Genomic DNA, 144,179 nt, shown 5'->3' with positions numbered 1-144,179 from the left:
TGCCCAGGGCGCCACCGAAGTGGTTTTCACCATTGGACGAAATGATTTCTCTTTACTTTTTTTGATTTTTCAATTTTTTGTTGTCACAAGGCGCCTGTTTGCCAGGTTTTCACCAAGTAACGATTTTTTTGTTTTATAATTTTTTTGTATTTTTGCATTTTTTTGATTTTTTTGTATTTTTGAATTAAGATATTCCGAAGAGCTATGTGTAGAACCTGCGAAGGTGCATGTTGTTGATAGGATCCTCCAAAGATTCCCCTTCTGTAGTTGAGAGCTGATATGCCCCAGATCCATATACTGCTGTGATGACGTAAGGACCAAGCCAGTTTGGTTCGAATTTGCCCTTCTTATCTCTGTCTTGTTGATTCTTGGGGTTCTCTCTGAGGACTAAGTCGCCTACCTCAAACATGTGAGGCTTAACTTTGTGATTGTAGCTGCGACTCATTCTTTGTTGGTAAGCCTTGAGATGATTAAAAGCAATGTGTCTTCGTTCCTCCAGCAGTTCTAGTTCTTGTAAGCGAGAGACCCTGTAGTCTTCATCGTTGATTATGTTTCTTAAAGAGACCCGTAAAGAAGGTAACTCGACCTCAATAGGCAAGATGGCTTCAGCGTCGTAGACAAGCGAGTAGGGTGTAGCTCCTGTAGGTGTGCGGACACTTGTACGATAGGCCCAAAGTGCAGGATTGAGTTGGATATGCCAGTTACGGCCAGCGTCGTCGACTGTCTTTTTAAGGATTTTGAGAATTGTTTTATTAGACGCCTCAGCTTGGCCATTACCTTGAGGGTAATATGGTGTGGAGAAACGGTCAGAGACATGGAAGCGGTCACAGAGTTCACGAACATCCTGATTTTTGAAGGGACGCCCGTTATCAATGATAATGGAAGTAGGAATCCCGTATCGGCAAATGATGTAGTTCAAGATGAAGGTAGCGATTTGTTTCCCAATAACTTGTATGAGAGGCACGGCTTCAATCCACTTTGTGAAATACTCTGTGGCTGTGATAATGAATTTATGACCATTGGAAGAAGGAGGGTGAATCTTGCCTATGAGATCGAGTCCCCACTGACAAAAGGGCCAAGGAGATGCAAGTGGTTGTAGTTCTTGTGTTGGTGCATGTATGAGGTCTCCATGAATTTGACACTGCTTACACTTCTTGACAAACTGATATGCATCTTTTTCCATAGTAGGCCAGTAGTATCCAGTCCTGATAAGTTTCTTGGCCAAGGTAGGACCACTAGTATGCGGGCCACATATCCCTTCATGCACTTCTCGTAACACAATCTAAGCTTCGTCACTGTCTAAACATCTAAGAAGGGTGCCATCTAGACCTCGTTGGTATAGGATATCAGCTAGAATGACGTATCGAGAGGATTGGCGAATGAAAGTGCGGCGTTGATTGTTTGATAGATCGGGAGGTAAGATATTGTCGTGAAGGTATGTGAATATGGAACCATATAACTGGGATTCAAGACCAACAACACATATCATTTCCGTAGGAGTGATCTCATATGATGGAATCAGCAAGTTGTCTACCAGGAACTCATAGCAGGTCTCATTTTGCGGCAGTTTAATGAGCGAAGCAATTGTAGCCATGGCATCTGCAGCACGATTCTGTTCTCTTGGTATCTGCTCAAACTCTATCTTTGCGAAGTGTTGTTTCAGATCATCTACCAGTTGTTTGTAGGGCATTAGTTTTTCATCTTTTGTTTGGTAATCATCAGTTGCTTGCCGTATGACCAGTTGAGAATCCCCAAAAACACGAAGCTCTTGGATCTTCCACTGAACTGCAATTCTTAATCCAGTTGTTAATGCCTCATATTCCGCTATATTGTTGGTGCAAGGAAATGATAAGCGGTATGATTTTGGTATAGAATCGCCTTGAGGAGTTATAAAGAGTATACCCGCTCCTGCCCCATGCTGTGTATATGAGCCGTCAAAATATAATTGCCATGACTTTGCAGGTGATATTGTTAGAATGGACTCATCTAGAAATTCTGACTGTAGAGGAACATCATCTATCATGGGAGCATCTGCTAATTGATCTGCAATGGCTTGTCCTTTGATTGCTTTCCTGTCCACGTACTCAATGTCAAATTCACTCAGAATCATTACCCACTTGGCCAGCCGCCCAGTAAGTGTAGCTTTGTTGAGAAGATATTTTAGTGGATCGATTCTGGCAATCAACTTAGTCTTGTGAGTGAGCATATAATGTCGTAATTTTTGTGAAGCAAAGACCACAGCGAGACATGCACGTTCAATTGTTGTGTAGTTTAGCTCATATCCCACCAATGTGCGACTGATATAGTAGACTGCTTTTTCCTTGCCGTCAGGTATTTGTTGTGCTAGGAGTGCCCCCAGTGCCGTTGGAGTAGCTGATATGTAAAGTAGCAACGGTTGATCTGGAATGGGTGGCATTAAGACTGGTAGGTTCAAAAGATAGTCTTTGAGCGCCTGAAAAGCCTGTTGACAGTTCTCATCCCATTTGAACTTGATATTTTTATGTAGCAGGTGCTGGAAAGGATTACACTTATCTGCAAGTTGTGCTATGAATCTTCGTATGGACTGGAGTCTCCCTTGTAAAGATCGAAGTTGACTGATATTCTTGGGTGGCGGCATGTCCAAGATAGCCTTTACTTTTGTTGGATCAGCTTCGATTCCTCTTTTAGACACAATGAATCCTAGGAGCTTCTCGGAGGTTACTCCAAAGACGCATTTCTTTGGATTTAGTCTTACTTTGTACTTTTCTAGCCGATCAAAGACAACTGCAAGTATGTCCAAGTGTGTATCTCTGTCTATTGACTTTCCCAAAAGATCGTCAACATAATCTTCCACGGTTATGTGCATGAGATCATGAAAGATAGTAGTCATCGCTCGTTGATAAGTGGCGCCTACATTTTTCAGCCCAAAGGGCATGACGTTCCAACAGAAGGTTCCCCATGGACAAGTGAATGATGTTTTATGTTGATCTTCAGGTGCAATCCTGATTTGATTATATCCAGAAAATCCGTCCATTAAGGATAACATTTCATGACCTGCTGTGAGATCAACGATCAAGTCTATGTTCGGTAATGGGAAATCATCCTTTGGACAAGCCTTGTTGATATCTCTGAAGTCTGTACATATTCGGATACTGCGATCTGGTTTGCTGACAGGTACCAAATTGGAGATCCATTCGGGATAATCAATTGGTCGTATGAATCCGACATCCAATAATTTCTCCAGCTCTGCCTTGACGAGTAATGCCACTTGTGGGTGCATTTTCCTCAGTTTCTGTTTTACTGGCTTTGCCCCCGGTTTGACTGTCAAATGATGCATAACCAAATCCGGATCCAGTCCAGGCATATCAGCGTATGACCATGCAAAGTTGACTTGTCGTTCCTTGAAGAAGCTTATAAATTTTGCCCTTTCGGCCTCTATCAATGATTGCGCCAAGAATATGTTGTGTGGAACCTCTTCTGTACCAATATTTGTCTTTATAGTCTCCTCTACCAACATGGATGACTTTTCCTCATATGATGCTGGGAGAATGTCGAGCCTTCCATCTTCGGGTGCCTCAGAGAGGTTTTCGCCCTCAGATACGTCCTTTCTTTTTACTTTTTTGGGGTCATTTAGTGCCACAGTGTGGTTTTCGCCATAAGACCCTTGCCTTGTTTTTATTTTCACATTTTTGCGACTAGAAGGCCCGACACCCTCACCAAAGTATGCCATGTTGTTGAGTTCTATGGCGTATCCTGCTTTATGGTCTCCAGGGGGAAGATCATCTCGAATGCCAAGATAATCGACAATAGCTTCGTCATTATGAAATGTATCAAATTGTGCTGGTCCTTCATGATCCCAGTCAATGAGTTGGGGATGAACAAGGGGAAGGTCATTAGTGTTTTCAGAATTTGCTGGACTAATAGTGAAGATGTGGTTATATTCAGGTATGTCAAGGCAATCGTCGAGGTCATCGATGGCGCTCTCCTCATCAGTTTCGATCGTGAGCAAATCCAAATTGTCATCACTAGTAGAGCCTTCTGGGACAGGTGTCCTCATCCTATGTGATTTCAACCTAGGACCTTGAAATGAAGACTGTGCGGGATCCTTATGGGTTGGTTCTTGACCCACTCTGAACTTTTTGTAAAATTCCTCTTCCTCTATGGGTTCATCTGGCTCTCTGAATGTTTCGGTGAGCTCATAGTCACTGGAGGACTTGTCTGAACCCCATTCCCACTCATTAGAATCAGTGGAAGGATAATCCTCTTGTTGAACTTCGGCAACTTTGATTCGCCATACCTCTTTTGTTCTTTTATTGTGAATCTTGGAATTCAGAAAACCAAGTCCCTTGGAGCGTTCTCTTCTTGTAGTTAGCTCAGGTTGTAAGGGCTCCATGACACCTTCTTTGCGTAACCTGAGAGGGCTTTTTCCATCATACCCGAATTTTTGTAGAATTTTAAAGCCTTTGCCATAGTTCTCACAGGGTATAATAGTCTGATCATGTGTGTCCTCTTCAATATCTTTATAGAGCATTTTATATAAATTTTCCTCTTCTAGTTCGCCCCATCTTTGAAAGATGGTAGGATCCCATTTGAGTATCATGATGGAGATTTGCTTGTTAGGATGTGGCCTCCCATATTCTTTTGGAGAGCTCATGACTTGTCGTAAAAACATTGTTTGATTCAAAGTGTATTCTCCCATGCCTTTGTCTTGAAACTTGCCTCTAAGTTCACCTTGTTTGGATGTCGAGGGTTTTAATGACTCAGGATCAATGTATGTTGAAGAAGGAATAGCCTCACGATTACTGGGAATGATAGTTTCAGTATGTGACCTCAAGTTATTGCAATATATGAATGGATTTGGATCACCATTTACCGTTACCTCGACTCCATTATGAGGAAACTTAATGCATTGATGATATGTTGATGGGACTGCCCTCATTTCATGAATCCAAGGACGTCCTAGCAATATGTTATACGTGAGATCTAGATCTAGGACTTGACAAACCACATCCTTTGTGACTGGCCCTATTCTTAGCAGTAAGGTGACTGTGCCCTTGGACGAGCGCTCTTCATCATCATAAGCCTTGATGGTGATTTGGTTTGTAGCATTCACAGCCTTGTCAGAATATCCCAATTGTCTTATGGTACTCAAGGTACAAATATTTAGACCTGCTCCTCCATCTATCAGGACTCGCTTTATTCGGTGTTTATGTATGAAGGCTTCAACGTGTAAAGGTGCATTATGAGGCTGACTTATGGAGGCGTCATCGGCTTCTGTAAATGTGAGGGAGTGTGGAACGGATAGGTATCCCACCATGGCTTGAAACTGGTCCACCTTCAGATCAGTAGGGACGGCAGTGTCTCTCAAGATTTTGTCAAGGATGGCTTTATGTGCAGGGGATATGCGTAAGAGCTCAAGAATAGAGATGAGTGTGGGTGTCTTCCCTAGTTGTTCTACAAGGTCGTACTCAGGCTTGGTTGATGAAGGATTGGTATTCTTAGTGGAGGTACTTGGCAATGTAATCTTACCTCGACGGGTTGTAACATGACATTCAGAGGTAGATTCGGAGGAAGATCCCACACCTTTTAGGACAATCTTGGGTCTCTGAGAAGGATTCTCAGGATTTTTGTTTTTGATAGTGATAGTAGAGATATGATTGTCCATTGAGATGTGATTGATGGTAGAATCATAATTGTAAGGTGCTCTAGTGTAATTGGCTTGATCATCTGTGACTTTGCCTTTTCCTTTGTCATGTTTTGGGAATGGTTCCTTAAACACCTCATGCTCTTGGTTAGATGAATGTCCCTTAATCTCAATGTCACCTCTATCAATGAGATCTTGCACAATTTTTTTCAATCGATGGCAATTACTTGTCTTGTGACCCTTACTCTTATGAAATTCGCAATACTCATCATCATTCCACCAATTTGGTTTGACCTTTGGTTCATATGGAGGAAAATCTGGAACTGTGATCACCTTGTTTGCTACAAGCTTTTTGAATACTGATTCAAGTGGTTCTCCCAATGGAGTGTACTTCCTTCGCGGTTTAGAAGTTGTTTGATTGTTCACCTGATTGTTGGTAGAACTTGATCCAGAAAAGATGAACTTTGGTCTCACTGTGTTGGCATCAACAACACCATCATTAACTGTGTTCTTGTTCTTGTTCCAAAATTTTGGTTTGTCCTTTCCCTTAAAGTCCTCTTTGTTTTCTTTGAATAGCTTGATAACTCCTTGTTCAATTAAGACCTTTTCTGTTGCTAGGCCCTTTTCAATAACATCCTTGAATGTAGACAAACAAGATTTTCTGAGATCATAGCCAATAGCCTTGTTAACATTTTGTGTGAACATTTCTACCATTTGTTTTTGTGGGATTTTGCAAGAGCATCTGCTAGCTAAGTTTCTCCATCTCTGTAAAAATGTTGTGAAAGATTCTCCTTCCTTTTGTTTCATATTGCACAAGGTAGTAACTGAGACATCTGTTTCTATGTTGTAAGAGAAATGCTGAATGAATGCCTCTGCTAAGTCGCCCCATGACTTAATACCAGGAGGTAATTGAGAAAACCATTCCATAGCTTGATCGCCTAAGCTCTGTGGAAACAACCTCATCAAGTATGTTTCTTCTGCCGCTACCTCAATGCAAGCTGTGAAGAATTGTCGTATGTGTGCCTTGGGGTCTCCTCTCCCTCTATATTTGTCAAATTTTGGTGTCACAAAGTGTGGAGGAAACGGAGGCATTTGAATGCTCTTATCAAAGGGATAAGGACATATATCTCTCATAGTGTATGTAGGTTTTGATGTACTCATGTCCTCCATCTTCTTTTGTAAATCTCTTATTTGTTGCTCCAAATTATTCTTGGGAGGAGATTGATTTCTTGTAGCATACCCCATGTTTGAAACACCCATTTGAGGAGGAGCTTGTTGCATGTATGGATGATACTGATCGTAGACATGTCCATATGGAGGTCTATATTGTTGCGACATATATGGAGCACTTGGCATAACTTCATGTTGAGGGACCCCATATCTGTTTTGTGTATATATACCATATTCAAGAGGCCTTTCATTTTCCATTGTGTTGCCCCCAATTTTGACATGAGGTCTCCTTGTGTCAAAATTTTGAGGATGTCCTTGAGTATCCACTTGTTTTGATTGATCCATACCTTGAGCATGTGTTTGAGCATAAGGCCTCCATGATGGTCTTTGAGTGTAAGTATCATATATTTGAGTTTGTGTATGTGGGATTGCTGGTTTTTGAAGCAAAGTTGATGGTGACTCCGGCATCATATTCGGTCCTCTATTTCCTCCACTATTTGGTCTCCTTTGATCCATGTTGGGTTGAGTTTGTTGGGAGGGTCGACTTTCCATAAGTTGAGATAAGTCAAAGTCATGCGGTATTTTAGCTCCACTTTGTGCCATCATGTTTAAAAAGTATTGTCGATCTCTCCTCATTATCTCTTCAACCAATCTATTGAAATGAGGATTCATTATGGATTCTTCTATGTCTGCTGATAGTATTGAAGAGTTGTCCACATTGTCATTGTGTGTAGCATTATTGTTTATAGTGTTTGCGCTTTCCACATTTGGATTGTGTCTATAAACATTCATGTCTGGTAATGTAGTGTGCTCAGGATTGTAGAATAGATCATTGTCATACTCATAAGAACTCATGTTTACGGATTCTTGAGCTTCTTTAGCTATTCTCCTAGATTTTTTAAGGCGGGTTTCAACCATGAACTAGGTGTTAGACCAAGATGTGAAAGACTAGATGAAAAGTGAAAAGAGTATGGAAGACCCAGAGTTGTATGGAGTGTAAGTGAATCTTGAGGTGTACTTGCAATGTCCAAAGTGTACGACCAAGTATGTAAGTAGTAGAGTAGGTGTGACTTCCAAAGAGAGGATAGTTTCTCTTGATGAGGTAAGCTGACCTTGACTCTAAGTAAGACCAAATGAGACCCATAGGTAAGAAACCTTGATGAGGGACCACTTAGCAAAGTGTAGTTGTATGTAGTGTGTTGACGAAGTATGATGAGGACAAGCAAGTGACCTTTTTGACTCAAGTTTAGACAAGTATGAATGTAAAATGAGGTATGAAGCAATGATGGACTATGTGAGACCTTAGAACAGGCTGAATGCTAGATGAAACCTGAAGAGACAACCTAGGAAGCTCAAGTATGCCGAAACTGATTTTCTTTGTTCGCTGGACTGTTAAAGTTTTCAATTCCTGACACAGACGCCTCTGTATACTTCACAAACGCGATTACCAGACACAGACACTTCTTTGTTTGACACAGACGCTGTTAAAAACATAGATGCTATTCTGTCCTTCACAGACGCGCTTATATGACGCAGACGCGGTTAAAACAGACACAGACGCGTTTCTGTAACCTTAGTGCAATTTTTCCAATATGTGAAGTTGTTTTGTTGTGACCAAATCTGACTGTTTGACTTTTTTTTGTGACAAGAGGACACAATGTTGATGACTCAATGTTTGCAAACTGTTTAGACTCCAAAAGTGTGTTGTTTGATGTAAAAAGTTTTGCATACACTTGAAGACACAAAAGACACAATGTTTTGTTGTTTTGGTTTTGATGTTTGAGTGTTTAGCATAAGACAAGCACAAATCTTAGGGCTGGCCAAGACAATAGTTGTTGATCCCACATAGGGTTTTACCCCCGAGGCTACACTATTCAAAGAGGATACTTAGATGCTTGACCTCACTGGCTCCACCCTCGACACTCACTTCTCGGGTCAGCCAAGCATCAGTCCCCATGAAAACTCCCCATGGTGAACTTTGTATCTCTACTAAGAACCGTATGTGTGTGGGCCGCTACCAGAGGTCCGACCTCCTGCCTCAACAACTAGAAGGATTTGGGCTTCTAAAACAAAAAGGTGCTAGTAAGGGCATCCGCTCGTGTGGCCATACATGCGGCACTTTCAGCTCTGTAAATACAGAAGGCTCCCAGCCGATAGGGGTTACGCCCTACAAATGATCAAATAAATTTGATCAAACGGGTTTATGGGGAGACATAGTGTCGGTATGAACTAATCAGCACACGTTATTCATAGTTTTCACCATGAATACATTTGATTATAGTGGTTTGGATGAGGTGGGTTTTCCTCGCTACCACTTGGGTCGTTCTCTTCTCACTAGTAGTCCTAATGACCACACGGGAAGACAAGCCCTCTAAAGATTAAACAAAAAGAGCCTACTGCTCAAGACACAAAAGACAATGATTCAATTTTAGTGCACCAATGGAAGTGTTTGCTAAGCTATGAAAACAAGGCACACAACAAAATTACAAAACCTTAGCTAAGGCCCTGCAACAAAATTGTTAGTAGTTTGGGTTGTTTCAAATGATAACCCCTTCCTGCAAGCACACAAGTTAGGTAAATTTTAGAAAACCCAAAAGACTTTGTGAAAAGGGGCCTTCAACAAAACGTTTTTTTGCCTCCAAAGCAAGCTGTACAAACCAAGTTAGCTAGATCTGCAAGGGTTAGCCGAAAATAAACCAGATCTGAAACCCTAAGTATGAAATCCGAAAAGCCAAATCAAAGAAAGATTAAAAATTGCAAAACAGAAAGCACAAACGCTTCTATACCAGACACAGACGCGTCTGTATGACACAGACGCTGTTCTGTGATTCACAGACGCGATAAGAGGTCACAGACACTGTTAAATGATGCAGACACGATCTGATGTAGTGCAGACGCGGTTTGGAATCACAGACGCACCTTTCGGAAACCTGCAAAACAAAAATTGACAAAAACACAGACGCGATTCCAGAGTATACAGACGCTTCTGAAACACAAAAACGCGATCCGAACACTCGCAGACGCGGAAAACCTAAATGTCGTCGAAAATTGTCCGATCTGCAACTTCAAAAATGCCAAATCTGCAATAAAAATGTTAAATGCAAAGGGACAAGAGTGCCACCGGGCGTGCCAAAATGTTTATGGTGAAAATGGATAACAATAATAACAAAATTGAAAGGCTATAATGAATTGAACCACCAAACCCTAGCCTAACAATGAACAAAGATCCACCATAACATATGAAGATTACCTAAGACAATGCAAATAACTCAAAATCACAAAGATAATACCATCACATGTCCAATAGGGTTTTGATCTCCATTCTTCCTATCTCCATTGATCTTGTTTGATATATTTGCTCTCAGATTTTTATATGCAGAAGAGCTCAACAAAGAACGAAATGTGGTTGCAAGTGGGATCGTAGTGTAGCCAAGTACTCCAAAATCAATCATTAGGGTTTGACAATGAAGGAAGCATCTTCTTAAATAGAAGACACAATAAGAAATGGAGGGTTAAGATTGAGAGGTGTAAAAAGAGAGGTCGGCTAGGATTAGAGGGTAGGTAAAAGAAATACCAAAATAATGAAAGAGGTAGGTAGTGTAGGAATTAAGAGATGAATGACATGTGTCATGTGTAAAAAAAGATAATGAATTAATTAAATAAATAAAGATTTATTTAATTAATAGAGGAAATGGGATAATTAAATAAATAAAATATTTATTTAATTAGACATGACAATTTTGAGTGTCTACAATAGGTTTCCTACATCAACTCTTGTTGATAAAAATCCTATGGAAGCATGGTCGGGTCACAAGCTTTCATTGAGACATCTTAGAGTTTTTTTTTGCAAGACATATGCACATGTGCCAAAGGAGAAGCAAGCAAAGTTGGAGAACAAGGCAATGGAATGTATCTTCATCAGATACAATTATGGTGTAAAAGGATACAAGCTTTGTGACCCTGTTGCACCAAAGGTAATACATAGTGGAGATGAGAAAATGGTTAGGGTGCTCACATGCATATATTAATCACAAAAACACAAATACATCATGAAAATGCAAATGATACTTTAATACCTTTTTCTCCCCCCTCGGATTGAGTCTTAGGTGAAGTGAAGAATGCGCCCCTTCTCCACTTGATTGGATTGGCTCTTTGATAGGATTGTGGAATGCTCTCCACTACACAAGGTGGGATTGGATTCAAATGATGAGCATAGGTGTGATGGATTTGATTATGAGGAAATATTTTGGCATTATGATGGCATGATGGATGATTTTGGATCTCAAATGGACAACATAAGATTAGATGAAAAGTGGATGATTTGTGAGGAGAAGAGACTCCAATTTATAGATAAGAGGAGGCCAAAATGGAGGGCCAAGATTGATTTTGAAATGGAGGGCTAGGATTGAAAGAAAGAGTAGGAGAGGATTGAGAGGACAAAGTGGGAGAACCAAGAGGTTTGCCATAAAGGCATTTGTTGTCTCCACACTTCTCAAGATACATGGTGAAGAGTTCCCCAAGTACATTGGGAAGAGAAAAAGGAATTAAAAATTCCTTTCCAAAAGGGGAGAGGAATTAAAAAATTCCAAAATAAGAGGATGTGTGGGAAGAATAAATGAAAAAATGAATTAAAAATTCCTTGGGAAGAGAATGCATGGGGAGTTTCAAAGAATTTGAATTTCCTTGAAAGGATCAAAGTTGACCCATCCCTAATCAAGGTGATTAGGGATGTGCAAATGATTAAGTGGAGTGATTAAGTGGGTTAATGAGTGATTAAAGTGCAAGTGGTAAATTTAGGAGGATGTGACATGAGGAGAGAGAGAATGAGTGGAGGAATTTAAAATTGAGGAATAATGATAATCATGTTTAAAGGTAATTAATTAGGCTAGATGAGGATTAAGAAAAGTGATTTGTAGGAATCGCATGATTAGTTTAGTTAATTGAAATTAATTAACTAAGTAGGGTTTAGAAGAAATAAATGATATTTGAAATGATTTTTTAGAAGAATGGGAAATAATTAATTTATTAATAAATTAATTATAAGGTTATAATGATAAAATTGATTAAATAAGATTTAATCAATTTTAAGAGGAAGAAGACTCACATAATTAAGTAAATTAATTACATGGAAAGGCATAAATTAATTAAATATTAATTTAATTAATTTTAGGCATCTATATTTTGCCCCTCTTATATCAAAGAAGAATAAACCATAGTGGATGGAAAGGATAAGGACTAGTAGCATGATGCCCCAATCATAGGTGAGATGAGGAAGTATGATGAGGAGGTAGTGGTATGACCCCTCGAAAGGACATGTGGGTTATAAGGACACGGGTGTGCTCTCGAAATGGATTAGAGGACTAGAGGATTGAGGATGAAAGCATGTAAAAATGATAAGGATGATGAAGGGGGGATGAATGAATGAAATGAAGTAAGTGGATGGGATTAATTGTTGTGTATATGTGGAGAGAAAACTTAGTTTTGATTTTGCAACGAACTATCTACACCACTAACTATAGAGGTTAGGATGTTGTGAATATCTTATGTGTGGACTAGACTCTCAAACAATAGGTATCTCTATGAACACAGGTTCACAAACTCCAATGATGGTGTAGATGTGAGATTATAGGATCGTACAAGAAAAACCATCAAACACACCATACCATAAAAACTATGGCCCATTACGCACCAACCAAGACATACCAAGATATAGGATGATCAAGGAAGCCCTGAACAGGTATGGTCCTAGGACACAAGATAAAAATCAAAGTGAAAAGATTAATCATGCAAACAACATGCACATGACCAACTGATATCTCTTGCCAAGACTAGGACATGGATCTAGATAGACTGCGGGACATGGGAAGGATACATTCCGATGGGCAGGTGATAGATTTGGATAAACTTCTAGACATGGGAAGGATGCATCCTGATGGGCAGGGTGTGGATAGATTGATGGGAGGCAACATATAAGTGGGTTGTGTAGGGTCTGTCGATGGGAGGATCTCTACTGAGATTTTATTATCATAGTATGGATGGGTGTTTGGATTATGCGCAAGTCAATATAAGCTCAAATAAATGGGAAAAGCTCAGTATGATGGGGAAAGTTTATTTTGATGGGGATAATAAATGGATTGGATAAGATGTGAGGGGGATTAATGATTGAATAGGATTGGATGAGATGGGGAATATGATTGAATAGGATAGGGTTTGATTGTGGATATAAGATAAATGGATTGGAACCAATGATGAGGGAGAACCAAGTCTTGGTAAGAGGATGGATGGAGGAAGTGATTTCTTTGATATGAGGTGGATAGATTAAGTAGATGGATAGTGATAGGATATGAAAGACTAAAGGATGAAAGATAGGCAAAATGGGGATCCAAGAATTATGTTGCAAAGGAGTGCAATACCCCACATTAGGTAGTGCAATTAAGGATAGAAGGATAGTGGATAAAGATGTATGAGATGGAAGGATAAAGTGAAAGGGATATGGATGGAGGAGGGATAAAGGCTTACATTTTCCCAAGCATGCATGCATATTATTTTGCCTTTTCCTTGATCAAGATCAAAGGTATGAATGGAGAATGGATTTGGATGAGGGATATGAGATGGAGGATATGGATTAGATAGTCAAGATCAAAGATAGGACAGAGGATGGAATTAGATAGGATACAGATAGAAGATAAGAGATATGGTAGATGTGGATGGTAGGATGGCATGGATGAATCTTTCCCCTAAGTGTAGAGTGCAAGAGGATAAGGGGATTACACATGACACTTGTATACCAAGTTTTCATTATGGTACTTACCCAAGGTGCCACAGGAAGTGGTTTTCACCATTGGATGGATTTTTTTCTCTTTACTTTACTTTTCTTTTTCTTCTCTCTCTCTCTTTTTTTTTGGATTTTTCAGAATAGTTTGGATGGATAAGGATGACGATAAGTGGATGTGGAAGATAGTGGATGTGTGAAGGGGGGATGGAGGGAGGACTCAAGCATCTAGTTCCATGGATATTATCCCTTAAGGATGTGCTTCATTGAACCAAGATAACTAGAGGTATGCTCATAGATGTTGGTAGAAATAGATTGAGAGATGGAATGGATGGAAGATGGAGGGGGATAAGTATTTATGCAAAATCTTGAATTAAAGGGATGGGATTATGGAAAATGGATGTTGGATGATGGATGGGATTGTCGAAGACGTGTGGATAAATGGATGGGGATGTTGGGAAGATCAACATTGGCATACACCTTGAAGGGTGTTGAAGTTGTGGATGAGAGGATCTTGAATTAGGTAGAGGATCAAATATGGATTTTGAGACATGAGGACCCAAAATAGATGAAGGTGATGATGGACTTGTGATAGTGAATTTTGAGACATAAAGGCCCAATATGGATTTTAAGATGGGGGGTTTTTAAATGGAGGAATGGAGGACTTATGAGTGGAGGAAGCTTTCGGATTAACAAGTTTGGATGCCAATTTGGATTTTTCTTTGAGATGCATTTCTTCTATGAGTAGCTTGGGAATCTACATAGTTTTTTATTTTTTCTTTTTGGGCCTTTCGGATTTTTCTTTCTTTTGGATCATATTTTTTTTTTCTTGAGCATTTATTTTTTATGGGACATGTTGATCCTTGGATTTTTGTGGATTTATAGATTTATGCATTTTATATTTGGCATCCAAATTTCTTCCAATAGGAATGGTATGGGTGCATGAGAATGGATGACTTTGAGGTTTTATGGATGGGGTGATGGAGGGAGAATGTTGGAAGGAATTCAAGCATGTGTGCCTTTGTTGATCTTTCTTATGGACCATTTGAGGTGATGGGGTGGTGGTTGGAGGAATGTAAGGACCCAAGATGGATGGAAGGGATGAAGGCTTTGTCTTTGGAACATAAGGAGGCAAAATAGATGTGGGGGATGGGGGATGGTGTGATTTTCATTTATACGAAGGGGTTTCAGATTTAGGAGGGATGGAAGATATACCAACATCTTGAGCATGAAATTTGTGTCCAAGGCCATATGAACTTTCATTTTCTTTGACTTGAAGGGGTTCCTATACGCCTTGTTCATGGAGGCCTAACACTTTGCCTTGATAATTCATTTTTTCACAAATTATTTTTCCAATAGGATACTTATTATTTCAGAAACAAGATGCAAGTCCATTTTGAGTGGGGTAGGAAGTGGAAGGGATTGTAAGCTCTTGGAGGAAACCAAAATGGATGAAGGTGGAAGAGACAAGTTGATAGGTAAGGGATTCATGGATATCTTGGATAGGCATGATAGGATCTTATGGAGGATTAGGATCATGTTTGGGATTAGGATGAATATTAGGATCGTGAGATAGATTGGGATCATGACATGGAGATGGAGGAATACTTTGACCTTGACTTGGGATGGGATCATGTGGTGGAGTGGAAGGGATGATTGGATCTTGAGATGGAGTGGAGGGGATGGGATCATGAGATGGAGTGGAGTGGATGGGATCATGAAATGGAGTGGGGGCTAGACATGGATTTTGAGATGGCAAGGGATCATGAGATGGAGGGATGCTTTGATCTTGAGGTGGAGAGGAATCTATGCTAGCATGATTTGGAACAATCTCTTAACATGTTTCAAGTTGCGAGGGTGGTGTGATGTCAGAGGATATGGATTCCTCAACTTGGGTAGATGGAGGGATGGTGGTATCATGGAGCTTAGGGAATTGGCGTTTCTCTTGATTTGGAGGGTATGGAAGTGGATGGGGGACTGGGGGAGATTGGGTAACTTTGTTTTGAGGTGGGGATTTAGTCTCCTTTGCTAGTATTTCTTGGATAAAATTACGAAGAAAGGAATTGGAGGATGGGGATGATGTGGATTTCAAAGGATAAGGATTATGTGGAGGTTTAGGATTAGATGGAAGATTGGATTGGGACGTGGATGGGGGAGAAGATGGATGTATAGATGATGGATAAGAGAGGTATGTGGATGAGGGATAATATGAAGACATGGATGGCGAATAAGATTGATTTCCCTTGTCAAAGGTAGGGGAAGTCTTAGAGATGTGAGATAAATTGGAATCGACTTGGTAAGTGGGCTGGGCTGGGAGACATTAATAGGTAGAAGTTGGATAACTTTGAGGCATGTATGAGCTTGATGGGCATGGTTGATAGGGTGATCCTTGAACTTCCATAACCATTTCCCCAAACCAATCCATGATGTTTGAATGTGGGTTTTGAATAGACAACTTTTTCTTTTGACAATGGATGGATAACCTTAAGATGATGAGAATGGGAAGACAATTTGAAATTGGATGCATAGACTTGGTTGAGAAAAGTGATGAGATGATTCTAGATGAAGATGAGGATTACGACTTAGCAAATTTGGATTGGATTGAGGATTATTTGGATTCGATTTAATTTTCTTGGATTGGACTAGGTTTGATTTTATTTGATTAGATTGGATTGGTCCTTGAATTAGGACAAGATTGATTTGATTACGATAATACCTTAGCCCTTGGATTTGGACTCGGGTAGGGATTGATAATGTGGACCACAAGCAAGGTAACAACCAAGCTAGGTAAAACTTAGACATTGCTTGTGGTCCATGTCATGATTAGGCAACAGAGGGTAAAAGGATTAGGGTTTTGATCAACCCAAAATAATTAAGCAAAGGTACTTGGGGGAGATTCTTTTCCAAGGAAAAAAGATAATTGATTGATTGATTAAAGATAAAGGTCTAAATCAAGCTTTCACAAAAGTATTGACCTTGGATTAGGATGAGGTTGATTGATTGATAGATGATTGGATTGGAAGGTTTATTAAGTTGATGTGCTAAGTTCTTGAGGATGGAATGAAAATGACTATGGAAGAATGGATTGATAATAGGCAGAAGAAGGGAAAGATTACTCGGGACTAGATCGATGATTGGCCAGAGATATCAGTTGTGGATTAATGATCATTTGGATGGATGAAAATTTATTGGGGATTTAACTCGAATGAAGATGATGAAATAAGGGTTTAATAATGACAAAGTAAAAATTGAAGAGTTTGGTCGAATGTTTGGTCAAATTTGGGAATGTTTTGGATGTTATCTACTCTTTGTTGGCATTATAACAGACAAGGGGAGATTGTTGGCATTTCAATAAGGATATTGAGAAGGTTGTTGATGACTATGGATATAATTGATTAAGGATGTTTACTATCTTAAACAATATTATTTTGTCATTGATGTCAAGAAATTGATTTTCTGATTCAATATGATGTTGCCATATCTTAAAAGTATTTTTTGAAGAGAATTAAGATGTCGGTAAAAGACATAGAAAGAATGTGATGAATAAGGGGAGGCATGAGTTATTCAATGGGCAACTATTACCGAGTTAGACAATGATGAGATCATGATGTTTAGATTGTTTTTGATATCCTACTTATGCTATTGTTTGTAAGGATAATACTATACTATGTTACCGAGCAAAGAACCTAGTCGGTAAACCCTAAGGAACCTAGTCGGTAAACTCTAAGGTTATCGCTATCAGTTAATGAAGGCGGAATGTCTACCGAGTGAAGTTTAGTATTTACCGAGTTGCAACCGAGTAGTATCAAAATGCATTGGATGAATAAAAGTGTTATTTGATGAAGGAAGCTGATGAGCTAGTTATGACTAAATGACTATTACAACGTGTATGAAGTTTGTTAAGGATCTATGGCAATGGAAGATCGACAGGAAGATCTACAGCTTAGATTGAACCACAATACCCTAGCACAAGTTCCAAGGCAAGGTAAAATGTTTTCAGATCGAACGATACATTGAACCTGGTCAAGATTGAAGATCTGATGGCTATGATTGATCATGGGAAATGTGATCAAGGAGATTAAGTGGTTAGCAAATTGTTCATAAATAAGGAACTATTGATAAACAATGAATGCGGGCAAGTGTAAGCACGGGGATGCTACATAGTGATTACCAAGCACAGAAGCTTGAAGCCCTGTTTGAAAAACAGAGTAAGGAGCCCAGCAGAGGGACGAGATAAGTCCTATGACTAGATTGTATTGAGCAAATAAGAATCTGCTTCAGCATTTTAGATGCAAAGTTGCAGACATATTTACTATTGTTGTTTATTTGTAAATGACAGAAAATCTCTTGACCGAGTGGACTTAACAGACTTATTTGTAAATCCTCTAGCAAGATGACATTCTGATTGAGTGTTTGAAACCCTTTAACAAGGTCACCTCTAACAAGGTGAAGATCCTAACAAATATGAGGGAAATCCCTTAACCGGGTCACATCTAGCAATGTGTTTGTAATCTTTAACATGATTTGCTTTTAACCAAGCATACTCTAGAAGAGTATATTTCTTAGTGGGTCCGAAATCCCACAGTGGTTTTTCCCTATTTGGGTTTCCATGTTAAATCTGGTGTTATATGTTTTGTGGTATAATCTGTTTATGAGTTTGCATGTTTTATAGTTTTTCTGATAAGGTCACCGAGGTTGAATCTATTGGATATATTGAAGATTAAGTTTGTATGATTCACTCCCCCCTCTCATCTTATTAACACTCTTGGCAAGAGAAATCAAACAATGACAAGCACATTGGCCAAGGCAACGCTTTATGACAAGCATGAGAGCGAAGGGGGCCTAGATTAGCCCACACAAAATTTCACTGGTTTTGCATTAATGAAGACATGTGTCAAACATACAACTTAGGCTAGAAGATGGAAACCATTCAATAGACCTCTCACACAAACGATACCTCAAACAAGCGAACATATAGACATTCTAATAGCACTGGCTCCCCTTTACAGTGCACTCAGTTCTCGAGCATACCAAATTCTCTTACCCCAGAGATTTGAAGATCTTTTAACCAAGGGATTCTTGTTTCACTTTGAATGGGTATATGAGAGGTAACTTCGAGGTACGATCTACATACTAGTGTAGGAGCACCCATGGTGTAAGACAAATATATGGTCAAAGTCATCATTTGAAATATAATTGATATTTGAAGGTCATTTATAATGTATTTGAATCCATTTGGAATGATTTGTAAGGCTTGGAAGCCTAAAAATGTAAGCAAGTCCTGATTATGTCCTAGTTGTCCATATAGGCCCTTATAGGTCAAGATGGTCAAAATTGTATAAAAGGCCATGAGAAGGCTATCAAGTATGTAAAAGGTATTAAATAGATTATTTGGACATGTTTAGGGGGTTTTTAAAATTTGGAGAGTCATTAGGAAAAAGTGTCAAAGTTGCAAGAAAATTGCAAAAGTGCAACATTTGCAAAAATGTAAAAGTGCAAAAATTGCACATAAAGTTGTAAAAGGGAAGATGAAGGGTCATAAAGATAGTTGGATGGTTTATAACTACCAAAGAGTCTATAAATATGTTTTATTTGCTGAACCAAATCATTATTGGAAGAATAGAGAAGAAAGGAGAACATTTTGGATACATTTTGGTGCATTCTACTATTGTTATTTTGGTTGGCTTTCCAGTTTTTGTGTTGGTTTCAGGCCTTATACGACCATGTATGGCCTAGAAACCTTTGTATATGTATAATTGATAGATATATATGTTAATTACCTTTCTTTTCCTTTTTTTTTGGAGTGATTATGTTTAGAAATGAAGAAGATATGGAAGTTTTGGTGAAAGTTGTTAATTGCAGATTTGATACTTTCTGAGAACAGTCACATTGCAGCGTATTGTATGAACTCATGTGAGATTATTAAGACTTATAAATAGACTCATTGGAAATATATGTGAATAATATTTCTTTTCCCTTTGGTTTGAGACATTTTTGTTTTTATTTGGGGAAGTTATGAAGATTTTGGTGAAAACTGGTTTTAAACTGTCTTAAATGGAGTCGCTGGAAAGGGTTTGTACTTATCTTGTGATTTCACCATTGGAAAAATTAATGACTTGAATATTATGAAATTAGACTTAGAGGGATTTAATTTGAGTATGGTATTTTTTTAGTTTGGTTAAGTATTTGTTGTGAAATATGATGCCCTAGCAAGCAACAAGCATACATTTTCCAGATTTATGACAGTCAAAATTAGTCTTGGTAAAGAGATGATAACTTTTTATTGCACCATTGGATCTTTATGAATTTTGGATATGTTGTTTATAATACAATTATTCAGGGTTTGACTGAAGGGATTTATATTTTTAATTCTTGTTAAAAATTTATAGACCTCTGTGTATAGGTCTATCCAAAGGGGCAGCAAGTTGGCAAGTTTGATACCTAGATTAAGTTTTCTTGATTGATTGATTGTTGAAGAATGATGAAATATGCCTCTAATGAATTGTTATCATGATTAAAATATGGATGGATCAAAATGATCCTAGAGTTGTGATTGGTTTTTCATGATGCTCTGCATCACATACCCTGCACTATGAATGTGGGATTTTGGCAACCAGCACAAGGTTCTTAATGTAATTCCAAGGGATCACCAATCCAATGACGGATTCTTGAAGCAAGCCACTTAAGGCTTTAACCTCAGTGCAGAGGGAGCCTCCACATACATCAAATTCACTCAACACTCCAACCGCTTGACCAACATTTTTATATTGAAGCTCAAAAACCCACTCGAGATTGCGCCAGGAGAGTCGATATCCCCGACGTGTCCCAATTCAAACTACCCTTGTGAGGTGATGAAATCCCCAATCAAGAATAGCCCTCAACTATAAAAGAAAATACGAGTGTTTTCAATCATCTTTCTCATCACCCAAGGTCCATGAAGGCGAGGGGAGAGGATAATAGTTGTGATGATGGGTCCACCCTACACAATGTGCAAGTGCACCAAACACAAAATACACATGTTCTTTTTAGGACCAAATGAAAGATTTTTTTCTAATCTAGAATGCAAGAAAAAGAAACTAAATCTAGTGGAGAAGATGATGGTCTTCAACAAAACATCCTGCAAAAGAGTGTTAGTAGTTTGATTTTATGTCTTGGATATGTGAAAAAGCTGCAAGGTCAAAGGAAAGTTAGCAAAAATTTGAAAATAAGCACTTTTAGCGAAGACATTGAAGTGCAGGCGGAGATGTTGAAACGTCTACGCGGACGTTGATTGAGGCCCTGCATAGAAAAAGTAAGTGTGCAAATTCAAAATTTAAAAATTGAGAATACGCGGGAATTAGCGGAGACGCTAAAGTGCAGGCGCAAATGTTGAAATGTTTGTGCAGACGTTGATTGAGGTCCTGCACAGAAAAAAGATTAGCTTGCAAAAATTTAAAAAATTAAATTTAAAAAATAAGCGGGAAAAGTACCCAAGCGGAGGCATTGAAAGTATGTGCAGACGTTGATCTGTGGATTGAACTATGCTTAGACGTTGAAATTATGCAAATACGTTGATCTGTAGATTGAACAATGCTCAAACATTGAAATTATGTGCATACATTGATCTGTCGATTGAACTATGTTCATACGTTGAATTATGCGCATACTTTGATCTCTGGATTGAACTATGCTCAGACGTTGAAATTATGCACATACGTTGTTCTGTGGATTGAAATATGCTCAGATGTTGAAATTATGCACATCCATTGATCTACCGGTCAACGTATGCGCAGACATTGATCTGCAATTTTTAATGAAAAAAATTCAAAAAAGAAGGTTAGCGGAAAATTTTTAATTTAAATAGAGACGTTGAAAGACTAAAGCGGAGACGTCGAAACAACAGAGAGGAGATGCTGAAATGTAGATGCAGACGTCATTCTACTAACCTGCGAGGAAAATGCTTTAAAAACAACACTAATAATTAGCTAAAAGAGACATGGGTTCCACCAGACATGACAAAATGGAGATGAGAAAATGGTTAGGGTACTCACATGCATATATTAATCATAAAAACATAAATAAAACATGAAAATGCAAATGATACTCTTATACCTTCTTCTCCTCTCTCAGATTGAGCCTTAGGTGAAGTGAAGAATGTGCCCCTTCTCCACTTGATTGGATTTTCTCTTTGATAGGATTGTGGAATTCTCTCCACTACACAACAAGGCGGGATTGGATTCAAATGATGAGCATAGGTGTGATGAATTGGATTATGAGGCAATATTTTGGCATTATGATGGCATGATGGATGATTTTGGATCTCAAATGGACAACATAAGATTAGATGAAAAGTGGATGATTTGTGAGGAGAAGAGACTCTGACTTATAGATTGGAGAAGGCCAAAATGGAGGGATAAGAATGATTTTGAAATGAAGGGATAGGATTGAAAGAAAGAGTGGGAAAGGATTGAGAGGACAAAGTGGAAGAACCAAGAGATTTACCATAAAGGCATTTCTTGTCTCCACACTTCTCAACATACATGGGGAAGAGTTCCCCAAGTACATTGGGAAGAGAAAAAGGAATTAAAAATTCCTTGGAGAAAGGGGAGAGGAATTAAAAATTCCAAAATAAGATGATGTGTGGGAAGAATAAATGAGAAAAGGAATTAAAAATTCTTTGGGAAGAGGATGCATGGGGAGATTCAAAGAATTTAAATTTCCTTGAAAAGATCAAGTTGACCCATCTCTAATCAAGGTGATTAGGGATGTGCAAATGATTAAGTGGAGTGATTAGGTGGGTTAATGAGTGATTAGAGTGTAAGTGGGAAAGTTAGGAGGATGTGACATGAGGAGAGAGAATGAGTGGAGGAATCTAAAATTAAGGAATAATGATAATCATGCTTAAAGGTAATTAATTAGGCTAGATGAGGGTTAAGAAAAATGATTTCTAGGAATCACATGATTAGTTTAGTTAATTGAAATTCATTAAATAAGTAGGGTTTAGAAGAAAAAAAAAATATTTGAAATGATTTTTTAGAAGAATGAGAAATAATTAATTTATCATAAATTAATTATAAGGTTATAATGATAAAATTGATTAAATAAGATTTAATCAATTTTAAGAGGAAGAGGACTAACACAATTAATTAAATTAATTATGTGGAAAAGCATAAATTAACTAAATATTAATTTAATTAATTTTAGGCGTCTACACATAGTAGAAGTGTTATTTTTAGAAAAATTAAGTCTCCTTCTGTTACATTGAACCTGGAATAGACTAAACAGGAAGATGTGATTCAATTTCCTTCTACATCTAAAAGAGTTGAATCAAGACCCCTAGATAGGCAAGAGGTTGAGGAGAGATCGCCTAGCTCTTAATCTTCAAAAGAGCAGGAAGAACCTCCAACTCAGCTTGTTCGGAGGTCTACAAGACATAGACAACCACCTGAAAGGTATTCACCTAATGATTGGAGATGAATTTTTGCTTTGAATACTCATATGGGTGAACCTAGATCTGTAGAAGAGGCATTAGGTATGAATGATACAAAATCCTGGAAGATTGCTATGGAAGAAGAAATGGTAGCTTTGAAAAACAATGATACATAGGATCTTGTACCATTGCCCGAAGGATGAAAACCTGTTGGTTGTAAATGGGTGTTCAAAAAAAAGATCGGTTCAGATGAAGGCATTGAGAAATATAAAGCAAGGTTGGTTGCAAAAGGCTACTCTCGAGTTGAGGGTGTTGGTTACGGTGAGATATTTTCTCCTGTTGCAAAAATGACACCCATTAGATTTTGCTTTCTATTGTTGCGGCTTATGATTTAGAGGTTGAACAAATGGATGTGAAAACTGCTTTCCTTCATGGTGATTTTGGTGCAAGAGCCCCTGAGGTTTCTTAGTAAACTTGCAATTTTTGGTGTGACTGATCCTCATTGGGTCAATGGTTGAATAAAGGACTATTGAAGAGTCCAAAAGTGTGCTTTGATTTTGTTTTGTAGTTTTGCTTTGTCATTAACCTTAGCTTATTTACTCTGTTTTGGGCCTATGTGCCTTTGTAAGCCTTAAATGGCATCACATAGAAAATTTTGTAAAAGTCCTTGTAAGGCCTTATAAGGCTTTTGAAGATGTTTATTTGATGTTAGGAAATCATCCTAGGTGGTCAATATGGTGAATATTTGACATATGTGTCAAAATGCATTGTAGAGTAAAAGTTGTCATGGTGGCTTGACAACATTTTGTCAACAATGTGAGCAACTTTGGAAAAATGCTCAAAGCGGTAGTTAGTGGTCTGATTGGTGGTTGGATTTGATTGTGTGGGCATATATAAGGCCACTCAAAAGATTATAGAAGAGTTAGAACCTCTAAGATTGAATTTTCAATAGCAACTTGAAGCAATTTCCTGGTTTTCATTTAAATTTGTCAAATTGCTTATTGCAGTCCATACCAAATGGATTAGTTTTAGTATTGTACATTCATGGAGGCTTAGAACTTGTTGTTGTGGTGATTAAAAAGTATTTGTGTCCTTTCATCTTGCAGGTTTAATAGGTGTATTAAAATTCTTTCTTGTTTTCACTGTTTGCGGTCTGTGTAAAGGGGTTAAGGCCCTAAAAATGGCTCCATCTTGAATTCCCATTGTGGTTTCCAAATGACCTTTGGGATTCAAGTTATGAAGTTTGTGTGCAGTATAAATAGAAAATTTTGTGACCTGGAAGTTGCATTTGATCATTTTAAAATCATGCCCTAGGCGAGCTCTGCCATAGCTCGGCTAGGGAACATGATTGCTCTTTATCTTGTTTCTTGCAGGGGTGGCCAAATTTGATAGTACCAAGTGATTGGTATTGAGAATGGTTGTTAGGCAGAGCCTCAGTGTAAGTGTGGAGGCTTGATAGGGTGTGGAAACCTACAAACCCCATTGATGAAAGTACACAAGTCTAACACCCTTGAAAAGAGCCATTTTTGGGACAGTACATGTACGCACGTAACAGACCACCTAAACTTAGAAATATTGAAGGGTGTCCAAATGGGTATTCATATCAGCAAAGATTCTGAGGGGTCCTTTGGCAGTTTTTAGAGCCAAAGAGCAAAAACCGTAAAAGGAGGGCTAAAAGGGGCTCATAGGGCTACAAGGCCTTAATAATAGGAAACTATGAAAACGATAGGGAAATGAAAGGGAGAAAACACCAAAACCACATGAAGGGAGTTGATGAACCATCTTAGAACCTTCCTAATCCCTTGCAAGTGAAGAGCATTGAATTAGGCATGTTGGGGGTTGAAATTACTCATGTGAGTTCTAACAATGCATTTGAGTAATTGGAGCAATTTAATTGGTAGAGAGTTCTCCAAAGGAGTTTGGGTGTTGGGATTGACTTGCACAAGGAGAGTAGGGCATAAAATGAACAAGGAAGCCCACAATAACACCTTTTCCTACTGTATAAACCAAATTGCAACTCTTATGAGAGAGTCTCCCTATCAAATTTGGAGGGAGATATTTATATGACATAGCTTGAGTATTATGTGGTGAAAGGTAAAAGTAATTTGGTCTATAAATTAAATAAATCTTTGTATGTCCTCAAACAGAGTCCTAGGATGTAGTACCAGAAATTTGATACATATGTGTTAAGTTTGGGATTTGAACGTTCTAAATTAAATCACTATGTTTATTGTTGACCTTTTCCTGTCAACTTATCCTGAAGATAACCAATATGAGAAATCTATTGTTTTTGCATAACATACGTGTTATGCACACCTGCATAACGTGCACATTATGCACATTTTTGTTGGCAAAGTGTAGAGAGGGCCCTTTTGCCTTTCTATCCCTTCGGCTGGAGGGTTCCCTATCATTGGCAGGGTGGTCTCTGTGTTCATTCTTACCGACTGGCGATAAGGTTGTTCTATTATCCCACGAGGAAAAAGTTGTCAAAGAAATGGTTGTGCGGGATGAGGCTCAAGGAGCCAAAATGAGGTTTTCTTCTTATCCAGCACTGAGAAAAATAACAAACAAAAGGACTTTCAAGGTAAACAAAAGTAATGAAGGCTTGGTTCTTTGTTACCTCACACCAGTGCAAATGCACATCAGGGGGCCATGCGAGATAAGAGAAAGCAAAGTGCGAGTGATGCACCCACTATCCTACAAGGCAAAAAGGTTAACAAGAGGACTCGTGCGGGATAAAGAAAATATAGGGCGAATGGTTTCCCCACCACCCCATGAAGCAAAGCGAAGAGTCAAAAGGCTTCGTGGGGTAAATAGAAAAGTAAGCATATGGCCTCCCCGTTATCCTGCATGGATCAAAGGCATTAAAGGATGACTGTGCGAGGTAAGATACAACAAAGACATTTACAAGTGAGCCTGACCCGCCACATGGCATGCGTGCAATTGTGGATTTTCACTTAAGAGGTCGATCAAGGGCCATGTTGTTAGAATATTTAATCTTTACTTGGCTTAGGTTTATTTGTATTTAGTTTAGGATATTCCTTTGGAATCCTTACATGTAATTTGTCCTCTAGTATATGTGTGAGGACAAGTCATTTCTTTTATTTTCCTTTATTAAGGAATTTTAGATTTCCTCCATAAGAGGATGTGGACACATGGCACACACATTTTATGAATGGTGGCATTCATAGATTTGGGAGTTACTTTGTAACTCCTCTCCTCATATCTATTTAAGAGATGTCCCCTCTCTCATTTCTTCTTAATGATGTTATTGTAAAGAGCTTCTTGCCCTCTCTTTTTCTTGCTCTCTCTTTTTAGGCATTGTCTCATTCATAATAACACAAAGGTTTTTTCTTTGATTTTCCCCTTTCAAAAGTTCTTGTGCCTCCTCCTTCACATTTGGGTGATTGCTCCAAGGTTTCTGCATTTCTCTTGGTAACATTTACTTTATCAATAAACTTACTTGGATATTGTTTTTCTTTCCTTGCTCTTGTATTTCCTTTCATGGTATCAGAGTAGGTTCAAATCCTTGTTTCAAGTTGAGATTAATGAAGGTTATCATTCTGTGGAGTTCACCTTCTTGGAGGCATTCTTGAGAGGAGAATAAGTTCTTTCTCTAATATTTTCTATTTTACAGGTTATGATTTAAGTTTTTTTTTTTGTTTGAGTTTTGGTTTTGGAAGGCTTGCCGCCAAACCATTTTTTGTATATGTTGTTTTGGAAGGCTTGTTGCCAAGACATTCTCTCTAATTTACTTGCAAGTTTGCAGGATTTTGTTAAAAAGAAATTTCATATTGTTAGTACTCACCAGTCTTTTGTATTGCAGATTTTTGTTACCAGATGTTTAATATTGGAACATATTCTAACATATTCTGATTAATGCATTCCATTTGTTGTTTTCTTTTACTATAGAAATTGTTTCCCAAGAGCACCATGCATTTGAGATTCCTTTGTCTTACCTCCGCATGTTGTTGAGACATTATCTCTTAGCTCTTCCTTCTGCACAACAAGTATCATTATCTGCCATGTGTTCATTCAAAAGAGAAAAATAAATTTTTCAAGAGGCATAACATCTCTATCTTTCTCCTTCTCTGCTCACTTCAACCTGCATTCTCACGCATTACCGACCCTTTATTTTATTGCCAGTAACATCTTTCTACCATAACGTTTCCGCTTATTCTCCCTTGTATGCCTATACTCACTATCATTCTAGTTTAAAGAATCCTTTTCTCCTACATGGTCTTCTTTCCGTAGTCTTCTTTCCCTACTTCTACAATTTACTTTGTGGATACTCTACGTAATGCATTAATTGATTATCGCTTTCTAACTTTTACGTTCCTTTGACTTTCATTTATTCATTGCTTGGAACACCTAATTTTATGTTTTCTTTCATTATAAAGGTTAATCTAAGCCTTTAGTCTTATACGTTTAAAAGTTTCATTTCTTAAGGTTCACTTCATTTAATATAAATTTTTTTTTAATAAAGTAAAAATAACATAAAGTAAAATTTACTATTATTTAATGTAAAAGTTTAAATCTTTAAAAAATTTAGTTTAGTTTTATAAAAGTTTATTTAAAACTAAAGTTTCGTTGAGTTCATTTTTTATTTTTTATAATAAAATTTAAAGCTTTAAATAAAGTTATTAATATAGAGAGTTTTATTTTATTATTATAAAGATTTAAATTATTTTTTTTAAATTTAAGTTTGTTTAATTTAAATTTAAGTTTTTTTAAAATTTAAATTTGTTATTAAAAAAATTGAAAATGATATTTCCTAATAATTTTTTTTAATTATTAAAATTTGATTCAATTTTTAATCAAGGAGGCTATTTATTTTTCGTTTTTTAATAAAAAAAGGGGTAATTTTTTAAATACTAACCATTATTTGTTCAAGATTACTTTGTAAATATGTCTACTTTAATTCCAGAAATTAAATTAAATAGCACTAATTATCATTCATGGAAAATACATATTTCCTTTATTTTTCGTTTCAAGCACCTTTTGGATGTTGCGACTGATAAAAGTTCAAAGCCCACTACCACTGCTCCTCAAGCCAACCGAGATAGGTGGAAGGCTCAAAATGAGGAAGCACTTGGTTTAATTGGTATTTCGATGGTTCCTGATTTGTATGTTCTAATTGGAAATTGTACAAAGGCGTATGAAGCTTGGGAAATTTTAAAAACAACTTATGATAGCTCAAATGAATCCCAAAAAATTCAGCTTCAAAATCAACTCAAAGATCTCAGGTATACGAATTTTAAAACCATGGATGAATTATTATTAAAGTTTGATTCTATTAATAGTCAATTAACTGGTTTAGGAGTTACTCTAGTTGATTTATGTTTAATTCATCTTATTCTTAAAAAATGTCTTCCTCATCAATTTCAACAATTTATTACGAATATTCATGCTCAACTTGCTATTCCTAGTTTAGCTACTCAATTAACTTATGATATTTTTCATAATTTATTAGATCAAGAGGAAGCTAAATTAATTCAATTTGGTACTCTTAAAAGTAGTGAACATGCTTTTATGTCTAAAAATCAAAATCATAATAATAATTTTAGATCCAATAATAATAATCACAAATCTTCTAATTATCAATCTCATTCTAAATCCTATCATAACAATTCTCATAATAATAATCATAATAATACATACAATAATCAAAGGAATAATTCTCATACAAGACCCCACTGCACATATTGTGGGAAAGATGGACATATTACTAATAATTGTTTTAAAAAGCAAAATGGTAAAAAGCCCATGAACCAAAATAATCAAAATAATCAACAACATAAACCTCATTATAAGAATCATGAATGCCTTTTTCTACAATACAAACATCTCTTATGAATGGTGCCTTTTTCTATGAATGCCACCATTCATAAAATGTGTGCCATGTGTCCACATCCTCTTATAGAGGAAATCTAAAATTCCTTAATAAAGGAAAATAAAAGAAATGACTTGTCCTCACACATGTACTAGAGGACAAATTACATGTAGGGATTCCAAAGGAATATCCTAAACTAAAGACAAATAAACCTAAGCCAAGTAAAGATTAAATATTCTAACACCCCCCTTTAAGCTTTACTTGGGGAGTTTACATCAAACCCTTCAATGGGTTGCAAACCAAGATTTTTACAATGAAATTGGAACTTCTCTTTACAAAGTGGCTTGGTCAAAATATCTACAACTTGGTCTTCCCCCTTGCAATAGAGGAGTGAAACTTGCTTGTCTTCAATTTGTTCTCTAATAAAGTGGTGTTGGAGAGCAATGTGTTTTGTCCTTACATGGAAAACTGGATTTTTAGCCAAGGCAATGGCACTGTGGTTGTCACAATACAATGGAGTTGATTCCTATTGAGGTAGATCCAAATCTTCAAGTAGTCTTCTAAGCCACAAGGCTTCTTTGGAAGCATTAGTGCATCCTTTGTACTTAGCTTCAGTGGATCCAAGAGAGGTAGATTGTTGCTTTTTACTATTCCAAGAAATTGCTCCTAAACCAACAAAAAAACAGTAACCACAAGTAGATTTCCCATCATTGGGATCTCCACCTAGATCGGATTTGGTAAAACCTTTTAAAGTAAAATCAGAATTTGCATCATAAAACAAACCTACATTAATAGTTCCTTTAATATATCTTAAATTTCTCTTAGCAACTTTAAAGTGTGTTTGTTGAGGTTTAGACATGAATCTTGAAACCAAACCAACACTATAAGCAATATCTGGCCTAGTAAGAGTTAAATAATTCAAACTTCCAACTAATTGTGTATACAAAGTAGGTTCAACAAGTGGAGTTTGCATAATGAGGTTTGCATACCAAGGTATTCAACAAGTGGAGTTTGCATACCAAGGCATTCATTTATTTTCCTTTATTAAGGAATTTTCGATTTCCTCCATAAGAGGATGTGGACATATGGCACACACATTTTATGAATAGTAGCATTCATAGATTTGGGAGTTACTTTGTAACTCCTCTCCTCATCTCTATTTAAGAGATGTCTCCTCTCTCATTTCTTCTTAATGATGTTATTGTAAAGACCTTCTTGCTCTCTCTCTTTCTCTCTCTCATTTTAGGCATTGCCTCATTCATAATAACACAAGGGGTTTTTCTTTGCTTTTCCCCTTTCAACAGGTTTTGTGCCTCTTCCTTCACATTTGGGTGATTGCTCCAAGGTTTCTGCATTTCTCTTGGTAACATTTACTTCATCAATAAACTTACTTGGATTTTGTTTTTCTTTCCTTGCTCTTGTATTTCCTTTCACATGTTTTAAAGTTCTTTTGAGCCCTTTGGATGGTTATGTGGAGAGATCTTGGGTGTCCATCTTTGCATGAAGCTCTCAGATTGATGGTCATTTTGTAGACTTGCAGTAAATGTTAGCATTCAAATCTCTCTGCACGTGGTAGTTGTCGACCCGGTTGTCAAGACCTCTTTTCTTGCCTGATCGTCACTCTGAATCCAATCTGATCTCACTCAGCTACTAGATTATTTCACCATAACTCTAGACATGACTCTGCAGGTAGATTTCAAATGCCACCCATTCCTCTTCAATGCAGATTGAAGACTTTTATGCCTGCAGACACCATCCAGTGCATCTGCGCAGAGATTTCCCCCCCTTCCGTGTAGGGATTTTGTTTCTTCAGAGGAAGAGGACGGTTCCAGAGGTTGTTTCAACACATTATTAGATCAGTCAATCTGATATTCTCGTCCTCTCGGATATTTTGTAACCTAACTCTAGCTAGGGTTAGGGTTTTTAATTCCATCTTGATCTGAGTTATACCTGAACTATAAAGGCAATTTTGTACCATGTTTCAGGGATCTTCTCTCTTTTGTTTGGCAGAAAATTGTGTTTCTCTATGACTGCAAATTTTGCCTTGCCTCTATATTAATATAACTAGCTTGTTTTGCCTCCTTTTAGTTCTCATAATTTATGTAATGCTTTTACCTTATTATTTGAATGCATTCTTGTATGTTTTGTGAGTATGTGTGGTTGTGCTAACTCTTCTTAGAGCTTCATATGTGAGCTAAGTGTAGCTCTTTTTTATTTTCATAAGAATCCCAACCTTCACTTATGCTTGTGGAAGCTAACTAGGATAGAGATGTGTGCATGTTTTGGGTAGTTTCTATTAATGTTTTGTGCAGTCATAGGCAGGAAGATCATATTTCAATTTGGGTGCAAATACCTTTTCCCCTCTTTAAGAAACCCTTCTCCTTCTCCCTTTTCCATGTCAGAATCAATAGATTAGGATTTTCTACTGTTGGGTTGGTCTAATACTCTACATTTGGATTGAAAGGAATCTGAACTTCTCTAGAGACTCAGCCTCACTTTCACAAGTCCCACACTTGAGAGGTTATTTCCATGTTTCACAAGCTTTATCATCACAGGGTGCAAACTTTTGTGACAACATTTATTATAAATCTGATGGCGATCATTTCCTGTACATTGCATTATATGTTGATGATATGATATTCATTGGTAAAGGGAAATGTATGATTTCAAAACTAAAGTCTCATCTTGCTGCTAAATTTGAAATGAAAGATATTGGTGCAACGAAACACATTCTTGGGATGAAAATTAGAAGAGATAGGGTGAACAAAAATCTATGGCTAGGCCCGAGTAAGTATGTGAATTCAATTCTATGGAGGTTCAACATGTATGATTGTAGACCATCTTGTGTTCCTTTTACAGTCGGAATGAAATTATCTATTTTAGATTATCCTACATCTCCATTAGAGATGGAAGAAATGAGCAGAATGCCTTACTAGAGTGCAGCTGGAAGTTTGATGTATGTTATGGTTTGTACTAGACTAGACATTTCCCGAACAATGAGAGTTCTTTCTATATATATGTCTAACCTTGGTAGAGTTCATTGGGATGCAGTCAAAAGGATCTTCAGATATTTAAAGGGTACCTTAGAGTATTATTTGTGTTATCATGTTAATTTGGTTGGAGATGTGATTTCCCTTGATATTCATGGTTATGTGGATTCAAAATGGGTAGGTGATATTGATAGCAGAAGATCTACCAGTGCTTATGCATTTACTTTATTTGGTGGTGCAATTAGTTGAATGAGTAAGTGATAGGCTATGGTTTCTTTGTACACTACAAAAGCAGAGTATATGGTAGCTACTCATGCTTGTAAGGAAGCCATTTGGCTTAAGAGATTATGTTTAGATATCATAATAAAACCGATGAAATAGCTTGATAACCGACAAACAACTGAGAGGGAGGTTGAATCAGTTGTCTCAAAAATTACACAAATTCAACTTAATATTTGATCTGATTATTAACCATGAAAACACGAATCACCAACACATCATGAACACACAACACCAAGATTTTGACGTGGAAAACTTGGTCAAGGGAAAAATCATAGTGGGAACCTACCCATAATATGATGATACTCTATTATAAGTATATGAAATATTACAATGGGGAATGCACATACATTCGAGCACACTACCTAGAGCCCACTTCTAAAAAACAACAAGGGCTACAACCCTAGGGAAGACTCACTATCTTACAAACAAATTCGGATTACATCCGGAAGATCATGAACTGAAGAAATATCATCTCCTAATACCTGGTTATAGTTTCAGTTAAGCACATGACAACTTCTTCCTTCTCACACTTCTTCTCTACCTTTGAAAAATGTATTCATTCAACACACATATATTCATCCACCACATACATCATTACAAAGACATTACTTTTATTTATACTTGACATCAACCTTGGTAAGATCAATAAGGTCGAATCAACATGCTTCGCCTAATTACAAAAAAATAACCGTACACACTACAAAATAAAATGCAAACCAAACAATGTTGGCCAAGACATAGCACGAACCCATATCATACACCTCGAATATGAAACACCTCCAAGAATTATGCATCGAGCATCCTCAACACGCTACAAGCATCTGGTCGGCCAAAACAATGAAGAACACCAATGCATTAGATAAAATCATCAATCACACATACACCAATCAATACATACCACTAACACAAAAGGCACACTATCCAAAAACATCAATAAGCATCATGAATCACCACCACAACATCCATAGCAACTCAAATTACTAGAATCACATCACTATTATACCATTTGACTTCAATAACACTAACTGGAATGACTGTCAACCTAGAAAAATAACTTGCAGAGCTCCAAACCATGAACCAATTGAGTTGAAGATACACATTAATGTCTTAAACATTCCTCCAGATCCACCGATTAAGATATTACAATGTAGAGCAATGCAAATCAAAATACTAAACACTCTAGCAACACTAAACAATAGAAAAACCAGCCACAACAAAAATATCCTTAACTCACTCAAATATTCATGTGGAGCTCTAAAAGTTATACTGAATCATCTATACACAATCCTCTACAAACCCTTTAATCCTCAAACTCTAATCATCATTATGTAGAACAAACCAACTCTCTGAAATTCACTGCAACATTGTTACAGACAGAGAAATATGTTGACATCAATGACAACACATCTTTCAAACATCCTAAGCACATATTTGTAGCATACTATCAACAATCTCCAACAATCCCCCACTTTGGCATTGATTGCAACATATGATGTGAAAAACAATCCATGTCAAATAAATCAACAACTCTCTCATATTATTTTCTCCCCCTTACATGACTCACTCCCAACACAGTTTTTCACATGATTCTCTCTCCTTTTAACATCAATGGAAAAATCACATATTTGCACCACAAAATACAACACAAAATTGACTCACTGACTACTCCCCTTGGGTAGCAACCTCCACTCATCAATCCAGATCACAAGATATGACTGTGAAATGCACGAGACTGATGCATACCAATGTACCTTAGTTCTGATCAGGGGGGGAAATCACCCCTAGATTCTCTCTAAGATACTCAAAGGTATTTTAGACAAAGGCTTTGTGAAAATATCGGTAATTTGTTCCTTTGTAGGTACATACTCCAATCTAGATTCCTTCTCATTTACCTTATCTCTCAAAAAGTGAAACTTGATTGATAAATGCTTAGTCTTTGAATGCAACACCAAATTATTAGAGAGATTGATTGCACTTGAATTGTCACAATAGATAGCAATAGGCTCATCATACACAACTCTTATATCTTTCCACATTTGCTTCATCCATACTACCTGAGTACAATTGTTAGCAACAAAAATATACCCTGCCTCAGTTGTAGATAAAGAAATAGAATTTTACTTTTTACTCAACCAAGAAACCAACCTTTTTCTATAAAAAAATGCACCACCACTGGTACACTTTCTGTCATCCACATCACCCACCCAATCAACATCAGTAAAATCACTCAACGTAAAATCATCATCTTTAAGGTACCATAAACCAAAATAAACAGTTCCTTTCAAATATCTAAAAATTCTTTTAACAACCACAACATGAGATTCCTTAGGATCATCTTGAAATCTAACAACAAGACAAACACCATTCATGATATCTGGTTTAGTCTAAGTTAAATATAGCAATCCACCAATCATAGATTTATATCTTCTCTAATTTTCTTTAGGGGAATCATCATACTTATTCAATTTACATCTAGTCACCATAGGGGTTCCAACTAGCTTTGTATCATCCAAACCAAACTTCTTCAACAACTTTTTCACTTACTCGGACTATGATATAAAAATTCCTTTTTCTAACTGAGTAATTTGCAATCCCCAAAAAAATTCCATCTCCCCAATCATAGGAATCTCAAATTCATTCTGCATTTCATTAGCAAACTCTTTGCACAAACCATCATTCCCTCCAAAAATGATATCATCAACAAAAACTTCAACAATCAAAATGTTATCATGATCAATCTTTAAATACAAATTACTATCAATAGTACCTTTATTGAATCCTAGCTTCAACAAATACTTATCCAATTTGGCATACCATGCTCTTGGAGCTTGCTTCAATCCATACAATGCTTTCTTCAACCGACACACCATATCACTCTGATCACTTAACTAGAATCCATTTGATTTCTCTATATATACCTATTCTTCCAATTCACCATTTAGGAATGTTGACTTGACATCCATATGATAAACTTTGAAATCTTTGTAAGCAACATAAGCAAGAAATGGTCTAACAACCTCAATTCTTGCCACGAAAGAAAAAGTATCCTCAAAATCAATTCCTTCCATTTGAGAATATCCTTTACAAACAAGTCTTGCTTTGTTTCTAACAACTTCACTTGGCTAATTCAATTTGTTCCGGAAGACCCATTTGGTTCCTATGACATTTTTATCCTTAGGTCTGGGAACAAGGATCCATGTATTGTTCTTTTCAATATGATTCAATTCTTCTTCCATTGCTTTTACCCGATGCTCATCTTTACATGCTTCACTCACATCCTTAGGTTTAATAGATTGGAAATCAAACAATACTCAACCTAATCTTTTGCAATTCTTCTCTTAGTCTAAACACCTTTATTTCTATCTCCCATGATCTGATTTTTAAAATGATTCAATCTTACATACCTGGGAGTCTTAGGATTTTCTTGATTTTCAGGCTCTTGATTTCTTTCTTCTGCACTTGCACTAGTTCCTTCTTCTTGGTTCACTGGATTCACTAGAACAATCTGAGCTTGACTCTGGGTTTGCGATTGATTTCCTTTATTTGCACTGTCACTCTGATCATCTGAATCATATATGCAAGATCTGTACTGACTCTTATTGCTTTCGCCAATCCTAACATTAGCGCTCTCAACTATCTTTTTCAATCTCTTGTTATAACACCTGTAGACCTTGCTTTTATTAGAGTAACCAAGAAAGATTCCTTCATCACATCTAGTATCAAACTTTCCTAAATCTTCATCTCTTCTGATATAACATTTACTTCCAAAAATTCTAAAATATTTAATAGTAGGAGCATGATCAAACCATAATTCATAAGGGGTCTTGCGGTATCACCTTTGATATGCACTTGGTTAAGACTATAAACAACAATACTCATAGCTTCTCTCCAATAAACATGTCGAACATTTCCTTGAATCATCATTGTCCTAGCAACTTCCTAAATGGTTATGTTCTTCCTTTCCATAACTCCATTTTACTGAGGGGTTCTTGGAGTAGACAACTGTCTTCTTATCCCATGATCTTCACAAAATGCATTAAACTCACCAAAAAAGAATTCTCCACCTCTGTCAAATCTCAGACACTTCAACTTCAAACCTGTCTCGATTTCAACCATAGCTTTGAAGATCTTGAACTTCTCTAAATCTTCAAACTTCTCCTTGAATAGTCATCAATCAACAACATGAAATATCTATCTCCTTGCAAGCTTCTAACTCTAGAAGGTCCACACAAATCAATATGCACAAGATCTAATAATCCATTTGAAAAAATGTTTCTTACTCTTGAAAGATATCTTGGTTTGTTTCCCTAACTGCCATTCCTTGCACATAGAGTTAGTAGGTTTCATCAACTTAGGAAGAGATCTATTACTGCCCGAGTACAACTTATTTTAATAATGTTATCAAAATTCACATGACACATCCTTCTATTTCACAACCAATTTTCATCAACTTGATCAATCAAAATTGTTTTACCAGAGTTATTCAAGTGAAAGATATTACCTTTAGTCTTTGTATCTAATGCAATCTCTATTCCGAAGCTACCCAATATTCCACACTTTCTATTTTGAATTGAAGATCACATCCCTCGTCAACCATCTGTACATCACTCAAAATATTATGCTTTAGGCCTTCCACATACAAGACATCATCAGTATTGTGCTTACCATAAAGAGAAATAGAACCTCTCCCACAGATTATACCAACTTTATCATCTCCAAACTTCACCAATCCACCTTCATACTTTTCCAAGCTCACAAACTTAATCTTATCACCTATCATATGATGAGAGCATCTATTGTCAATCACCCATTCATCTTTCTATTCAACTTGTGCAACTAAAGCTCTTTCCATATTCATGCAACTAGCAGAATCAATAGGTATTGGATCATCTTCCTTGATAGCAATAAACACCCATTCATTATCACTTGTATTTCCTTTATCTGATTCATCATATGAAACACCTTCATTAGTAGCATAATAACATCTCTTCTATAATTTAGGCTGTTAAGTCTTTCTAGGAACTCTTTCAGGACACCTAGAGGTAAAATGTCCTATCTTATTGCATGAAAAACATTTAAGAGGCAACTTTCCTTCATACTTTAGCAGCTCCTTTAGGTAATATTCTAGAAATCAATGCTTCAAGCTCCCCAAGCTCTTCCTTTTCTTCTCCCATTTCCTTCATCTCTTTCTCATATCTTGATATCCTCCTTGAATAACTTTCTCTTAGATCATATCTATGCTTATCCTTTCTAGAAACAGTGACTTTCAATGGAGATTCTGCCTTAGGAAGGGAGACACCAAACTCACTTGATTCAAATGTTGATATCTTAGCAATCAACATGTCTCTAGTCATATCAATCATGGTTCAAATCTCCTCAATAACAACAAATTTATGTTTGTAGGATGCAGGAAAAGACCTGAGCACTTTAGCAACGATATCTAATTCTTCCAACTTTCCACTAACACATCTGATATTGCATACCAATGCATTCACCTTCTACATAAAAGAAGTAATGTTCTCATCTTCGCCCATCCTCAAAATCTCATACTTTCCTTTCAGGCTCTACAACTTAACAATATTCACATAGTTGTCTCCTTCATATGGGGTTTCCAACTTCTTCTAGATCTCATGAGCAGTCTACAATTCCATAACATTTGTTATCTTAGAATCAGTCAAGGCACTCAATAATGTTTCCTTAGCTCTAATATTACATTCAACTTCCTTTATCTCATCTGGAGTTGTAGGTCCATTAGCATGAATAATATACTTGTTCTAAGTAATAGTACAATAAGATTCGCCAATGCATCTCAGATGGCATTCCATGTGGATCTTCCAAAGAGAGTTGTTAGTTCCATCAAATCTCAAACTGTCCTTGTAAGTCACCATCTTGGATCACCTCAAGCAGTTAAGCTTATTCGGAGGAATCCGCTCTGACACCAATTGATGAAATAGCTTTGATAATTGACAAACAACTGAGAGGGGAGGGGGGGGGGGGGTAAATTAGTTGTCTCAAAATACACAAATTAAACTTAATATCTGATCTGATTATTAAGCATGAAAGCATGAATCAACAACACATCATGAACACATATAACACCAAGATTTTGATGTGGAAAACTCGGTCAAGGGAAAAACCATGATGGGAACCTACCCACAATATGATGATACTCTGCTAGAAGTATATAAAATATTATAATGGCGAATGCACTTGCATTCAAACACATTGCCTAGAGCTCACTGCTCAAAAACAACAAGGGCTACAAACCTACGGAAGACTCACTTTCTTTCAAACAGATTCAGATTACATTTGGAAGATCATGAACTGAAGAATAACATCTCCTAATTCTTGGTTATAGTTCTAGTTAAGCATATAACAACTTCTTCCTTCTTACACTTCTTCTTTGCCTCCAAAAGATGTATTCATTCAGGACACATATATTCATCCACTGCATACATCATTACAAAGATATTACATTTATTTATATATGACATCAAACTTGGCAAGATCAACAAGGTCGACTCAACACACTTCACCTAATTACAAAAATATAATCATACACGCTATAAAATCAAATACGGACCAAGCAATGTCGGTCAAGACATAGCACAAACCCATATCACATGCCTCGAATATGAAACACCTCAAAGAATTATGCATCGAACATCAACAACATGCTACAAGCATTTGGTCGGCCAAAACAATGAAGAACACCAACGCATTGGAAGAAAATCATAAATCACGCGCACAATGATCATTGCAGACCACCAACACAAAAGGAACATGATCCAAAAACATCCACAAGAATCATGAATCACCACTGCAACATTTGTAACAACTCAAATTACTAGAACCACATCAACATTATACCGAACTTCAAGAACACTAACTGGAATGACTGTCAACCTAGAAAAATAACTTGCGAAGCTCCAAACCAGGAACCAAATGAATTCAAGATACACATCAATGTCCCAAAAATTCCTCCAGATCTGCAGATCAAGATATTACAATGCGGAGCAATGCATATCAAAATACTGAACACTCTGGCAACACTTCAAACAACAAAAAAATAGCCACAAAAAGAATATCCATAAATCACTCAAATCTTCATGCAGACCTCTGAAAATTATACTGAATCATCTATACACAATCCTCTACAAACCCTTTAATCCGCAAACTCTGATCATCATCATGAAGAACAAACCAACTCTTTCAATTTCACTGCAACATTATCACAAACAGAGAAACATGTTAACATCAATGACAACACATCTCTCAAACATCCCAAGCACATATTTCCAGTATACTATCATCAATCTTGAACAAAAATAAGGTGCATTGACAGTTTATTGTGATAGTCAGAGTGCAATCTGCCTAGCTAAAAACCCGATATTTCATGCCCAGACCAAACACATTGATATTCAGTATAATTTTGTCAAAGATATGGTTAAAGATGGCAGGGTGAAGTTGGTTAAGGTAGAAACTTTGATGAATGTTACAGATTATTTAACTAAGGTTGTGAGCACAAAAAAGTTTAGATGGTGTTCAAAGTCTATGGGCCTTATGGCCCCTAGTAATTAATTTATTGTGTTGATACTCTCTTTGCTCTTGCAAGGTGTTCAACAAGTGGAAGAATGTTGGGAAAATGTTGTCTCAACCTTGCGTTTAAATGAGGTTACTATTTATGATAAGTTTTTGTTTTATCATGAAATGGTGAAAAATTCTCCCTAAAGCTTCTGGTTGGCTAGATAAGCATGTCAATAAATTCTCATCGCAAGATTGCAGCTAGTTTTGAAGATATTAAAGTTTTGGTTTTGGAGGGTGCAATGAAAAGTTTAAGTTTAATTTTGAGGACTTTAGACCCTCTAAAATACCTTGAAAAGTGGGCATAACTGACATAGCGGGTTACGAGTTGATAGAGCATTTTACGAGCTTTTTGATGCTTCAAACGGTTCGTCAATTGAACACTTGGTTCACAATTTATGGCCTTTGAAAGTTTGGACTTCTTAAATAAGAAGTATAAAATGCATCGAACACATAAATAAGCTATAAAAGGGAGGGACGTGTGTTGATGTATGTTTTGACACATCATAGGGCATCTAGAATGGAGATAAAGTCGACTCTACTTTATTGGGTGGTTTTAGCCCATTGTTTTGTAATACCATTGGACGGTTTATTGTATTGTATCTTTTATATACGAGGTGTGTGAGATAGAGGTTGTGTGTAAGAGTCTTATGGCTATTGATTTAACCTCCGAATCTGTGATTAGTGGTACTCCCGTGAAGAGCTTGCTTTGCAAGTATATTGTAATCTATTGTTGATTGCTGAATAATATATTGAGCTGCTTTTGGAATGTGGGTTTTTTCTCTTGAAAGGGTTTTCCCCACGAAAATCATTGTATTGCGGTATGAATGTTATTTATGTTAAGTTTTTTGTAACTGTTGTAATGATCTGTAAAAGTTTTTGCATTACCCACCTCTCAAGGTTAGTCATAGGAAGTTGTTCTGCTACTTAACTTCCTTACAATAACTCCATTATTTATGCCTCATTATCTTCTTCCATAAATGCCACTTTTACATGCTCTCATATGACATGTGCAACTGAAAGGAACTCAACTCCAAAATTTGTACTTAAAAAGTTAATTTTTGGAATTGTTCAAGAACCAAGTGAAATAAATGCCAATAAATATTAATGATTGCGTCAAACACTGCCCTCACTACATCCAATGAGTGTATAAATCCAATTAACTAGTAGGTGATGGGTATGAGTTCTAAATCTAACATTCTAGGACCCATCAATGTTATCTCTAATATAATTTTAGTTTGGCAATTTGGCCATTTGAAGTATGGGACAGGAAATAAGAATAAAAGTGAGATTTTTGAATAATTTTCATGTATTTTTTTTCCATTTTGCGTGACTTTTTTTACTAAAAATAAACTGTAGACTATGTGAGGCCTTTGCCCACCAACAACATCTATATTTTGGTGGAGTATCTATAATAGTGATTGGTGACCTCACACAATTACCACCTGTGATGGACAAACCTATCTACACATCACATTCAAATGCCAAAACATTGTGGGACCAACTTACAACAACTGTTACTTCACAAACAATGTTTCAACAAAGTGAAACTCCAACACATGTACAATTTCGTCAAATGTTGCAAAACATATCAAATGTAGAACCAACACAAGAAGATTGGTGTCTGTTGTTGACTTGTGCAAACAAACATCTTACATCGAGTGACAAGGAACAATTTGAGAAATCTACACAACTGTTTGCTACTAATGATTTAGTTGGACAACACAACAAAAGAATGATAAAATTGTTGAACCGTCCAATTGTAATAAGTACCGTGAAAAGAACCATGAGTGGAACAAATAATACATCTAATGATGAACATCTCAAAAAACAAGTACTCCTTTGCAAAGGCCAATACATCATGCTCACAACCAACATATGGATGCAAGCAAGACTTGTAAATGGAGCTTTTGGCAAATTTATTGACATTGTTTATAACCCAGGCTGTAAACCACTAGGTCTTCCAACGTACATTGTAGCAGGGATTGACAATTACAGTGGGCCACCATGGAGCCGAGAAGACCCAAAAAGTATACCAATAATACCTGTATCACTAGGTAGCTAAAGATAGATACCACTCACAATTTAATGCAACAATCAATATTGGGAAAGTAGAAAAATAGGAACTAACATTTACCTTCGAATTCAACCAACATTCTCCTTTGAGCAATACTCTAAAATGCATAACAATCCATGTACAATTATAAGGAAAACATATGAAGCTTGATTACAACAACTCCCTCTAAAACAATCAAAGGTATGCAACTCTCAATTCTGTATCCCTTACAATTTCCCCAATTATTCATAAATCACCAATTTAAGTTTTACAAATTTCTCTTTTGTAGAAAACTATTCTAAGACATGCTAACCTCATCTACAAGGAGGCAATATCAAGACAATATGCTACAAAGAATGCATCTAACCAATTGAAAACAAATACATGCAGTACAATCAATTTCTTAAGGTAATTGTGTTTGTTCATTGGTAAAAATATTTTGCAATAATGATGATAATATAAATAAAATACTCATTATATTATTAAACATTAGCTTGCATTAATTATAGATTATTCCATCTTATAATAACATTGACTTAATACTACATTTTGACTTAGCAACCCTTTAGATTTAATTATTTATTTTTGCAATAATTTCCTATGGATTGTGAAAATTTAATACCATTAACTATAGTCTTTCAAAAAATATTAAACTTACTCTAGGAATTTAATTATTTTTCATGTTTATGTTGTACAAACTTATTTTCAATTACAGTGAAGCATTTATTGGACATCTTAGAACAAAAAATAAAAAAAGATTTTGGAGGACAAGACATATGATGAATTAGCCCACATGTTCTCCAAGTTAACAACACAAAAAGTTATGCACATTTTTCCCAATTATGCAAAGTGTAGACACTCATTTTTGTCCACTTAATTAAATAGATATTTGATTATTTAACCATCATTCAACTATTAATTAAATAAACAAAACATATTTGTTTAATTAATTCATCTTATCCTAAAATCCTTCCTCTCACATTTAAATAAATTAATATTTATTTAAAATCCTAAAAATCCCATCTCTCACATTTAAATATATTTATTTAAATTCCTAAAATCCCACACCCACTTACATCTTCTAGAAAATGGAAGTTGCAATTTAACCCTCCTCCTAATCGTTTTTAAACCTCACATCATTAGCTTAATCACCCTTTAATGGTTTGCACATTCCTAAACCAAAGGTTAACCCAAAACCCATCAACTCAAACTTTTAATGGCTTCCTTCAAAGTCTTCAAGCCTTTAATGGTTTTCTTCTAGAGTCTTCTTAAGCCTTTAATTGCTTCCTTCAAAGTCCTCAAGCCTCTAATGGTTTCCTTCTAGAGTTTTCTTAAACCTTTAATGGATTCATTTAAAGTCTTCAAGCCTTTAATGGCTTCCTTCTAGAGTCTTCTTAAGCCTTTAATGACTTCCTTTAAAGTCCTTTAAAGTCCTTTTAAGCCTTTAATGGTTTCCTTCAAGCTTTCAAGCATTTAATGCTTTGTCCCCCTCTCCTCTCAAGCCTTCCCTTGTTGACACTTGTCAACATGTGATTGGCTTGAAGGAGAGCGCATGGATTGAGGATCAACACTTCCTCAAGAAATCCTCTTAAGCCTTTAATGGATTCCTTCGAGCCTTCAAACATTTAATGTTTTGTCTCCCTCTCCTCTCAAGCCTTCCCTTGTTGACAATTGTCAACATGTGATTGGCTTGAAGGAGAGCACATGGATTGAGGATCAACACTTCCTCAAGCAATCCTAACTCTTCCTCAACCAATTCAATCTCAACCCTTCATTTGCCCATTTTCCCTATAAATAGAGCTCATTCCTTCATTGTTAGAGGCCATAAGAGTTATCCATGCATTGTTTCTCTGCTTAGAATTTGAATGTTTTTTGTAAGAATGAGTTATATTATGTTTTAGCTTTTCCACTAGTTGCAATTGCTATTTAACCTCTAATACTTCATTTGCATCGTCATTCAATACTTCACATAATCAACCATCTTCCATCCTCCATTTGACATCCCTTTGTGCTAGTGCTCAAGTTGAGGGCATACTTCACATAGCTGCAGGATCTTGGAGAAGAGGAGAACAAGGAAGAGTCATGGCATAGGGAGCATCATGAGGAAGTAATTTCATTTTATTTATTTCCTATCTAGTTTCTTATGTTAATCTTCTTTGATAATGCTTTGAATAGATTTGTCTTCATGCTATGCTTATGATTGAAAAGCTCTTTAAACATGATTGCATATTGATTTTGCTAATCTCCATTTTCATAATATTTCACAAAGTATATGGAGTATATCTCAATGATCAATAACAAATGTATTATATATAATGTATATCTTAAATTAATTATTTTCGTATGGTGTAAATTTTTTTAATCCTAAAACAACATTCCACACAACTTTTTGGTTCAAATTAAATTTCATTCGATCATATTCAATTATCTTATCATGAAAAATTCAATTTATTAATGTCGATAGACATTCTACAATGGCATCAAGTGGTGGAGTGAAATGGTGTGAGTGCATTAATGTTAACTTTTATCTTTTAGCTTAAAATTTGACAACCATTCACATGTCAAAATATTAATGCGAATTATAAAATTAATATTTAAAAATAAACACCATATAAAACAAAATATACCCTCATCAAAATTATAAAGTTTTAAATAGATATATAAATAAAAAATAAAAAATAAAGATATTTAAAAATAATCCACCGTTTCATAATTACAATATATATATATATATTTTATAATTTTTTTTTAAATAATTTTTAAACAATGATAAGAAATTTAAAATTTAAATATAAAAAACTAGATATCAATTATCAAATACAAAAATTGCATTAGAGAAAAAATAAATAATGTAAATACAATATAATTTAAAATGAAATAAAATAATTTCAATTGATATCTATCAACATTTCTTTAAATAAATGTATTTAAAATATCTATAATAAAAAATTCTTAATTAAAACAATTTTCATTTTCTAATTTTTTTTCAAACCTTCCAAATAAATTATCCAGACTATATCTCACTAACTATCATTCCCTACGTCAAAATGAACACTTTGTGTTTGTTCATACAGTACATCCATGCGCTTAAATTATACCTATAAAACGTCCCCGCGGAGGAGTGAGGCAACAGAAAAATGTAACAGTCAGAAAAAAACTGAGTCGCTATCCGTACACATCATGATCGGCTCTACCTCAACTAGGAATATATTATTCCGTTCTATGCAATCCTCCCTCAAGTCCATTACAAGATTCAAAAACACTGCATCAATACAAATGCAACTCCAGAGAAAAAGAATAAAAAAATTCCCATTGCGATTAATATATTTCCTGGCAATGTAATAAACTGATGAAAATCATAATGGTAATCACAACGGTCAGCAAGCAATACAACTAGAAATGCAGACAAACCATTTCATGCTTCTGTAATTCGGCAATATCTGATGGCAGAACCCTAAACCGTTGTTCTGAAAATTGGGCTTTGGTTAGGGCTTTGCGTTAAAAACGTAAAAATCCAACTATTTTGCACCAGAGGAATCAAGGCTTGTATCAAATCCCGAGAATATTTCAAGCACAGGAAACGCAGTTTATAATAAAAACCCCAGATTTTTCAAGAAGAGATTTTAGCGAACGCATATTTTCTCCAGGGATGGCAGAAGCTTTGGTTTCTTCAGCAACACTGCCTTGGGAAGAATGTTTCCGTTATTCTCAAATTCGTACCGGTTTTTCATCACGTAGATGCCTTTTCAAGCCTATGCACTTAAGTCCGTCAACAAAGAAAGTGCAGTGTAGTGTCAGTTGCAAGGCTATAGATGAGGCAGCTTATTTCTCTCCTACTAATACAGGTCATGGATATAAAACGAGAAGAAAAGGACCTTTCGCCGCGGTTAATACAGGGAGGTTGGAGAAGTTTGATTTTGATGTTGTGATTGTTGGAGCAGGAATAATTGGTTTAACTATTGCTCGACAGTTCCTGCTGAATACCAATCTCTCCGTTGGGATTGTCGATGCAAAAAGGCCGTGTGCTGGTGCTACTGGTGCTGGTGTGTATATCCACCTTATTTTTTTTCTTATATTGATTCTTCACAGAGCACGCACCTAATTATTCTGAACTAGCTGCACTATGACAAAATGACCTCTGGGAAAAATCGTGTAGAAAACTTTGAATCAACGTTTTGCAAGATTTTGAACGGACGTTTCTGAGTGGATCACAAATAATGATTTATTTCTGATTGGTTCACGTCTTTGATGCAAGCTTGATAGAAAAAAGTTTATTCAAACTTTTTTATCCAGTTTTTCCAAAATCTCGTTTCTTTAACTTATGGTAGTTGTACTTTTACATTCCCATCGAATTATTTTTGTTCTTTTTCTTTAAATTGTATGTGGTAAATTTTTGATTGTGATTGTTCTCATCATCCTGCGGTTAATTTGAATTAGGTCAGGGATATATTTGGTTGGGGTATAGGACCCCAGAGAGTGATAAATGGGAGCTGGAAGCCAGAAGTAAACAATTGTGGGACAAATTTGTGGGTGAGGTAGAGGCTTCAGGCCTTGATCCCTTAAAAGCTCTCGGATGGAAGAAAACAGGTTGGTAATTTTGATTGATTACTGTCCAAAGCTCTAAACAAAGCACATGTTTAACACATTCTAGGGTTCAATCTATTGGTTAAGCTCTTACACTTATGTCAATTAGTCGTTACCGATTTTACTCAGGATTCAGGGAAAATCAGAAAATTCGGAGGAGCTATAATTGTATATGTTTATAAATTTTATACATCTTAGTTAATGTTTTTAGATACTAGTAATTTGTTAAGGTTGGCGATAATCGATTTTTTTCTATCTACTGCTTCCTAGGATTTTATATGTTCTACTTTTACACAATATGTTGGCAAAGAATTGAGATGAAATGCCATTTGCGAACGACAATTGTTTTTGGGGGGAACTCACAAAATTAGGTACTAAAAACTTTTAACAGAAATTATGATTGTACTGAGCAGAGTAGCTAAGTATCATTTCTCATATAGAAATAATACTAATTTTTTTGTGAAGTGTGAGTTTATACTTAATACATTACAGGAGTAGCTGATGTCTCCAAGTTGAAATCTTAAACAATATGTAATTTTATAATTTTTTTAATATGAAACTGAAAGTGAAATATGATAACAAATACAGTTTGTAATTTTTATTTGATCTATTGAGAACTGAAATGAAGCATGCAATTTGGAATTTTCCAATTTTATTCAAACTGAAATTAAAATACAGAAAATTAACTATACAATTTTTTTTTGTGTAGCTTCATGTTTTTGAGCTCTCTTCTTATTATTGTCTTTTGGAGCATTTGCATTTCTCTTGTGGGAGTCTAACTCTACAATAACATTTCAATTTTCGATCATTTGTATTTGTAGTTTCATAGTTTCTATTTCCTGCACTAGTCTTTGGTTTTCATTTGTTTTGCAGATTCTAACAAAGATGTCCACAAGGGTGGAATGCTTTTGAGACTGATGAAGGGCTACTGCACCCAACACCCAAACTTAGTACAAAAACAGATAATAACATAGAAAATTCAAGAAGGAAAACAACTAACTTTTGATTTCTTCAATAAAATGGAATTACAAATTCAGAAATTACAATGTTACAAAACACATGAGCTTAACTCACTACAAAGAAAATCAACTCCCTAAGAAAACTCTACAATTCAGATCCTTAATCAGTACTAATGGATCTGTCCTCTGTAATCTCCGTTCCCCTCGCACCAATAATAATCGCCTTAGAATGTTCTGGAAAGTGTAACCGTTCATTTTCTCGCCCAAGAAGAATTTTCATTTGAAAGTTGAATTTTGGTAGCACAACTTCCGGGAGCCATAATTTTTGACTCTGGCGTCCAATTTACTATCATAATATGTTGTTGGAAAGGTCCTGAAGAGACCAAAATTATATTAAGATCAATTTGCCATTTTTTGAGCTTTGTCAAGGCTTCTAAGGTCTTCAAATTGGATTTTGAAACTTAATAAAATAAATTTTCTGGGACAGAAACTTTAATATCTCCCAAATGGTATAGGATATTGAGTTGCTTTCACCATTCACTCAATATTTCAATTTCGCTCCTTGGGGTCAGTTTTCATGTCCATATGTGCTCATACAGGCTGACTTACTAAAAGTAGTAGGTGATTATTTTTGGTCTTTTCAAGCTTTTGATTGTCCTACACCTTGTAAGTGTCATCATGGACTCCAAAGCAATTAAAAAAACCTACAAAATGTGTCATGTCCCCTCCTTGATTGTTATATATCCTAAATGAAGCAATTATTATTATTAATTACCAACGCATGATTATTTGGGATTTATTAAATATTATTCTTTAATTAATATTTATTACTAATAATATTTTTGGGATTTATTAAATATTATTCTTTAATTAATAATTTAATATTTATTACTATAATATTCTTGAAATATTCAAATAAAAATATATATTTTTTTCGATCGGCAATTGTTGCTTTGTATTAATTTTTCAAAAAGATTGCTTATATCAAAGTATTACTGTATTTCGAATAATTCAAAGATCCTCCTAATATCCCCTTCTACAAAAACCACCTGCATATACAAAAACTACCCATAACCCCCGAAATTGAATAATCATAGATTTACAAAACAAAATGAAACTAGATTATGGTCCACTAGCCACGACTAACTCCTAGCCTTTACCGCTTCCATCCTTGGAGCTCGCCTGCTGATCCTCCTCGTCCTCGTGACCGTCATGGGCTTTCGGTGGAAAGCCAATCCATAAAGAATGGCCTCCCCGTTGTTTCTTTGACCCTCTAGGACGTCCATGCTTCCTCCTCGTGGAAGAGCCCGAGCCAGAGTCATTTGTCGACGCCGTTGCATTTGCAGGGTCCCATTTTTCCAACTCCTTGCGAATCTCCTTTCTTTCCCACTCGTGGATATATTCTTGCACACCATGCATTCCTATTTGTGTCGATGCCCTTCGGACTTCCTTGCTACAATCGACACTCCACAGAAGGAATGGACACAATGGTGGTCAGAATGCATTGGAATGAAGCCAAACACCATTCGGGCACACAAACCCTTCGCCATCTCTCGCCATTCTGATGAAACTCTCCAAGCCACCCCTCCAGTCTTCCTGCACACAATTTGTGACTACCCATTGAACTCTATCCACCCCTACCAGCTCAAAACACCACGCGGTGAACATTGAAGCTATCTCCACGTTCGTGCGGTATTTGTACTCCGCACGGATGTACTCTTCCCCCAACACGATCCTCACCTGGTTTAGGAAATCTTGATCATCAAAACGAAAAACATTTGACAGGCGTTCATTAGAGATGGCACCCTGTTGTGACGTTTTCACACATCGCCCCATTGCAAATGGGGACCCTTGTTTTTTGCTTTCTAGGGTTTGTTTTTAGGTCTTTTAGGGTTTTGTCAGTTAGCCTTTGCATTTTGATTGTCGTCAAGGGGATCACCTGGATAGTAGGTCCTGCTGGAGTGAAGTCCTGATCCTGAAATTTGGCTAAGTCTGAAAGTCCTGATCCTGAAATTTGACTAAGTCTGGAAACTAAAAAACCTCCAAAAACTAGATTTTGCAATATAACTCCTGGAGGTCTGAAACCACTCTCAAACATCCTGAAAGTATATATGGAATATAACTTAAAGTATAAGTGACTTTCTTATACTTAAATGTTATATTCCATAAAATTATCCTGACAGAGAGTTCAAAAAGTCAAATTTCGTTCCTGACCCTCAGAGAAGGCCCACAGCGAAAAATCGCTCCTGACCCTCAGAGAGGGCCCACAGCGAGATTTTGATTTCCTTCATTTTGCAATGAGAAGAGACCAAGTTTTGATCATGAAGGGGAAATGAATGACTTTCTCCACCCACCTGAAGAAGTTTTGGCTAGAAATGATGAAGGACCTTGTTGAAAACAGAAAAATCGCTCCTGACCCTCAGAGAGGGCCCACAGCGAGAAATCTTATAAGGGTCATTGCTAGCCTTATTTGGTCGATTTGAGAGGCCAAAAGCATGGTGAAGGATAGAATGAGCATAATGAAGTATCTAGACTTGATCAAAGATGATAAATTGAAGGAGTTTTGCCCAGGAAAGGAAAAATCGCTACGGACCCTCAGAGAGGGCCCACAGCGATTTTCTTTGTGTGCACATTTTTGGACCTTTCTTGGACATGAATTTTTATTCATAACAAAGAACAAGATGATATCTTCCTTGGCAAAGTGATTTTTAGACGAAAAGTGAAGCATTTTGGTTCAGGTAGCAAAAATCGCTACGGACCCTCAGAGAGGGCCCACAACGAGATTTTCAAATATGCATTATTCTTGCAAGATCAAAGTGATTTTATGATTGGAAGGGATGAAGGAAAGCATGTTCTATCCGTTGAATATAATTTGGAGGATCAACACAAGAGGAAATCAACCCAAAATAAAAAATCGCTACGGACCCTCATTGAAGGCCCACAGCGAAAAATCGCTACGGACCCTTAGAGAGGGCCCACAGTGAGAAACCTAAAATGGGAAGTTTTCATCCAAGTTTGAGGAAAGCTAAGGTTAGGCATGGGTTAGAAACGATGTTTGAAAAGCCTTGAAGTGAAAAGAAATCGTTGAGAATCAATATTTTGAAGGCAATTACAAAAATCGCTACAGACCCTCAGAGAGGGCCCATAGCGATTTTCTAGTTTTCTCTCCTTTGTTTGAAGAATTGAGATAAAATCTTGCTTGGACAGGAGGAGAACGTGATGTGTTATGCCTTGGAGGTGATTTGAAGATTAAAAGATGAAGGAACTTGCCTAGAACCAAAAAAATCGCTATGGACCCTGACTGAAGGCCCACAGCGAGATTTTCAAAAAATGTATGTTTCCTTCAAAATGGTGCTAAGGCAAGGTTTGGACAAGGAGAAAAGACCTCTAGGAGCAGGATGAATATTATTTCGCATTTAAAACTTGATGATTTTGGTCAGAAAATGAAAAATCGCTACGGACCCTCAAAGAGGGCCCACAGCGAGAAACTTCAAAATCACACCTTTTCTCCAAAATTGGATTGAGCTAAGTTTGCAATTCAGTGAAAGGACCTAGTTGAAATGTCTTGAAGAAGTTTTGGAGGTTGAAAAGTGCTAAACTTGAGCAAAAAATGAAAAATCGCTCCTGACCCTCAGTGAAGGTCCAAAGCGAAATTTGCATTTTCACCTATTTTTCCTCATAAAAAATGTCAAATTTGAAGTGCAACACGTTAACAGGATATCAATTTGTCCTCCAAGAGATTTTCAAGTTGAAATGTGAAATATTCAAGGCTAAAATTCAAAAGTCGCTCCTGACCCTTAGAGAGGGTCCAGGGCGAAATCCTCCTGAAATCTCATTAAGCCTTGTTTTAAAAAAATTAACATTCTCCAAATTGCATTAGATCGCCAAAATTGCTAATTTTGAGGCATTTGAAAAAATTAAAATTAAATTGGCATTAAATAAAAGACATTTTGGCATTTAATAAATTAATTTTAAGCCTTAAAAAATCGAACTTCTATCTTGGAGGCATTTAAAATTAATTTTTATTAAATTAAAATTAAATGTAAAGCGCTCAAGGCCTTATTTTCATTTATTTTGCCAAGTCGGCCTCCCTTTTTTGGAATTTTATTTATTTTTTAACCTCTTTTTGCCAAGTCGGCCTAGAGGGAGCAAAGGGGTGAGCGCTCTATATATTGGAGGTGTTTTTTCACCATTCAAATCATTCAATCATTGCTTCAAGTGCGAATTTGGAAGGCTAATTGAAGGTGCGAAATCTGGTTTGCTTGGAGCGAATTTATTTCAAGTGTTGGAGACTAGAAGGAAGTGGAGTTGATTCTTTTGAAGGCTAAAGGAGGCGCATTTTATCCAAGGGAGAACTTTGATCTACATTTTGCCTAGCGAAATTCATCTATTTTTTGCATCATTTCTTAGAGTTTAATACTCAAGAGGAGGTATGGCAAAATCATCTTGACACCCTTGTTCAAGGTTTGATTTTTAGACACATTTGTTTTGGAAAATCTAAGTATTGCTGGGTTAATTAGGAAATGATAACTCAAGATTTATCATGAAGTTTCCTAATTAAAATGTTAAATCTTCTTTCTAAGTTTAATTTCTAGACTTCAAGATATATTACTAATTTTGAAATGTTGTGTAGGTATCAAGATGGCGACTCCAAAGCCCGGAGGATCTACAAGTTGGCAGGTTCTCATCAGAGACGATCAAGCAAGGATAAGGGCGACCTCCTCCAGTCTAGCATCGACAAGGACGACCTTCTTCGGTCAAGTATCATCAGGAATGACTTCTTCCAATCTAGCATTCCAAGGCGAGGTACATCATCATCCTGCATATCAAAGACAAAGTAAGTCAGAGCAAGGGTTCGTTGAAGAAGCAGATAGTTCTAGAAGAGTTAATTAAAGCTAGCTTCTCAGCAACATCAAATTGGCATCAACCAAGTGTCGGACGAGGTGGCATCCCAGTCATCACTCCTCCAGTTGGGTTTGCCCACCTCAGCATGTCTAGGTTCAATGTACCTAACTCATGTGATTTGGCACAAACTTCGATGTACCTACCCCAGCTATCCATTGGTTGAATTTTCTAGAGAAGACATGTGTCCAATTAATACAATTTTATCATTGGTCAAGCATTAAATGTTATGTAATGGTTGTAACAAACCCTAATTAGGGTTTTCATTATTGAATCTTGGCCGTTGATCTCAAATTGATCTTAGCCATCGAATTGTATTAAGGGCACTATATAAGCCCCGACCTTTCATTTTGTAAAGATAGTTAAAAAGCAGTTAGAGAGGAGTTAGAAGATAGGGAGTGAATAGTTAGAATAGTGAATTAGTCAGTTGATAGAATAGCAATTAGAGTAGAGTAGAGAGAGAAGGCAAAGATTGTTGCCAAGATGTTGTTGTAAAAGACTTGTAAAACTTCATTGAAGAAATGGTGAAATTTATGGGTGGATTCGACAATTTGCATGGTCTCTATACTTCTCATATTTGATTTCATGTTATTAGATGAGTGGAAGAAATGTGCTTGATTGATGGTGAAATTCGTATATCCATACTACTAGCAGTTTGTTGATTGCAGACTTGCCTTGTGTAGTCAACTGGAATCATTCAGCTTAAGCTCAACTTCAATTGTCGCTTCTTCATTGATATGCATCATCTTGATGGTGTCTATGCCTGTAGTGATGATTTGAACATCATAAAGCTTTCCTTCGAAGATTGCACTAACCTTGTGGAGATGGTCCTGTGATGTCAAAACAAGACTTATTTAGAATTTCATCAAAGATCATTCATTGCTCCTACATTCTTAGTGTTAGGTTTAGATCCCTTCCTCGCCCTCATCTTTTTTCCTTTTTTCAAATTAAAGTTAGTAAGACTTGTGATTCCAACAAATCAGACGTTCAGTCATCAAGTGTAAGTCCCCTTGTGATTCCAGCAAATCACATCATACCACAGAGAGCTTATCCACACGTAGAGATCCTACAACGAAGAACCTTGAAGTCACCCTGATTGATCCTTTTCGCGATATCTTTAGCATTCAGAGGCTTTACTCAAGAGAGGATAAGGTACCCTTGGGTATTTTATTTTGTGTTTGATAGTGTACAAAATACACGTCAACACACCCCAAAATGCCACCATGGGACGCGACGCCCTCAACGAAAAGTTTGGTTCCATGTCTCCACCGAAATCTTCGCCACTGACTCCTCTCGATACCACCTTTCAGATGAGCAAATTAAACTTTGCCCAATACCATTCCAAGCGTAAAACTTATCAAGGAAAGAGACGGCCAACGCATTAATGTGAGGATGCAATCTAGGTTGTAATTGTGCGTAGGAAGCCGTGGCATCATAAATGCTGGTATCAGAGCCAAGAAAAATCCCACCACCTTGCCCAAGAAAAATCTCGCCACCCTCCCACTCGACAACCATCAGGAAGAGCCAAGAAAAATCCCGCCACCCTACCCAAGAAAACTTGAAGTGATCACTGAGGATACGGGAAGATATCCTCCTTGCCACCCCGTACAACCGCCAAAGCCAGCCAACCACCATCATAAAAGCGCACAATCGATTGTCACCAACGAGCATAAGCAACGGTTACGTTAATTTGAGGCGCATGGGTCATTAATGCGCCAAGATCCTTACATCTCCTATGTTTAAAACCAACACTTCATTTGCACATCTGTCTGCTTCCATATTTCCAGTTCGATAGACGTGCAAGATCTTAAAGTCTACAAAGGATGAGATTTTCAGCTTTATGTCCTCTATATCCCGATTCACCCTCCAACGTTGCGATCCTCCACGGATAATTGCATTAATTATTATTTGGGAGTCACTTTCCAAGTGAAGCTTCTCAACACCTTTGCTATTTGCCAATTGTATTGCAAGTAAAGCTGCCTTCACCTCTAAAAGATCCCTGACTATAAATCTTATCCAGATTGCTGATTGTTTTCAAATTCAAATCCTTTGACCAGTGAAAAGTGTTTTTTGGAAGTTTGTGGTTTTTCAATTTTTTTGTTATTTTTTGGAATTTGACAATGCATGAAAATATAATAAATGCAATAAAATAAATATTGAATTGAAAATGAAATTCAAACTTCTGATTTTTAATTGCAGCAAGTACACATAAATTTGAAATGTCTATTCTTAGCAAACTAAGCCAATTAAGGCCTACCGGAAGTCCAGCGCTAGGGTTTGAAGGTGGAATATAAGCCTGGAACGAGGAATGACTGAACCAAGCGCCTTCAGTTGCTATTAATGGCTGCAAATGTTTTTTTCACTCTAGGATAATTATCTAAAACCTTTTGATAAAGAAACCCCAAGTCTGGTATGAATCCTGAAATCTTGCCAGGCAAGATCTCCAAAATTAGCCAATTTTCCCACTGTTTTGCTGTTGTAGATCAGAATTGACGCCAGGCAAGATCTCCAAAATTAGCCAATTTTCCCACTGTTTTGCTGTTGTAGATCAGAATTGATGTCCTTCCATCAAAGAAGCTATTGAATTATTCTTATTTGCTGATAACAATAAAATCTGAGCACTCAAACCAACTAATTAACCCTTAATTTATTTATTTGGCTTCCCCAGGCAAAGTAAGTGGTAGGGCCCTGCTGGGAAAGGTATGGCCTGCATAAAACAATATCAAATCTGTTATTTGCTGATGGAACCTTGCCCAGATCTGATCGGTTGTCTCCTATACTGCTGTAACTGACAAATGCCTGCTGATTTGACTCTCTATTGGTCATATGCAAGCTGATATAGCTCCCATGTGGTCTTACAATGAAAGGGCTACAAATCAGAGGGTACCGTCTCCAATTTGCTGTTCTCTGCCATATTGCAGACCTGAACCTTCAAAATCAGATGTAAAAATAAAATTCAGAATGCTCTCCAACTACCCCCAAACCTTCTTTTTACCTCTTCAACCCTAATTCGAACTTCTCATGGCATCTTAGGAAGATTCCCATGGAATCTTAAACCTCCAAAAAGGTATGCCCAAGTATGGGTAAGCTCATCATTAAAGTGGGGCCACCTTTTGATTTAAAAAACAACTTAGAAAAAGGTGCCATGGTGAAAACATAAAGTCATTTAATAACCATCTTATAACTTATTTACGTTTCTATTTTTAGAAAAAGTAACTTTTATAACTTTAAATTATAAAGTTACTTTATTAACTTACCAAAGTCATATAAATAAAAAAATGACTAAGTATAGAACTTCCTTTGGTAAGCAACTCATTTCCAACCACTAAATTCACCTGTGGAGACGAATGACAGGAGAATCTCCATCCTGGTAGATCACTTAGGAAGTGGGGACATTACAACTTCCGCTTCATTATTCGTCCCAGATGGGAGGCGTTGCCAACCTGCCGCCACGCGATGTCCTTGCCAATTCTTAGCCACACATCTTGCACTAGAAGGTCCTGGGTTACCTCTAGATGCTTTGTCAAAGTTAATTTTGATCCAACCTGGTTCTAGGGGTAACCATTCCACATCCCGCGAATCTTTACTACTCGGATCCACCCATCAAGCCCCTTAATGGGCTCAAATAAAAATAAATTAATATTATATTATATAAACATAATTTATATATTATAAATTATAAACATAGTTTATTTATTCTTAATTGTAAACACAATTTATATATTTAATATAATTGATATATTTAAAATATTAAATATATAATTTATATATTTAAAATATTAAATACATAATTTATATATTATGCTCACTTGATTAAATAACAGTGAGCCAGTAAGGGATAGATGGGCATGAGTATTTGTTTTGAAGAGACGTGGATTGGTCAAATACCACTGACCATGAAAAGTGACTTCAAACGGTGCTAATTAAAATATGATCATTAGTTAAGTATATTCGATTATACTAAGAGATTAAAACTTTTATGTAAGGAAAGGAAAGGAAATAATAAAAAGTAATAACCGTTGTCATGAGAAGACGTGATCTTATTCAATGGACATATAAAACGTATATGGTTGGGGGGTGAGTATAGGAATATGGAAGATAGAATTCCTTGGTTTTTGAGTTATATCAGACTTAAAAGATAATAAAGGATGTATGCTTCCTAGAAATAATCGTTCTACATTTTTGTTGATAATAAGTGTATGGACTGCTGTTTAAGAAAGAGATCATTTAAGAATTATAATACAGAATCTATGACTGTTCCGTGAAGTATGTTGTATGATCTCTGTAGAGAGTTTTAAAGAAGAAGTACATGCAAATTTGGAAAGTTGGAACACTCTTTAGGAGCCCTTGCCAAAGGCAAAATATTGGTTGCATAAGTAATACAGTCCTGAATCAGAAACAGCGACATATTCGAATTGGGTTTGCCTTCTTTTTTGCCACCATTGTTGCAGGCTTCTATGGTCAAATCTGAATCATCCCTCAACCTTCTTCATGAAAGGATTGTAGAAGATTATCCACCTAAAATCAGAGAGGGTTATCGATATAAGTTCTTTCCTCCGAACTATTCTTTGAATTTTAAGTTAAATGTTATAATGAAATGAATTCAGTTTGATAATATTATCTTTATTAATATATTACAACCCTCACTTCAAGTTAGAATTGTTGTTTTGGGACTGAATTATAGTAAATTCCAAAAGGGAACATTACAAAATGGAAGGAAAATACGATTTGTTTGGGTGATGTCAGATTGCCCTTACACCACTGGAGGCTCTTGCATCAGAGATGTCCATTGGAACATAATGTTTTTAAGATGCTTGTCCATCCTTGGTATATCTCCTTGATGGCAAACACAACCACAAAAATTCAGCTTGTTTAAAAATACTAATTAAAAAGTATAATGTCTCTCATATTTGCCTTCTTATAGCCTTGTTTTGGACAAAGTTTAGTAGATCAATACTGGTTATTTTGATTCAAGGTGTTCTTCTCGTATCATTTTGTATTGGCACCAGGACCACAATGCATATTGCGAGATACTTGTGTTATCACCATCTTTATGTTTATGTTTTGTTTATCATATACATGTAGTAGGGATGTTTGATGTGGGAATTGAGTGTGCAAGTACAAGGTATTTATCCACTTGATTATCCAAGTCTAAGTTACTCCTAGTGGTTGTTATTTCAGAGATATCACCGTGGGCCATTCCATTGTAATTGATTCGAGTACAAGATGTGTCATGTTTGGCCTATGCTAATTTGGATCCAAATCAGAGGCAATTCTAGAATCCATTATTGCTGTGGACTACCAATATATGCATGAGTTATATGATGGTTTAATTTCCTTGTTGGTCGTAAATAGAGTTCGATGGGTTAAAGGGTTGCATTTTTATCTAATGATTTATTTTTGCAAAAGTGGGAAAAAAATAAGTTTAAGTTAATTATGTTGGGAATTCTTATTAGGTGGGATTGCATATGTTTTATTGAATCACTATTTAAAATGCAGTAATAAAATAAAGTTGAATGTTCATTTGACTTAATTGCTTGCTAGAGAAACAATTAGGAAAAATATTAAAGTTAAAATAAAGAAATAGAAAAATGAAATGTGGCAAAAAAATAAAACAGAAGGAAAAAGACTTAGGCATTTTTCAATTATTCTCATTTTGGAAAGAAATGCTCTCCAAAACCCCACCATGTAAAATTTGAATTTGAAACAAATTGTGCTCATTGGAATTGCGAAATCTTGGGAGTTGGATTGATTGGGGTAGGAAGAAGATAGTGATTGTGTGTGTGTGCTCTCCACCCTTTGAATTGGACAATTTGCAAGCTTTTTATTGTTGTTTGTGTGCTTTCAAATTGAGGTAAATCTCTCATTCCTTCTCATTTTGTTTGTGTTTCTCTAATTGGACACCATGCATATAACTACCCTTAAGGAAGCATATAACTTCCCCAATAGAGCTTTGGAATTGTGAGCAAGTTGGGCAACAGGCTTCAGCAATCCTTCCTTTTTCATTTTCTTAAATATTGTAAACAATGTAATTGAAGGGCTTTTGAGTCTTTGCATCATAATGCAATTTAATTATTAGACCTCCCTAGTGAATGGATTATAAACAAACCACATAGGTGGTACTGAGGTTATAATTAGCTTTACGTGCCTCAATGTTGGAGTTGAGCACACATGCTACCCTATATGCTCTTTAAACATGTCATGTTGATTGGTTAAAAATCAACTTAGGACACTTTTATTTGGGTTTTAAAATGAACATCAAGTTTAGAGAACATGAGCTCAAACATTGAAAATGCTAAGTTGCTTGTGGAACCTTAGGTGTGTTTGGTCATAGGGAGCTGCCTCATTTGGGGGTTGTTTAGGGCCAATGAGTGCTTGTGGAGTGGACGAAAGGTGTGGGACACAACCCCCCTTTGTTCCTCATGTTTTGAATCTTGTGACTGTAATTTTATACCCTAGGTTTGTTAATCAGATTTATATCTTTTGATTATGCCCTAGATTGTAATCAGATTTGTAGCATTTTAATAAGTCAACATTCAGTAAAATCAGAAATGAAATAAGTAAACAGGAGACAAACACACATACCCTGGGAAAACCTCCAAGGAGGAAAAACCCAGCATTAAAGACCCACAGTTCAGATTATATATTCTCCTCTAAAATCACAAGTACAATACTTAGCTTCTTTGTCAGATCTGATCCTTTTGTATGACAGATTTGCACTCCTAAGTTCTTCAAGTCTGTACCAAAACAGCCTATGTCCTCTTGGACAATTTCGCACAAGTCTGAACAATTTCGCACTCCTTGAGAATTCGCACCTTAGCAGCAGAGCTAATTCACATTACTTGAGATTGAAATGAGTGTGTTTGACTTGTGAAATGTCTTTTATTTATATGCACCTTTAACCCTTATTTGCAAGTCGGCCTCCTTTAAGTTTTGGCGCCAATATATTATTATGGCGTGTGTATTTAGGATAGCGTGAGGAATAGGGCTGGGCCTAGACTTGGGGTCACGTTACCCTTTAGGATAGGGCCCAGACCTAAAAGGGTTCGGATGTTGCCTTAAGACAATCCGAACCCTATATAGCCATAGTTACAAACAACAGTGACTAGGGAGTCATCTCCTTTGTGGGATAAGGTGTCTTGTGACTAGGGATCTAGGATCATTGTGAACTTTGGGTTGTTTTTGACGTTTCAAAGTTTGATTTTTGTTGTATGTCTTCCTAGGTAGTCCATGAATGTTTGGCATGTCTTGGGGAGAAAACCCTAGCTTGGATTTGCTCATTAGTTAGGACATTGGCACTAAACCCAAGACTGCAATGCTAGGGAGGACTACAACATCTTTCTTGGACTTTGGTGTCAAAATAGGACACTTGTGCCAACCTAGGTCACTTGCGTCTGGGCGCTAGTGCGTCCAATCTGGGCGTCAGAGTCCTTTGAGAACAACGTTGTTCTTTGAGGGCATTATTGTTCCTCTATATTTCAGATAACGAGTATTTCCATACTTCCTTTGGGAAAATTTTGTGAACAAAAGTTGTTTGCCATGGTCTTGTCAATTCCCTAAATTTTCTATCATGTTGATAGGTGTTGTGGTTGAGGAGTTATTGCAACTTTTTCCTTGGAAAATGTGCCTTTGCGTGAAATCATTTTGTTGTTGCATCTTGTGTTAGGGAGCTTGTTTCTCCTAAGGTTGCTAAGTCTTGTAAGGGTTAATCCCTGTGTTAGAGGCTCTTGTTGGTGTTTACACCTCTTGGAAAATAGGGTTATTGGTTAGTGTTGTACTATTTCGTTGGTGCCATGTGGCTAAGCAACAATGATGTCTTGATCAATATGTTTATGTGCTTGGTGACACCGTTGTGGCATCAGTGTTGCATTCTTAAATTAAAAAAAAGTGTGTTTTCTAAGCTAACATCTTGTGGGTCCTTGGTGTTGCATTACAAAAATGGTGTGGGGGGCCCATAAGCCTCCCACACTGCATTTGCAACTCTAAATACACAACAGCTAAACCCAATGCCCTATAACATATCTTACTACCATGTTTTGATTTTTACTGCTGAGAACAGGAAGAAAAAAGAGGAAGAAAGAAGAGCAAGGAAAGTCCAAAGAAAAAGATTTTTGATCACTTTCAACATTAAGGATCGTTAAAAGGTTAGCCACACTCACTTCTTTTAGTTATTTTTCATTTTTTGATTTTGTCAAACATTTTAGGGATCTTTTTCTGCTGTTATTTGTCTAGTTTGCTGTCACAAATTTAAATTTGTTGAAGTTGAATCAACATAAGCAGCAATGATGAATATGAAATGGGGAGTAAGGAAATGAATGCCAATGTGAATGAATTTGAAATAAGTGTTGAAGGTTCTTCAAAAAATGCAACCACAGGTTCATCGAATCTTTTTTCATGCCCTTCAACTATTGCTGATATGTATATACCAAAGACCCTATCAATCCCATGAAACCGTTGTTGCAAAACGTCACTGTTTTGGGCAATAATGAATCCCAAAATTCAGCGGTGAGTAAACATAGAGAGTTATAGGAGGTTTAGGTACCCTTAATTAGTGTGACTAGACATAGAGTTAGGGTTTGTATGAAAATAACTATTGAAGATATGGTTGAAACTTGAAAGGACTAGGTTGGTTAGGGAGAATGGCAAAATTGAAAGGTGTACCTCTAGAATCTATTTCGAAGCATTCCAATGTGTCATTTGTTGCTAGTAAGGATGTGATAGGAGAGGGTTGGTATAAAGGGAAGAGGAAGAATGTCATTATTGATGAGCAAAATATAGTGGCAGGGTTGTTGAATTTTCATGTGTTGTCCTCATTTTTGAATTCTCAAAAATGTGACAACCCCTACAAATTTTTGCTCAAAATGTGTCATTTTTGTCTCCAAGGAACGTTTTACGAGGTGCAAAACTCACATTTGTTAGCATCGGATCATCAAGGGTTGTCTTTGCCATCATTGTCCAAGTTTTGGTAAGTTTTGGCCTTCATTTTCCTAGCTTTTTGTGCAATTTCGGGTTTTAGAACAGCCACTGCAGGGTGAAGATTTTACTTTTAAGGCACGCTTTCCGAGGCAAATTTTTTGCTTCTTGTTGAACTGGACTGATCTTTAGTCCATCCTCGATCCATGTTTCAAATTTCATCGTGTTTCGAGTTCGTTTGCTATGTCGTCTTTCTTTCAATTTCGAGTTTTTTCTTCCTGATTGCAAGTGGGAAATTTTCTTATTATTGCAGGTTAGGAGTTTCCTTTATGTTTTTGTGTTGTAGGGGTTTTTTCTAGCAATTACAAGTGAACTTTTTAAAAGACTTGTAACTTGTAACTTGCTTTTTATTTTCCCTTTTCCCTTTTCCCTTTTTGTCTTTTAAGTTGTTTGTAGGAACTTTTTGGACAAATTACAAGTTAATTTAAAATACAAGTTTAATGAGAACTTGTAACTTCTCATAAAAGTTCCTACTTTGTGCTTTTAAGTTGTAATAGGGATTTTATTTCCCTATTACAAGTCTTTTAAAGTTTTTAAAGTGATTTTATGTCTTGTGTCTTGTAATGAGAATTTTATTTCCCTATTACAAGTTTTTTATGTTTTTATTCCTTTTAATTGTTGTAGGGGTTTTATTTTCCCATTGCAAGTCATTTTGCTCTTTATTTTTGTGCTTTTGTTCCCTAGAAACCTGAATTTGCTCAAGTGAAGGAAAAAGTGATGCAATTAAAAACTTGCAAAGGGGATTTAGAAAAACGATTGCATCTTTGGAGGGCATGTTTTGCTTGAAGTTGGAGAGGAAGAACCCGATCTGCATTCTTGCTCACACAAATCTGATTTTTGTGGCATTATTCCCTTGAATCTATCCCACATTCTTGTTATGTTGCTGGAGATTGATGGTTGGTGCCACCTTTTTGAGATTCAACGGTTTTTGCAAACATGTTTTAATTTTTGAAGGCGTTGTTGAAGATGTTTTTGGATCCATTTTTTGTTGGTTCTTGCCACGTTTTGGAGCATGAAGTTCGCCCTTGTTGCCACATTGCAAACTCGTCTTGCATTTTTCCTCCATTGATGAGTGTTTGAAGTAAAAAATACTTCTCTTTCCAAGCAGTTTTGTGTGGAGAGGTTTAAAGGCAAAATTGATCGGTTTGCTGATTGCAATCACAATGTGGTGGCTTCCTTGTCTATTTATAGAGCATTTCGGTTCTTCCCAAGCTCATTTGTTTTGGTCTAGGGCATTCTTCAAGCAAGGTTCATTGAATGCAAGTTGTAAATGCACAAGATTTTCCCCTCTTTCATTTTTCCAATTTACTTGTATTTGGGTTTTCAAAACCGGATTACAAGCAATCGTGGTAATGTTGACCTTCCCCATTTGGTAAAAAGAGTTAATCTTCTTTTTACAAAATTTACAAATGTTGAAGAATTGCCATGAGACTCATTCATTTGATTTTGGGTTTTACAAATCTGATTACAAGTTGAAGTTTTTCCCTTTTTCCAAGTTGTCAAGCTGAAAATATTCCTTCCCATACACGTACGTGGTCATTCCTTCCATCTTCTCCTTCATGTCAAAATCCCCTTCTCACCATTTCATCTATTCATTTCACTTTCAGTCATTTTTTCCCATTTCAAGTCTACTTGCAATTGAAATTTTATAACTTGATTGCAGTTGTGTCTTCACTTGCAATCAACCTTCCAGAACCCGAAATCGGTCCAAAATGCACTAAAAAAACACTAAAAAATGAGTCTTAAAGGTCCAATTACAAGTGCAAACTTGTGTTTTCCCGTTACACATGAAGTTGCATGTTTGTTCTCCACAATTGCAAGTTAATGCTCTTGTTTTTCCACACATGTAATGAAGTCCTCAAAACCCGAAATTCACTTGTGAGCCCATTTTTTGCATCAATTTATCCCTACCCATGTCAGTCCTATTTGCACACGCGACCTACCAGATCACTATATTACGGCATGGGCCTTATTTTGCAAGCAGATTCCAAGATTGGAGGGTGATACAAAGAAGAGATAATACAACAATTCATGGTTGAGAGCATAGAATGCTTTCAAGACAGAGATAGGCTTCTTACTTCAACCTTGTAAAGAACTTCTCTCCTGAAAAGTTAGTACTACCCCAAGCATGTGAAAGGTTGAAGTTCATTGGCAAAAGACATAAAAATCATTAAGGATGCAAATTCCCATTCCGGTTCGAGATGTCTTCACCAATCCTGAATACTTCAAGTTCTAGCATCCTGAAGCAGCATGAAGATTTTCAAAACAGAGGATGATTTAGTTGGAGTCGTGTCTTTGGACACTTAGATTAATTGTATATTTATAATTTCATTTTGACAAGTTACATGTAATCTCAGAAATTGTAATTGCAAGCGTCACTTTACTTGCACTTTTGTAAAATGTAATTACATGTAAAGCAACTACAATCTGAGTTAAATTAAGATTGTAGTTGGAATAAGTCATGGTGGTTGAGATAATTTCTCAAGTTAGCTAGGATCCTCTCACCTTTTTCTCAAGGTTCTTCTCCTATAAATACTTGAGGGGGTCTTTTGTAATTTATATCTTTTGGCAACGCAACAAAATTTTGCCAGTTTGTATGTGCACTCTAAGACTTTGAGCTTAGATGTAAATCAAATTGCTTTCAATAAAAGAGGCAAGTTGTGTTGAGACTTTGTGCCAATTCAAGTTATGTGACGACATTTTCTAGATTTGATTGCAAGTTTTGTTCTATTGTTCAAGAGGGATTTAAATTCAATCTTGCAGACTTTGAGCTGCTAATTGTATTTAGAGTTATATGTTTGGTTTTCAGATTTGGTCTTGCAGACTTTGAGCTGCTTATCATATTTGAAGCTAGTGTGGAAAAGCTCAAGTGGGAAGATAGCTTGTAGACTTTGTGCTTCTTCTATTTTTAAGACTTGTGCATGTAAGGTGAAGTGCATCATGTAGTTAGACTTTGAGTTGCTACATACTGTGCTTAGTTAGCAGAAAACCATCTAAAAAGGTTGATAGGAGAATAGATAGTTGAAGACTTTGAGTTTTTTTTCTATTTTCCTGTCTCGGGGAAGTGACGGAAGTCTTTGTGCTTTCATGAAAACTTTGCTTCCCTTTATGTTCCAAAAATCCTACAAAAAAGTCTTATTTCTGTGTTTGCTGTTATTTATTTCCAATTGCTATTATTTTTCTGTGAAGAGAAAACAATATAGTTTTTCTTGAAAAGAAGAAGAAAGACTGCTGTCTCACCCATATTAGATTTAATTAGTTTGTAGATAGGGGGAGCCTTCTCTAAATTAGGAGAGTATCATACTCTCACTGTGGCTGAAACCACAATTTTGCACATCCCCCAGGGGTACAAAATTTTCACCCAACATCATACACGAGGATGTTGATGATTTTGTAGTCAAATTCATTAATGCCAATGCTATCCCATTTCATGTGGCACACTCTCAATATTTCAAAGACGTGAAGAAAACAAACACTATGATTCTCCCCCTTGTGGAGAACATTGATTGTGTACTTCCCTTCTCGACAAACAATATTCCAATGTGAACTTATTGATGGACATGAGACAAAAGTGGATTAGGATAGCTTGTTTCATTGTCGTGGATAGGTGGATTGATGTTCGACATCGACTATTCATTATTATTATTGTTCATGTCCAATTGGCACCTAAATCTTTAGAGCTGTTGGTTGCTTTGGGAAATGCAAGGATGCAAATTTCCAGTTTCTACTCTTGAAGGAGCTCATAGAGATGGTTGGGCCTTTTAGTGTTGTGCAAGTTGATTAATGCATCTTGTGCTTGTAAGCTAGTTGGTTTGATGGCTGGAAGTGTTTACAAACATATTTTTTGAACCCCATGTGTTTATGTTTTGAAAGACATCAGGAAAATAAATTTGGTGAAAATAGTGGTGGTTGAAACTAGGGATATAAAAATGTTTATATGTACCACAACTTATTTTCTTTATCGAGGTCTTTTTCAAAGAAAGAATTCCTCAAGCTAGTGGAGTCTAGATATGCTTGCTATTTTATTTTTCTAGAGTGGATGTGGAAGTTTATGAGGCTTTATAATCAATGGTGGTTTGTGGAGAGGAGTGGAGGAAGTCGGTTGAATCAAAGTCAAAAGAAGTGAAGAAGGTGAGACAAAAGGTGTTTGATAATGCTAGGTGGTTCATAATGAGGTGAGAATTTTTTTTGTTTTTTAAGTTGCATTCAATTTTAAAATTTAATTTCTGATTTTGTCATTTCAATTCGATAAATTTTAGCATTCAATTTTATCTCGCTTTTAATTTTTTTTTTTTTACAATTTTCAGATATTGCTTGTAGACATATTTCCTATCATATCACCTAGTATAGGGCTAATTAGATATACTGATATAGACTTCTTTTCTATATTAGAGACAAAATACAAAAAGAACCTAGTTTAGGTACAATATATGGTAAAAACACCAGCCAACCATGCAGCCCAACTAGGGCACAAAATGGGAATCAGATACAACAATAGTTGCTCATTAGACAACACTAGATAAATAGATCACCAAAAGTACCAAAACATATTGAACAAATTATTCCCAACAACATTTTTGATTGTTGTCATTCTCATAATAGTCATTGTCAAATATGCCAATAACAGGATCTGTGTCATCTTCCAGGCTTAAATCTTTCACAATTGGGACAAACTCAACTGGTTTTTTAGCATTTCTACTGAATTCAGCCGTTTCTTCAACAGGTTTGGGTGCCTTATTCTTCTTCATATACTTGTGCAGTGTTTGAAGCTCACCTTTGTCCAAATTGTTCCTGTCCTGAGGCCAGAAGTGAGCACTCACAATGTCCTTAAAAACCATAGTAGGCCCTCTCTGAGCAGAATCATAAATCTCTCCTTCTTCAATATCATAGAAATCTGCATCACAATGTTGAATATCATAAGTTTAAGTTGAGCATTAGTAAGAAGCCTTCTAGTTCCCTGGAAGAGGTCCTCATTGCTAGCTTTCCAGATATGCTACAAAGTTTCACAAGTTAGCAAAAACCAAAAATGATAAAGCTCAACAGAAAATTATTGACATATCCAAAAAGCATCTCCAACCAACCAAAGTCCTCTCTGCAACTCCAGCCTAGTGAATTACCCAAAAAAAGTTGACCAAATATTAAAAGAAAAAGGGTGTTCAAAAAACAGATGCTCAAAGGATTCATCTAAGTTACATATACTACATTGGTTAACAGGAAAGCCAGACTTGTCGACATCATTAAAGGTAACAAGTTTCTTTTAAATTTAAATCAACAACCATCTAAAACAAACTTTCGTAGGTTAACACACGGGACTGAAGATGCTTGAACAAAACACACAGATCAGGATTAGAGACCCCAAGCTTCCAAATGTTACAAATATTGTTTAAAACCTCTTTTGCGTCCAACAATAAACCATATAACTTTTTGGAGGACATTTTTACTAACACCGTTTTATCCCCACTGAACGTTATCTAAGATTTCAGAGTTGCACTTTAAATCAACCAGAAACTTAACACTGAACAATGCTTTTTTAAAATAGAAAAGGTTCTTTTTTGGGAAACAGCAATACCATACTTATTCATCGAAAAATTGCAACTCAAGAGATTACCCCATTCAAAATAGTGCCAAAGTTATCAATGCCTTGACTGCCCAAGCTTAAGTAGAACACCCTTGCAGAAGGGCCAATGTTTATAATTATAGTGTAGTTGTAACATGCACCCTTTGAATTTTTTTTGAAGGTTTTGCCAATGGAAGAGTATATATGCCGAACAAAATATAATTTCTTGTTGATTGAAATTCTGATTTGGAAATCTTTCAGTGTTCATACAATGTTCTTACATTTGCTCGTGAAATTAAGTAGCATTTCAATGAAGCATTACAGAAAAAAATTACAATATATGAAATTATCAACCACAACATTAAATACCTCAAAATACAAGGCTTTACAAAACATCTCAGACTTGAGCAGCAGGCATTAAGAGGGACAGTCAACAGCAGCTTCAGTATGACACAATCGACAACCATTGTAAATTCTCCTTAGTGCAAGTGTGCAACAATAGGGCCCAATGTCATACATAAATTATGCCAAATGATTCTGAAACACTCAGACCTAATAAACAGCCAACACTAATGCAGTAAACACCTATAGGGATCAGAAAATCATGCTCAGAATTTTCTGTTGTAGCAAAGAGTTGCTGGTTCAACAGGGGCGGCAACTTATAGAGTCCAAAACTTAATTATTTTGCTCAATATTTTCTGCCAATCCTTTTTCAGTTGTCTTCCACAAATTAGGACAGATTGACGAGAGAAATTAAACCCCAAACACACTCGTAAACATCATGGCACAAATCCCAAAGCACCCAAACTGGTACAACCTGCTAGAGGGGCAATTTGCTCCAAAAGATTCAGATTATCAAGATTCAAAACACTCTGAAAAAACAATCAGAACTTTTGTGTTTCCTGAGTGGTGGGATGAGGAGAGGGTCATACGGTGCAAATGTCGTACGGTGGTGTGAGGGAGACCGTACGGTGTAGAGGATTTATGGTGGTGTGAGGAGGAATGGCAGTACGGTGTGACCGTACGGTGAAGGTGTAGAGGTGTGGTTGGAGTTGGATGGGGGTACGGTAGTGGGTGTTGGATGGAGGTGTACGGTAGTGGGCCGTACGGTGGGTGTATGCTCGCCAAGTTCCACCCTCGAGCCCTTCAGATACTTATTCAGTTTGTATAGCGTAGTGGAATGAATTATTATTATCATAGGCACAAGAGACTTAGGTGTAGATAATGAATATTTGCACATGCATAGGAAATTATATTGATATGATCGCACAACAGATTACACAAACTCAGAACAAAAGTAGACTAGGGTGAGGAGGACTCCCACCAAAACTGCAGATGCCAAGTAGGGAGGATCTCTCACCTCCGAAATGACAGACAAGGTGAACTCTAACTGGAATTCGCATAAACAAGAGAAAATACCAAAATTCGCATACCTATGACAAAGACTAACTCGGCCATATATATGGGCTCCGGGAAACTTCCCGAAGGGTTACAAACGGGCCGACACGACCAACCAAGACTTGCCTAATCTAATTAAATAAAAGGGCCTGAAAGATTTGTTATTAAATTTGGGGCCTTACAATAAAGTAATTAAATTTATTATTTAATTATATCAGGGACATCACATTGTCCTTGAAAATTATGTGTTGATTGGATCATCATTCGATGGAGTGGAAATCTAAACACCATCAGGACTTTGTTCCTGACATTTGCTCCAACATGTGATAGGTAATCTTAGAAAATTGTAACACCAACTCTGGAAAATATGAAGGTTTGGATTGAAATTTGGAAATTTCTCCCCAAGAAAATCCGATTTTCAGACTTAGGATAAGTCTGATCACAATTGCTAAGTCTGAAGACACCCATGTAAACTCAGAAAATCAAGTATTTGGAGCCCAAAAATGAATGTCCAAGCCTGGAGATATCACTTGGAGGTCTGGAAACACTTAGAAAGTGACTGATTTTTTATATCAAAGTTGTAATAAAAGTCTGATTTTCTGAGGTCAAAGTCTGGATACGCCCTCCAATGCCTGAAAATACTCAGAAAATGGTGTATTGAAGTCTGATTTTCTGATTCTTAAGTCTGAATACACCCTCTGAAAGTCTAAAAATGGCTCCAAAAAGTCTGAAGACACTCTGAAAATGATGAATATCAATAGCTGTAAGTGGTCACAGCCATGTCACATGCTTGCATTTGAATTGTTTTGACCTTCAAAACTCAGAAATGGTCACATTTCGGCACAACTATGTGGGTGGAAATGAAGTTTCAGTCTGAAGACAATATGGTATACTCAAAAAAATGTCAAAAATGGTGCCCAGAAGTATACCACAATTCTGAAAATGCGTGGAAAAAGGTGTGGAAAAGTCTTTTTTTAGTTCTTAAAGTCTGAAGACACCCTTCCAAAGTCCAACAATGGCTGCCCAATGTTTGAAGACAACCTGCAACTTCAATAAATTGGTCATTTAAACTTGTTGCAGTCATAGGAAACACCTGTATTTGATGGATTTCACCTTCCCAAAGTGAAGTTTGTCAAATTTGGGCACAAACAAAGGGCTAGTAAAAAATATCCAAATCTGAAGACAAATTTGAAAGTGGTGTTTCAGACTTAGATCAGCAATGGAAGCTCCACCAAATGCCGAAAAAACTCATAAGAAATGATCCCCAAGTAAAATTTTCCAATTTGGCAAGTGGCTGGAAATGAAAATCAGTCTAAAGACAACCTGCAACTATGGAGTTTCAGACTGTAACAACAATGGCAGCCCTTGAAAATGCATTAAAAACTCCTCCAAACAGCCCTTAACCAAAATCGCCTTAGTGTGGATGAGTTGGGCAATGAAGAATAATTCTGAAAATGTGTTACCAGCCAACAATGGAGGTCAAATCACTCCCAACATGTTAATGCATGGTAGCTTATGCAAGATAAGATCTTCCTAACCTTCCTTGTTCTGTTATTTATCTACATGCTTCATGTCTGATTTATATTGCATATGATTATCGGATGCATAAACATTGGCACCGATTCACATCTGTTATCGGGCTTAATTATATCGAGCATATTTGTTATCGGGTTTAATGAATACACCGCTTCATTTGGCATTAACATTGGTTAACAAATGCACCAGTTGGATTATATTCATGGTGCACTTTGAATCATCGGTGTTTATATGAACCGATTCATTAAATTGATCAGTCATTATATTATGATATTACAATATGCTATCGGGGGTTTTTTGAACCGATAATCAGCATTGTTTTAATGGTATAATTGTAAAGGCACCGATCAATGGGTGCATTGATCGGTCATGCCTAAAAGGCATGACCGGTCAATACACCAATTGACCGGTTGCCTAAATGATATATATGCCAATTGAATTCATTTGGAGAAGACATAGAAAATATTAAATGATTTCTCTCCTTTAGACCTGCAGATAAAAATCAGAATTATTAGACATTGACATAATTCCTCATATCCATATATAGCATTCATAGTTCATAACTTGTTCTTTAATTAAAATTGAAATAACTTTACATGGTATCAGAGCCAAGGTAATCGAACCTAAGGCTATTCAATTTTGATAAAATTCAAGGACTAAGTTACAAACTACATCACATTTCCATAATGGCCAACACTATCAGATTCGAAGATAGACTCGGAGGTAGCGAAGATTTTTCAGCTTGGAAGTTTAGAATCAAAATGATTTTAAGAGAAAACAAAGTTGATTCATATGTCCAAACTGAAAGTGCACAACCAGAAGATGAAACCGAGAAATCCACATGGATCGAGGGAAATGATAAGGCTATTAAAATAATAGTGGATGGGGTAAGAAATAATATAATGCCCATCATTAGAAAGCAGGAGACGGTTTATAAAATGTTCAAGGCACTTGAAAGGACATTTGAGATATCAAATGCAAGTCGTACTCTGGCATTAAAACGAGAGATCAACCATATCAGTATGAACAAAGGGGAGACAATTAACTCCTACTTCATGAGGATATCATGCCTAAGAGATGACCTAGCTTCCCTTGGATACGACATCCAAAGCAAAGAGTTAACACTCATTGCTCTAGATGGATTGCCTAGTGGATGGAACACATTCGTCCAAGGCATCAGTGCTAGGTCCAAATATCCTAAGTTTGAAAGACTAAGAGATGACTGTCTACAAGAAGAATCCAGATTGAACAAGGTAGGAATAAAACAGAAGAATATAGATGAAGACTTGCAAGTCCTAAATACAAACATCAATAAGAAGTACAAAAAGAAGCAATTCAGGAAAAGAAAAGCTAAACAAGGCAAGAACACTTCTAAGAAAGACCTATCACATATTCAATGTTATAGGTGTGACAAATTTGGACACTATGTTGCAAATTGTCCGAAGAAAGGGAAGCAAGCCACATTTGCAAAAGTGAGGAAATCTAGAAGAGAAAAATGACTCCGAGAACTATGTCCTCTACTCAGCACTTACAAGCCATGCTTCAAACAAATCTAACTCATGGGTGATTGACAGTGGTTCATCCAGACACATCACCGGCTTTAGAGAAATACTAGACTCCATGATAGAGAAAGATGATGAGGAAGTAACCATCGGAGACGATTCTTCACATCCAGTCAGAGGAATTGGAACCTGCACCATCAAACTGAAAACAGGCATGTCACTACGACTTGAAGAAGTACTATATGTTCCAGGCATCAAAAGAAATCTAATCTCCATATCAGCACTAGAAGATCAAGGATACAGAGTGACCTTCATGGAAAACAAGGTGTTGGCTTGGCCAAAGAGATCCTCCATCAAAGACGCTAAGGTCATTGGTCGAAGACAAGGCTATTTGTATGAGCTATGTACAGAGCCCAATCTAGCATTGATCCATGAAGCAACTAATGCAAATGAAGTATGGCACAGGAGATTAGGCCATCTGAATTATAGAGCTTTGTCAACCATGGGAAACCTTGTCACAGGTCTACCTAAGTTGAAGCAATATCATTCAGAGGCATGCAAAGGGTATGCCTTAGGTAAAAATACCAAAAATGCATTTCAGAATAGTACTAGGAAAACTAGCAAAGTTTTGGAGTTAATTCATTCTGATGTATGTGGACCTATGTCCGTACCCTCGCTAGGGGGATTTTTGTACTATGTAATTTTTGTTGATGACTACTCTAGGAAGACGTGGATCTACTTTCTGAAATGTAAAGAATCAGAAGAGATCCTAAGTAGGTTTAAAGAGTTTAAAACATTAACAGAAAATCTCTCTGAAAACAAAATTAAAACCTTAAGAATTGACAATGGGGGGGAATACACATCAGGACTATTTAAAGACTTTTGTAAAAACTCTGGGATTAAGAGGGAGTTGACAATACCTTATAATCCACAACAAAATGGAGTAGCTGAAAGGAAAAATAGGACCATAGTAGAAGCTGCCAAAGCCATGATACTAGATCAAATTCTAAACTTAAGAAGCAGCAGCAGAATCAAGACCTACTGACCCCACTCAATACAGGCACATGATTGGGTCCCTGATGTATCTAGTAAATACAAGGCCAGATATCTGCTATGCTGTTAATGCCTTAAGTCAGTTCATGTGTGAACCTAAGGAGATACACCTGGTTGCAGTAAAGCATATAATGAGATATCTACAAGGTACCCTAAAGCTTGGTCTTAAATATGAAAAGGTTGACATAGATCTACATGGATTTACAGATTCAGATTGGGCTGGCAGTGTGACTGACAGAAAGAGCACTTCAGGGTGCTGCTTCAGTTTAGGGTCAGCCATGATATCCTGGATCAGCAGAAAACAATCTTCAGTAGCTCAGAGTTCCACAGAGGCTGAATATATTGCAGCTTCAATGGCTGCCCGAGAAGCAGTATGGCTAAGGAAATTGCTCGTGGGATTATTTGGAGAACCTATGAAACCTACAGTCATTCAGTGTGATAATCAAAGCTGTATAAAACTCTTTGTAAATCCAGTATTTCATGACAGGTCCAAACATATTGAGATTCCATATCACTATGTACGAGATATGGTTGACAGGAATGTGATAAAGTTAGAATGTGTGTACAGGAGATCAGACTGCAGATATTCTGACCAAACCACTTTCCAGAGTGAAGGTTGATCACTTCAGAAAGGGTTTAGGTATGATAGAAAGGTAATCTGCTTTGTAATCTATACTTACATATATTTAAGATGTTTAAGGTGTAAACTTCTTTGTCATGTTTGGACTATCTCTTGGCTTCTTGCCTCCTGTGTTCATATCTAAGAGGTGACGATCTCTCAGATACCGAACACTTGTATGTAGACATCATAAGGTGACGATCTTATGATAGTCAAACCAGTAATCATGTTGGATCACTGGTAAGTCATGGATGTGCCATGACTATGTTGTGACACAACATTTATACAAATGTTATTGCATTATCACAACTTGGATATGATGAGAACTTAAGCACTTCTCATATGGTTATCCTTGTATTGCGTGTTAGGCAATACTGATATCACGTGTAGGTGATATCTCAACCATTGATCATGTTGAATCTCTGGTAAGTCATGGATGTGCCATGACTATGTTGTGATAAACATTTACAAATGTTATTGCACTTATCACAACTTGGATATGATGAGAAACTAACCTTTCTCATAGACTTATCCTTAAGTATTGCGTGTTAGGCAATATTGATATCATGTGTTAGGTGATATCTTGATGAATCTTACAGATCAGATGTTTTGGTGATTTCTCACATGATCAGGTGATGATTCTCTTACTTTTATCACATGTTAAAATAATACTTTATGTCACATGCTCAGGTGATGTTCTTCTATTTTGTATCATATGTCTTGATGGTACTTCTCATGTATAAATGATTTTTGCTGATTGACATTATCTTAGTTATGAAAAGGAAATGTGATGCAGGTTGCCTTATCTATCTTCCAAAGCTAAGAGGGAGTGTTAATGCATGGTAGCTTATGCAAGATAAGATCTTCCTAACCTTCCTTGTTCTGTTATTTATCTACATGCTTCATGTCTGATTTATATTGCATATGATTATCGGATGCATAAACATTGGCACCGATTCACATCTGTTATCGGGCTTAATTATATCGAGCATATTTGTTATCGGGTTTAATGAATACACCGCTTCATTTGGCATTAACATTGGTTAACAAATGCACCGGTTGGATTATATTCATGGTGCACTTTGAATCATCGGTGTTTATATGAACCGATTCATTAAATTGATCAGTCATTATATTATGATATTACAATATGCTATCGGGGGTTTTTTGAACCGATAATCAGCATTGTGTTAATGGTATAATTGTAAAGGCACCGATCAATGGGTGCATTGATTGGTCATGCCTAAAAGGCATGACCGGTCAATACACCAATTGACCGGTTGCCTAAATGATATATATGCCAATTGAATTCATTTGGAGAAGACATAGAAAATATTAAATGATCTCTCTCCTTTAGACCTGCAGATAAAAATCAGAATTATTAGACATTGACATAATTCCTCATATCCATATATAGCATTCATAGTTCATAACTTGTTCTTTAATTAAAATTGAAATAACTTTACACAGCAATGGCCCCTAACAAGGTTTGATAATAATGGCAGCCCCTTAACACTAAAAAATATCACCAAAATTCATCAAGATATGGAGGAATCAGCCTCCCAAATTAAATCGCCCAACTTCAGCCATGGCGCCACCTCCCAAATCTGAAAATTACTCTCAAAAACTTGCTCCAATGGCTGCCAAGAAATATCGCCCAGCTGGGAATAGGCAAAAAATGAACAACAAAACTAACTTTCAGCTCCAAATGTGTCAAGTAGACACTTCACCAAAATCGCCCAGCTGGAGAAAATCACCCAAATTCAGCAACTTAGCAATCACACTCAGCAAATATAATGATATTTTAATGTTGGTCACCTCTCTTTAAACATGTTTTCACCTTGAGTTTTCATCACACAAGCAATGTGGGATAAAACATTTGCACTTTTACAATTGTGTTGGAAAAATCAACTTGCCTGGGAAATAATATTTTTTTAATTTTTAAGGCATTGCAAGTCATTAAATAATTGTTTTTAATTTTTTAAATAATCTTTAACACTTGTGAAAACAATTAAATTTGTGCTCAATTTATTTAAAATATTCCCAAATTTAGATCAAAATTAACCCTTGGGGGAATATCACCCCATGTTGAGATAAAAATCCCGACAAAATTTCATCAAACTTGCGCAAATTTGCCTCTAGGGGAAAATCGACCCCTGTTTGAACAGTTATCCGGACTCAAAATTGTCAAAATCATCACTTGTGGAAATTTGCCTAAAGTCTGGAATCACTATCTGCATTAAAATCCATAAAATTTAGTCACAAAAGTGCTAGTGGAAAATCGATAGTTATCAGGAATCCTCACTTAAGTCATCCGCAACTTCATCCACACCCCCAAGGGGAAATTCAAAGGTAGTCAGGAAAATTCCCAACACTTAGACAAAATTTAATCATCTTGGTGGAAAATCGCCCCTAGTATGGATTCTCAATGATGGAAAAATGGGGCATGTCTAGATTCCAAGGGAAATCCATGTCGAGTCTGGATTTTGAGTGGGGAAAATCATGGGTAGTCAGGAATATGAGGGGAAAAGTACATCTAGTGTGAAATTTTGACCTTTTGACCCTTAGAATATGGATTTTCATCCAGAATATGATGTTTTTTCCACTCAAAACCACAAGGAAACTTCAAAACTCAATAAAACTCATTTGGACTTAGTCAAATTCATCAAATTGAGCGAAAACAAGGAAACCTATCAGGATAAAGTGCAAAATCAACTTGAATAACTCTCTAGGAGCGAGAAAACAACTCCTAAAGGTCCTGAAACACCTAGGCACTTAAAAATCACCGATGTGGACGATCATAAAACATGTTAACGCTCAATAGGTCTACACTTAGACACATTTACACTCAAATGCCAAGGCAAAATTAAAACTCAACACTTAAAAAGAATAAATCAAAACCCTAAGGCAACCCCCTAGACTTAGGCAAAACTCAGGATCACTCTAACATTTGACATTTTAAATACATGATCCTATTCAAAATTCAAAAAACCTCTCATCGGCAAAGGCAAACACTAGGAAATTAGGCAAAACTTCTACTCTAAAAAGCGAAAAGTGGGGGTCCCCATTTGCAATGGGGCGATGTGTGAAGATGTCACAACAGGTCACTTGGAGGATTAAGAAAATACCTACATAGTCGACTAGGCTTGGCCTAAGGGGCTCCTCTATCAAACTCTTGACTTGACTCCTCATCTCACATTACTTCATTTCACACCTCACAAAAAGGCTATTCACTTGACTCCTGGCTTCTTGACCAACTATACTCTCTAATGCAAAGGTTAATAGCAAAAGACTCTAACCACTACCCGTGAAAGTGAAAAAGTGGGGGTCCCCATTTGCAATGGGGCGATGTGTGAATACATCACAACAAGTCAATTGGAGGGACTTTTGGAATTCCTGCATTCCAATCCATGACATATAAGACCAAGGAAAGAGCAACGTTGATTTATGATTTTGGCTTTGAGAGATGCATTGGAATCATCAATAAGGTGTGGATGCAGCAGCCGAAGCCTTATATTTCAAAGTTACCCAAGCAGATCACTAGCATGGATTTCAAGCAAGAATATGCTGATCTTGTTCTGATGATGAGCCAAGTCATGGGATGTCCTTAGGCTTACATATTTGAATTTTGGATGTTCTACTTCATTGTCGAAGTAATGAAAGGCATAAAGATGGTAGACTGGGCAAGAATAATTAGCCACAACATGGACGAGCAGTTGAGGGATTTGAAGCAGTCTCAATCTTTCTACACGAGCTTGTATGTTGTCTACCTATTGGCGAGAATGGGGAAATTTAGCGGGTTACCAGGCAAAGGGCCCATGGGATGTGGACCAAGATAGCTGAAAGTCCATGAGTGCCATCCACAATTGCACTTATATGATCCTACTTCTTTCAAGAAAGCAAGCGACACCTTCACTATGCACATCACTAGATCTTTGCAAGGAGGACTTCATACGAGGTTGTCGCAAGAGGCAAGGAAGTTAGTAAAGAAGTATGGAGCCTGGTGCATTCAATTTCCAAAATTTACTTATATTTGGATCCAAGGCTTTTCTGCCCAGCCATATAAGCTTCCAAGATATCTAGTGAACAAGATGGTGCTACTGATCGCCTATGAGAAAGTCCAAAAGATGAAGAAGTTGGGACTTCAATTTCTAATTCCAGTGGGAGATTATGAGCAAATGTGTCCATCATTGGTGGTAGTAGAAAAGTTAGCGGATGAATTGATATTTTATCACATAGCACCTCGTACCTCAAGGACATTCTTTGATCCATATGATAAAATACGGATGGTTTCTGGCGTAAGGCACAAACATAAGTTTCAGCTTGAGGATTATTGGGCCAATGTCAAGGATGACTTTGAAGTCAGAAGGAGGATGTTTTCTAGATTGCTTCTCATGCTGATAAGAATCTGTGAAGTTATAAAAATACCAGATCAAATTGAAAAGGATGAGAATATTGTTTAGCCAGAGTATGAAAAGGAAAAAGATAGACCTATTCAGGTGCCAAACTGGTTAGAACCAGAAGTTGATGATTTAGATGTCCTAAGTAGGCCAATCCTGAAGTTAACTAGGCACTGGGTTGAACGACACATAGCAAAATTAAAAGGAAAGAATACCCACTTGACTTACAATCTGATGGGAGACTTGGAATCCCATGACAAGGCAACTAAAGGGTCATTAGGAGCATAGTCCAGGGAAGAGGAAATCAAAGGAAAGAGTAGAACGTGGGAAGGAGAAAAGTGTTCCTGGGAATTCACAATCAAGGAAGAGAAAGGAGGTTCAACAGGAAGAACTACAATAGAAGAGGCCAAGAATAGAAGAAGCACAATCACTTGTTAGCTCTTCCAGCATGCATGAAGTTGAAATGTTCATAGATGAAGTCGCAGAAAATCAGCCATAGGAGGATGATCATGACATTTCACAAGCACATGATATTCTTAGTGTGAACGCCTCCTAGAGACCTGTCCAACAGAGGATTCAAAGACAAGAACTTCCTCTGAATCTAGAATAGTAGGTTCAGGATTGTTTCAGGGAAATGAACATTGGAGACTTAGGAAATTTTGAGGAAGTTTCATAGGAATAGGTATAGCTGGGAATGTAGGATCAGTAAGCAGCCGCTCCAGATTGGCTAAGGAAAGAATGAGGAAAGAGCCGAAGGAAGAGATGGATCTTGCACTGGAACTTGAAGAACTCCTGACAGGATAGATAAGCCAGCAAAGAAATTCTCCAAGGTTACAAGAGATGAATCAGGATCTAGGACATTACACCTAGCTGTGCCGAGAGTCGACAAAGATATGAATGAGTTTACTCCTGATGAGTATGTTATTACACCAGTTGACCTAGGGTGTTCCTCCAAGGCACAAGTGGTAAAAGATTTTGAAGAGTCTTCCTTAGCACCGAAGGAGTAGATGAAAAGAGGAAGAGAAAAACAGGAAGTTGAAGAGCGAAAACAAAGCCTTGTGTGAATATGTGCGGTACTTGATGCGTCCATTCAGAGAGGATAGAGTGACCATTGGAAACTTTATTCTATGTTGGTGTGGTCATAAAACACCCATCAACACTATGATCTCCCTTCTCTAGGTTGACCTCTCATATTTGTTTGTGAAAATGGCTTTCAGCTATCAGCTTTTGTTTTTAATTTTAGTTATCTTTTACTTCGTAGCCTCTTGTTGGCTCCTCCTTGCTATTGTGTCCAGCTGTATTTTGGAGTCCCATTGATCTATTTTGGTCATTTTTGGAGATTAATATAATTTCTTTGGAAAGTTGGGAGGATCTTGTTTTTGCCTGTAGCAACCTTCTTTTGTTGTCTTTATGCAATATGGATTAGGCTGCATATAATTGCCCATCTTTATGATTGGATCCTGTTCTAGAAAATTTGACTTGGAAAATCACAGTGAATGTAGGAGAGCAGCAGTTCTTGTGACTCTGCTGCTTTTACTGTCTCAAGTGTTCTCTAGATCATTGTGATGTAAGAGTGCACATGTTTTTTGGTGTTCCTCTTTATATGAGCCTCGTGGAACATCAAGAGGGGCACCTAAAAAGTAAATATTTAATATATTTCAGCTTCTATGTTGGTGTTTGTAAACTTCTTTAACTATTTAATAATAAATATTTTCATGTTCAATGTCATTTCAATGTTTCTTCATTTGGAGATATGGGTTTATCAATAGCTGTCCTTTTGCAGTTGTTGAAGATTATGACTATTATTAGTTTGCACTGGTGACCGTTTGAATTTAATTCTTGTTGGATTTAAATATTGTCATGAATATTTTGACTTAGCAGGCAGCTTGTTAGTTGGCGCTACATCAAAAGAGTCTGTTATGTTGCAAGAGAGAGCAAAGTTATTATCTAAAGCTGGTATTAGAGCAGAGTTCATTCCTGCTTCTAATTTGCATCAAGTGGAACCTGCACTTGAAATTGGAAAGGAAGGAGGGGCTGCTTTTATTCCTGATGACAGCCAGATAGATGCCAGACTGTCTGTGTCCTTCATAGAGGAGGTATTTAGCCATCATGGAATTGTGAGAAGCACTTGCATATCTAATCGGTGTGCTTTCAATTCCACTGCAAGACATGCAAAGTGTCTAGTTAATCTATTATCAGCCTTAATGTCAATGGTTTTATTATGTGCAGAACAACAAAGCATTTGTTTCACAAGGCAGATATGAAGAGTTTTTTGAGGACCCAGTTGTCAATTTCATAAGGTGCATTGCTATGCACTGTTAGATGTTTGACCTTTGAATTTACCTAGACCATAGTTTTCAAACTTTGAGAGTTCATTATTTAAGTAGATGATTCAGATGAATCTTTTATGGCAAATCTTCTGCAATTTGACATTTGTATTTGTTATTCAGATCTAAACGTGCTGGACATGTTGAAGGAGTGCAGACCTCAAGTCATGTATTGTATGGTAATAAAGCAGTGATAGTTGCAGCAGGAGCTTGGAGTTGTTCATTAATTGGAAAGCTGGCCAAAGAATTAAATTTTCCATTGCATGTTCCTGTTAAGCCTAGGAAGGTGAGATATACATGATGTATAAAATATGAAGTAGGAACACCATGGTTATGTTTGTTTTTCTTGGTATTTTTCTCCAATTTATAGAATAGGTTTTAATACGTACAATTGCTTTGTTTTCTTGATTATATCTTTTGATTTTATATTCTTTGACTCTAAGTTGCATAAAGTGGGAGGTGTTGAAGTGAGCTCTAGTCTATAACAATGTACTAATTAGGAAATTTCTTCTAGGAAAATTATAAATGCTGTACTTTGTAAGATAGAAGATGTTATGCTGACTTGAAAGTTATAAATACCCATATGAAATTGTGGTGAAATGGAGTTCCATCATTTGAAATCATTGATTTAATTAAACGAGTTAAGCTTCAGGAATGATGCTTGAACTTATCTCTTTATGTTGATGAGAAATTTTAACCAAACCATATTGAGAAAATTTTAGAACAAGAATGAAATTAAATAAAGTGGTGTTAAATCAAACAAAACAGTGTTTAAACTAAGGGGAAATAGTTTGGCAAGGCAAATAGTCACAGCTTGAGCAACATTTTTAAAACCATTTATCTCAGGATGATTAATCTGACATGGATTATGCCGAATGACTCCAATTTCTGGATTTAAGAATTGTTTTGACTTTTCAGATTGACTTCTGCCTCTCCATTTCTTCAGTACAGGAAGAATGCAAGTTAGCATTGCACTATTTGTCTTGAGAATATTCAGCAACTCGTTCTTCAATATAACTAATTGCACCTTGAACAATTCACAAATAAGCCTGCCTACCAGTAGAGGGAATGTTTTTCTATTCTATATGTAAGCAGTGAGGACTCTTTGGGCTGAAGAGACCAACTTTATGGAATAGGTTGAGACTTAGATCAATTTTATCCTTTAAAATAAGTCTGTTTTCAATTTAATTGTTTTTACTACATATTTATTTGATTTGGGTTCAATAATATTCCTTTCCTTTGGTAGAATAGTGTGGAATGTGGTTGTTCAAATTCTCACTCTACCTGATCTTGATACTCTCAACTTCTATTTCATCATGATCAATCCTCAGTGCTCACAACTTGCTTCTTACAGTGTATGCTCAGCCTGATACTTACACTTTGTGTTATCCACACGATGAAGCCTCTTTTACTTGTTTCTTGAAGGGTAGCCAATTCCCGCTTGAATTCCTCTGCTTCATGTTATTCATGTTCCCTTTTCAGAATTAAAATAATTGGGAGGCTCTTAGCCCATTTCTTTATTTCTCATAGGCTAAGAGATAAATTTAGGGAAATAATATAATAATAATAATATATTAAGTTTGTTCTAATAATTTTATTTTAAAATATTATAAAATGACAACTTAAATATTATTGTTTTAGTAAAGTGGCCATTTAAATGGAACATTATAAGGCCTTATGTAATATTTGTACTAAAAAGTGTTATTGAACATTTTTGTAGAGAATTTTTGGAGGGAAGAGGAAATTCAAATTAAAGGGCCAAAAAGAAACTTATAATTTATAAAGGAAGACAAATGCTCAAAAGTAATCATTGGTTATTGAAATCAAACCCTTTTCTCATAGATTGAGCATTTGTATTCATCTTCTCACCTAAGGACAAAAACCCTTGGTATGGGAATTCAGAGGATGAAAACTCTCTTGGTTTTCAATTGGAATTGGAGGTTGGAAACCTCTTGTTCCATTGAGGTGATTTCACCAAGGAATCACACTAGCACTGAAAGATTGCAACTTACTGCTAGTTTCTAGTTTGCTGTAGTGTCATGGCTACACTGTGATAAGTTTCTATTTCAGTTCGGAACGTGGTCTGCAATGGAAGATAGTGTGAGCATTTAGATTTTGTGAGAAGCCATAATCAAATTTGGACCTATTTGTATTTCTTTTTTTTTCTATCGACCAACTACTACAACAAACTTATGATTTTAATTAGTCTGCTATTTATTGTGTGATCTGAATATTGTAAAGCAAATGGCAAATCTCATGGCATAGTTACAGACAACGTAGAATCTAATGTGTTGTTAAGCTTATGATGTTGTAAGGGTCATTAATTTGCTGAGGTTACTTAGTAGACTTGTGTTAGCCTTTTTGATTGACTAATGATAACTGTGTCTAAAAGTGTGTATGAGCAATTAGTGCCTTTGGGGGAGCACTTGGGAGTTACTTATGATACCTTTGGTCACTTGTAAGAGGAATTATTTTCTATTTTGGAGGCTTTGCATATGTGGGGGTGTTGGATTTTGTCCGTGAGAACTTGGGCGCCTATTTTGAGCCCATGAATCTGGTTGATGGTTTGTTGGAAACCATTGGTGGTTTCTTGGGTCTCCTTGGTCTATATGTTGAGTGGTTGGAATGAAGATCATATTTCATATTTTCTGCATTGTTATGTTGTTGGGATTCCTCTACTGTTGAAACTGTCGATCTCTTGTGAAGCTCTGAGCTTGAGAGTATATTGTAACCTATGTCATAGGGTTCGCTGAGCTTTATGTATGAAGTCCGAATTTTTGGTGAATTCCAATAGAATCTAAAAAAATTGTTTTAATTCGCCCTAAAGTTTGTATGGAACCATGCTTGGGTTTTTTTAATTAGAACATATTCAGTCATGTGTAAGAGCTTCACAGTTCTTCCAAATCCTGTGAAATGTGTGGTTTGATTCGCATTTTTCAAAGACTCATTTTTCAAATTCTCTTCTATCATTTTATTGACTAAAGATCTCACGAAACTATATTTCCTCAAATTAATAGGAGTCTCAATAACTAGAGAATACCTACATAAAACCCCTTAATTAAAACGACAAATTAAGCAGAGCAAGATTTTTGCAATTGCATATTAAATGACTGCTTGCCTGGGAGAGTGCTTTGCCAATTGCGATTCTGATGAGAGAATTTGGAGCTTGAGCAGTAATAATAACTTTCCCTCCTTGATTGCTGATGTCCTCAAGCACAAAAATAAATATAATTTATGTATTATTTAATATAAAAAAATTAACATGTTGATTATTTATGTATTAATAAATAAAAAATAAAATTTTGAATATATTTAAATTTTAACGTTTTTAAATTTATTAAATTGTTTTCAAATTTAATATAATACTATTTTTTTTTGATAATTTTAATTTAATAAATGTAAAATATTTATATTATTTTCAAATTTGATATAATATCATTTTATTTTAATAAATAATAAATTCAATTTGACTATTTTAGTTTATAATATAATTTTATTTCAGATCTGTTTAGCAATGTTAAACTATTTTTAAAAAAAATTAATGGATTTTTTTTTTTTGTTAGGTAATAGGCCGTAGCTGCAATATTTTGAATTATTATTATTATGTTTGATTAGATTGACCCAAGACCTTCCCCATTATGGAAGGCCAAGAGTCACAGCTTAGAGTTCCACTTTTAGATGTCCCTATTGTTTGCCCTCTCGGGTGAATAACTTAAAACATAAAGCACGTAATGCAGAAATACGCCATAGATATCAGACAAGTATAAGAGATGTTATTCCATTCATCATTAGTGTGTTGCAAGTTACATTCTGAAGTATATAAAGATATTGAGGGGGTGTGAGCGCCAACCGTCGCACCCCAATTGCCACCCCTCGGTTGCCAACTAACCAAAACAATTACACATAATTAACTAGTCTTATTCTCGTGTACAATAATGCCGCCAACATCATCCCCCCCAAAAGAAAAGTCGTCTCCAAGCGACTAACAACCAAAACGGAGATAATGCAATTTATACAATATATATACAACAGGAAAACTAAGGAGGGGGTTGGGGAAGCGTCTCTGAAGTAGAAGGCTGAGACGCCAGTGCCTGGGCCACCAAGCGGGCGCGGAGCTCATACACCTGCTGAGTACGTGCAGTCACATCCCGCTCCGCCACCAATACTTTCTCCAAAGTTGTCTTCACCATGTGTGCGGCTTCCAGCAACTCCTCTTTTGTATCCGTTGCCTCCGTCGCGCAGACCAACCGAGTGTGCAACAGACTCCTCTCGGTACTGACAACATCCAACTCCTGCTGCACGTTGCTCCTCACACTCTGCTCAGCCGCCAGATGAATCTCTACCTCGGCCTTCTCTGCCCAGGTCTCAACCGTCTCTGCGTGGGCGACCTCTAGCTGTGCCAACAATTGCGCCCTCTCGGCTGCCCATGAGGCCTGTTGACTGGCCACCTCCATCTCCAATGCTACTCGCGCAGCCTCGCGGACTGCAGACTCCTGCTGTACGCCTCAATGTACAATAGGCATCTTGGTAGACCTGCTCGATCTCGCGGACAACTGTCGTCACCCGACTCTCCACAACGGGCTGACGCAGCCTCCAAGCCTGGAGCATCTCCTCTGTCTCAGTAGTCGGCCAACCCTGAGACTCAAAGCATGTAGCAAAGGCTGCTTGGCAGCTCGCTCGCATAAACTGTAAGACCTACTCTAGCTCCACCACCACCTGTTGCAATGCTTGCGTTTGGGCAGCGGCCACCACCTGCCTACCCCTCGTCACCATGTCAGCCATGTTAGCTAGATAGGTCTCAATATCTTCCCCCGTCTGCGCCGAAGGCTGTGAAGTCTCTAGTGGAACAAACACAACCGCATCCTGTTGTGAAGGGACCTCCTCCACCACCGAAGGTGTACCATCCCCTGGCGCCTGCCCAGCAGAGGCGACCTCCCCTACCTCATTCCCAACTACAAGTCCATGTGCCTCGCCCGATGAGTCGTCCAAGTCGACTACCTCCGCTCTAGTCTCTCGACATGGTGAGAATACAATAGCTCCCTCCGGTTGTGCCAATGTCATCTGAAACCGCTGTGTGAGCCAGCTCTGCATAGCCACAACCGACGGGTCGACACACATCTCTACGACCGGGGGATGGTTTGCTGTCGTCGGCTCCTCCAACAAAGATGCCGAAACAGTCACCACGGCCTCGATCCCTACAACGTCCAACCGTACCTGCAGCTCCGTATCCACTACCTCCCTCAGCCCCTGCTCCTCGGCGACTACTACCCGATGCAGTGACTCCTTCGTCCCTGACTCTGCCATGTCCTCCGTGAGTGCTGTCGTGGTTGGGCTCGATGATGCTACCCGTTGCTGTAGGGGGCCAAGTGTAACTGGCGTGCGGCTCTGTCCAAAGGCCGGAATAAAGGTGCTGCCTACTCTAGATGATATCGGCGTGCCCATCGGTAGAAGGGGTGGGGAAAATAGGACCCGCTCCTCCGTTGCCCTGTTGCTATCATCCTCCTCTTCCGCTTTTGATTCCTCTGTGCTACTGGAATCCCTCTCGCTGTTAGGCTCCCTTGAAGCCGAGGCCATATCTACTGCCTGTTTTCACTTCGCAGAAGAGTGCCCAATGTCCAAGTGCCTCCAATACATTATTGGAGGCTCACCTGCTGCCAACGGTCCCTGTGGCCGTACCTCCAACTCTGCTTCCGGCAGTGCTTCCCGCGTGGCCTCCAGGAACAACCCTATAGCATAGTGCGGCATATAGAATGTGTGATGTTGCATCGTCAAAAACTCATACATGCGCTCTGCGAGTAACGCGGCCCAATCATACACGATGCCATTCATCAACCCATTCATAAGCATAATCTGAGGGAGGGTGATGTCCGTCGCCCTACCCGACCCTGTTAATATGCTCTTGATGACATCCATAATGCACCGCCAGTGGCCCTCTGCAACAAAGGTCTTACGGATTCCCCGACCCTTCGTGGCATTAGCCACGCTGTCCAGCTCTGCGGTCGTCAAGTTCCTGGAGATCAATTTGATCCATCGCTCCTTCTCCTCCCGCTTCATCTTTTTAGCCTTCAATTCTATTTTCTTGCCCTGGCTGCCCGGAATGCCAAATACCCTCGTGAAGTCCCTCGCTTTGAAGGATATGGTAACATCCCTCCCGAGGTATTCAAAAGTGTTGGTGCATGTGTGCTTGTCGAAGGTATCCACCATGAACCGTAGGGCACCCTCATACTCGCGGATAGGAAATACGGGCATCCGAATAGCCCGCTCCACTTGTGCCTTTCGGAGGTTTTGCTTCACCAGATCATCGTCGGGAGTGTCCTGCCACCATTTCTGGCATTCCGACCCATTCAACCCTTCAAAGGTGATGTTCTGGGGTGTTGATGTATTTTTCGCACGTAGGGCAGCCTGTGGTACTGTCTGCTTTTGCTTCTGTCGAGCGCTGGCATCCATGGTGCTACCTGCAACACGTACTCCTGATGATAAAACCCTAGTATTGCTATCCCTCTGGCTGCTACTGGAGGAAGCTTGCAGCTGTTTTTTCCAACTTCGTTTTCCTGCTGAATCCATTAATTTCTGGTATAACTGAATTCCGGTTAAAAATCGTACGGTCGTTGGACACCTTCGTAATGACCTTCTCCTTTTCCCTTGCGTTCCTTCTCCCTTTTTTCCTTGCGTGGGCTGCGTGGTCTACTTGTGTGCGTGGCGGTCTTTTTTTTCCTTGCGTGGCTGCGTGGTCTTCTTTATGCTGGTGCGACGTGTGCGGGGCTGCACGACGCGTCTTCCTTTTTATCTATTTCTTGTTGCGTTTTTGTGTTTGTGCGGGGATTTATGTTGGGGGGTGTCCACCGCACGGTGGCATCCACCGCCAGTGGCCCCACTGTCAGTGTGACCACCGCACGGTGGTTCCACTGCCGGTGGCCCACTGTCGGTGTGACCTCCGCACGGTGGTTCCACCTTCAGTGGCCCCACCGTCGGTGTGACCACCGCACGGTGGTTCCATCGCACGGTGGTTCCACCTTCGGTGTGGTCACCATACGGTGGCCCCACATTTTTTTTTTTTGTCGTACGGTACGGTTGTCGTACACTTTTTTTTTTTTTATAATTTATTATTCTTCCTCAGACAGACTGTCAAACATCCTGACTGGAGGGTCCAGGTTCCCTCCGTTCGTGATAAACCTTTAATTTTGACCCATTGACGGCGTCTGGCACCTCCTTCCTGTCCAGCGTCCACAACTTAATCGCCCCGTTGGTATTGACCTCGCGTACCTTGAAGGGCCCTAGCCATCGCACTTTGAATTTCCCAGGTTTGATTTCGTTCCTTACATTGAATTTCAACACCAACTGCCCAGGAGTAAACTTCATTCGCCGAAGATGCTTGTCATGCCAAACCTTTCGTCTTTGCTGGGCTGTCTCTGTCGCCCACTGAGACATCATCCTTCGTTCATCCAATTTGTTCAAAGCATATAGTCTCTCTCTCAGGCTTTCCATGTCGCCAAGTCGATTATCAATGGCGATTCGGAGACTCGGCACCATGAATTCAACTGGCACCACGGCTTCTTGTCCATACATTAGCTAGAAGGGAGTCTGTCCAGTAGTTACCTTGTAAGTTGTTCGGTATGCCCAAAGTACCGACGGTAGGCGCTCCTCCCAGTCATCCTTCTACACTCCGCAAGACTTATAAATCACCGACACGATTATTTTATTGGTCGCCTCGGCCTGCTCGTTCGCCCGCGGATAGTAGGGGCTTGATAAGGAGTGGAAGATTTTGAACTCCGTTGTTAGCAATCAGATTATATGATTTACAAAATGTCCTCCTCTGTCACTCGTCAGTTGGATTGGAATCCCATACCGCGTAATGATGTGTTCATAGATGAATTTTGCTGTATTGACTGCCGAGTTGTCCGGCAAGGCTCGTGCCTCAACCCACTTGGTCAAGTATTCTGTTGCCACTACAATGTATCTGCACCGTCGGGCTCTACTTGGTTTTAATGGTTTGATGAAATCCAATCCCCATCTCTCAAACAGTTCCTGGGCATTCGATGGGTTGAGGGGCATAAAATCCCTCTTCAATGGCCGTCCAACCCGTTGGCATGTGTCACAGCTCGTCACCCACTCTCTAGCATCATTATGTAGTGTCGGCCACCACAGTCCTGCCAACAGAACTTTCTTGGCTGTGGTGTCGGGCCCCATGTGTCCACCTGCGGGCCCTTCATGTGCTTCCCTTAGGACGCCTTGAATTTCCTCTTCTAGGACACATCGCCATAGGATCTGGTCGGGTCCCATTTTGTACAAGAGGCCATTAATGAGTTGGAATGTCCTGCTCCTCAGTACCAGTTTCCTTCTTTCTCCTGGTGGCATTTCCCTCGGAAACCGTGATGTCGACAAGTATTCCCCCACGCTTGCGTACCAGGCGGGAAGGACCGCGATGCGAAATAAGTGAGCGTCTGGAAAATCTTCATTCACTCCTTCGGCTGGTTCTCTTGACTGGATTCTTGATAGTTGGTCAGCTATCACATGGCTCTTCCCGGGTCTTACGATAATGTTGAATGTAAATTCCTGAAGCAATAGCAGCCATCGGCTGATTCGTCCTTGGATAATTGGCTTGTTTACCAGGTACATTAACGCTTGGTGGTCCACATAAAATGTGAACGGGGTGGCCAGTAAGTAATGTCGAAATTTCTGGATGGAGTACACCATCTTGAGGGCTTCCCTCTTTGTGGTGCTATAATTTTTCTCTGCCTTCGACAGGAGTTTGCTTGCAAAGTAGACCGGGTGATCTAGCCCGTGATCACCAACCTGCGCCAGTGTGGCCCTTATGGCAAAATTGGATGCGTCAACGTGTACGTGGAACTCTTTGTCCCAGTTAGGATATGTTAGGATTGGCGCACCCACCGACCGTGAGTTCAGTTCTTGGAAGGCCTCTTCCTGAGCCGTCCCCCATGTGTACCGTTCACCTTTCCTTGTCAGCTTGTCCAGAGGGCAGGATACTTGAGCAAAATTTTTGATAAATTGCCTGTAATACCCTATGTGTCCTAGGAAGGATTTGACTCCCGTGACATCTGTCGGTGCCTCCATTTCCACTATCACTCGAATCTTGTCTAGGTCAGTCTTGAGTCCAGCCTTACACACTATGTGTCCTAATAGCTTCCCTTGAGGCACCATGAATCTGCATTTTTTGGGATTGAGTGCTAGGCGGGCTCGCCTGCATCTCTCCATGCATTCGCCAAGTGCGGCCAGATGTGCGTCTTGGTTACTGTAGATGGACCAATTGTCAAGGAACGCCCTGAAGTTCCCTACTGACATCTTTTCAAATATGTGAAGGATTGTTCGTTGAAATGTCACTGGCGCGTTGCATAATCCGAACGACATTCGATTATACGTGTACACGCCATCCTCCACTATGAAGGTGGTTTTTAATTTGTCCTCTTCGGCAATGGATATCTGGTTATACCCAGAAAATCCATCCATAAATGAATAAATTTCATGACCGGCCACTTCCTCCAAGATGCTATCCGTAAATGGTATTGGAAACGAGTCTTTTATGGTGACCACGTTAAGGCATCTGAAATCCACGCAGATTCGGATTTGGTTTGCCTCCTTTTTAAGGGATATCACTATGGGCGACACCCACTAGTTGGTCTGCACTTTAAAAATAATCTCGGCTTCGAGCATACGTTCAATTTCATCATTCACTCTCGCCGCATAGTTTTTATTCATTCTGTACGGCCTCTTCCATATAGGTACGGCCCCAGTTACGAGTGAAATTTGGTGTACGCACAGTTCTGGCGGCACCCCTTTGAGGTCCTTATACGTCCAAGCGAATACATCCTTGTATTCCATGAATATTTTAAACACGGCGGCTTTCAGGACTGGATTCCAGTCGTCACCAACTAGGATGTTCCTTGGCTCTGCTTCCGTGCCGAGGTTTGTAGGTTTTACGGACTCTTCGTACCGGATTGGTTTCGTCATGTCAAACCTGTGCGCTGGTACTTCATTGATAGGGGCATCCCCTACGGTGTATTCCCGGTACGCTGGCGGAAATTCGTTCTTGTCCGACTCCTTGTCAACATACAACATGTTGCACCCATACAGCAGCTCGTAGTCCTCCATTTGCAAGTGTAAGAGCCCATTAAGGGAGTCGGTCTCGTCCTCGGAACATCCTTGGATTCCCAGGATGCCTTCCTCGTTCGGTTCCCTTCTGTACTTTCCTCCGTCAACTCTGCCCTCGCCATCTAATTCCGATTCTGACGCGAGTTATTCACTTACAAGTTGTGTTTTCAGGTCGATAATAAATTTTCGCCCGGCTTTCTCCATTGACGACGTGTTACGCTTCCAGTTGTGATTCACTCTGGCTGCCACCAACCACCCTCTGCCCAAAATGGTGTCGTATCCTTTCTTGGCGAGCAGAATCACCACGAAGTCGAGGACAAATGGTTGTGTCCCGATGGTCACTTGTCGCGCCATGAGCGTTCCAAGGGGTTTGATACCATGTTGATCCGCTCCTTGTAAGTTGAAGGTTGACGGCCATAGTGTTGGCTTGCCAAGCTACTTCCAGGTTTCTTCCGGAAGCACATTCACTCCGGACCCGCCGTCGACAATAGTGTTAGTCAAAATGGTGCCAAGTATTCTGATTTCTACCACCGTCGGGTGCCGGCCACTGTATAGTGTCAGGACCAATGGGTCTGTAGGTGTTCCGCCAGAAACATCCGTATTCCGGGTCGCTTGATTGTGCGGAGTTACTTGCACCGTACGTAGGAGTGCCGTACGTAATTGCGGCATCGTTTCCAGGAGGTCCTTCATCTTCACAGGTACTTCAATCTGCAGCATTTGCTTCAGGATATTTTCCTCGGCTTCAGAGCGGAAAGTACTTGCCACTTCCTGGGTGTTCCCTTGTGCCAACATTTCCTTCGCTACTTCAGCCTTCGCCTCCAGCGCCCGTTGCTTCTCCGTGCGGGGGTCCGGGTATGTGGCCTTCTTTGCCTATGACCGTGTGATTGCCAATACCCGTTCCTCCGTCCTGTCAATGTTGAGCAGGTTCACTCCAGACTTTGGGCAAGTTCCATCATCGTGGTCTCCAGGCCCACACCATTTGCATAGTTTTTGTGGAGTTTTTTCTGAGGTGCATTCCCTGGCAAAGTGGCCCCATTGATTGCAGGCTCGGCACTGGATCATTGGCCGTCCCTTTGCATCATATTGGATCCGGCTCCTATTATTATTATTGGTCTTCTCCCCTCGCCGGTTGTTCCGGTATCTGCCAGATGATGCACTATTGTTGGCGGTTTGTGAAGTTCCGACGGTCGGCTACTCTTGCGTGAAGAGAACTTGTTGGCTCTTGGTTTTCATATTGTAGGGACATTCCTTTGTCAAATGTCCCGCAATCTGACAAATGTCACAGAAAGCCTTCTTGGGGCAGGACCCCTTGGTGTGTCCGTCACTCCTACAGTCGGTACACCACACGTCGTTTTCTTCAGTCTTACTTGTACTCCCCTTCATGGCTTTGAATTCTTTCAGCATTTGTTCCATGTCCTTCTGGAGAGCGTGCACCTTTTTACTCGATTCGCCACCGCTGCTGCTTTCCCCGTCAGAGTCTTCATCATCGTCAGATGAGTATTTATTACTTTTCTTCTTCTTTGATGTTTTGTATTCGCTCTCTAGGTCCATCGCCCTATTATAGGCATCGTCATATGACATTGGGGGTACAATTTTCATCTTTTTTCGTAGGGAGGATTTCAATCCTTCAATGAACCATCGTTTCTTCAATCCCTCTGCTGGTTGGCTTTCCATTTTACCCAACAATTGCTTCAGCCTCCTGCTGTATGCTTGTACTGTCTCCTTGGTAGCTTGTTTGGTACTGTATATCTCCGTTACAATTTCATTGTCATCACGGAGCAACCGAAACTCCTCCGTGAATTCCTTCTATAGATTGGCCCACATGGCCACTTTTTGCTTGTCCACATTGGAGTACCAATCTATGGCAACTCCACGTAACGTGGCTGGGAACTGCTGCACCCAGTCATCCTGGTCTGTCACTCCGTTGGCGGACCAAATGGTTTCACATGTACGGCAGTGCCGTAAGGGGTCTTCCTTGCCGTCCCTTGTGAACTTCGGCAATTTTTGTTTACTCGCCATCCCAGGTCGTCTTCTTGGGGGTGGCTGTGCCTGTGTCTGTGGCCCTGTGCTGCTTCCTCCGGCGGTGCCGGTGGTGTGTCCTGCGTGGGCGACTGGAGGTACGGTGTTTAAACTGTCGTGTGTGGCATCTACACCCGTACGGTTGCCCTCCCCTTTGCTCTCACCCCCGCCCACTCCTGGTTCCCGTTGGTGATCTTCACTTTGTGGTGTAAGGGATAAGTTTTTGAACCGATCCCGGGTCTCTTCGACTAGATCTCTCCGTAACCTTGTTTCCTCCAGAAACTCTTCGTGGCTTCTCATCCTACGGTGGTCTGGCGACACGTAGAAATTCCCCTCGGCTTCTGCACCCTCCGTGACACCTCCTTGGTTCCCTTCGAGCAACCCTTCGGCAGGTTGTCCTTCGGCAAGTTGCCTTAGCCTCCGTCTACGTTCTACCCGTTGTTCCAGAATCAAGGCCCTCTGCCTAGCCTCCCACTTGTCCGTTTCTGCTTTCTTATTTCTATCTTTATTCAAAAGGTTGGGCATTAATTGCTGTACATTTCCATACTTAACAATACATAAACTAAAACACGTCTTTATTAATTCATTTTGTCAGATACAACTCGTGTCAATGACACTTTTATTTGAATATAAAAAGTTCAAGGTTCAATTCCCTCCTGGCCGGGCGCCATCTCGTTCCGCTTTCCGTTGGCTGTTTTCTTCATAGTGTTGAAGGATTTGTTGGCGTCGCTCTTCTTGGGCAATCTCCTCCAGGCGAGCCTGTTGTGCCAGCGATGCCTGTGCAAGCAATTGGGGGAGGTGGTTCATCAACTGGTTTACTGCCGGGCTAACCTCCAGCGCTGTCCACACGGCGCTTGGTGGGATTTCCGTCTCCGCCGCCTCTCGTCGAACGTAGGTCTGGATGGCTACTTGGAGCAAAATTGAAAATTCTCTCGTTGCCGTGTCTTCTCTTGTGTAAAGTTCTGTTCGCGCGTCGTCGGCCTCTGGGTTTATTTCACCAACGGGTAGGCCCATCGTGTCCGTGCGCCATCCGCGTCTTCCGTTCCCGAGTATGTCTAGGCAACGACGCCAAATGTTTGCCCTCTCGGGTGAATAACTTAAAACATAAAGCACGTAATGCAGAAATACGCCATAGATATCAGACAAGTATAAGAGATGTTATTCCATTCATCATTAGTGTGTTGCAAGTTACATTCTGAAGTATATAAAGATACCGAGGGGGTGCGAGCGCCAACCGTCGCACTGCAACTGCCACGCCTCGGTTGCTAACTAACCAAAACAATTACACATAATTAACTAGTCTTATTCTCGTGTACAATAATGCCGCCAACACCTATTGGGAGTTGAACTTGGGTCTCCACAGTGAGAACCCAGTGTTTTAACCAGTTAAGCTCAACCCCTTGGACAAAATTAATGGATTTGTTACTTATGTATTTTTATATTCAAATTTATACAGGGCAATTTTAATTGCGATTTTTTAAAAAAAAATTTCTCCTTGCCAAACTTCATCCAAATTTTATTGTTGTCAAACATGAACATGAACTCGAACCTTGCGACATAGATTGTAACTTCTGTTGTTGCTGATAATACATTGTTTGGTGCTTTGGAGGCTGCATTTTTTCTTGAAATGGCTTTCCCAGAGTATATTGGTGTTATCACTTTTGTGGTGGTCTCATTCTCTTCTCCTTTTATTCTATACTCCCTCCTTGAAGGATTAAATATGAAGTTTCTGCATATTTCCTTTTGGTTTGATGGGTATCATGTTCCTTAAATCTGTCTTTTGGTTTCCTTTTGAAGGAAACATGGCTTGCAGATATTGCTAATAGTGGAAGATGAAGTTTGGTTGTAAAGCATTTTGGTATAAGCTCATAGAAAGATATCTAAGTTTCTACCCTAAAATGCATGGTGCGAAATGTAAAAATCTATTTCTTGTCTAATTTTGGTAAATAGATTTGGCCACTGCAATATTTTGCTAAAAAAACCTTGACTCATCTAACAGGCAGTGGCAAGTTTTACAACTGTTGGAGATATCGCTATTAGATTAGCAATCTCTCTTTGTATTTGAGAGGGGCTGCTCCTTTGTATGATAGGTTTTAGATTTTTTGGGGTATGCATTTAACTAGAAAACATGAAAGACAAACTAAAACTGAAAGAAAAAGAAAAAACCCTAGATAAAGCTAACATGGGGCTGATAACCTAGTTTTTCCTTGAAAATAATTGAATAGATTTTTAGAAAAGAGGAACAAGCACAAATATTTCCATATAAAAGGTGGTTTTGAATGAAAACTGCAAGCAGGGTTTTAATGAGAATGCTACCTAACATACAAGTGAGATATTCACCTAGGGTTTACAGATGTATAGATTGTGAAATCACCCAATATTACATCCATTGTTGCATATAGAATAAAATAAAACTGATTGCATTCACCACACAAGGAGAGAATGCCTCATAAAAGGCTGCAAATTTGATGTAAGAAGAATCTACAGAAAAAGAAACAATACACAAGGTGATAGACTAGCAATATTCTTCTTTATTGAGTTAATAAAAGGGAGCTCAAACACTCCTCTTCTCTACAATTTGCAGGAATAAGGAAGTCTCGGAAAAGGAACCCCCTTCTTTTCAACAAATTTCTTAAAAGTATATATAGGCTCTCTTTGAGACTAGGGAGTATGAAGAATCGCTCCCTTGAAGAGTTACATAAGACAAATACAAAGAATGTGAAGAGTCATTTCTTAAACTTTCTTCATGTACATTGAAAGACTATAATTCTATACAAAAGTAAAATATGTTGCCCACTTAGTTTGTTCCCTTTTGAGATTGTCTTTGCTTATACAAATGGAGCTTAATGACGATGACCTTCACAACACTGGAATCTAGACCATCTGAATGTATAAAACGAATGCTTTCCTGCATAAAATTATCCAAAGTGAATTTATTTGCTTGTTTATACACTAGTGTATTCTCATATTTCTCACAAGCGATCAATACTCATTAATCTTGTTATTGATATTGAATCAAAACTCTCTCTACTTTGTGATTCCATAATTTCTGAAGCTCCTTTGTCTGAGTTAATGATTATTTTGACCTTTGTTGACATTCTGATGATTTCACAAACCTATCTATGCAAAAAGCTTTGCAACAATTTGTTAGAACTTTGGTGTTGAAGTGAACTTTGTTGGCAATTTCAGAGGTTTGTGAATTTTGAGAATTTCTAACGCTTCGATTTTTTGAGAAGTTTTAGAACCTTTGGAAGGAGCAACAAGTGGAAAGAAAGACTACTTATTAGGGATTTAATAAATTCAACAACTAGATAAAACATTGATAGGGTTTTCAAGAAGAACTCGTTGGGGTTTTGGGGTGTTGGCGAGCTCATGAAAATGTTATTGATGTTTGGAGAAACTCAAAATGGCTATAAGGAAGAAATACTCAGAAATCTTTTGAAAACCACGAGGGTTTTGAAGGTCCTTTTCCATCATGATTTGTTTAAGGCTTACTCCACAAGACAGCAAAGTGACCCAAAATTTTGGTAAAAAGGACTTAGATGAAATTTGCAGGAAACAAATATGAACTTGCTTTCTTAGTGTGACAAAGTTGATTCTCTTTCTTTGAGCCTTTTGTATATTGGTAGTGCTGTTAGTTTCACTTTACAAATCAGGCACGCTGAATCTTACCTTTCATGCATTTTCAATGACTATGCTTTTAAGAGGGTAATGTTTTTTTCAAATTTTTGAGTTTGGTAGAGTTAATCTGATAATCGAGCAGGGCTTCAAGCCACGATCATATAACAATACAATTGGTGTGGTTGTGACTAACAAAATTTTTTGTACACTCTCTACAGTTTTTCATGTATTAAGTTTGGGATTGTGGGGCAACGTGTAAAGTTCATTTATACATCTAAAATGCTATTGCTATTTCCTTGGATGTCAGGGACATTTGCTTGTCTTGGAAAGACATCAACCATTTCATTTAAACCATGGTTTGATGGAGATTGGCTACAGTGATCATCAGATTGCTTCAAGCTTGCAAGACGATTCTTCTGTGGACAACAGTTTTTCTTCTCTTGATACATTGTCAGTTTCGATGACAGCTACCACAGATTCCCATGGCAATCTTGTTCTAGGTAAGGTCTAATTGCTGTAAATGTTTTTTAGCTTCTTTCTGAGCAACATAGTCTTTAAACATTCCTGTTGTAAATTTTTGGTCAGTTTACATGTATGAGTACCAATATAATATCAACTAAAATATTTAACTGAAATGTTGAGAGTCTTTACTTGAATTGAAAAGAGCTTGTATTAGTCTCTGAGACTTTTCCAATCCTTTTTGTTAAATAATTAATGAGGTGTATGACATATACACAAATAAGAATTAAGAATAGTATTTTCTTTCCGTCAACGAACATAGGGACAGAAGGGAACGAAGGTGGAGAATCATGTTGAACTCTTCCTAATATGATTAGAAGCCATGCACTTGAGAGGATATTAATAATTATCTATGTTGCAGGAAATGCCAGGAACATTATGTGCTTTTCCAGGCTGTTTCAACCCAAAGTAATTATATAACCTTCAACCCTCTCCCCCATCCTTCCCACCAAGAAAACAGAACTCTCTCCTTTCTTTCATTCTTACAGCCTACCTCACTACTACTACCCCAGCTACCTCAAGACACAATACTGCTGCCGTAACTAGGCTCTTGGTACTGCTATAATGTCCTCGAAAGTGCCTGTTCATTGCATTATTCATTTCAGGAAGGAGGCTCCTGCAGCTTGCAAGTTTGAAGTTGATTCTTGAACAATCTCTCAAATAGAAATGTATTTTGAACAAATAAATAAAAACACAAAATTTTGTAGATATTTATTATTAATATATTATTGTCTTTTTTGTTTATGTTTGGATATCAATATAATGTTTTTTTTGTTAATGTTCACATATTTTAATATTTTATATATTGGCATTTTCATGCTGTTACATATCAAGAGTTCTTGGAAATTGACCTTTTCTCATACCATGATTAGTTAGATATTCACTGATGATCCATTTGGAAACTTGGAAATAGCTCTATATTTTCAGCATGGAGATAGAAAGATTATAATCACAAACTAAAGATAATCTAATTTATCTAAGGAGCTTTGCATAAGAGCATCAATTATGTGGTAACATTATGAGAACATGGCAACTAGCATTTGTATAGGTTTTTTCAATTGGAGAAATAAAAGTCGAAAAGTTGAAGTTGGTAAAGCTTGTTGAATGAATGGGTTAACTAGACTTTCTCCCCCTTAGCTACACTTTCCAGACTGTCCAAAGATGAGTTCAGATATAATTAATTCAAGAAATGTCTTCATTACAATGAGAGGCAATTCATTTACAAAGTAGAAGAAAGTAAGTGGCAGATCTGTTCTGATGCATGTCAGAACTGTCGGCCTTTGCAGCTGTAATACCCCTTCATTAATATCATTAATACTTAATCAAATCAAGGATGCTCTTATGTTATTTTTGCAATTATATTAATTGTATTATGTGTGTGACTAATAATTACCGTTAAAATATTTATGATTGATCACTACCAATAATTAGTTGTTACCCATAGCAATTACAAGGAGATCATTTCATTGTAAAAAGGGCATCGTTACCCTCAGCAAAGTGATTCATTAGGAAAAGGCACGTTCGTATACAGAAGTATGATCTGCATAAGACATACCTGCTGGGACACAGCCAATACCTTCAGAAACATATAAGAAGCGAATCCCTATTATTCCAGGAGGCATCGAGAAGGAATTGGATATTCTGGTTTAGGTATTGATTGCTGAACATTTAACTTACAGCCTGGTACACTGAGTAAACTCTTCTTGTTTACAATATTGATTGTTCTTCCTGATCTAATAGATAAAGACAATTCTCAGAATAAGTTAAGAGCATAAATGAAATAAGATGTTTATCTAAAGAAATCTGGTTATTCATTAGTAGTAACAGTAGTAGATATCATAATTTTAGGGAATTCTTATGTAACTAATAATTAGAAGAAACTCAATATTTCTGATCTAATATTTGTTATTTCTGCTAAAGCCTATGGAGGATGGGCTGGATTTGTGCTCGGGGAGAGGCGGCCTAATTGCAACCAATTAGGTGGTCCGGAGATGGGGTAAGGATTAGTATTCTGTAAACCTTGAGGGTATAATCCCGAAACGGGGTAAGGGCCTCCATCCGTAAACCTTGAGGGAGCCTGTTGTAGTTTGGTTTCTCAGCGCCCTAGCAACATAATTACCCCTTCCTCCCTTAGGGTTAGGTAGTAACAAGGTTAGATCATAATATAGAGGGCTTTGAATTATACAATCTAGAATTAATTGTAAAAAGTATAATAAATCGGTAATGCATTCAGTAATGTATGGTAAATTGTTGAAAACATGACAGTTTCCAAGTAGTGGACATTACAATTGGTATCAGAGCTATATCCTGCCATATTGTAAAAAGATAAGTTAATGCAACATAGCCAAAGGGCACAAAGAGCCTTAGAGAGAGAAAGGAAAAAACTAGCAACAAACTCTAACCCAAATAATAACATGGGTGAACCAACAGGAGATGAGATGAGAACATTTATGGAGCTATCAACCAAGGCATTAATGGATCAAAATTAAAGAACCCAAGTCCTCATGCAAGCTTTGCAAAACATGAATACTTCAATTAATAGCATTAGGACCCATTCTTCTAATGGGAGGGACATTAGTACAAATCATTCAGAAAACAATAGTAGATCATCTACAGATAAGATACCAAAACCTTCCTTCCTACCAAGAAATGATAGACCAAGGGAGGAAGAAGAAATTAATCCTCTCAATAATAGCACTGAGGAAATAGCAGAAGCATACACAAACTTAAACCCTGAAGTGAGAAGAATCATATCATTTAGGGAATTCTGTGAAGCCAAAAACAATGAGACCCCTAGAAGAGAAAAGGGACATTCAAGCAAGGACTTAAAACATAAGATGAATAAGGTATCCCTTCCAAACTTTGATGGGTCTGATAAAATCACAGCCCATGCTTGGTTGCATAAACTAAACATTTATTTTACCTCAGCCCCATGACCGAGGAAGATGCAGTCCAGTTTGATATCCTACACTTAGAAGGCTTAGCCCACGAGTGGTGGCACCATGGGATCCTCACCCAAGGGGACCAAAATGTAGTCCCCTATGAGGAATTCTCACAGAAATTGATTAAAAATTTGACAGAATAAATCCCCAAAAAGATTTCAAAGACCCGACTCAGCTAAAACAGCAAAGAACTGTGGATGAATACATCACTGATTTCCAAAGAATTGCAGTTAAAGTTGCAAGAATTGACGAAGATAGGCTAACCTATCTATTTGTTGAAGGGTTGAAAGAATCATTGCGGGGGTTAGTGGGTGCCCTCAATCCAAATAACCTTAGATGATGCTATTGAAAAGGTCTTAAGACTAGAAACATCATCCCCGAATGTCAAAACCCCAAATGATCATACAAAGATTTTCCACAAGAAGGATAATCACTGCAAGGTCTTCATAAACAAAGATGAGCTTAGGAGAAAGAATTTATGTTTACAATGTCAAAAGCCTTGGGAACGGGGGCACAACTGCTATAAAGGTGGATCAGACAGAAAAAAGATCATGCTATAGATTTAAGGAAAGATGGGAACCTGGTCATAAATGTAAAAGCCCAGCCCATCAAATAGAGGCAACTTTTGAGGAAGAGAGTGAAGAGAATCCTAGCAAGAAGAGAAGGTATGACGAAGGAGATCTTAAGAGCATACAATCAAAAGAAAAAGAAATGACAAACAGATGGATCTTTATGGAAGAACAAACCTAGTAATCATGATGCCATCCTATCCTTAAGATCTAGAAGCAAAATCTCCATAATAAAAATTTGTAATACATCAACTTGAAGGTTTCCTTGTCAAATAAAGAACAATCTTTTTCATTAGACATTGTAGGGTAAAGATGAATCAATAAATCATTTTTGTCAATGAGAAGGAATTTAAACGATATGTCTTAATATGTATGCTCTGTGTTTGCATATATCCATGTGTATACCAGTTTGAAGAAGAGAGTTATAATTTGAATGAGGGGTTGGAGCCTCTGAAGTTGTAAAGAAACCATTATTTATATAAAGCAATTTTATTGCTGTGGTTTTCTCCCTTTTAGGGTTTCCATGTATATATCATGTTCTTATATTCATTGCATTTGAATAGTTGTTATGCTTGTGGTTATTAAAGTGTAAGTTTGAAAAATTAATCGTTATACTGATTCACACACCCCCCAACCCCTCTCAGTAGAACTGTGTGCTTAATAAAAGTTGGGCTTTGGAGGATGATCTCTCCTCCAGGAAAGCTGAAATCCTTGACCTGAAAGAAACTACAGAAGCCCAAGAGAAGGTTATTCTAAAAAGAGAGAATCTATGCACTCCGAGGATGTAAAAATTCAAATATTTGAGATCAGATTGAGGGGAATTGAGATGAAAAAGCAAATGAAAGGAACATGTAACCCCAGAAAGGTGAGATCCTGCCTGAAGATCTAGGTTTGTCACTGTTGTCAGTCTTTCTCTAGGTATCTTAAAAAACCTCAAACGTATAGTGAACAAGGGACCTAACCATATGAATAAATAAGAGATAAGAATTGAAATTATTCACTTAGTGGCCTTTCAAATGTACCTTTCTAATCAACGAGAAGTTTTTTCTTGTTTTGTTTATTACTATTAAATGGTGAAGGAACTATCATGACAAGTGGAATGGTGCCTAGACTTTGACAAGCGACAGACAGAAATGGAAATTTCAATCAGCTAGTATTTTTAGGTTTCACTTTTCATATTTTAACAGTAGGCATTGAGTCATGTAATCTCAATTATCAGCTGTTTTCTGTATTTAATTTTTTATAATGTTTGCAAAATTCAATGAACCATGGAGCTTTGGAATGGGGGGAATGGCAGAGTGACAGTGGTGCAAATACAATATAGTACTTAAAAAATTAGTTATAAAAAATGTATATGAATCTGAAATAGCAAACTGTAAACCGCTAAACACAATCATTGAAAGTGCTGAATATTATTATATTTCAGATTTCAATATGATGATTACATGTCCAAGGGGGTCAGCTCAATTTGGTAAAACATTGGGTTCTCATTATGGAAACCCATGTTCAAATCCCCAGAGGGACATCTAATGTGGAATTCTAAGTTGACTTATGGTCTTCCATTGTTGGTTTCTAGTGTGGTTGCTCCAAACGAACTTGTATTGATCTCCTAATGGTGCTCACAAAGAGCTTGTATTGGTCTTATGCTGGTGTTTATATGAGCAAAATATTTATAAATGAAATGCAATATAAAAAGATACGACAATTATATTGAAGTACAATGGGCCAATGTGTAATTGTTGTAATTGTCCTTTTGAAAAGTAGTGGCAAAGTCATCTAAGGTAGTCATCCAGCTGGAGCTCCTCCATATGGATACCAACCAACTTTGCTTGTGCCTAATCTTCATCAATTAGAATTGGCATCTTTAAGTTTACATCTGACCATGCTATTAGACTCTTCTAGTATGCAAGTGTGTTTCCATCTATTAGACACAATGTATTATGTATAGCTATGTAATGTCCCCTACTAGGAGGCTGCCAATTTCCCTATAAGCAACACCCATTACTTAAAATCTAAGTTACCGGTTCAGGTTCAGATTCGGGTACGGATTCGGCAAAAAAAATAAAAATCTTAGGTACGGGTATGGGTTCGTCCCTACATATATATATATATATATGTATATATATATATATATATATATATTTTAATTATATATATACCCATATATTATATATATGTTCAATATATACAATCCATACAAAAATAAAATATACAATGTGACTTTCCATACATAAATGATAAATGATAAATGATAAATCCATAATTATTAATTGCCAATGCCAATAAATATTCATATATCGCAAATGTAATCAGTAAACTAATAACTAAAGGCTAATATCATATTCATAATTTGTAAAAAAGATAATATTCAAGTTTCAAGTCTTTTTTAAAAAGTCATAAAGGGGCGAATTAGAGTTTTATTATAAAAAAACTATTTTAAAAAGTCTTTTTTTATTGTTTTTTTGACCCATGGCCCTGTTTTTTGGAAACCACAGGCCTGGGTTCACGTGGGTCCTCCTGGGTTCGACTTGGGTTCCACCCGGGTCCTTCCCAGGTGGCTGGGTTCCCTGTGGGTCCTGCGGGTCCTCCTGGGTTCGACTTGGGTTCCACCCGGGTCCTTCCCAGGTGGCCGGGTTCCCTGTGGGTCCTGCGACGCAGGACCCACAGGGAACCCGACCACTTGGGAAGGACCCAGAAGGAACCCAAGGAGAACCCGGGGAGAACCAGGACCGGGCAAGAACCAGAACCCGAACCCAGGCCAAAAGGGGAAGAACCGGTAACTTAGCACCCACGAGGAACCCGGCCACCTGGGAAGGACCCGGGAGGAACCCAAGGAGAACTCGGGGAGAACCAGGACCGGGCAAGAACCAGAACCCGAACGCAGGACCCACAGGGAACCTGGCCACTTGGGAAGGACCCGGGAGGAACCCAAGGAGAACCCGGGGAGAACCAGGACCGGGCAAGAACCAGAATCCGAACCCAAGCCAAAAGGGGAAGAACCGGTAACTTAGCACCCACGGGGAACCCGGCCACCTGGGAAGGACCCGGGAGGAACCCAAGGAGAACCCGGGGAGAACTAGGACCGGGCAAGAACCAGAACCCGAACCCAAGCCAAATGGGGAAGAACCAGTAACTTAGCTTAAAATTATCATGCCTTAAATTAATTTGTTAAACTAGATAACCATATTTATTCTTAGTACAATTGATAGTGTCTATATTCAAGCCCCAATTCTTAATTCCTTTCTAATTCTCAACCCTAGATGGGGATTTACTTGTCTAGGGCACAATGACACCACTTACATAATTGGGTCCAAGTTTCAGGAACATCCGTCCATACTTTCCTTAGGGCTCACCTAATTTGGGATGGATTTAGTCCACCTCTCCCTAACAACACCACGCCTCTCCTTATAGGGGCGGGCAATAGAAATGATAAATTAATTCGGCTGTGAGTATACTAGCTTCTCATGTATTATGAATATATATGAAATTAAGTATGACTGTCATACATATTGCAGTCTATATTAATATTACTATTAAATTCTGCATAAGAACATTATGCTTAATATATTAAGCACATCCCCATGCATACCACCAAGAACAAGGATGTTACTGCATGTAACTTAATAACAGTTCTGATCTGATCTGATTGATGATGATCTCCCTGGAAGCTTTTGATTCCTTCCCTTTATGTCTCTCAATGTGAGGAAGAGGTCACACCCCTTCATCATGTATGCCCTTTGGCAAGAGATACACCCTTTCACCATTAGCACCCTTTGAAAGAGTGCAACTCTAATATTTCTGCCGTTTGAAAGGGACACAACCTTTCACAATCGGATTTGCACTTCTTATTTAAATCAGATCTGCACTTCTGATTTCCAAAATTATCCCCCCTTCAAATGAGTTCTCTTCTCCCTTTTATACCTCATATTTGGGGTAGTCACAACTTATCATTTCATGCCTTTTGACCATTTATTAACTTAAATCAAATTTTAATCATATTTAATTTTATGTTTTATATTTTTAATTTAATTTTAATTTTAATTTTTTTGTATTTTTATTTTATTATTATTATATATTATTAAATTATATGTCAAAGTGGGGACATTACAGTCCGCCCCACCCAAGATTGCTTGTCCTCAAGCAATGATCATGGAGTGTTCAAAATGACTTCCAATATGAAATGGCTTTGGAAACACACATGGAATAAATATGCTGGAAACATATCAGTCATGAACCAAACACGGAGCATACACATGGATATATGCAAACACGGAGCATACACACAAATACATGTATTGTTAGATTTCTTCTTATTGACCAGAATGATTCATTGATTCGTGTTTACTTTACAGATGGTGGGATCAAAGCTCTAATACCAATTGTAATGACCCCTGCTAGGAGGCTGCCAATTTCCCAATAATCAACACCCATTACTTAATATTATCATGCCTTAAATTAATTTATTAAACTAGATAACCATATTTATTCATAGTACAATTAATAGTGGCTATATTCAAGCCCCAATTCATAATTCCTTTCTAATCCTCAACCCTGGATGGGGATTTACTTGTCTAGGGCGCGATGACACCACCTCCATAATTGGGCCCAAGTTTCGGGAACATCCGTCCAGACCACCCTTAGGGCTCACCTAATTTGGGATGGATTTACTCTGCCTCTCCTTAACAATACCAAGCCTCTCCTTATGGTATGGGGGGGAGGGGAGCGTGAGGGGTGGGAGGGTGGATTAAGTAATTGGGCTGTGAGTATACTAACTTCTCATGTATCGGACATTTTGTCACTGATTTCAAGTGGTTTTGTCAAGCGTGTGCTATTCAAGGCAGAGGTTTGCTCAAAATAATATTGGACCGAGTGTGAAGTGCGTTTCGGGCTACTGCTTATTCATTAGATTTTCTCAATTTTGCTTGAGATGCTTGACATGCTTGAGCTGCTTGATGTGGTTTGCTGCCTGGTTGAGCTAGTTGTCTACTAGCTTGAGGTGCTTGGGTGTCAGCTTGAGCTACCTGTGTCTACATCAGCAGTCTACGTGCTTACATGTCATCCAGTCAGCTGCTTTGTCAGACCTTTGTGTCTTGTCAGCTTTTTATATCATATTTTCAGATTTATGAAAAGTGTGGGATTCGATTTCTCTCTTTGTTTTGGCCACGTACTTTTACTCCTACGGTTTTGTGATACGTGTTGGAAGAGTGAAGGAGTCACGTTTGACCAAAACAAAAAAACAAAATGAATTGTGTATTTCTTTTACTGTGAGCCTTATCCCAACATGTTGAGCTCTCATAAAGGAAATATTTTTTAATATAATCTTTCTTATCGTGGCTGCAGAGACTTTATGAAGTACGTTTTTTTTTTAGAATTGCACATGAATTTAAAATCGTGGCTGAAGGCGATTTCTTTCCAAGCCGTTACTTTTCCTTTGGTATATCATAATTGTTGCCGTCCACGCCTTCATTATTGGAGGAGTCAAATTAAATTCTGGCTGTGTGTTTATTTTTTAAAAATCGTGGGGGTTGTAAAAGCTTCTGAAAAGGTGAAATGAAAATCATTCGAACTTAGAATTTTTTTTGGAATTAGGGTGAATTGATTATGTGTGCGATGTCAGAAATTTGCGAACTAAAAGTTTGGTTTGCCGTCATGGTTTAAATGAAGTGTGAAAGTATTTTTCTTTTTTTGGTGAAAGTCCAGAAAAGGCGTGAGTGATAAATCCGATTGGAGTGGTTTCTATTTTTCTGGTAATTATGGGTTGGAATAATTGTGGGGGAGCCGTTTTCATGGAGGTGATTTTAATTATCTAAGGAAGCTGTTTCTACAGAGGTGTGAAGTTTTGGCAGATACTAAAAAATATTATCGTGGTTCATGAAGTTAGTGTTGCTGTAGCTTGTAACGTTAAAGAGTGAATATCGCGTGGTGTGAGGAGAACTGAATATATTATATTGAATCGATGGTGCATGTTTTGGCTTAAGTTTAATTCTATTTGGTTTGTTTGAAGATGAGAGTTATCGAGAGATTATACAGGAAGTATCTTTGAAAAGAAATAATGTAAGTTGCAGTAAAATTTGGAGTAAGAACTGAACAAAATATCTATATAATTGCAACAAGCTCATGAGGTGAATCTTTTATGATGTCCCCATCTAACAGTCAAATGATGATGTCCGCTTTAAAAAATGGAATTTAATAATAAATAATATACAATTAAAATATAAAAACTATATATGTATAACCAAATAAATGAATAGAATGAACTAAATAAAATCTTAATAATAATAATAAACAAGATTTAATATATAATTTATATTTATTAATTATTAATATAATGACAGAAATTAATAAACCATTATTTAAATTACCAACATTAATAAATAATTCTTAATAAGTGCGAAATTCCTATAAGAATCGCACTAAGTAGTGACGGCTTCTCTAAGAGTCACAACCCCTGGCGTTGATGTATTTTGGACAGATGTGACTTCAATCAGTCATGTCTCCTCTTTAGAATCGTGACCAATAGTCACGACCTGTGGAGGAGTTTTTATGGGGCAGTTAGACTTTTCCATAACACACGACAGGATTTTTGGAGGAAAAACGAAACAAGTGGGCAAGAAGAAAGACTACGGGGAGGACAAGGAGGACAGCAAGGATAAAGTGCTGACAGAATCATAAACTGTCAGAAAGTTACAGGCAGTAACATCTCTGCTCACGGTAATATGTGTGGGATGCACTTCGGTAATGTGTGGGGTGCACTTAATTGGTATGCTTAATAAATGAAGCTGCTGTCGTTTCTTATGCATAATTTAATAATATTATAAATATTAATAATAATATAATAATTATAATTTATTTAATATTTTCTGAGGACTGTTCTGCAGTTGTATATAATAATAATATCTATAAATGAATTAAAATATATAAATATATATAGAGATAATATTTTGATCAGACAAGAAATATTAGAAAATATTAGAATATAAATCAGAAGAATTCTTAAATTAATACTAGGAAGAAGTATATGTTTTCTGTTACGTCTGTCAGTATTTAAGAATTGGGGAATTGAGATGTTCCCAAAGAGGGGCAGTCTAAATTCAATCAATAGGATGAATTCCCAAGACAGGGTAGGGATCAGCAACCCATAAACCTTGAGGGTATAAACCCAAGATAGGTAAGTGTTTGGATCTGTAAACTTTGAGGGAACCTATTGTGTTTCGTCTCTAAGCGCTTTGGTAACATTCCTATCCCCTTCTTCCTTAAACTGAAATAGTAACAAAGGTTGACACTTGCATTAAGATTTATGAATACATAATAGATAAACCATTTACTTATTAAAAAGTTAATTGATTGAATTATGGAATATCATTGATTTGTTAAGATAGAACTGTCCCCTAAACAATCTAGTTAAGTCTTAAATGTATTGGGATAGATTAATTATGGTTAAAACAAGCATAATCTTACTAGGGGACATTACATCTTTGATGTCTTGTTTTTATACAGAGTTATGGTGAAGTCTGAAAGTTCTGGTATTTTGTAATTCTCAGTTTATACTTGGAGTTTAGAAGGGAGTTGGTGCTCTCTCTCTACAGGGGTTGAAGCCTCTACTAATCACAGTTGGTGTTGTGTGAGAGTCGGTGCTCTCTTTTCAGTTGTCTTTGTATTTAGGGTTGGTGCCCTTTTTCTAATAGAAAGGAATTTTTGTGCCGTGGTTTTTTACCGGAAAGGGTTTCCACGAGAAATTCTGGTTCCAATTTCTCTGTTTCATTTTCATATTTTATGCTTGTTCTTGTGTTTTTTAAAAATTGAAAAATCTTCAAACACTGATTCATAACTGCAAAAAATTTCCTCTCAAGTGAGTAATTATGAATTTTCATATTTGTTATTTTCCACAGTGCATGAGCTTGACCGAACAAGAGGGATTGTATAAATTTTGTGATTCAATCTTTAAAAGAAACAAATACATATAAAATTTAGAAATATTATAATAAATTTAGTTAGCCACAGGGAGGTAAGAATTGTCAAAAGTTTGTTATTTGTCAAAAGCTTGATAGGCTGAGAATTTGAGACATTAAGGTAGGGTTATCTTTTTGTATACATTGGAAACCGTTTTAATTTTCATGAGATTTAATCAAGAGAGCCATTGATTTCAAAATTTCAAGAAATTTATTGAATTTGAATTGTTTTGGATGTTGAATGTTGCATCTTGTTGTCAAACCTAATAATTTTTTTTTTTTGTGTAAAATGTCAAGTGGGGAGAAAACAAGGCTTGTATACATTGGAAATCGTTTTAATTTTCATGAGATTTAATCAAGAGAGCCATTGATTTCAAAATTTCAAGAAATATATTGAATTTGAATAGTTTTGGATGTTGAATGTTGCATCTTGTTGTCAAACCTAATAATGTCAAGTGGGGAGAAAACAAGGCTTGTACCCATTGTGGAAGTATTGTGATAGTGTTCTAGGGCTGAAGGGTATAGGTGGAACAAACACAATCATATGTAAGCTTTGTGAAATGTCATGACAAAGTACCTACATGAGGGTGAGGGCTCATTTCTTTCACATACTTGTTAAATGTGTCAATTCTTGTCAAAATAATGTACAATGATATGATGCTATGAAGGATCAAGAAAGGGGTGATGGGAAAGTTTCTCATTTGAGCTCTCATGCTTCAATGATAGGGGCAGTTGCTACAAATTGAAATTATAAGAGTCAGAGATGGGTGTGTCTTCTAGAGATTAGCAGCAAAATTATTCGCGTAAAAAACCATAGATTGGCAACTCAAACCCCATTTGAAGATTATTTGGTGAGCAAAGTCCAGAAGCGGTTGATGCAAAGATTGCATGCTTCTTTTAAGAAAATGAAATTATTTTTAACGTTGCTTGCTCACCTTTTTATGGAGAGATGGTCCGAGTTATCAATAATGCATCAATTGGTTATAAACCACTTGGTTATAAGATTCACAATACTCTAATTGATAAAGAAAAAGTTTGAGTAGAGCAACAAATTGCACAAATGAATAGTGTGGTCTACAAAAGGATACAGTATTGTGATGGATGGGTGCACAGATGCTAGAAATTGTCCATTATTTAATATCATGGTAACATGCAGCAAAGGGCCTAATTTTTTGAAGGAAATAGATTGTTTAGAGCAAGAAAAAAATGCAAAGTTTCTTCTAACTAGTTATGTGTTGACATTGAGGTGTTGGGGGCATCACATGTAGTCCAAGTTGTTACAGATGCTATGCTTGTTTGTACAATGGCAGGCATATTGGTGCAAAAAAAGCACAAACATACATTGTGAACATTGTGTTGTCTGCATTCATTGAATAATGCATTAAAAAATATTGGCCATTTCTAGTGGATGTTCAAATCTCATAGAAAAGGCAGAAAAATATAGATGTTCACATGTAACCATCACCACACACAAGCCATTTATCAAAAAATTGCCAAGGTGGAACTTCTCAAACCTGTTGATACATGGTTGGCTTCTTTTTTTTTCCTTCTTGAGCATCTTTGTGAAGCAAAGGAGCTTTGTGTTCCACAATAGTTAGTGAGGCACGAGCAGCTTGGAGAGGTATGGTCCTCGATGACCATTTTTGGGCTGATGTTATATTTGTTGCGGATTTTATTAAGCCAATATGTGAGGCGATCAAATTTGCAGATTTAGACAAGCCATGGCCAGGAGAAATCTATGAAGAAATAGATTCTATGTATTAAAGAGTGTTGGCTAACATATTTGACTTTTTAAAATGAAGGACCTTAATGACTCTATTTTATCCAAATGCAAAGACAAACTATTAACAAACAGCTGGGTAAGTTATTAATTAACTGACCTCTGATAATTCTTTAGAATATTGATGGGTCCCAACAACCACACCAATAATTCAGCCTTCCTTTGATTTGCCTTGCCCCCAAGGCCACCCAAACATATGAGTAATGTTTATATAGTAGGGAAGGAGTGGATGGAACACAAGTAATCATAAACTAACTCATTTGGCCGAAGTGAGTGAATTGTATGTAGGAAGACCCACCAGAGTAGTAGAGAATATGTACTGAGACTTTGAGTTAGAGCATCGACCAAGGCAGCTTGATTGAGCTAGGTTGATCTATCATTCATCACTTAGTGGAACACAACTACTTCAAAGCCACTCATAGGTCCTGTTGATGTGTGTTTTATGCACATAACATTACAACATAAAATACCAAGGTAATTTACCCTCTCTTGAACAAAATCACCTCAGATGCTAAGGAAAAGATCAACTAAAATGATTCCAAGGTTTCTACATGTCAGGTCTTGACGAGTGGGTAACTCAATGGTCGATGTGAATTGCTATGTTCACTTGGGGACTTACGCAAATGTTTGGATTATCTTCTTCGATTATGAAGATGTAGAATAGGTGTGCTGACAACTTAGGATTTAACAATGAAGCTTCAAACTTAATTCTTACTAAAAAAAATGGGCAAAAGGAACAGGGTTCCGGAAATCTATTCTAGGCCTAGGAATGTAGGAAATGATGAAAAAATCTGGTGGAATCAAACTAGGCAAGGTCTCACAAATAGGTATTGACACAAGCTTAGTGCAATTGTCTAAGGTATACTTAAGGATTTTCAGACTATCACCATCAAATGTTGACACCATCCAAGTTGATGCTTGTCAAGGGACGCACAATAGTTGAAGTTAAGCTTACTCAAATCTCCAGTTGACCACACAAGGCACACTTACCAACGACAAGAGGCTAGTGGTATGGATTAAGGATTCCACACAAATATATTCAACAAATCTTTCACTCAATCTTAACATACATGAAAATAAATTCTAAACTAAAATTCTAAACTAACTTGGAGGAATTGAGAACCATGAATGCAAAGACAACACTTGAAGAGCAAAATCACCAACAATTGAACAATGATTATGATTCAAATAGCAGCAGCATATACCAACAATTCTACAAAAAATCTCCCTTACAAATGAGAGACAAGGAGGTATATATAGAGTCTCTTACAAAATGGATGGCCAAGATTGATACAAAGATCAACGGCCAAGATCATGCCAACAAAACCCTAGAATTGCCCTAATTAGGGTTTACATAAAAAATGGCTCCACTTACATATGGCCCAATAAAAAGATACCTAGTCATCAAATAGGGAATCTTCTAGAAGATTCTTCCCTGCATTTCTCTCCTAACATATTCCAAGAATCTAGCCAATACAGAATCTAACTCCATGGAAATGCTAGGCAAGGTATCCTGCTGCAAATCAATCACGTCCAGTGAATCCGAGCAAGCGTCCAAAGTGTTCTCCCAATCTGGCATGAGCTTCTGTGAACTATGAACATGAATCAACAAAGAGACCAAGTCATCTATCTGACTCTTCTTCAAAGAGTCTAATTGGCAAAAATACATAAACTTCATCTTGTCTCTTAATTCGGCTAAGTGTAAACCACTAGCATCACTAACATCAACACCCAATAACTCCTCAATTGAGGCAAGGATCTTCATTGGAATGCCCTAAATCAATCCCTCCATCTCCATACAACTCGACTGGGCGTTCTCATAAGTTGATCTCTTCATGGCCAATGAACAATACTAGCCATGGAAATCATATTTGTCTCCACAATGCACAATGTTCTCGCTGACCAAGGTGAATTAGAAATCTTCTTCAAAGCTTGGATGCGTGGAATAGTCTTCTCCTGAATAGGCCGAAATTCTTCCCAAACTCCCTCCAAATACTGGATTCTAAACATGAGCCCTGTTGTCCTATCATATGCCTGGACAAACTGAGTAAGGAAATCATCTGCCTGCTTTCTTGCACTCTCAATCCACTTTTCCACTTCTGAGAGTGTATCTCTCACTGCCTCATAGTGTGAATGTATTCCATGGTCAACTGCAATAGGAGAAATAAGGGTGGGATTTTCACGCCTTATCCTTCAATATACTCTCTAAGTCTAATATTCTCTTCTATGTACCTTTCCTTTTTTGCAATCTCTCTGTCTAACCTTGCGTCAATCGCCTTGAGGTTATCACCAACCTCCTGAAACTCTTGCTCTCTCGATGTACGACCAAGGGCAACTGAAGTGATCTGGAAATCCATAGGAGTAGCAATGTCCGCTGTCACGCCTGCAATAGGAACAACCTGCGCAATCTGCATTCCTGTCTCATCTCTAGCTATATGCGACAAAATCTCTGCTCTCTCGGGTTCCTTCTCCTTAGCACTCCTAGCTAGGTAATCATCAATGTTATCAATAGGTTGCACCTCTATCATTTTCTTACTTTTCTCCATACTTCTCATCAGCCAATCAAGAATAGTAGCCATCTCCATACCATCATCGAGACACATTTCTCGATCAAGTCCTCTCAATGCCGAGATAACATCATCATCATCATCAGGATTGTTCCTGGTCAAATCGTATATCTCATTTCCCAAACTAACTTCCAAAAGGACAGTAGGGGATCCCAACTGATCATCATTCTCATTTGGAGGTGCAGATGTCGCTGTGGCATGTAACTCCTGAATATTCTCTTGTAGTATCACTGTGTTGGAACATTGCTAGGTTTCCTTGTTTTGCTTTGTTATTTCAATCACCTTAATTGATGACACTGAGAGGTGGTGAAGGAGTGATAGGTGGAGGAATGATCGTCTTTTGTTTTTTCTTCTTCACCTCCTCAATCTTCTTCCCTCTGGCCTTGACTCCTCCTGGCGTGTTCTTCCTTCTCTTGGGTGCTTGACTCTCTTTGTCTGCATGAATCCTGACATCACTGATAGTCCTCTGATCATCTTCAGAAGCAGACTCTTCCGGCTTCATCTTTTCATAAGTGAAGGGAACACCCATATCAACTAACTTATTCATTTGAATATCTACCCATGCATGGGAGAAACTCAAGACCTCTCTCATTAATACATTCAGGTCAATCTCTTCTGACTCTGACCAATTAGGCAATAAGATTGCCTTCTTCATTTCATTCTCATACTGTGGATGCGTATGATCCTTGTCATCTAAAACTTGGTCAGGAATGAGGAAAAGTCCACACTTCTTCATGAAATCCACTGACATTCTAGACCACATTCGTCTCTTCATTGCTTGCTCGTCCATCAGGTTGGCCCAATAATCTTCTATGTCTACTTTGTGGATGAACTTCTCTCCCCTGATCCTTCTAACTTTCTTATCTGGATCAAATCTTTCTCTTTTCTTGAAGGTTGCAAATCAATAGAATGCAAGCTCCTTACTCGCAGTGCTGGCGGCTAAGGTAGACTGGCAAACCTATGATGTCTTCCCAACTGAAATAGGGAATGTCATGCCTGTCCTATGCTTCTCTCTTTGAATGGCATCAAACTCTAGAAGCTGTCTCACCACTTCCAACAAGATCATTCTGTCGGACGGATACCTAGGAGCCTGGAGGGTTCGGATTGAAACCCATGAATCCTAAGGTACGTGAAAGTGGGAAATTGAATATACCACGATCTATATTTCTCTATTAGCTCTGTTGCCTCCTTGGACAATCTTATGTGGATTCTGCCTTGCAACATCCGTGTGATGTACATGGTGAATACGTCATTCACTTTCTTATAGTCTTCAATTTTGTACATGTTCAGCTGGGGGTAGCACACATGACTCCTGAATTGTCCTTGCCCATTCCCGACTTCACCTTTGCATATCAATCCTTTGTATGAAATGAACCGTGCAAGCAGGTATACCAGGTAGGAAGTCATGGCGAATGACTTGGACCGTTCTACATTCCTCAGCTGAAAGTCCAAATTGTCACTTATAATCTTTGACCAATTTACCAATGTCCCTCTAAGACAATCCTGGATGAAATAGAACATCCATCCATTGAATATTGCACCTTGCGGCATCCCCATCACTTTGTTGAGTAGGAATATTGTCACTATACTCCTCTTTGAAGTCTGTGCACATGAGTGTCTTGGGAGCCTTGGAATGATGAAGCCTAGGCTCAATCATCCACTCTTTGTTTATCATATTCTTGCAAGCACCCATCTTCTTTGTGTACCGCTCTTTATATTCATCCTTGGTCACATCTTTCATATCTGTTCCGCGTGGAATTCCAAACACCTCAGCAATAGCATCTTTAGCAAGGTAGGCAATAACAACGCCCTTAGGAGTTTTGATCGTTCACGTGAGAGGATCATAACATCATGCACACTCCAAGATAAGCTCACTGTATTGTATGGACTGTGGAAATCTAGCGGCATGAAAAGTACCACTTTTCATAATGTTCACATATGCCGGGGAAGGAATCTGATTTCCGACTCCGAACATCCGCTGTCGCATCTGGTTCAGGTCCAGGAAATGCATGTTTGTATATGTGATCTCCTTCCATCTGGATGAAATCTTGGGCTCTGGATAGAATCCAGTCTCCAGTATCTTTAGTAGTTCTTTCCTTTCCTTAAATCCGGACTTCGACATCGCACCTATACTAAGCTTGAAGTTAGAACTTAGGAAAATAAATAAAATTCCTGAGTTTCTAAAGATATTAAGCTAATTAGAGCATAAAGTCAGGAAAATAGTCCACACTCTTGGTAGATCTTGACAATTAGATTCAAAATGTGACAACGTTAGGGCATGGAAACCCTCTATAAAATTCATTAACACCTCCTTATACTTAGAAATTGTGCAAACTAAAGTGCAAAGGAGCATACCGGATCAACGATGACCAAGGAAAGGTGTGAAAGGTTGTATTTTCACACAAAGTATGTCTGAGGACACCTTCCGCAGTCAACAATGGAGGTCAACAAAATCTGAAGACAACCTGAAAATTAATCTTTTAAAACATGTTGTAATCATCTAGATATGCATAAATTGATGAGAATCAACCTTCCAAGGCAAACATAAGAAAACCTAAGCATGTATGTAGGGCTGGAAATAGAAATTTAGTCTGAAGACAAATTTGGAAATGAAGTTTTCAGACTTACCAGCACCCTTAAGAATGATAAAATACTCAGAAATAAACTCCGGAATGAAGCAAAAATGCTTGTTAAGTGAAATTGCAAGGTAGGTAGGTGGCTGGAAAAAAATATTTTCTGAGGACAGCACCCCTACAATGGAGTTTCAGGTCTGCAACAATGGAAGGTAACTCTGAAAATTGATTGAAAATGTCTCCAATCAGCTCTTTGGATAAACTCGCTTAAGGCACAAAATAGCTGGGAACAAGGTATAAGTCTGAAAATTGATTTTCCAGCCAGTTATGGAGGTCAAACAAGCTGCAACAATGGAGGACAAACTTAGATCTGCAACATATCAGCAAGTTGGGAATGATGGCAGCCACCAAGCGTGAAAAAAATCCACCCCAAACAATGGCACAAACACTTGCATAAATAAAATCGAAATTTCCAGCTATGGCGCCATTTTGGAAAATCTGAAAATGTCTTCAATCAAGCTCGAATCTGCAGCACAATCTGCAATAAAGGTCTGGGACAGCCAACAATAATGGTGGTGACAAGGAAAATCGCCAAAGCCTTCAATCACCACAAATCACCATCTTCACAAAAAAACGCCAAACTTGGAAAAATCGTGGCACTAAGCCATTAATGGAAGCCACCAAAAGGTTTCTAAGTTGGAAAAAATGGAGGAGAAAGAATCCTCAATCCAACACTTCACCAAAACACTTTGCCAAAATTCGCCAATAAGAGAGAAAAATCGCCTGGCATGGAGACACCTGGCAGATTTAAATAATAAAATATTGCTGGAGACTTCTCTCTTATACTTGCTTTTGCCTCTCACTTTCACCACACAACCAATGTGGGATAAAACACTTGCTTATATACTTGTTTGGTAAAATTAACTTGCTTCTAGAAGGGTAAAAACATTAAATGCTCATTGCAAGTCATTTAATTTTGTTTTTAAAATTTTAAATAATCGTCAATCATCATTTAAAAACAATTAAAATGGGGCTCATTTATTAAATATTTCAATTTAAGTCAAAATTGAGCCTCTAGGGTAAAATCGATATAGGTAGGGATTAAAAAATCACATTCAAAACACTTAAAACGTCAAAATTTTCCCCACAAGGGAAAATCGATATTAGTATGGATAAAAATCCATGCTAAAATTCATCAAAATGCACATAAAATAGGCCAGGGGAAAATTGATATGTGCATGGATAAAGAATCCACACAAAATTCACTTCATCTACAAAAAAACACTCCTTGGTAGAAAAACGACCTCAGTCTGGATGAAAATCCGGACTCAAAACTCATCATATTGCTCTCAGTGGAAAATCGACTTGTGCATGGACTGAGAGTCTGCATAAAAATCCGCATTAACTTGTCACAAATAGCCTGATGGAAAATCAATCGAGGCATGGAATCATCCTCAACTTCATTTGCACTCTTGTCCGCACTCCAGGTGGAAAAACGAAGGCAGTCGGGAAAAATCCTGACACTTAGTCAAATTTGATGCTTCCAGGGGAAAAACGACCCAGGCATGGATAAACAGTGGTGGATGATCATAGGCAGTATGGATTTCAAGGGAAACCCATGTGTAGTGTGGATTTTGAGTGGGGAAAACCATGGGTGGTTAGGAATATGAGGGGAAAAGCACCTCTAGCATGGAATTTTGACCTTTTAACCTTTAGAATATGGATTTCTCTTAGGAATTTGACATTTTATCCACCCAAAATCGCTAGAAAACCTTAAAACTTGATAAAAGTTGACTGGGCTTAGGCAAATTTTCCAAAAATTTGAGTGAAACACAAAGAAATTTGTTGGGATAAAGTGCGAAATCAACTTGAATAATACCTAGGAGCGAGAAAACAACTCCAAAAGGTCTGAAAATACCTTGGCACTTTAAAATCACCGATGCGCGTTTTTAAAAACACGTTAACGCTCAAGAAGGTCAACACTTAGACAAAATTTAGGATCATTAAAATATCGACGTTTGCAACTTGATCCTATAACCTCAAAAACCCTAAACGGCACTAGGCATGATCAAAACTTCGAGACTCCGGCATGGGAAACACAAAATTGCCCACTAAGCAGCCAAAACCTTAACCTAACAACGCAGAAAGCAGGAAAAGAGGGTGTCCCTGTTAGCAATGGGGCGATGTGTGAAAAGGTCACAACAGGTCCAAAATTTGTTTGTTCTAGAACGATTCATAGTGCTTAGAAAATAATATTTAATTTCATGAATGTTTCTCTTCATGTGGGACATCCAAGTACCATCGACCATTAAAATATTGAAATTCAAAGTCCTCAGATTGCAAGGTTAATATCACCAATCCTCAAAGTTTTTAGTTTGACTTTGCATTTGAACATTAGGGTTTTGAGGGTCTTCATTGTCGTGCAGGCTAGTAGAACTCAAATTAACACTACAAGAAATGAAATTTATTGTTTAACATCAATTGCAAGGGATCAAGACAAAAGGCTTCTCCTTTTGTTTATCTTATTGCATGTCAAATAAAGCACAAAGGTAGAGAATGCTAACTTGGTGGTCAACACCTCCTTGGGGATTCGTGACATGGCTTAACCACCTCCCATGGGTTGGGTTAAATCTGGCATTTGTATTGGGCATTGATAGTTTGAGCTTTTGGTGCAACAGCAAACGATTCCAACAATTGGTATCTAGCCTTGGGTCAAGAGTTCAAGTCTCCCTTCAATGGGTGCTAAAGGCTCAGTCGGTGCTGAGGGGGAGATTGCTGACTTGGTCGTCAACACCTCCTTGGGGACTCGTGACATGGCTTAACCACCTCCCGTGGGTTGGGTTAAATTTGACGTTTGTATCGGGTGTTGATAGTTCAAGGTTTTGGTGCAACGACAAACGATTCCAACAAACAATACACAAAAATTAGAATCTTTGTGCCTTCAACTGTCATCAAACAAGGATTTCACCTTTTTCTTCCGAAAAAGTTGCACAAAGCGCAAAAGTAGAAGATACACAAAAGATGCAATCCTAATTTGACTATTAGTCTATTTGAATAACAAAAGTAGAAGTTTGAAACTAGAATAATTAAAACTAGAAGTGAGTGACCTTGATTAAGTCCCAAGGACTGTTAGGTCTCGGAGACAACTGAGGGGGGGGGGGGGGGCGGGCGGGGGGGGGTGAATCAGTTGTCTAATAATATTAAACCAAAAACAACTTAATCAAATTACTGCTTAATACCGCTGAAATAGTCTGTTATACCGGTGGACAGATTTAACAGATAAATGCAATACCGGTAAAGATTAATGCATGAAACTAAAAGACAAAGTCATCCACAACACATAACACCAATGTTTGTACGTGGAAACCCTGTAAGGGGAAAAACCACGGTGGGAAACCTTACCCACAATCAGATGATACTACTGCAGATAGTAAGTGATATAAATGGGGTCTGCACATGCGGAAAGGCCAAGCGCCTAGAGCTCACTGCTCAAACACAAATGGGAGTCACACTGACTACAATTGGATGGTTAAATCCAATAAGAATGTACTACTAAAAATAGCATCTTCATATGCTGGATTCAGTACCGGTGTAGTTCTGATATGCTTTCACAAAAACCTAGCTTCACCTTCAAATGATGTCTATGTGTATAGCTCTACTTAATCTCGAATATACCTTCGCACAAAACTTTTTTCGCATTCCACCATCGATCTTACAATTAAGACCTTACATTTATACCATAACCTAAGACCAATTTTAGTAGGTCGGCTTTACAAGATATTACAATAAAATCATTTTACAAATAATACAAATATCCGATGCAATAACCGGTTGAACATGTCGGCTTAATGCATTTACAACAATAATTAATCATCTCCATAGCGTGCCATGCTGATCTGGAAAAGATAAACCTGCCGGTGTAACTCTGGACCTATTTGTCGTAACAGTAAATATGCAAATACGAATATGCCAATAAACAATTCTCCAAGATAAGATGTCCAAACAATGTCTTCGACATTACCAAGTGTTTTCCAAGTCATTCCAAGCGCCGGTGATCATTATTTCCTGCCGGTGTACCATATACCGGTGACTGTGCAAAAGTCACTTGCTTGCCGGTGAATGTTGCTGGATCTCCAAAGTGCTAGAGTTTTAGTAGGTGTTGACATCAATGACAAAACCATACCAAAATACCAACAATCTCTCCCTTTGGCATTGATGGCAACACAAGATGGAAAAACCATCAAAGTGCCAAAACAGAAATGCCAAGTATAAAAACCAATAATCTCCCCAAAGTAACAATCTCTCCCCCTGAGAGTAATATGAGTTTCCTTATGTTTTTCTATACCAATCTCTTCCTAAAAGATAATGTGTTTTTCCAATAGATATCTCTCCCCCTTTGACATCAAATGCCAAAGTTACAAAAAAAATCAGGTCCATATACAAAATGCTAACCAATTACAATATACCAACTATTCCCCCTGAGAAGTAGCTTCCTCATCAAAGCCGGAGTAAGAATATATCTCTGTTAATTCTGCCGGTTAATGACAGACATCAACTCTCTAAGTATCTACCGGTGGGGGTATGACCCCAAGCTGTTCTCTAAGGTATTCAAAAGTTTCCTTAGGCAAAGGTTTAGTAAAAATATCTGCAAGCTGTTCTTTAGTATTCACATAAACTAGTTTTATTTCTTTTGCTTCAACTTTTTCCCTTAGAAAATTCAGTTTGATGGAAACATGTTTTGTTTTAGAATGTAGTACTGGATTCTTAGATATATCAATTGCTGTTGTGTTATCACAATAGATAGTTATAGGTCCCTTGCATTTTACCTTTAAATCTTTCAACATTTGTTTAAGCCAAAGTACCTATGTACAGTTAGTTGCTGCTGCAACATATTCTGATTCTGCTGTTGATAAAGATGTACAACTCTGTTTCTTACTCAACCAAGAAACTAATCCGCTTCCAAGAAAAAATGCTCCGCTGGTGGTGCTTTTTCTATCATCCACATCTCCTGCCCAATTTGCATCTGTGTATGCACATAGGTCAAAGTTTTCATCTCTAGGATACCATAATCCAAGATTTGTAGTGCTTTGTAAGTACCGGAAAATCCTTTCTACTGTTGATTCATGATTTTCTCTAGGATTACTCTGAAATCTTGAAACAATACATACTGCATTCATAATATCAGGTCTTGTTTGTGTTAAATACAGTAAACCTCTTATCATAGATTTGTACCTTGTTGGATTAACAGGAGTAGATTCATCTTTTAAAGATAGTTTGTCATTTGTAGTCATAGGTGTGCTTACCGATTTAGAGTTCTCCATCCCAAATTTTTTAAGTAACTCTTTTAAGTATTTTGATTGACTCAAGAATATACCTTTGTCAGTCTGTGAAATCTGCAATCCTAAAAAAATCTTATTTCTCCAATCATAGACATTTCAAATTCTTGCTGCATTTTAATAGAAAAGTCTTTACACAATCCATCTTCTCCTCCAAAGACTATATCATCAACAAAAACTTCTATAACCAAGATGTCATCATTAGTCACTTTATAGTATAAGTTACTGTCAGCATTACCTTTTGAAAAACCAATCTTCAAAAGATACTTATCCAATCTGGCATACCAAGCTCTTGGAGCTTGCTTCAATCCATACAAAGCTTTCTTTAACCTGCAAACCATATCTTTGTTATCTGTCAAAGAAAATCCATCAAGTTGTTCAATGTAGACTTCCTCTTCAAGATCTCCATTCAGAAATGCACATTTAATATCCATTTGATATACTTTGTAGTTCTTATGTGCTGAAAAGGCCAAAAACAATCTAATTGCTTCAATTCTAGCTACCGATGCAAAGGTTTCATTATAGTCAACTCCTTTTTTTTAAGAATATCCCTTACACACTAGTCTTGCTTTATTTCTGATAACTTTACCATCTTCATTAAGTTTGTTTCTAAATACCCATTTTGTTCCAATTACATTTTTATCTTTAGGCCGGGGAACTAATGTCCAAGTGTTATTTTTCTCAATTTGCTCTAATTCTTCTTCCATAGCTTTAGTCCAATATTTATCTTCACATGCCTCATTAATTGATGATGGTTCAATTTGAGAAATAAGACATACCTCTTCATTTGCCAATCTTCCTCTTGTCATAACTCCTTTGTATTTGTTTCCAATTATCTGATCTTCAGAATGATTCAATCTTACATACTGGGGTGTCTTTGTTTGTTGTTGTTCCTCGGTTACAGTGGAACTTTCAGATGATACCGGTGTAATTGGATCTTCACTCTGTACCGGTGGATTTGGTGTAGGTTCATTTGTTAGAATTTCTGTTGCCGGTTCAGAATCTATATACCTTGAAGTTCCTCTGAATTGTTCATCAATCTTTACATTTGTACTCTCAATAATTTTCTTCAATCTCTTGTTAAAACATCTATATGCTTTACTCTTAGATGAATAACCTAAAAATATTCCTTCATCACTTCTAGGATCAAATTTCCCAATGTACTCATCTCTTCTGATGTAACATTTACTTCCAAATATTCTGAAATATTTAAGAGTAGGAGTAATACCAAACCATAGTTCATGAGGGGTCTTACCGGTTTCACCTTTGATGTGAACTTTGTTGAATGTATAGACCACTGTACTTACTGCCTCTCTCCAATATACATGTGGCAAATTTGCTTTTGATAACATACTTCTGGTTGTATCCAGGATAGTTCTGTTTTTCCTTTCAACAACTCCATTCTGCTGTGGTGTCCGAGGTGTTGATAGTTGTCTTTTGATTCCATTCACTTCACAGAATGTATTAAATTCCTTAGATGTAAATTCACCTCCTTGATCTGATCTTAAACATTTGATTTTCTTACCGATTTCATTTTCAACCATTGCTTTGAACAGTTTAAACTTACCAAGTGCTTCTGATTTTTCTCTAAGAAAAGTAACCCAACACATTCTAGAATAGTCATCAATGATTAGCATGAAATATCTATCACCTTGTAAGCTTTTAGTTCTGGCTGGACCACATAAATCAGTATGAATTAAATCAAGAGCATTATTTGATTTTTTTGGAATACTTTTGAAACTAGCTCTAACCTGTTTTCCAAATTGACATTCCTTACATACTGTGTTGTGAGGTTTGACAATTTTAGGTAAATCTCTAACTGCCTTGGTAGTACTGATTTTTACCATACAATCAAAATTTACATGACAGAGTCTCTTATGTCATAACCAACTTTCATCAATGTGTGCAATCAAGCATGTCTTTTCACTGTTATTCAAATGAAAGATATTACCTCTAATCTGATTACCGGTTGCAATTTCTAAACCAGTTCTGTTCATGATTTTGCATTTTCCATTCTTAAATTGTAATTGAAATCCTTTCTCAACTAATTGACCAACACTCAAAAGATTATGCTTTAAACCTTCAACATAGTAAACATTGTCAGTGTTATGCTTACCATCAAAAGATATTGAACCCTTACCTTTGATCTGACAAGCTTTTTCATCTCCAAATCTTACTAAGCTGCCATTATATTCTTGAAAGTTCAAGAATTTACCTTTATCTCCTGCCATATGATGTGAGCATCCAGAATCAATGATCCATTCATTCTTTACTTCAATTTTAGCTGCCAAGGCCTGTTCTACCGGTTGCACTGCAGGTGCCGCTTGATCTTCTGTTATAGCAACAAAAACCCATCCATTGTCTGTTGGATCTTCATCAGAATCATCAGTCACTCCTTCATCAGCAACATAACAAGATTTGTCCTTATTCTTCTTGAATCTGTATCTCTGATATTCAAGATTTGGCTTGTATGTCTTTCTAGCTTCTTCTCTTAGTCTAGCATGTCTATCAGGGCATCTTGAAGCCATATGACCAATCTTGTTGCAGTTAAAACATTTAAAGGGTGCTTTACCTTCATACTTACTTCCAACTGGACCATTAGGCATTTTTCTTGCAAATAGTGCTTCAAGTTTTTCAAGTTCTTCATTTTTTTTCGTGCTTTCTTCAAGTTCTTTTGCATAAAAGGCTTTCCAATCAGATTTGTCAAATGATGATGCAGATGATGTTGATGCTTTGAAGGCTAAATCTGTCTTTATAGTAGCAACAGGACCAAATTCCTCAATTTCAAAGGCTGAAAGTTTTCCAATCAATGTATCATTAGTTACTGATGTATTAGGCATTGTTCTTAACTCATTTATAGCAGTGTTGTGACGTTTTCACACATCGCCCCATTGCAAATGGGGACCCATGTTTTTTTTGCTTTTTAGGGTTTGTTCTTTAGGTTTTTTAGGGTTTTGTTAGCTAGCCTTTGCATTTTGAACGTCGCCCAGGGGATCACATGGATAAGTAAGTCCGGCTTGAGTAAGGTCCTGATCCTGAAATTTGGCTAAGTTTGGAATGTCCTGATCCTGAAATTTGACTAAGTCTGGAAACTGAAAAACCTCCAAAAACTAGATTTTGCAATATAACTCCTGGAGGTCTGAAACCACTCTCAAACATCTTGAAAGTATATATGGACTATAACTTAAAGTATAAGAAAGAAGAAACATAGAGGGAAATGTCACTTATACTTAAATATTATATTCCATAAAAATTATCCTGATAGAGAGTGCGAAAAGTCAAATTTTGCTCGTGTCCTTCTCCAAGGGTCCAGAGTGAAAAGCGCTCCTGTCCCTCTCCAAGGGACCAAGGCGAATCGCTCGTGTCCCTCACCAAGGGTCCAGAGCGAAAATGCTTAGTTGAGCCGTTCCTCACCTTGTTTGGACGAATCGAGACATCAAAGGCATGGTGAAGGACGAAATGAGCATGATAGAACATCCAGACTTGATCAAAAACAATGAAATGATGAAGTTTTTGCCTAGAGGGTCAATTTCGCTCCTGTCCCTCACTGAAGGACTAGAGCGAAATTCTTCATAAGGTACGATCTGGGCAAAGATCAAGTCAAGTTTATGTTTGAAGGCAAGGAAGGAGGTGAAATGAACTCATTGAAGATAAATTGAAGATTACCAAATGCCATCAAAGGACCAAAATGCTTAAGTTCGCTCCTGTCCCTCAGGAAGGGACCAGAGCGATTTTTGTTATAGATGATTTTCTTGCCAAGTTACAACCGATCTCAAGGCATGAATGAATGAAATGAAGTATGGCGAGACCATTGAAGATAAATTTTGAAGGTGATAAAGTAAAATGAAGCCCACAAGAGCAGGATCGCTCCTATCCCTCTCCAAGGGACCAGGGCGATATGATGGTTATATTGTCGTTCCTCCAAATTCAAGGCACTCCAAGACGAAGAACAAGGTGGTGAAGACATTTTAAGACATCTCCATCAAGCGCAAAGCATCAAAAGTTGCTAACATTGAAGGATTTACATCAAGACCCCTAGTTCGCTCCTGTCCCTCAGGAAGGGACCAGAGCGATATTTCCATAATGGCTTAGATTTCGAAAATTTGTCGAGTGTCAAGCGACCAAGGGGATCAAGGGGACTTCATTTTACGCGTTGATAGCAATTACAAGTTGAAGAAGGCAAAGACAAGCTCAAAACGTTGAAGTTCGCTCCTGTCCTTTGGACAAGGACCAAGGCGATTTCTATTAAAACACTCATGCTCCTTCAAAATCAAGACAAGGCAAGTTCACACAAGATCAAGGATGTCTTTTGAGAGGTAATGGACGAAGAATTGGTACCAAGAACGAAGAATGTCAAGTAAAAACGTAAGGATCGCTCCTGTCCCTCTCCAAGGGACCAGGGCGATATCACACCTAAAGGACATTTGTTTGCAGGACAAGTCGCTCAAGTTTAAAAAATCCTAGCGAACATGCCAAATCCAACGTGGAGATAGAGATTTTGGACGTAAAAAACGCAAGAATCAAGGCCAACATGATGGATCGCTCCTGTCCCTCAGTCAGGGACCAGGGCGATGAGGTACGTATCTTTCATCTTCAAAATTTGGCGTTCAAACAAGTTTTTTTTGAATTTATTTTAAATGCTAAAATTCGATATGTTTTGAAAATTCAATTAAATGGCATTTAAATATTGCACTTAATATTAATTAATTGTTTTTGCCTTCTAAAAAATCGAAATTGTTAAATCAAAAAACGTTGGCAAATAATAATTAATTATTTTAATTAAAATTGAATGAAGCGCTTGGTATTTTAAAGGTCGGCTTTGTTATTTGTTTTAAAATCGTTCAAATTGCCTTATTAATTACCAAGTCGGCCTTAATGAATTGATGGTGTAAGCGCTTATATAAGGAGGGTGAAAGATTTCATTTTTACATCACCATTTTATCATTCAAATGCGATTAAAGGGAGAAGTGCGAGGTTGTATTCAAGGGAGCGAATTTTGTTTCAAAGCAAGGTGGTGCGAACTTAAGGTTTTCATTTGAGCGAATTTGCCAAGGCTTGAAGATCACGTCAAAGACATATCAAAGGTGGCGAAATTGCTATTTTGAAAAAGGGGATCACGTTGAAGAGAGATCTAACGTCAATTTTGCCTAGGCGATTTTGTTATTTTGCATTTTAGAGTTAAGCTCTCAAATAAGGTATGGCAAGATCTCTTGTTTTAATTTCGAATTTTTGATCATCATTGCCTTAATTTTGAATTCATAGCTCAATAGTCGTTTTTAGGAAATGATTAATAAAGGACTTATCATTAAGTTTCCTAAAATTTGCTCTCTAATTTATGTTATGTATTGCAAAATCATGGTACTAATTTTGAAATGTTGTGTAGGCATCAAATGGAGTTCTCTTCAAGGAAAATCAAGCCGGATCAAGGACGGTCTTCACCAGGACGGTCTTCGCCAGGACGATCAAGTAAGGACAAGGGCGACCTCTTTCAATCCAGCGTTCCAAGGCGAGGTACATCATCTTCCTGCACATCAAGGACACAAGGAGTTAGAATAAAGGGCTCGTTGAAGAAGCAAATAATTCCAGATGAATTAATTAAAGCAAGCTTCTCAACAACATCAAGTTGAATATCTACCAAGTTACAAGTGTCAAATGAGGTGGCATCCTAGTCATCACGTCTCCAATCAGTGAGGTCCATCTCAGCATGTCCAGATTCAATGTACTTAACTCATGGAAGTTGGCACAAACTCCGATGTACCTACCCTGGCTATCCATTGGTCGATTTTTCTAGAAGGGACATGTGTCCAAGCAATACAATTTTATCATTGGTCAGGCATTAAATGTTATGTAATGGTTGTAACAAACCCTAATTAGGGTTTTCATTGTAAAATCTTGGCCATTGATCTTGAATTGATCTAAGCCATCAAATTGTATTGTGGGCACTATATAAGCCCAGGCATTTCATTTGTAAAGGCTAATTAGAATTAGAGAGAGATAATATAGAAATAGTTGAAAGTAGTTAGTAGATAGAGAGTAGAATAGGAGGACAAGGCAAGAAATTGTTGCCATTGATTGTAAACAAACTCCATTTTCATTGAAGTAATGGTGAAATATGTCGTTTTCTTGCAATTTGCATGGTTTCTTGTTGAAGTCTTCAATCTTAGATGGTAGATAATTAGATGAATGGAGGAAATGTGATTGATTGATGATGGAATTCGTATATCCATACTACTAGCAGTTTGTTGATTGCAGACTTGCCTTGTGTAGTCAACTGGAATCGTTCAGCTTAAGCTCAATTTCAATTCGTCGCCTCTTCATTGATATGCATCAACTTGGATGGTATCTGTGCCTGCGGTGATAATTTGAACATCATAAAGCTCCCCTTAGAAGATCGCACTAGCCTTGTGTAGATTTTCCATTGATGTCAAAACAAGACCTAGTTAGAATCTCATCAAAAATCAAATCATTGCTCCTACATTCTTAGTAGTAGGATTAGATCCTCTCTTCGCCCTTATCCTTTTTTCATTTTTTTTCAAATCTAAGTTAGTAAGAGCCTGTGTCCAGCAAAGCAGATCGGAAGTTCAATCATCACATGTAAGTCCCCTTGTGATCCCAGCAAATCACATCATACCACTGGAGCTTATCCACATGTAGAGACCCTACTAAAAGGAACCTTGGAGTTATCCTAACTGATCCTTTATGCGAATCTTCAGCAGTTAGAGACTTTTTCTCAAGAGAGGATAAGATACCCTTAGGTATTTTATTCTGTGTTAGGCTGTGTACAAAATACACGTCAACAAGCAGTAACCTTCATTTTATATGCCGGTGGCAATCCTCTTACAACTTTTGAAACAATTTCATCTTCACTTGAGGTTCCTCCACAACATTTTATACCCAAAACAATTTCATTAACTCTTTCCATAAAAGCAGAAATTCTTTCATCTTCTTCCATTTTCAGATTTTCATACCTGACCCGGAAGCTTTCAAGTTTTGCAATTTTGACTGTGGAATCTCCTTCATTCAGTGTTTCCAAATGATCCCAAATAGCTTTAGCAGTTGATCTATCTGATAATCCCATGATTTGCTGATCTGTTAATGCGCTCAAAAGTGCTTCTCTTGCTTTGCAATCATTTTCCTCATCTTTAGTCAAGTTAGGTGGATTAGGCTGACTGGAAGTGGGAGCAGTATAGCCATTCTTTGTAACATCCCAGATGTCCTTTCCAATGCAATTCAGATGTGTCTCCATTCTAATCTTCCATATGCCATAGTTGGTTCCATCAAGTTTAGGACTGCCCTTCCTGAAATAGTTAGTAGACATTGGATCTCCTCAGGTTGTTAAACTTCTGCAAAAGAGGACTAGGCTTTGATACCAATTGTTAGGTCCCGGAGACAACTGAGAAGGGGGGGGGGGTGAATCAGTTGTCTAATAATATTAAACCAAAAACAACTTAATCAAATTACTGCTTAATACCGGTGAAACAGTCTGTTATACCGGTGGACAAATTTAACAGATAAATGCAATACCGGTAAAGATTAATGCATGAAACTAAAAGACAAAGTCATCCACAACACATAACACCAATATTTGTACGTGGAAACCCTGTAAGGGGAAAAACCATGGTGGGAAACCTTACCCACAATTAGATGATACTACTGCAGATAGTAAGTATACATAAATGGGGTCTGCACATGCGGAAAGGCCAAGCGCCTAGAGCTCACCGCTCAAACACAAATGGGAGTCACACTGACTACAATTGGATGGTTAAATCCAATAAGAATGTACTGCTCAAAATAGCATCTTCATATGTTGGATTCAGTACCAGTGTAGTTCTGATATGCTTTCACAAAAACCTATCTTCACCTTCAAATGATGTCTGCGTGTATAGCTCTACTTAATCTCGCATATACCTTCGCACAAAACCTTTTTCGCATTCCACCATCGATCTTACAATTAAGACCTTACATTTATACCATAACCTAAGACCAATTTTAGTAGGTTGGCTCTACAAGATATTACAATAAAATCATTTTACAAATAATACAAATATCCGATGCTTAATGCATTTACAACAATAATTAATCATCTCCATAGCGTGCCATGCTGATCTAGAAAAGATAAACCTACCAGTGTAACTTTGAATCTATTTGCTGGTAACAACAAATATGCAAATACGAATATGCCAATAAACAATTCTCCAAGATAAGTAGAAGTTTGAAACTAGAATAATTAAAATTAGAAGTGAGTGACCTTGATTAAGTCCTAGGGACTAGACTCGGCTAACCAATGAGTATAGTGAGCTAGAGTTGTTGTGATTGGGGAAAGAAAAAGAAGAAAAAAACATAAAGTGTTAATTTAAAATTTTGGTTCTTTAAAAAATATTACAACCTTTCAATGCTTGTTTGGCTTATGACATGCCCATCTAGGGTTCACAAAAAATATGAAAATGGTGTGCACTGTGAAGGTCTATGTGGTTTTGAAGGTCTTCATTTTGGGAGCCCATGAAGGGCATTGCCCCTTGCCCCCATTGGGGGCACTATCCCTAGACCATCGCAAGGGGTGCTGCCCCTTGAACCCATTGCGGGGGTTGCCCACAAACCCCCACCAAACTATAAGTCTAACCAAGTATTAAACCAATGGTGAGTTAGGATCACAAAATCTACAAAATACATATCCCCTATTGCAAAACTTTACATCTTAATAGTCAAAGCCAATCAAGGATTATTTTATTTCATACATTGGACAACTTGTTTTGGCATGCTACGATCATTATATTGTTGAATACGAGTTAAGTCATAGCCATTTTCATAATGCAAAAATGTATTAATCATGGTAGATATTATGGCTGCATCATCATCTAAGACCTATCTTAGACATCAGCACAAGACTTGCCGTAATGTTGGGACTAGTGATGTAGGCTCCTTTGAGCCATAGATTTATATTTTTAGTTTCGATATTTGTTTTGATGCAATGGATTTTGTATTTTATGAGATTTGTATACATTTGACAATATTTATAATTTTAAATTTATCTATCTAACAATTTTGTTTCCTTCAGCTGAAAAATGAAATTTGTTTTTAGACTCATGATCAATTTATACTTGTGTATATGGCTAGTGTAGCTTCCATTTGATTAGTTTTTGTCTTTGAAGTTTATTTATTGAAGGGTGCATGGAACAAGTTTTAAACCCTTAAAAATATTTATGTTTCATGGTTTTTTCAATTTGTCAGAGTCTTTGTTGAGTATGATTGTCAAGTCCTAGTTTGAGTAAAAAATCAGCTTGCCGAGTCCTAAATGAGTCTGAGTCTTGTATCATTGTTAAAAAATGAAATAAAAAAAATTAAAAAATTGAATATTAAATACTAATAGTTAAAGATTTAAACATTAAAAGTAACAGAGATTCTGATTTTTATTTTACTTTTTTCTTTCTTTCTTCAGATTAAATGAGGTGCAAAAGAATAGGATACATGAATGTGAAATGAAAATCAGAAAATTAGCTATGCCTATTATTAAGATAAATATTATGATTTATCGAAATAAATGTTTAAAAAAATTAAACTGAGTCCTTAAAACAATGTTTATATACTCTAAAACAACAGCTATAAAACCCTACATAATAAAAGCAGAAGTTATAAACCCTAAAAACAACATTTAATAATTATAAAACTGATGAATAGTTTGCATGTATGAACATTCAATATTATATTTGAAAGAAAAGAAGCATTTAATGTTTTAAAACTCTGAAATTTGATTAATAAAATAAAACAGCAATGTGATTTCGTTGTTTGATATTTATATTTTGTTTACTAATAATTGACCATTGAAATATTTTAATAATTCTATTGTGACGCTATAATTAATAATAAGATGCATAAAATATTTACAATGAACATTGAACAATGCTCAAAACGCAAACTAATACAAAAGTTTGAGTGTGAATTTGTGAAGTCTTTACCTTGAAGCCTGGATGCATTGTTTGTATGATTGATTGATGAAGGCAATTAAAGTCATCTTTTCCTTTTCCTCTCTCTTTCTCTTGCGTTTGCTCAATTCAATTTTGGATGGATAGTAGGTAGGTTTATCTATAGTATTTTTAAGGTATTGGGGTGTGGGTCAGGACTGTTAGCACTTTAGGGTTAGAACTAGGTCTATAGTTTTTAATGCTGTTTTTTAAATGACCTGATGCATTTCCTAGATGTGGGGACTTCACGGCATCCTTGAGAAGATTGAGAAACTCGTAGGTGTCCCTTAGCCAGCTTGGGGGCATGAGGAATCCCCTCAACATTCTAATAGGGGGGATGCCTCTAGGTTTCACCTACTTCTGTAGGGCTTATGGATGGCCTTGTTTGTTAGTGGTGGTGGTGGGGGCTGATTGGGGGATGTTTTGTCCTTGTTTTCCCTTCCCAAGGATATTCCCACTTCCAAAACTTAGTGTTTTGCACGGTGGGAAATGCATCCCCACGGAACACTAGCAAAATTCATTCTCTCTCTCTCTCTCTCTCTCTCTCTCTCTCTCTCTCTCTCTCTCTCATTGTCATACACAGCTGTTCTAAACGCGGCTAGAAAAAAAAAATTGGCAAACTGCTGTACCCAAATGTGAACCATCAATTCAGGATTAAAAGTATACTAATCAATGAACATTCAATTGTCTAGCTAGTTTGGCTCAGGAATATTTTAGCAAAAAACTTTAGCACCCTTATTTGAGTCTATTGCTAAACATCTATTGTTTGTCTTCACCATTTCTGAAGTGCATTTTAATTATAAATCTTATTTTAGTTTTCATTTTTATCTTTCTCCAAGGTACTCCCTATTTATGACCTATGTTCTTGATTTAATAATGTGTTTGCACCTGTAATCTTTGGCTTAAACTCTCTACTTGATAAAATTATTCAGATTAATAGCTTCTTGACATATGTCTTCCAGGCAGCAGCCGCCAATTTGCAGGATTTGATTGCCAAATGGAAAAAGCAGTTGTAATCTCAATACTGGAACGTGCTGCAAAATTTCTGCCGGCTTTGAGTAACATTTCCCCTCTTCAACTTACACAAGATGGTCATATAAGGATTGGTTTACGACCTTACAGTAAGTTTTTCATGTTATTTAATAGAGATACCAGTGCTAGGAATTGATTATCAAGTTCAAATTCTTTTCTTTTTATGAAAAGGCATAAGAGCTCAGAATAGCATTGTTACTATGTTTACTGTATAGTGGCTGATGGAAAACCAGTCATTGGACCTGTTCCCAATTTACCAAAACTTATGCTGGCAACTGGTCATGAAGGTGCAGGGTTGTGCATGGTAATGCTTTTCTTTAGCTTTAGTTGATTATGACATCTTTTTGTTTTTGCTTATTGAAAAGATAAATATATGAGAATAAAATTTAACAAACATTTGAGTAAAAACTAGGTGATTTAAGCATTCCGATCAAGCCTTTATTGGAGGAGGGCAAGTTTACAATTACTTTGAAGCAGCACCCTTTGAACAAAAAGGCTCTGCTTAAGCCCAAATGTGGCTCAGATCACCAAACACATTGCATTTGCTGTGACACATACAGAGTGTCTGCTTTGACAGTGACATATATGAAATGTCTGCAGAGTATGGGTTATTATTCTCTAAAGAACTAATTGATAGACAGGCATGAGCAAATTTGTCCATACGGACTGCCTCACCACTTCATACTAAAATATTTTCAGTCAACTAGAATTTCTTTCATTCATAGTACTTCAAAATGGGTAGAGAAATATCATAATTTTAATAAGACAGTGTATGGAATACTTGGAAACTTCAATGCATACATACATATGCATGTGTGTTCCACGAGGATGCATCCTCGGCCCTCAAACCCTCGTCCTTGTCCCCAATGACGTTTTGGGTACAACATTATGCTTGGGGACATCTCTTGGCTATCTCCAAAAATCTTCAAAATCTTTGAAACATTTCCAAAAAGTGTTGCAGAAATAGGAAACGTCACAGGGACATTCAGCTATCCCTGAGACAACTGGGGATGTCTGAGATGTCCCAGGAATGGCCAAAGTGCAAGGTAAGTTTTTATAATGTTTCAAAAAATCATTCATTACATTCAACAAAGACTGTTAAACATATCATGATGGCAGTATAACATGACAGCAGCAATAAATATACCATAACAGAAGTGTAACAGCAATAACTTGAATTTCTGATTTCATTGTTCAAATTAATTAAAACTCAGTGTCTCAAACTTAATTTTTTTTGCAAGTGTTAGAGTCAGTGAAGGTTGCCAAGCGACCAGTACTGGTACTGGTATGGGAGACTGAACCAGTATATAATAGGGTGGGGGTACTTGGAGATGCCTTTTTTTTATATAATTTAATAATTTATAAAAAAATATTATGACATTGAATATTGGTAAATTTTAACGTTAACTCTAAAGTTTGAATACACAAATGCCAAATGTCATTGTGTCAAAGAGTTCACACTACATATTTGATATTAGATTAGTGATTATGTATTGAAATTCAGAAATGTTGATAGCTTGATAGGTTGATACACAAAAAAAGATACAGAAATCAGAAATCTATCATCTACACTTCTTTGTCATGATCATCTATGTCAAGATCCTCAACTATGATGCTCTCCAAAATACTTATCACCATCAAAGTCAGGTTCCCTTGTTGGTAGTAGAATTGGGGGTAATCACTAAGGCCACCTTTTTCAATTACATCATCCACCATGGCTGCATCTTCTCCATTTGATGAAATTTGGTCCCATTTTGTTGGACTCTCCTTGTACCCAAGATCTATATGAGAAAGAAGGCGAAGTGAGCTATTAATGTACATCGGGCTTTCTGCTTTCTTTCCCCCTTATTGGTTCCTATTCAGTGAATTAATAAAACGTTGGTGTAAATAATTATTCATCTTGGATATTATTACACCTTACTTAAGTTTACTTAGGAAATGCATTTCATAGTAGTTTGGGTATGAGACACTTGGGTGTTTGTGCCACATTGGGATAGTGTGTGTAGGAGAATTTCCACCTTTTGTGGACTTATCTTGTTGTTACACTCCACATTCAGTGGGTGATCCACCTCATGTGGAATATTATATTGTTTCTCCTACCTACCCACACCTATTTCCTACCTACCCTTGTTTTTTATTGAGCCACATGTCATGTTTGTGTGCTCAAATATCCATATAGCCTTGCCTATATAAGCAGGCTCATTTTCATTGTATGTAACGATTGATGATCCAGTTGATCAGTATTTTCATCTTGATAGAATACAGTTTATTTCTATCATCTATTTTGTCTCTCTTATTTGTGCTTTCAATTGCCTCTTGATCTTGGCAAAATCTCACATGGTATCAGAGCTAGTCCATGTCTCACATGGTATCAGAGCCATTAGTGTGTCATTGGTTTGTCAATTGAGAGAAATTTGATGCTATTTGAGGTTGTATATTTTGGAGCTTTCTATTGCAGGTTATTATTGAAGCTTGATGGGTCAAATTTGAGGTCACCATTGGATTAAAGAGGTCTAAGAAAGTCAGTTTTACCTTTTGTTTCTCCAAATCGGACTTCGGAGGCCAAATCTAGAGGCATTTGAAGTTTGAAGCTGTGACGGGAATTTTCCAGAAATTATAATTTTGCAGACAATTTTCAAATAGTGATATCTTACTCATCCAGACTCCTTTTTTCGAGCAATTTTTTTTTTGTTTTGGGGTAGAATTTCATGATCTGTACAGTGGTGTGGAGGTTTCTATTTTTTGGATATAGATTTTTTGGAAAGCATGAAATCCCGATTTTTACAACTTTGGAGGCTTCGTTTGGGCTCATATGGACTCCTTTTTAGGTGCCGTTTTTTTTTAAAGTGCAAAATTTTTAATCTACTTTCATAATCAGCCATTAGTTTGCAGTGATTTTGAGTAGAAATTGTACTTTCAGTATTTGGGCATTTTTGGCCTATTTGGCAACACAATTAAGAGGCGTGTTAAGTTTGTTCCATTTTCCATGTATATTTTCTTCTATCAAAGGATATATAGAAAGATCTTTCGCATATATTATTTTTCTAACTCTTTCATACATGGAATCTATTTCTTCATGGATTTCTCCTACTCATGGCTTGTCAAAATTTGCAAATTTGATCACCTCACATATGGGCTTGATAAAGTCCAACAAATTTAACATCAACCCAAAAATGGTCATCAAGGACCATACCTCTCACCTCAACTGGAGTATTTGATGTAGATTGTCTCCAAGCTGCCCATGCATCACTAACTATTGTGGAAGACAAAACTCCTTTGACTTCACAAAGATGCTCAAGAAGAAAAAAATAAGAAGCCAACCATGTATCAACAGGTTTGAGAAGTCCTACCTTGGCAAATGTTTGATAAATGTGTAGTAATGGTTACATATGAACATCTATATTTTTCTGCCTTTTCTATGAGATCTGAAATCCATTGGAATTTGCCAATATCTTTGAAGGCATTATTCAACAAATGCACAGAACATGGTGTCCAAAATATATGCTTGTATTGTTTCGCACTAACATGCTTGCTGCTTTATAAATAGGGGCAACATTTGTAGCAACATGGACTACATGTTATGCCCCCACCTCCTCAATGCCATCACATAGCTGATTATGAAGAAACTCCGCATTGTTTTCTTGTCCTAAACAATCTATTGCCTTAAAAAATAAGGCCCTTTGTTTCATGTTACTATGATATTAAGTAGTGGATGATTTCTAGCATTTGTACACCCATCCATCACAATATTGCATCCTTTTGTAGACCACACTCTTTTCATTGGTGCAGTTTGTTGCTCTAATCAAACTTTTTCTTTATCAATTAGAGTAGTATGAATCTTTTCATGCCCAGGTGATTTATACCTAGTTGGTCCATTATTAATAGCTTGGACCATCTCTATGTAGAAAGGTGAGTGAGAAACATAAAATGGTATTCCATTTGCATAAAAGAAGCATGTAAACATTGCATCAATTGCTTCTAATTCTTGCACATCAAATAAGCTTCCAAAGGGGTTTGAACTGCCAATGTGTGGTCTCTTGCAAGAATATTCTGCTGCTAATCTCTAGAAGATACATCCTCCTCTGACTCTCTATTTTGATTTTGAGTTGCAACAAATTGCCAAATGTCAAACCCTAAAGCCATGAGGTAGGTTTTTATCCTTATACTCCAGAAAGAATAATTTGAATCATCAAACAATGGAGCAATATTTGTGGAGAATCCTTCTTGACTTGCCATGTGTGCCCCTGAGATCTACCTTCTAGTGATTAGACTGTTCCCGAAGGAATTTTCTGTACTACCAATCAAAGAGCACACGCTTATAATAATACTGAGAGGGGGCCTAAATCAATAAAAGGTAAACTTTTCAATTAACTCAAAACGTAAGAACTATAACAACAATAACAATAATAACTTCAATAACTACAAGTACATAATATCTGGACAAGAGAGAACACAAATTTATGTGGAAATTCTTTCAAGAGAAAACATAGAGGACTGCTTGGATCTATTGTCCAAATACAACCTCACAAAATGATAAAAAGATCTTACAACATTTGTAGGCACCAACTCGGTGGAGACACTAATTCCAAGTTACAGAATTTTGCATGCACCAACCTACAGGCTGCAGGGGATACCAATTCCCACAATTGAGTACCAACTTAGCAAGAGACACCAATCTTTTCATTCAAGAGGCACCAATCTCTTCTACTTTTTGAAAATTACTTAATTAGTGGATGATGAACATTTAGCTTTGTTTCAAAAATCTGCTCATTTGAATCAACTTTTACTTCTTATTGTGCACTTCAATTATCTTCACAAACATCTGCTCAGAATTTGATCTGCTCCGTGTTAATACTGATCAAATTTCAAATGATGGAACATTTTCACACTGTGATCTAACAAACCCTCTTTATATATACCTTTAGGGTGCCAAAATTCAACACAATAGACACATAGGTCGGCCTCCCTTTTAAAAAAAATGATAGTTGTCAGGTTGGCCAAACACACTATCCTTTTTCCGCCTTAAAGAAAATTCAAACTTGATACATACAACTCTGCTAGTTGGGGGTTGAGGTTTGCTCATACTTTATTGCAAGAACAAGAAAAACCCTTCAACCACCGATCACTGAAGACAAGGAGCTTTGAACACAAACACATTTTCATGTCGTCCCATTTGGGTGGGAGTTCAACTTTGCCACCTGCCAAATGGTGATGAACAAAATAAGGTACAAGGCCAATCACCGATGACCAATTGCCTTAGCAAATTTTGTAGAGTGAAACAAGCTGTGTTGGGGGCAGGGGTTCGGAGGCACCCTTTAACACATACCCAATTGAGAAATTGTTAATCATTAATCATGTAGGATGACCACTGATGAAAGCCAGGTCATTTTCAGGGTTGGGGGTCAGCTCTCCCTATTCCCTCATAGGAGAAACTGCATCCAACATAAATCAAGTGCCAAGTCCGAATGTTGATGGATTATGCAAATTCAAGGTTAGGGGATCAGCCCTTCACCCTTCAAATGCCAACATGCAATTTGCAAATGTCAAACACCAACTCCAATCACCAATAGGGGCTGGCACAAATCGAGGGTCAGGGGTTAGAACTCCCTCTTCCCTCTTTACATAAACAAAATTCAACAAACATCAAATAGGAACTCCGATCAACGATGAGTCTCAAGACAAGTTTGGGGGTCAGGATTTGGCCCTACCCCATATTGCATGCTAGAAACTAGAACTTTAAAGTGTTCAACAATCAAATCACTTTGAACACCAATGACACTTCGACAAGTTTTCTACAATCTTATCCTTGCAACAATACATCAACAACCTTCGACATCAATACATTAACAGTCAACAATCTTTGACATCAATAACAACATTTCCATCAATATTCTATCTTCAAAAGACAACTTTACATGTACTAATTTTTATAAATATTAATGAAATACTTGATAGTTTTGGAGCCATTTCTATAATATTGCAAGGTTGGTTTTTTTTCCTGTTGTCATCATTTTTGCATGCATCCTCATCTTATCTCTCCATATTACAATCTGCACCATTAAGTGGTGCTTCTTCTTTTACCTGTTTGGCCTGCACTTCATGCATTCTTCCAGCCAGTGCCACGGCCCTTCAGGCACATGACTGATGTCAGGTGATTTATAGTTCAAGTCAATTGAGGTATAAGCATAGCAGGAATCACTGAAGTGATAGGTTAATATGATTTTTACATTACTTAAAAAATGGAAGCATTTTAGTATTTGTCAGATTGTTGTATGCACTTATCTGATTGGAGATGTTGCCCACCAGCTTATGTTAATAGTGTATGCTCATTCCAAGATAATTAAATATAAAAGCATTGATTGTACTTGTAACTATTGTCATAAGTAGTGTTAATTGCCTCGGAATGACTTTCTGCAATTATGCTATATAAATGTTTTGCTAAATGTTAAATTCCAACATGTGCAGGCTCTAGGAACAGCTGAAATGGTTGTTGATATGGTTTTGGGTAATTCTATGAAAGTTGATCCAAGACCTTTTTCTCCGGTGGGCAGATGCTGCAAATAGCATTTGCTTCATACTAGTCAAACTTTTTATTATAGTGATCTTTTCTTGCTTTCGAAAGCTCTTACTAATTTTAGAGAAAAAACCATTTCTATACCTTATTGACTTGGTTTGGATGCATACAACTGGAAAGCTATGGCAGTTTACATAAGTTCATTGATAGCCTAGTAGGAGGTAAATTAGAAACAAGTAATGGTATTTTTCTGGAGAGATGAATAGTGCCAAGATGGAGTAAGTTTTTTTATATTCAAAATCTTTGCAGAAAGTAAGCATTTTCATATTCTTTTCCTTAGTTATGCCCATAAAACAGGCCATAATAACTTACCTGCATAATATCAAACTACAATCCAAAACTCAACTTGAATATATTTTGTTTCCCTTGAAATTCACTATGAAACATTATTGCTGTTTTGATATACATCTTTTCTTACCTTTCAAGTTACTTGTTTTGAGATTGATTCATTCTACGTGTGTCCAAATTGTTCTACATCATGTTGAGATTATAGGAAAGCAATGAATCCCTGTGGTAATCCTGGAAACATGCAGAGATTATCGTTCCCTAAAAGTTGATGGAGCCAAATGTTCGAAAGAGTGAAAATTGAATCTGCATTTAACTTTGTTATTTCCTATCGGAAGTTTCAGCTTTATGAGCATGTCTAAGGCTTGGCCTCTTATATGTGCATCAAGCTATACTTCCTTCATTGCTTCCCTGGGTATGTAATTCCTTGTACATTTTCTTTGTTTTATTGATTATTCTTTTCAGAATAAGTGGGAATTCAACCTAACTAGTTGACAAGAAGTTGGAGTGATTCATCACTCTTGAATTCTTAGTGTGGTTACCAAATTCACATTACTATATATAGATAACTATTTCAGCATACAATATCATGTACACTACAGTTTGAGCAAGACACTTCCACTGACAATTGTTTTATCACATAACCAATTAATTTTAAATATCTCAAACAATCCAAACTTAATTGTAATTTATCTTAACATAAAAGTAATTTCTTACCTATAGAACAAATGTTTCTCTCTTACTACCAGGTTAGTAACCATGAAATAAGTTGAACATGAAATTGACATCAAGTAAAATATAATGAAATCAACAACATATTAAAGTCGTAACTAAGAAGGCAATCAAATAAAAGATGACTTTTGACAATTGAAACACTAATGCCAACATAATTACATGTATACGTTCAAACATAGACTAACATCTCTTATGCATGGAACGTCATCTCTAAATACATATGAAGCCTTATCGTATGTGTGAGAGTAACTTTTCTTGAAAGACATGTTTGTTGACCACCTCGATTTGCTGACCTCTCTTTAATGATAATATCCCTGCTCGACTGGGAAGGGAACTAAGTTATCTTGCATCCATTTCATTATCCACAAAGTAGTTAGTCCATCATAATGATAGTCATAATTATATCATATTTGCCATAACCTAATTAATAATTAATTTATCAATTAATGATAATATAAAATCATATCAATTACTTTAAGCATTTAAAATCTAGTATCTATATTTCACATACATTTGAATACATATTAAAATAATCATATCATAGATACTATTATCTTTATTTCAAGAATCCATAAGAAAGGCACAATTTAATTGTATCATCTAATCATCCAAAATAACTAATATAAAAATAACATGATTTAATTCTTCAAAATAGTGTGTGATGATCTTTAACAATTCTCTTAACATAAAAGTACCTACAAAATGTCCTATGAAACCTCCATCTCTAGCACCCAATAAATAGGAGAAGCAATAAATGAAACCATCAAATGATAATTAAGAAACCATGACATAAAATGACAAAAAACATTGCGACCAAATTTCTCATCAAAATTTAAATTCCAAATTTCAAGATGAGTTCATAGGCTAAAAATAACATATTCTTAACACCAACCATAAGCTCATTATAATACACTCACCAACTTGGGAAACTCCATTATCACTTCATTATTTCCATTCAAAGATACATTATGATGTGATGTAGTCAAGATGGGGGTCTTATCAAAACTACCCAATCCTACAACCTTAACATATCATCCAATCCATTATATAGAAACAAAATCTAAAACATATTTTTATTACAACTCTCATCTGTACATTCACACAACAAAATGCCTCACGAATAATTACATATATTGAGAATTTCAACAAGAAACATAATTAAAAAATTTAACAATGTCTTCAAATCTTCAAACCCTCTTACCTTCAACTTTATTGGTTACACTCCTCTTTGGAAATATGATCTTTTTGTTCATCCTATAGCTCTCATGGCTTCCTTAAACACCACTAACACACCTAAAAATTCATTCTTCCCTTTCCTCTATTCATCTCCTTTTTGTAAGTTCATTTCCTACATTCTTCTTTATGCAATCCTTTGGAGCAACTTGCAAGTTCTTTCTCCAACCTTCTTTTTGTTGATTGTTGCTCTTTACACCATTAAAGGCTGCATTTTATAGAGTTTAAACACATTTGTGAAACAACAAAAGTGTCACCTAAATCTACTCTTTCGTTTTCTTTAACTTGACCTCTCAAATTCCTTAAAAAATATGAAATAAAATTTCCATCTTCTCTTCTTCACACTCTTCAACCCCGTCAATATTGCAAATGAAGGAAAATGAATTTCATCACAAAATATAATAAGCTTCACCTCTTCTTTCATTCCTGCAATTTTGCTCTCATCCGCTTTATCTTATTTATTTATTATAACCTCCTCAAGCTCTATTGCTACAACAACATCTTCATCTACAATAATTGTCACACTTTCTTTTGCTACAAATAATTCCTTTCTTTTGGCATACTTAAGGATGCTCAAAGTCCACAATATCAACTTTTGTTGCAACCATATCAAATTCCTTGCCAATCACCTCATCATACTTAGGATGCTCAAAGCCCACCATGTCAACTTCTGTTGCAACCTCTTCATTGCTCACTTTTGCTAATTATCCATCATCGGCCATTGCTGCTTCCATTTCCTCTTCGCTATTTTCTTGCATGCCTTCCAATAGACATGTATCTGCTCATTATTTTTTTGCTTCATTTTCCGATCTTGCAATCAAAATATCATTAGAAGAATAATACTTCTCTAAGACATCCACTCTAGCCTCGAATTTCAACAACTCCTCATAAACAAATTTCTTAGATCTCTTGGCTTGTTGGTCTTCCCAATATTGATGGATAGCTTCGGTCGGATCCTACAAGACCCAACTTTGCCATCAAATGTGTGAAGGGCCTTTCGGCCTTACACATTTAATTGTTCGACTTTTATACATTGTCGACTTTCATATTTAGAATGAATTGGTTTGTTAACTAAAAGATAACTAATATACATTCTGCCACCTTGGAAGATGTATCGATTATATTATAACCGATTTCTAATAAAGATAAAGAGACGTGATGGTTTATAAGAAGCCGACTATTGGAATGATCGTGTTGTTTGGATGCACACTTAATATGGGTATAAAGTTCGGTTCATTTCTCACTTCCAAGGCAATTGGATAATAGATAATTTCAACAGATCGTATTATCATCCTTCAACAATTCGATATCATCCTTCAACAGTTCGTGTTGTTCTTCTACAGATCAAGTCCTTGTGCAGCAACATGCTCTCATCTTAGAGACATATAAATTGATATTGAAATCTGATTGATCTAGATAGATCATCTCTCAACATTAATGCTGCACTGCAAATTGTATACAACAGTCTAGGAGAATCTATACCATCATATAGCTTCAAGGAGTGGAGCAGATTCATTGTAAAGACATCTTGTCTATCAATATATATATATATATATATATAGGAACTTCTTTGTTGGGTTTTTTCACCTTCAAGAGGAAGGTTTTCCCAGGGTAAATTCTATGCATTTGTGTTTAAATTATCTCTACTTAATCAAATCACTAAAACTTAACATGGTATCAGAGCCATGGTAAAAGATGACCGTGATCAGATTCTCTACAACTTCTAAGTATTCTCTCCTCTCTCTCTCTCCTTCGAGTAGTATCTATAAGTCTCAAAAATGGTGAATGGTCTTAAAGTTGAAGATAGGCTTGAAGGCACATCTAACTTCACCTCATGGAAGTTTAGAGTGCTCATTGCACTTGAAGAAAATGATCTTCAATTGGTGGAGGAAAAGGATTTATCCAAACCTGAAGATTATGAGGAGAAGCTTTCATTCAGAAAAAATACCATCAAAGCAAAGAAGATATTAATCGACTCCGTGAGGGATCACTTGGTGCGTCTCATCTCCAAGATGACGACTACGAGAGATATGTTCAAGACCTTTGAAGATTTATATGAGATTAACAACGTAAGTAGGGCTCTTGCCTTGAGGCAACAACTCCACCAAGTCAAGATGGCAAAGGGAGATTCAATCATCTCCTACTTCATGAAAATTTCAGAATTGAGAGATCAACTAACCGTAATTGGAGATCAAGTGATTGATAAAGACCTTGTCATGCTAGTCTTGAATGACCTTCCTCATTCATGGGAGCCATTTATTCAAAGCATAAGTGGAAGATCCAAATTACTTAAGTTTGATTGACTCCGTGCGGATTGTATTCAAGAAGAATCAAGATTGACGGCTAGGGGAATTATCAAGAGTTCTCAAAATGAAGATACACATGTTCTTGCCACTCAATCTACCAAGAAACATAAGAATTGGAAGAAGGGCACCTTCAAAAGGAATAGAAATCTGAAATCAGATTCCGCACCTGATTCTAGAAAGAAGAAGAAAGATCTCTCTCACATCTAGTGTTTTAGGTGTGACAAGTTTGGTCACTTTGCAAAGGATTGTTTGACAAGACCAAATCATCAAGGAGCAAACATCAATGAAGTCTCATCTCAGAAGGAGGTTGAAAATAACTCCAATGTTTTTTTTTTCATATCACCATTATCAAGCAATGTTCCTACAGACAGTGATACTTGGTTAATTGATAGTGGAGCCTCTCGACATATCACTGGTTATTGGGAGCACCTTTCTGATTTAGTGGAGGAGTCAAATCTTCAAGTTATCATTGGAGATGACACATGCTATTTAGTAAGAGGATTTGGTGCTACATCTCTAAACCTTGAATCCAGAGTTTCTCTACACCTAAGTGATGTGTTGTTTGTGTCGGGGATCAAGAGAAACCTTGTGTCTATTTCAGCCTTGGAGGATAAAGGATATCCAGTTGCATTTTCTAAAGGAAGAGTTCTTGCTTGGCCTAAGAACTCCAGCATAAAGACTGCTCGTGTAATCGAAAATCGACATGAGAGTTTGTATAAACTCTACACTCCTCTAGTACAAGCTCTTCTTCATGATTCTTCCAGTTCCAGCGAACTTTGGCACATAAGAGTTGGACATCTTCACTTCAGGGCTCTTTAAAACATCCCCAACTAAAATCTGATATGAATTTGTTGATAATTTCAAATCTTGATCTTTGACCAGCGATGAGGATGATTGGATTTTTGTTTTGTTTTTGAATTGTTTCTAATTTTATTTTTTTGTGTTTTTTAATGCCTTGTTGTTGGCAAATGCACACTCCAATGAGAAATTGTAGGTGATTGAAGGTATTGTCATTGATGGCAACCTTACAATCATGTGATACTGGCAGGCACCGACACCGGCAGACTCTACACCGGCATATAGTTCATCGGCACCGAAAAGGAAGATTACTGACACCCTGGCCTGTAAATGTATTGTAATTTCTAGTTTAATGGACAAGTTATATGCAGGATGGTGTATTTTAAATTTGATATTATGCCTATGACACTAATATTGCTATCTTTCTTTTACTGCAGGTAAGGAGGATGAACATGTATCGATTTCAATGTCATCTCCTTTGATTGGATTGATGTATAAATAGTAGGGTGGCCACGATCAAGTGGCACCTTGATCGAACATGTCGACCAAGATGTCACTTGGTTGTGACCCCTACTAACATCAACCAATCCATAACTAATCGGTGCTTCAAACATACCCAATAATGAATCGGTATCCTTAATGATAACATCGCTTATAACATGCCCGATAATGAATCGGTATCATTGCTGATGATAATAGTGTTTAATCATATCCGATCGTTATCATATGTTAATGATAATAGTGCTTAAACATATCCAATCATGAATTGGTGTCATTTGTTAATTGTTAGAGATATAAAACATACTCGATTATGAATCGGTATCAAAGCATATGGATTAATATAACATAAACAATAACAATTGTTGTTAGCATTATATGCTATCGGGTTAATACCCCGATAGCATATTAATGCCGATATGAATCAACATTAATATGCTACCGAGTTAATAGCCCAATAGCATTTTAGATTGACACTTAACATAGTTAAGCAGGTCGTCAATCTAATCCAATATCAATATCATAATTGTGACCAATGTTATAGTCTAATAAACATAAAGCATGAATGAGTAAACAAAATATAGGAGATTACTGAGTTAGGAGAGTCTTATCTTGCAGAGGCTACTAATGCATTAACACTCCCTCTTAGCTTTTGGGAGATAAGGTAACCTGCATCACATTTCTTTTTCAAAATGTCAGTCTCCAAGAATATATATCATCTATACATATAATATGAAGTACCATCAGAACATAGGATACAAACATAAAACATTACTCTAAGTATGTGACATAGGGTACCACCCAACTATGTGATATAATAGATTCATCATTTTATTGTGACAAGATATCACCTAAACACGTGATATCAGTATTGCCTAAACACGCAATACTGAGGATAAACATATGAGGATGGTTAAATTCTCATCTTATCCATGTTGTGATATGTGCACAAACATTTCATTCAAATGTTTTATTACAACAACATCATGGCACATCCATGACATACCAGAGATCCAACATGATAATTGGTTTGAGAATCATAAGATCATCACCTTATGATGTCTGCATACAAGTGTTCATAATTTGAGAGATCGTCACCTCTTAGATATGAACACAAGGGGTAAAACCCAGGATGTCTCAAAATGACAAAAGAAGTTTACATTTTCAACATCTTATTTACAAAGCAGATTATCTTTCTATCATACCTAAACCCTTTCTGAAGTGATCAACCTTCACTCTGGAAAGTGG

The 144,179-nt window shown here is 37.3% G+C and overlaps 1 protein-coding gene across 3 annotated transcripts; it reads left to right on the top strand.

Moving 5' to 3' along the window:
* Positions 1-44,846: 44,846 nt before the first annotated feature.
* LOC131033442 (uncharacterized) lies at positions 44,847-137,341 on the top strand. Of its 3 annotated transcripts, none has more exons than XM_057964667.2 (9): positions 44,850-45,762; positions 46,157-46,306; positions 79,081-79,298; positions 79,432-79,502; positions 79,653-79,815; positions 95,584-95,776; positions 130,433-130,591; positions 130,718-130,806; positions 136,968-137,341. In XM_057964667.2, exons 1-9 carry the CDS (start codon positions 45,369-45,371, stop codon positions 137,064-137,066), a joined length of 1,536 nt encoding a protein of 511 aa, XP_057820650.2. In that variant the 5' UTR covers positions 44,850-45,368; the 3' UTR covers positions 137,067-137,341. The 3 variants fall into 3 exon arrangements, with proteins under 3 accessions (XP_057820652.2, XP_057820650.2, XP_057820651.2); XM_057964668.2 differs by having other exon boundaries at positions 44,852-45,762; positions 79,084-79,298; XM_057964669.2 differs by lacking the exon at positions 130,718-130,806 and having other exon boundaries at positions 44,847-45,762.
* Positions 137,342-144,179: the final 6,838 nt, after the last annotated feature.

Source organism: Cryptomeria japonica, chromosome 4, assembly GCF_030272615.1.
Source record: "Cryptomeria japonica chromosome 4, Sugi_1.0, whole genome shotgun sequence".
Taxonomy (NCBI): Eukaryota; Viridiplantae; Streptophyta; class Pinopsida; order Cupressales; family Cupressaceae; genus Cryptomeria; species Cryptomeria japonica.
This window is presented reverse-complemented; position numbering and strand designations above follow the sequence as displayed.

Excerpts from the sequence above, each read along its gene's own strand:
- LOC131033442 (XM_057964667.2), top strand. The coding sequence starts at position 45,369 with ATGGCAGAAGCTTTGGTTTCTTCAGCAACACTGCCTTGGGAAGAATGT. Across the intron at positions 46,307-79,080 it reads TCTCGGATGGAAGAAAACAG|CAGGCAGCTTGTTAGTTGGC; the intron begins GTTGGTAATTTT and ends ATTTTGACTTAG. Across the intron at positions 130,592-130,717 it reads GATTGGTTTACGACCTTACA|TGGCTGATGGAAAACCAGTC; the intron begins GTAAGTTTTTCA and ends TTTACTGTATAG.